This window comes from Enoplosus armatus, chromosome 17 (assembly GCF_043641665.1).
Source record: "Enoplosus armatus isolate fEnoArm2 chromosome 17, fEnoArm2.hap1, whole genome shotgun sequence".
NCBI classification, from domain to species: Eukaryota; Metazoa; Chordata; class Actinopteri; order Centrarchiformes; family Enoplosidae; genus Enoplosus; species Enoplosus armatus.
In genome coordinates this window covers 11,236,235-11,374,207 of record NC_092196.1, presented here as the reverse complement: position 1 = coordinate 11,374,207, position 137,973 = coordinate 11,236,235, and the positions used below count along the sequence as shown (strand labels likewise).

Below are 137,973 nucleotides of genomic sequence, written 5' to 3'. Positions count from 1 at the left end.
ATACACGGAAAATATAAATATGTAAATATGTGTTATAGCTATCAAATACAGTAAATGTGATGGAGTGAAAATGTACAATATTCCCTTCTGAAATGTAGTGGAGTAGAAGTAAAAAGTAATGTAAAATACTCAAGGAAATGTCTGGAAGCCTATAGGGGACTATATTAAAATAATAATGGTAAACTTAAAAATGAAAATATAATTCCACAACAGCATTATAATTTTCCAAATATGTGTGTGTGATTTGAGTAAAAATGAAAATGCAATAATCCAATTTTCACATACTTGTATGGGCGTTCTATGACCATATTAAAATGAAAATGCAAAAGCTGCTTGACATTTAATTAAAGTCGTACACTTGATATTATGAATGCCGTCCTTATCATGTCATGTTACTATAAACACACAGAAATGTTCATGGAAACCCATAGTGTTACCATTCAGCTGCAAAGGACAGGAAGAAAAAAGGGGGAAGTAAGTGTTGAGGAAGTGCAATATACCCACTTCCCATGTTGTCAACAATTTAGACAGCCTCATGCAAGGAATAATGAGATCATTCACAAGCTGTCAAGCTACAGACATGGATCGGTCGTTTTGGTTTTCTCTCCTGCTCACCTACCTGCCAGTAACAGGTAAGATGTCTTTCCTTGTCATTTATGTACGTGAGAAAATAATGTTCTCAGGGAATTCATTGTTCCACATTAATAAGAATTAGACACCACAGCCTCTGTTCAACAATAGCTCAGAGGTGTCTCTGAAACACTTTGGTCTAGAAGACACTAAATGTTATACCTGTTACCTTTCTCTGTCCGTTCCTTCCAGAAAGCATAGGGAAAGCCAAGAGCTGCTTATCACAGCCAAACAAGGTAATCTGGCACCAAACAGGACAAAGTGCTGTTCTCCCTTGTACCGTCAGTTCACATTGTTTGGCCAGAGACGTGCGTTATGAGTGGTTTTCTATCAAAGAAAACGTCCATCTTCGCCTAAACCTGCAAGACAATCCTCTCAAGTACAGCCTGGAAAACGCATCTTTACACATCAGGTCACTACATGCTAATGACAGCGGGATCTACTACTGTGCTGCATCGCGTGGAGGGCAAGCACCCAACACAGAGCATGTAGGGTTGGGTACAACTCTTGTAGTGAGGGGTAAGAGTCTTGAGAGAGAAAACTGCTTTTAAAAGGTCGGGCACTGATATTTGGATGTGTTGATTCAGACGAGACACAGACAGCTTTTCTTTTGTTTTCAGCACACGCTAAAATAATGCTGAAGAAAATTCTGTGGCCATCATTTGTCCTCTTGGCCATCTACAGCTTGGTAATAGTGACACTTACTCTAAAGAAGGTAAATCACATTTAAATGTTATGTATTGTTAAGATCTAACGGAGTGCAAATGTGCTACATGCTGATGTGAAAGGTACTTGTTCCTCTCTATTCTAGTACGGCTACAATATGAGCATCTGCAGGAGGATGCACAAAACTGGAAAGGTTCGTAGCCGAGTTTCTGATTTTCTGTTTTAATTTGTGTTTGATGTGTTACTAAATGGGGAAAAGCCAACAGAAGCAAAAAAAAAAGAGGAACAGGAACCAAAACCTCTGTAAATGACTGGCCAGAGAAGGCTCTTACAACACCACAAATGACAAAGTTCACGAAGAAATATACAAATGTCTAGGTTTCATGTTTCAATTTCTTCTTAACTTTGCGAACAGAATAACTCAACAAAAAAAACCCAATTCCGTGATGTGCTGCGAGAAATGAGCAGCAGGAGGAACTTGGAGAGAGGCAAACAAACTGTGAGCGGAGGCCGTTCTCAAGTTGAGGTAAATCTTGTTGCAGCATGTTTGATGAAGACAACAGACAGATTGAGTAAGCATGAAACTTCTGCATAGCATGTGTTACAACATGGATGTTGTTTCCCACTAACAATATGCTGCTTTATCATCATTTGAAATTTAATCTCGTTGCAGGCTGCAAGCACTGAGTCCAACAGCCCAACTGATGACATCTATCAAAACGTCTAAGTCCTTCCTTCAAGGATATTAAAAGACAGATTCAGACCTCCGTCATCCTGACTGAGAGGACTCTCCAAAGCCACGAAACACCAGACGGATGACGCCGTTATGTGACAGAGGAAATGAGCAAATCAACACCGGCTGCACATTAGTTGTGTGCTTGCTCACCTTTTCTCGTGAAGTGAGACATAACAGCCACAACGAAGGCCCAGAGTCACCGTTCCTTTTCTCTCCAGTGTTTCAGTTTCAGCAGGGATTGATAGACTCTCTCACGGTATTTGTAGTTTTTTGATTGTAATCAATATTGATGCAACTTCAACAATTACATTCTTTTCAAAAACCAGGACAGTGCTCAGAAATGTAGCTGAGTCAAATGACAATAATTATTCTTATTCTTCCTCTTCCATATATTTAGGAAATTAAGCTGCTTGATTTGATAATTTGGGAATTGTGCTTTCAGGAATAGAGAGTAAAGAGTAGCACACGAAATTTACATTTTCAGGGCACGCAGATCACGTTGTTGAATGTGGAAATCAGAACAGTGCAAATACAGCTGTTAGAAGACGACCCCAACTCTCTCGAGAGGATTCAAGGTAATATTTTGCTAATATGACATCAAGATTATTGAACAACACTTTCTCGGCACATGAGGAAATCACAAACACGTCATTCTGGGCATAGCTGTGTACAAACACACTTTTAATCAAAAACTTTGAAAACCAAACTTTCACAGTCAGATGAAATTTGAAAAGCTGATCATTATAAACAATGTAAAGTCAAAAAGGCACATTACAGATTATTTTACATGTAATACAGTATATCTTACATTAAATTAAGGTAAGGTTGTATTTTTGGTGTTGGAGTGGTTTCTTCTCTGAACAATTAACTTACAGTAAGGTAACATTTAACAACCTGTTAGTGAGGCATCTTGCTGTGTCTTGTTCTGTACACTGACTTCCATAAATATTTGTTCACTGCAAATATCCACAGACAGAATCCAGCCAGTTAACATTATAATTTACTTACACATTACCTATGTAGTCAAAGCGGATGTTTACACATCTATGTGCATTTCTTACACACTTCACAAGCTGTGATATTAACGTTTGGCACACCATTCACCCAAACATCTGTGTGAGTTCTTCCCTTTCTGCCTCCTCTCCTTCATTACTCTCGTCTGTAAACCGACAAATAAGGAAAATCCTATATTTAAGCTTAAATGGTGTGAGCCATATTTTGATCTCTAATGTTACTTAAGGACTGGATGTACTTTACAGTGAGGCTCAAAAGATGTAAATGCAGGTCAGAGCAGCAAGTTGAATTACTGCATTATGGAGCACGGCTGGAGTTAAAGCTGCAATTTGTAATTGTGCTCATGTTTACAGCAGAGATGTCTGTATTTACTGCACCGCAGCTACTTGAATGACTGATGTAAAATATGTTTGTATTATTTGTTTTGTTGTTTGGTTAAATGTTGTGTTTTGTCATGGACACAAGACACATTTTAGAAAAAGATTCTGATAATAAAGTGAAATCAAATCGAAATGTTTGTGACATTTTTTCACCTCATTTCATCAGGTAAAATGAAGGTGACTATTATTTACTTGAAATTGAGATTAATGTTATGCGACGCTCAACCAAGCTGGGACCAATTTGTAACATGAAATCATTTCACTCATCAAAACAAACACCATACATCTGCATTTAAAAGGGGAAATGCCTTCAATACTTCTCCACTATCCACCACACAGAGGGATATAACAGAATGATATGTTGAGAAACATTACAGGTTTCAGCTGTAATGTCTTTTTTGTGTGTAGGCTATTACAATATGACAATCACACAACCCTGGAATGTGAAAGCACTTGAAAAAAAATCCAATTATTCTTTACATTTTGCATCCTTCATCCATGTGGAGGGGCAAAATGTGCTCCTACACAGGAGGTAGTCAGTAGTCAGTAGTCAGTCTATAGTAAGGAGTCATTTAATGTTCAGCTTTCATGTTCCTCCCCTACTTAACTTGGTTCAGCTATGACTTTCAGCTGCTAAAGCTTAATGCTGTAAAGGCATCATTTTGTTTTTTAATTGGATGTTACTGTTATCATTCATGGAAGATACCCACTCCTAATTTCCACTGCCAGTATGCATCACTTCTGTTTCAGCTGACTGTTTCAGGATACTGCCCGACAATTTCTGCCAATTTCTGTAGGAACTTTCTAATTTACATTCAGTTTCAACATTTAAACAAGTAAGGTTCCTCTATTAAGAAGAAAACTTTATTTTTCTCCACAAGCCTTCTGAGGAATTGGTCCCTTTTTTGCAGAGCAAAACGGAAGAGGACCGACATAAAGTATAATGATCCCTGCTATGTTTGGTCCAGCCATCCAGTAAATGTCTGAGAAAGGATGAGACAGTTAAGAGTAAGTAAAGGACTAGTTATGCACAGGCGATGAGAGTCACTAAGGAAATAAAGCCTCTCCTCTTCACATAGATTATTATTTCCCTCTGCAGCATCTCAAACATTTACAGTTACTTTAAATGTTTGGATTTGTATCTACTTGGTGTCACCTGTCAGCACACCAAGATGATTTACAGTTGTTCAGTATGTATTCATAAACTGCATCAATGTAATCCTGGAGTCTCTCAACATTTCAGTCATTTACACATCACTCTTACTGAGCAATAAAGATTTTCCCCCTGAATCCCAGCTGAAGAAATGAGTGCTGACAATATTGAAGTTAACTGTCAATGTACTTTACGTCAACTGTGTGACTGCTGCGTATGGAGAACGGCCTCCACGCCAGAGCTTGCAGAGCAGCGACACACATGGGCACCAGACACACCAAGTAGAACATGACACTGTGGAGGCTCTCCAAGGCGCTGGAAACAGGGAAGGATTTTGTTAGGACACTGTTTCACTGTTATGACAATTAGTTGAAACTGTAACAACCTGTGTGTGTTGACTGTGTTTATGTGGATGTTTCTTACATTAATGTTACCATGACGGAAAAACTATTTTAACTATTTTACCATTTTGTCTAAAACTGTTAGGGAGATAGTTTAAAATGAAAAAGAGAGATGATGTTTTTAAAAACATTTTTTATACATGCCTGTTGTGATTGATGAAATTATATTACCTGTGACCTTTGAAATAAAAGGCAGTGTTAGAGGGCTGTCTCTTAATCATTGACATTGACTTTGTTGAAGATAAACTTGACGTGAAAAAGGAAACTGCTGTTAGCTTTTAGAGTTACGTGATTTCTGTGTAAGCTTTAAATTGCTGTAGTTAAAGCTAAAGTCATCATTATGGCACTCTGCTTCTGCTACTTCTACTTCAATCCAAATGCTTATCTAAAAAATTGTATGTATTGTAATAACAAAAATAAAACCGGCTGTCACCATAGAGATCCAAGCAGTCATGACTTGAAGCCATTTTAAACCATTAGCTAAATTATGCATACTTTACATTAATAGTGTTAATTTTCCAAAGTATAATCTATATTTATAGATACTCAAAATCCCGCAAAAATATGTTTCAAAATGTATCAGAAGTTATTATGAGGCTTCAGCAGTTTGAGTTCATCAAATCAAGTAGATATCTCCCAAAGTTACAGTCCTTTTAGTATAAAATCCTCTTTGTGTTTCCACAGTCAGTGTTTTCATGTTGAGCTCTGGTGGATAGTAACACAAAGAGAGGATTATGTACGAAAAAGACTTTAAATTTGGAAAATACCCACTTGATTTACCCAACTAAGAGAGCTGATGCTTCACAGTAACTTCAGATAAACTTTAGAATTTATTTTTGCACGTGGTCTGGACTGTGGATTTAGTTCCCCATCACTTACATTACAAGTGCACGTGATGTGAACAGCGAATGAAACCTGTTTCAGTGTACATATGGGAACCTGACTATTGTTTTAAGACACGGCTATACTGTGTCTTAAAGCTATACTTAAAAGCTTTCAATCCATCGCCACAACACAAACATTCATTTGTCAAAGTGATGTTATTGTTGCACTGTAATGCAGCTGTGGACAGGGAACTGCTCACTGATGGATTATCTATCTTGAGCATGTTTCAATTCACTGAAAGTTTAATTTCATACTATAGTGAACACTTACGCTTTGGGAAATGGTTGCCGGTAATATAAAGTCAATAAAACACGCAGATCCATCACCAGCTGGATTAATATTTTCTCTCAGATTGTGGTGTTTTATTTCTAAAAGGAGTCAACAAACATTGATAGTGAATTAAAACTAGTGTACATTAACGATTAACGATTAACAATCTACCTTTTATCTATCTAGATAAAAGGTGAAGAGTGATACTAATCCTCGGGCAGTGATGGGCAGGCAACATGCCCATCACTGCCAACATCAGTTTTAGTTATTTGGTTTGGCTCAAGTTTTGAGTCAAGAAGAAGCAAGAAACTATCTGTACCTTGAATTTGATTCCCTTCCTGCCTCCTTCAGCTGTTCATATCCAAACTGGTTGAGGACATTAAGCACTATCATAGGGGCCAGAGACTGAGCCGGCTTAGTGAACAGGGCATTCGTCCCAAACACCATGGAGGACAGAGGGGAACTGTAGAGGGAGGGAAAACATGATAAAAATATTATACCACGAGTCAAATTACATTTGTTTGATCATTAGGCTTCATTAGATACATCTGAATATTTGGCACTGGTTACAAAAGTGCCATTGCCTATTTTCCTTTTTTATGTAGTACTGTAAAAACACATAGGTTTAGACATAATAGATTGTTTTGTTTTTCTTTTTTACCGGCGCTTGTACTTCTGCAAATCTGAGTCAATGATGTCAGCCAAAGGCAAGCCAAACAGACTGAAGGCTGCTTGGATTATGATCCTGCATAGGAGGTGAGGGAGAGAGTGTAGGTATCAAAGTGGAGGGATTATATACTGTAATTACTAAAAAAAAAAAAAATGTAAGAATGTTAGAATTGATTTAACATCTTACATGTTAACGGTGAGGAAAAATGCCAGGATATAGTAGTGCTGAGGACCGAGTGCTACCATGATGGCCGCCATAGTAGCCTCCATGTAGAAGGCGAAGAGGATGATCCTGTAGTAGCCAAGACTGTGGAGCAGACTCTGACAGCTCAATACTAACAGCTGGGATGGAGACATAAATACAGAGTAGCGTATTATAAAGTGGTACATCAAGTGTTTTGAAAGCTTGTTGGTACATTCAGGTGCTTGTACATCTGGGTGAGGTTGAGAGTGGGCTTCCAAAAAGCACTGTATTCATGAGATAGATAAACAATAAGGAATAAGGAGTTTCACTGCACCAATAGGGGAGAGTTTTAAACAATACATTAAAATCAAGGCTGGTGCTGTTACTGTACTGCCAAACAACAATGACTTCCTGAAAGAGAGGAAAATGCTCTGAAAACACATGACAATGTCAGCAATAATGTGAAGGATGTGTGATTTAGATGGACTAAACCAAGCAAAACTGTCAGTATGGTCCTTTGAGGAAATGGAAGGACAAAAAGACACATTATAATACCTGTGGACAGATGAATCCCGCTCCGTACATGATGCTCTTGGCCAGTGATGGAAGCACATTCGGAGGAATCAGGTGCTCAGCAAATATCATTGTAAAATTATTGAAGAAGGCTAACATGAAAACCTGGAAGAAGTTCATGAGCACGAAAAGCTGGAAATCCCTGTTGGTCAGGATTTGCCACGTCAAAGTTCTCAACATGGAGAAGGAAAATCCTGATTTATGGGAAGTCTGGTCAACAGACAACTGTGCATCTGACCCAGATCCTTGGTTATCAAAGCGGCTCTCGCTGTGGAAGCCTGTATAGAGCATGCAGCCACAGCTCAGGAGAGCGATCAGCACTGTGAAGGCTTGGAAGGCCGCAAAGTCCTCCATGTTTCTGGACATCACACCACAGAAGAGGACGCTGGAGGAGCCAATGAGAGAAGCCACCTGGGAGATAAAATGGAGGGGATATGAGAAGGATGGACAGTCACCCTGTTGGCTTAGTGGCATACAGAAGAAATATGGAGGCAGAGTACAAAGTCCTTACCTGGCTGTACTTCACAAGTCTTAGTCTGCTCTGATGGTGGCTGGAAATCTCTGCAAACAACGCACACTGTGCCAGCAGCACAAAAGTCAACATGCCATCAAAAGCACACAGCGCCACCGTCAAGTGTAAGCCGCTCAACCAGTCGCCGGGGGCGTAAGTCTGCCATGGGAACCATGCTAGAAGAAAAGTCAGCGAGTAGATGGGAGCACCGTACAGGATGGAGAGACGCCGCTGAGAGCAGCACGGCACCCTGGAGTTATCTTGCATGTAGCCAAAGAGAGGGTCATTGATTGCATTCCACACCATGTACACCACCTATGGAGATTTATAAAAAAAAATATGCTTCAAGTAGGGCTGATACTATTAATTGATTAGTCAATCAACATAACAGTTAACACACAACTATTTTGTTGGTTAATCTTTCAATTGATCAATCATGCAAAAATGCCATATGCTCATTCCAGCTTCTCAAATGTGAGGATTTGTTGCTTTTCTTCAATTTAGTAACTTTAGGTTTTGGACAGTTGGTCGGACAAAACAATCAATAGGAACACATCACCCCGAATGGGGAATTGTAATGGCCATTTTTAATTATTAACAGATATTTCATAAACTAAACAATTAATCAATCAATAGTAACAATATTAAACAGTTTAATCAATAAGTAAAATAGTCATAAGTTGCAGCCCTCTTTCAAAGGAAAGCAGCACTAATAATGTCACTGTCTTTCACAGATATTGATATGCATACAAGGAACAGCAATGTGTCATGATAATATACTCACTTGTGATTGGTGGAATGCACCCTCTGATATCTTGTACTTATTGAGAAAGAGTTTGACATAGTAGAAACTGAATATATTGTTTATCATGCAAGACCCCAGTGTAGTCATGGCATAAGCCAGGGCTGCGGGATTGACCCCAAAGTTTATCAGGTGTCGGCCTACATTCGTTCTTCCGGAGGCAGGTTTCTCCTCCACGGCCATGACAGCTCAGGTAACTTAACAACCACGTTACCTGTCGGTCTAACCAGCTGGAGAGAGGAAATGTTGTCGTTTGCAACAACTATTTTAAGCTGGTGTTGTTTAGCATTGCTAAAAAAAAGTACTACTGTTATCAAAAATAGTGAAATTGGTCAATATTCCAGAGTAAAAGAGCGTTCAGTGCTTAGCTTGTTCTTGTTCCAGCTGTCTCGTTTTCACGATGTCCATGTCACTGTTGATGTTACGTCTCGTTAAACAGCCCTCCTAAATGTTTCGTGAAACTGTGTCACGTTAAGAATAACCTCCCCCAACTAAATTTAAATCTTGTCAAACTCGATTTCTGTGGCTGCCGGGTGGGGCGGGGCTTCAAAATAACAAACAGACATCTGATTGGCCAGAATAGTTCTTTGGTTTCGCTTGCTGCTTCGTGATTCGTCGACAAAAATGTCTGTCAACTGAAGCAGGAAGTTACGACAAAAACAGCATTTTAAAAACATATTTAACTGTCAAGCCTTTCCTGTAGACCTTGGACTGTGAGAGGTATTAAAAGTTGAGTTGAATATTCGATTAAAATTAAGTGAAAGTGAAAATAGTTATACAGTTATATTGCAGCTAACGCTATATCTGCCACCTACCGGATGTTGGGGTGTATTAGAGATTTGCCACGTTGCTGTAGACAACAGACTTAACGCCTCTCACACACCGGGAGGATGTAGTTGACATTTCTCCACACACGGTGGTGAACGGCGGACAACTTCAAGCTGCTCAGCTAACACACTCCTACCTGTGTGTCAGGTTACTGTCAGGTGGAGTCCTCGCTCGCCCCGCGACCGGAAAGATGCTAACTGACATGATTTTGGAGGAAGAGTTTGACAAGAATGGAGAGTCTTGGTACGACCCGCAGGACCTTGAACACGGTAAGAGCTGCTCGGCTCTGTGGTCGCACCCTAAACTCTGTCTTACTGCGTGGGCTTATGTGTTATTACCCCACAGACAGTTAGCAGCAGAATAATGTAACTGTGCCATATGGACATCAGTTATTATTACATGAGTTATGATACAAAGGTTTTCTTGAAGCCTTTATAAATGGGCTCACAGATGAAATGAGATTGAAATCCATAGTCTATTACTCTTGTGACAGGGACTCACAGTAGTCATGGGGTGAAAGCTGTGGCCAGGGTTTCCTGAGGCTGTCACTGGTCCTGTGTTGATTGTTTTATGATAAATTTGCTTTTCATGCACGTTGCAGCCAACAAAGTTGGGCTTGAGATAAAGAGAGTACTTTATCAATGCCAGAGATAAATTGCAGTTACAACAGGCAAGTCACATAGTGGATTGTGCATGCATACTTTATGTTAAAATGTAATTTTTGAACATTTAATATACATTGTGTGTATATACTCACAGGAATATAAGATGCAAACAAGATACATATAGGCAGACTGAAATCATTAGTTGATTTTGATAATCCCTCAAATAAGTCATTTTTCCAACAAAAATGCCAAATATTCGCATGTGTTAGCTTCTAAAGTGTGAATATTTAATGCTTCTGTTTGTTTAAAAGTAAATTGAATATGTTTGGATTTTGGCCTGTGGGGTGGATAAAACAAGCAAATCACCTTGGGATCAAATTATTCTGGTATAATTTGCTATTTTTCTGACAATTTACAGCAATTAGAAAACAATATATCAATCGAGAAAATAACTGAATGAATTACTATTATTATCAAATACACGAATGAACAAGTAAATGACAAAGTGAGTGGTCTGTCCTAGTTGCAGGAAAAAAATGTTGGGCTTCATGGGCAGGAGAGTCCCGACACAGAGGCAGCTTGTTGTGCAGAGTGACGGCAACAGGCAGGAAAGACTTCCTGTGGCATTCCACAGTGAATGAAAATGAAGATGCTCTGCTTTTTTTTGTAGATCTAGGAACGTGTTTGAGGCGTTCTCCATGATGTTTAACAGTTTTTGCAACACCTTTCTCTCTGCTACCAACTCTAAGGACTTCAGAGTGGGGCTCAAGGTTGTTATTTGGTTGCCACGGGGCATACACTGCTTATTACAAGACACATGTTTGGTTTCATTGCGTTATTATTGACAGTACTTCTAGTAGTCCCACATAAGACATGCTTCACTTAAGAGGGCTAGTCAACGCTGATGCTGGACAAGATCCAGAATCTAGCGGGAGAAAGGGTCACAAGGAGATCCTAAGGCATGCCTTAGATTCTTCCGTGATTCACCAGTGCCAGATACTAACTGTGTGAGACAATCTAGTTAGACACGTCTGTTTCTATCCGTTGCCTGTGTTTGGGCATCGAAACTATCTCATATCTTGTGTTTACATGTTTTCCTGTGTTTTGACAGATCTCCATTTGGCAGCAGAGCTGGGGAAAACCCTCCTGGACAGGAATCATGAGCTGGAGCAGGCCCTGCAGCAGATGTACTCCACCAACCAGGAGCAGCTGCAGGAGATAGAGGTGATAAACTTTAGGAAGGAACTAATCAGACTTCTTGAGGCTCCAGCAGCACTAAACTCTCTCCGAGGACAGTGTGTGAGCATGACATGTCCATTTCACCACGCAAAACACGTGTTTACATAGTATATCATCCATTCTCTGCAATCTAGTGCGACCATACATGTTGTTGCTGCATAAATGTAGTGATTTTATATGAATGAGACCACACAGGGAGATGAGTCTATTTGAGTTAGAGGACATGGGCATTCAGCAGCTCAGCAAAGATAAGAGTCTTAATTTGTTTACTGCACTGAGAGGGCCTGTGGCTCGAGGATTTATGGAGGTTGATATGGTAATCCCCATAGGTCTCTCTGACCCCCATGCACTGTCCGCCACTGGTCTTACTCACAGCAATAATGACAGTGTCAAAGCTGTGTGTGTGTGTGTGTGTGTGTGTGTGTGTGTGTGATACAAGGTGCTGCTGTTTGAGTACATTTTACAAGGCCAGTGTACAAGTCAAATACCTTAGATAATTCAAAGGTGGAAAGAATGAATGGACATATCGGTTCCAAAGAAGATAGTGGGCTATTGCAGAAACATCTGTGTAGATAATTAGTATATTCTTGTTCACCATGCAATATAACTCCCAGACTCATGTTATATTTCCTTTTCCAGGCCCTTAATTGGCAGCTCTTTGCTTCGTTTGGTAATAAAATGTGTTGGCCTGGGATAAAAAAAACAAATGTGAAAATGTGTAAAACATTACTTGCTACTTCCTCTTTCTCTTTGGGTCTTGTTGGTGTTGCAGCTCTGCATTTAGATCTTTTTACTGTGTGATAATCAAGTGCCTGATATTAACATGTTTTAGGATTAGGAACTTTAGACACTTGCTTGTGTTTCTCCTCTGAATCAGAATCAAGAAATCAAATCTATGAACACACATGTAGGGCTGCAACTAACGATAACTTTCATGATCAGTTAAAATGAAATTAAAAAGTGTCCAACACAGTTTTCCAGAGCCAAAGTTAACGTCTTCAGATTTAAAACGATGCCATTCTCACATTGGAGAGGATGGAGAATATGCAACATTTTTAGCTGACTAACTGACTGCAGACAAATCTACATGTGTAATTTATTTACGATACCATATAACAAGCCTCAAAAACGCACATTTAAATAAAGCTAAACACAAAGCTAAATCGTTGTCATTTCCTTCTCTTGTTCACCAGTACCTGACCAAGCAGGTGGACCTGCTGCGCCAGATGAACGACCAGCATGCCAAAGTGTACGAGCAGCTAGACGTGGCTGCCAGGGATCTGGAGCAAAGCAACCAGAGACTAGTGCAGGACAACCGCCTGGCCCAGCAGAAGATTCATAGGCATGTCTACTTGCTATCAGTTCATTTGGCTTTCAAATTATATTTTACATAATTATTCTAAAGTCTAAATGTAAGAAGATAATATTCAGTACACTGGATATCACATATTTGATTAAGTGCAGAACCTCAGTGTCGTCTTTCTCCTCTTTCCCCTTCAGTCTAACAGAGGCAATTGAAGGGCTTCAGACCTACATGGAGGACCTGCAGACTCAGGTGGAGGAGCTAAAGACTGCCCAGGCAGAGCGAAACAAAAGAGATCTGGCAGAGCAGCGACGCAACCTCGGAGCACAGAGTGTTTCCTGTCTCAAAGAGCTGTATGACTTACACCATGACAGGTATTGTGTGTGTGTCATTCTGCTGCAAGTACAGAACCCGACTGAGGAACTACTTTCAGAGAGGAAATTACGGTAGATTGTGAGATAAAATCACAGTGGAAATTTTGACCCAGATTTACCGAGACCAGAGAAGTGAGGGGGAGTTGAAAGCATCTGAATAGTAAGAGCTCCTGTCCTGTTGTCTGATCTTCTCTTACCCTCGGTGCACTGCTGTCTCAGCCCCTTGTATGCTGACTGGTACACTTTCAGGTCACCCAGAGCCAGACCAGACCTCCTCCTTTAGACATAATCCAAAGGAGGAGGAAGTTAATCCTGCCCCCATTGTTAGCAGTGTATTAATACGTACACGCCACCGTTGCTGTAGCTCGCTATGTGTCATGCCGCTTGGTTGATGTGCTTTGGAGAGAGCAGAGAAGTCAACAAAACAGTTGTTACCCTAGAATTTGGTAAAGTACGCCTCCTACACTCGAGGTAAATGCTATGCACTGATCCAACCCAGCAGACATTTATGAGGAGCTGATGATGACTACATTTTGATTTTTAGCAGAAAATGTGTGAGTTATGATATAGTAGTCTCCCCTTCAGGCTGCACATAGCCCCAACTACCTCCAGCAAGAAGAAAGCAAACTATTAGTTCCCCGAGAGGCGAAACCCAGGGGGAAAATACATGCTACTATCTGAAAAGCTTAATTTCTGTGCGTGAATGGTAATAATGAACACTATTTATAGAGGTTTTAGTCAGTGAATCAAATAATGCCCTTGCAGCTATTGATGTATTGTGATCTCAGTCTGATTATTATTATTATTATTTATCTTGCAACTGATCTGCAACTTTCACACATATATTGACATTGCCCTGTCCTGGCTCAGACATCTAGCCCACGACAGTCTGCGTGCGGATGGACTCTGGTCACCGCAGGACTCTTTCTATGACCGAGACAGACGCCAAGACCCCGAGGAGGAGAATGCAGCTCTCCAGCGCTCCGTCCAGACCCTTCAGAGCCAGATAGCTGCAGAGCGGAGCCGCAGGGAGGCTGCAGAGAGGGAGAGCGAGGTGACCGTCCGGGAGAACAGAAGCCTGGAGCAGCGGCTGGCTCTGCTGGCCGGCTGCCGGGTCAGGCAGAAGGAGCTGGAGGCCGAAGTGGAGCAGCTGCGGCTTCTGTGGCGCGCTGACTGTGCCAACAGGTACGTCTGACTTATATGCGGACTAGATTCAAATTGTCAAGTTATTTTGGCTCAGTTTCTTTATGACTGACACTTGGTGATACAACTTTTGATATACAGCACAAGTACAGACCTATAACAGGTGTAATTTCACACAATGCTTAAGACTTAATGCCTGCATGTCTCCTCTGCTCCCTCCAGTGTCAGAAGATTGGACCAGCTGCTGTTGCCTGAAACAGTATTCTTTGCCTCAGAAGAAAGGCCCAGCCAGGAGCAGGAGGAGATGGAGGAGAAGGTAGAAAAGGATGAGGAGCGGAGAAGATACAGCAGGCAGAGGTGTAACAGCGACAGTGTTTTGAGAGCGACGAACCCAGACGAGATTCGCCGTGGTCACGAGCAGCTGTGTATAAGGCGAGCGGAGGCGGTGAAACAGAGGGGCATCTCTCTGCTCAACGAGGTGGACGCACAGTACAGCGCACTGCAGGTGTGTATTCACAGCCGGCCTGGCGCAATTCATGTAGAAATATTCAGAGGCTTTTTACTTTGTCAATTAGAAGGTTTGTTGCATCGTGTGTTTTCGATCTAAGATTTTTTTCTCATGTACGCACTTCCCTAAAATGTGTGTTGTCTAGGTGAAATATGATGAGCTGCTGCGGCGGTGCCAGCAGGCGACGGACGAGCTCAGCCATAAAGCCGTCCAGACGTCCAGCACTCCCTTTGCGAGCAGCCGGACCCGCCGCCGCCTATCCAGCTCAGCCACTCTGTCTAATCTGACAGGGGCTCTGGAAGATGGCCAGCCGCCCGAGTACAAGGCCCTCTTCAACGAGATCTTCACCTGCATCCAAAAGACCAAAGAGGACCTCAGCGAGAACAGACGTCCAGTCAAGGACAGTGATTTCCGGGGCCCTGCCAAATGATCCTGTCATTTATCATCCTGGGACTCGTTTGTGTCTTTTTCACAAAGGAGAAACTGAGAAAAAGAGGTTGCTTTGCTGTAAAAAATGTCCAGAGGATGCAGTCGCAATAAGTACACACGCTGCAGTCCTCTTATCTCTTGTCATTGTGACACACCTATACTTTTGTTAGTCAGCACTGTTCCTTTTATTCCGTCCTCATCAAAAGAGACAGTGTTATAAAAGATGTTACATAAAGCAGGTGTATTATTTGAAGTAAGAAAGCATTCCAAAGTTCAACAACAAACATGCAGAAAAATATAGATGGTAAAGAATTATTGTATGGGGAGATATTTATAGTTAGATAAATATGTACAATCAGGTCCTCGGCTAGTGAAAAGTTCATTCCAGTGTTGCTTGACCTCTAAATCGACGTAAAGTATTATGTCCACCTCCAACAGTGTTCAGTGTTTAACCACATGTCCGTTTGGTGCTTGGGAGAGAAATTCACACATTGGTTATTGTTTGTGTGTTGATATAAGTGGGAGATGAAGGACTTATGTAAACAGAAATGTTGGAATGTTGTAATAGGATGAAAACTGTAGCTCTGTAATAACTAAAGAGTTTTGAGTTTATGATAATTAGCTTAACGGCTCGTGAGAGTTGGTTTTTGTATGTTGGCAATAGTTGGTTCACCAGTTGAGGGTCATTGGCACGTTACCAGAGAAATATCACTGGAAAACTGTTGTTGATAGAATTTGCTTTCTGTTTTCATGTCATGTCTGACGAGTGTCTCTCTGCCAGCAGGACACGTAACAGTTCTGCACTTTTTTATGACTGAATCACATTTTCTGTTTTATTTATTTTTTTGAAAGAAATTTAGAGAAGATTAAGTTATATTTATTTTCTTTTGTTTGCTTAATATTCAGAGCAGATTGGTCAGCGGAGAGAGTGACTGTACACTGTGGTGCTTATTTTGTGCATGTGAATATTCTGTCTGACACAGGTGATTTAAAAACAGGTAAATGGAAAGCACAAAAGACAAATGTTCCCTCGTTTTATAAACTATTTCCTTTGCCTCAAATTGACATTTCCTGCTCTTGATATGGAACGGAAATTGTGTTTATCAGGTTAGCATTAAACAACAAGAAAGACTTCAATAACAGTTTATTCTTATAACCCTTTAAATCTAAATCATTAAAACATATTATATATTACCGCAACTTTTATTGGCTGAACTTAACTAACCTGACAGACCTCATACTGCTGAAACTGCAAGTCTGAGTTCAAAATAGTGTTAAAAGGTCATTTTACTTTCACTTCCCATGTGATGGTTAGAAAGAAAATGCTGATGTACTAAAATACAGTATATTGGGGGCATTTAGCAGTGTGCTGTTTTGTAAGCTGTGAAACTTAACAGAAGGCATTGCTGTATGATCATAGGTGTCCTCCATGAAGACTAACATGTTTTTCTTGCAACTAACTAGTAAAAACATTGATGCAGGAGTCTGCTGAGTATTCTCTGTGTCCTACTGTCTAAATCACCCAACTCTGGCCTCGTCAGTGCACGCAAGAGAGGCAAGAGAGATAGCATCACTGCATAGTTTGTGTGTGCAGAGATGTTTCAACCTGTCCTGTAGTGTTTTGTAGAAACAGTCCAATCAAAACGCACAACAACAAGTATTTTCTCCTAGAGGACTCTTCATTCCTCAAGGCCTCCATCCCCCAATGTACTATGTGGTCCAGCTAACAATTAATGGGGCTTTGTGTCTTTTCATAATTAGGCTTTACATAAGTGAGATTTCCCCCATCCTGCTTCCAACCCGCCCCAAATCCATTAAACCTCCAAACAAGGGGATTGCATACCACGCTTGCCTAAAGGGACAAGGTCTTGGCAAGGTCACAAGCACAAGCACAGAAAAAAGTCTCACAAAGGCATCACAGCAGAGGTCTGTGTTGAGAGTTGGACCTGATATATTGTAGAAATGAATTACAGTACAGAAACAAGAAAACTGGATTCTCGGAAGTAACGTTATAGATTGGCCGTGAAGTGAGTTGCATTGTTCTCAGAGGAAGTAACACAGGAGTTCATTTGATAAACATACACCGACTCCACAAGAGTGAAATATGCCAGTTAGTTTAACAGTAAATTAACGCTAGCTAACAGTTTGGATTACGGTTGGTATTTATTAGTTGAAATCGGTTTCTCCACCTGTTACAACATTGAAATGCTTCATAGAAGTCAACGCGTCATTCATGATAATCCAATATTACGTAAAAATGTATACGTACAAATATAATCCTGTGATGAACAATGAGTACTTGTGTTAGCAGCGTTTCAATGAAGGACTTTTGGAGTATTTTTGCATCGTGCTACTGAGTAAATCATTGCCTCAGCAAACCTTTACATTTAATGTTTTATATGTTTGTGAAAATGAATCACGTTTACACAAATTACAAAACTAATCTGAAGTAAATTAATCGGCTGTAAGTGAATGTCACGCGGTGTAAATAAGTGCTGACAGTGACGCAGACCTGTAACGTATTTTAATCAATAATAGTAGAATAACAACATAAAAACGTTATCTATTAGCTCATGCTAACGTTAGACAGCTAACATCTTGGGTGTGTCGCGTGAGCACCATGAACAGATACGAAAAAATGAGAAATCAGCAGTAATTTAATTGTAGATTAGTACTCTGTGGTTCGGTGGTAGCGTGGCCGAGTGGTCTAAGGCGCTGGATTTAGGCTCCAGTCATTTCGATGGCGTGGGTTCGAATCCCACCGCTGCCAAAATTGTTTCATTTTGAGGATCTGTCAATCACACACACTTCGTCAGCAGACACACGCGAACTACAAACACTTCGCATATCCACTTGTACGGCTCAATTCACCGTTAGGGATCGTTAGATACGGCTGGGAGCATCTTTGGCAGTGTAAGTGCGCCCTCTTGTGGCACCCTGCATGTGGACAAAAACACCAGCTTTGTCATCAAATGTTGGATAACACTTAAAATGTATTTCATATATCTGGATTTTCAACTCAAAGTTCTCATTTTTATTTAAGTAAAGGAAAGAGGGAATTAATGTGCTCATTGTACATATAAAATGATCATTGGCATTTATTGTTCATGCTTTTATTTCTAAAAGTGTACAAAATGTCCTACTTAAATACTAATTAACTTCTAAAGATGTGTAAATCACAACAACTCTTTATCATAGAAACTGGAAGCATGCTTTAAATACAATCAATCAAAGTTTGAATATTTGTAATACAAAGTTTTAATGAAATCATTTTAACTTCAAACTGTAGAGAAGTCCAGAACATTCACACAAGTCAGCGTTAATCTCGTAGTATCAGGTAGTTTCATCATTTTTAAATCAGACACGCATATACCAACATCAAAAAGGAAAAATGAAGCACAGAAATTACATAACCTGACGTATTTTTAGGGCATATTTTATTCTATATTAATAAGTCACATGTGGTGAGAGTACATCATCAGTTTGTGAGGAAAAACATAATGTGAGACATTTTTGCAATATCTAAACAAAACATTTAATTTCCTAACAGGCAAAGTCTCTGATTATAAATTACGTTTGAGATAGCTTATTGTGCAGCTGTCCATCCTGTATTTTCCAGTGAAAGTTGTCTAGTTCTGACAGAGTACGCAGGATAGCATGAGTAGCGCCAGACCCATCAGCAGCAGCAGGACGAGGTGTCGGGGCAGCCAGGAGGTCCAGGGGAGACTGAAAGGAGGCAAGCTGGAGCGAGGCTGTCTGGACGTCAGGTACTGCTCTACGGAGTCCACCAGGCTGTAGGGCTTCGGACAGTAACCCAACTCTCGACGGGCCTTGTCAATCTTGAAGGTGTGGCTCACAGCTATGTTCCTCACCTTGCAGTGGAAGACAGTTCATTTGTGTTAAATGTAGTTCACAGACAGAAATCATCTCTAGAAGCTCCTCAAGCTGCTGCAGAGAAGTCCACACCAAGTTAGAGGTCATACTGCCAAGCTAATGGTTCAGATTAACCTCAATTTGGAAAACTTTATTCTGATAGCCTGTGACTGATGGATGCCTCCGGTTACTGCATCTTCTTACCGCTCAGGGATAAGGTGTCTGCATGTGAAGCACACACAGTGATAGAAGAGTTCAAACAGACACCAGCAGGACAAGAATAGTTCTTTAAAGCTCTTTTCCAGCTTTTCATCCTCCCACAAGAGCCAGTTCTTCTTTTCTTATGACGCAAAACTGCTTCAGTCAGCACACACCTTTTACAAAGCTCTGCTGTGTGACTTATGCCGGGTTGTTGTGTATTGATCTACCAGTATATCATCATTGTTAAGACACTCTACAACCACAAACAGCTGAGTCCTGCTCCTCCTGTTTGACCTGACAATCATCCTGACTTTATGTATCTCCCTCAGGTAGCTGTACTTTTTTACTGCCTTCAATTTTCCCCTCATTTGTGACAAATCTGCATTAAAAAATAATTTGTTGCCACAGGCATTACCTTACTGAATTCAGGACTCAAACGATATTTTAAAAAAAAATGTAGTTTTTAATGTTGGGGATGTGGTAGTGCCTCTTTAATATCTGGCCAAGGGCAGAAAAATTAGCCTGCTAGCAGTATTTAGATCAAGTAAAAGAACTAGTACAGAATTACAAGTAAAAGTTTGTCAGAAAAATCTTACCTGAGTAGTTTGTTGCAGTTTTATGTGTGGAAATTAAGGCTGAGATTATTCTATATTCTTCTCATTGTAAACAAATCCCTTGAAAACCAACAATGTGTTCGCCCATTTCTTAGTATTTTTCTGTGGTACTCAGATTGAAGCCCTTTCATTCTTACTGAAGACATAAATTTTTAAAAACAGGTCACAAATGTATAGTTTGACGTGGAATTTATGTGCGAGAGGAAAAACTCCTCAGCACGTCACGCGATGGCTTAACCTGAGAGTTGGCTGGATCATTTGAGCCCAGGCGAGAGGCTGCCCGGCTGTGCTCACCATAGCAACAGCCACTGTACTGAGGTCATTTCCTGTAAACTTTGTCTTGAACTTCCTGTTCTGACCCACAGCCTTTTATATTTTATTCACGGGAAAATCATCGATCCCCCGGCCAGCGGCTGTCTGACAGAATGAGCTCCAGGTGCAGGCCCACAGGCTCAGCTTTGGTTTCTGCCTCATCACACATTCATGAGGACCTTACAGGCCGTGACGGAGGCTCCTTAAGATGCATCGTAACGGCCTCCCCGGGCAGGATTACTGCAAACTGCCTTCATCCTGATACATTACAATTCTTGTGTTTTTTAACACAGACCGCAGAACAGACCAGTGATAAAATGCTTCCAGTAACTATGAGAATTTGGGGATTTTGTTATTTGCCAATATTTTTGAATTAATTAAAGGTTCCCTTTGGTTTTCCATAATTCATGCACAAGAGATAGTATCAGACGAGGAAGGGGGAGAGCGGGGGGGGGGGGGGCTGATAGGAAAATACCCGCCCTAATGAAGTCTGTCTTCACTTTTGTGGGAGAGACTTAAACAAGAATCTACTCATCAGAGAGCAGGTAACCTATCTCCAACACAGGAGACACATACTTTAGGTGGGTACATATGCATGCATATGTTCACACATGCTATAGATAATGCATCTCAGTTCATCCAGGTCAGACAGCTAAAAGACCTTTCTCAGGATTTTGAGTTATAAAATCTTTCAGTTTTTGCTTTTTGACTTTTTCTTCAAATCGACATTTAAAAAAGTGAAGTAAGAACATGCTCAAGAGCAGAAAAGGTTGGTTCATTTGAAGTCTTAGAGAAAAAATAAATGTTTTAAAAGAGACGAGTGAGGCAGAAAGAAGCATAATTACCTCACTTCTGGTAAAGAGGAGAGGCACTTCTATCACAGGTCTCAGAACTACGTGCAAATATTCCACCAGTATGGCTGGAAAGAGAAGAAAAACATACATAGAGTAATGTTTAAACAAATATGATCTGAAGAGATATTTAAAAGATGCACACATTTTAGAGAAGGAGAGATGAGCTACCTGCTGAATAGACGAGTGAAACAGGCAGGTTTATCAGCGGTCTGCTGTAGCCCAGCTTTTCAAACTGCGATGGCAACATGAAAATCCACTTAAGTTTTGACAAAATGCATTTCAATTAAACTGTAAATATCCTTGAAATTTTAAAGGAAAAGGCAGGAGTTATTCCTTTCTTCTTATTGTCAATAAATCCCATGAAAAGGCCAAAACTAGCAATGCATTTGTCCATCTTGCAATACTTTCTAATTTCCCTAATTTCCTTACTTCTACTTTCTAAATACCCTGACTGCACACTCAGCTCTAAAATATGTAAATCTTTAAAAACAGGTCACAAACATGTAGTTTTATATTTTAAAAAGGCTCAGTTATTTTCTAAAACTGCTGGGCACTGTGGTTTTTAGCAAACATTACTCAAATGGGAGTAAATAGTGCATTTATTGGGGACTATTTTCAGCTGCGGATTAACACACATTTGGTGCATGTGAGTATTTACGGCAGAGCACGTGAGGGAACGTGTCACCCAGTGCAACAGTGTGGCTCATTTATCAGACAATACTTGTTAGTAGGATCTATTAATTGTTGGCAGCTTGGTGGATTTCATGAGATTTGTTGACAGTAAGAAAAATATAGAATATCAGCAGACTCTATTATTGAACTCACCAGCGGTGTCAGCCACTCAAACAGATTGACTGAAACTCCATCATTAATGAAATAGGCCTGTCCACTCTGCAAAAGAACAGAAAACAATGGGGACACTGCACAGTATCTTTAGTCAAACTATAATAACATAATAATAGTAGCTTGTGGTGCTCGCTAACATACACACATTTAACAACTGTATCCTATCTTTGATCTTAGTTTGTGATGTGCAGAACAGAAAGGTTGACCAAAGCACTAGAGGGACAAATCATCTTGAGTTAAATATAACCAATATTCAAGTCATAAACAGGTTACTGATACTAAAAAAGGAACGTTTAAAAATATTCTTTATTCTGTGTGCTTTCACTGCAGAAAGTTTTCGGGTCACATGGATCTATGGGTGTTGACGTACAGCGACACAGCTCCTCTGCAGTGCGAGAGCCTCAGCCGCCAGCGTGTGAGCCAGCACCAGGTTATCTACGTGTACCCAGTTCATCCTGGCCCGGGGGTCCCCAAACCTGAAGCTGAACAGCCGACGCTCCACATTCACCTGAGAGAGAGACAGAGAGAGATGAGGGACAATGAGTAGACCGTTTGATTTTCTTTTGTTGTTTGTTTTGTGGTCAGCACCGCTGATTATTATTCCATCACGTCCTTTTACTGTTTTACTTGAAAAAAGGAAAAAAAAACAGGAAAACAAAAACTTTACATGTAAATAGACTTTCTTACATTTTTCTGCTGTATTTGTTTATATAACTAGTGAAACAATATTTTTACAACCTAGAACTATCCTGTAATAATGAGTGATTATGACTAAAGATTTGCTTTTTTATAAAGTTTTTTTTATTTTTATAAGTGCCTGTGTCATTTTTCATCCTGAGAAGTCAAACTTACAGTAAACCCAGAACATAACCGACCACATCCAGCCCTTCAGCGGGCTGCACTGCTGCCTCGTAGAGGACACACTGGAGGAAAAGGTGGCTGTAACTGGATGCCTGGTGAACTCTATCAATAATGTAAACTCTGCAGGCAGAAACACATTCTGCCAGGGAAGCTTCAGACATTACAAGATATATGTTTGTTTCCCAGTGCCAACATGATAGGAATTAATCAATAATATAATAATATTAATTAATATGTGTTTGTGTTAGTGGCTCACCATCACTCTGTGAAGGTGTCTCCTCTCCTCAGGTCCGTAGATGCCACAGGGCCGCAGGACGCAGGTCCGCAGCAGGCCTCCACCTTCACAAGAGAGGGTTTAAACCTTCACTGAATATATGCATGTATGTGTGGTTTGGAACATGATGCTACATATCAAAATAGGAGAAAACTTTGACAGTCAGTATCAGCAAACTCGTATTTTTAGCAAAAAAAAAGGCTTGGGTGGCTTCCTCACTTCCACGCTGTTATTTCTCATTTTCCACTGTGTGTGTATCAAGGCAGGTAACTACTATATAAACGCTCTTTCACATGTTTCATATACTACTAAAGCAGAAGTATAGAAGTGCTTTCAGCTAAATATACTTGAGGTATCAAGAGTAAAAGCTCTTGTTCCACAGAACAAGTGAGTGATATATCATGATATATTACATTATTAGGCATCAGTGAGAGACATGATAATATGAGATGATTAGGGGGGTAGTAAAGAAGAAAAAAATAAGTTCTGCTCCACAAATTTGTATTTCTTTTTTGATTTATTTATTTTTGTTCGTTGCTTTTTTGAAAATATATTTTTGAGCTCTTTGGGACTTGTATTTAAATGCAAACTATATTTGTCAAATCAATCTAGTAGTGTAAAAACTACAATATTTCCCGCTGAAGTGTATTATAAAGTAGCATAGTACCTTAAAATAACAGTACTTGAGTAAATGTACTATGTTTCCTTCCACCACTGCCGACGTGTCTTTATGCCACCAGACTTTTCAGCCTGAGGCAGTGGGGGGGGGGGGGGGGGGGGGACGGACGTAAACCACATCCTCCTGCAGCAGGTACATGACCTTTGACCTGCAGTATATAATAATGAGGCAGCCTGTAGCTCTAAGCTTAATTGAATGTATAGGGTGGTGATCACTGATAGGGTGTGAGGTTACACTGAAGGAGGGAATGGGAGGCTTCACACCTGTTAACGTAAAGAAGGTAGAGGAACTTGAGACCCATTATAATCAGTGGTGGAGGAAGAACTCAGTAAGAATACCACAATGTTAAAATACTCTGTTACGAGTAAGAGTCCTGCACTCAAAATCTTCATATATTATATTGTTTGATTTAAATGATTACATACATTAATGCGTATCATCACTAATGTAGCAAGTAAAGGTGGAGCTATTTTCAGCTTAATCCATAATGCATCATCATTTATTAGTTGAATTTATTTTGTATTAATAATCTAAATATGCAAAGCAACTAGTAGCTAAAGTTAAAAAAAATGTAGTGGAGTAAAAAGTACAATAGTGGCTTCCAAGTACCTCAGAATTGTACAAATAGCACTTAAGTAAATGTATTTAGTCACATTCCAGCACTGATTATAATATATTAGAAAATCAGATGTAGTGTCACGTGACTGCTGCACTCCTGTTGTGTCTAGCTCTAAATTTAAACTGGTGTTGTATTGGATTGCAACTTGAGTTTCTATGGCAACCATTGCCTCAGTGTTTCCCTGTCAGTCTTTCTGTCCTGATTGCACCCTTTTCATGTAATTGTGTGATCGTGCCGTCACCGATAGTTTCACACCTTTCAGGGAGCATCCGTTGGCGGAGAGGACGGTCTGCTCTGCAATCGCTTTGGTTCTGGAGTAGTGGTCGATGTGCTGGAACAGAAAGACACATGTAGTTGCATTATGTTGCCCGCTCGAGTGTTGAAAATGTCTTATTGTTGGCACATGTATGGGATATTTATGTTGGTTCCAAGTTTTGGTGATACATGGGTGGATGGGTCATTTATAGTCATTTATGGGTAACATTTCAGTTGATACGATTTACTTAAGTTCACTTAAGTTTGATTCATTTCTTTTACTCACCACATCCGGGGGCACATACGGCACTGAAGCCTCATCGCCCTCCTCAATGGGTTTCCCAGTGAACACCACATTGATGGTGCTGGTGTACACCAGCCGGGGGATGCTCCTTTCCTTACACACTGAAAGCGAGCAAATACACACAGCTCAGCAAAGGTATCAAAGGTATCTTTCTATGGCTAAGGAAGCCAAGAACAGCCATGAAATAATATTTTTAATGCCGTTATCTTGAGATCACAAGTTAATTATTTTGTTATCTCTTGATAACAAAGCTTGTTTTCTCGTGATAATGCGTTGATTATCAGTGCTACATGTATCCTTACCGTTTATGACATTATTGGTCCCTCCAACATTGACTGACTCCACCTGCTCTTTCCTCAGCTGCCAGACAGACAGACAGACAGACAGAAACATGTAACTACACCCTTTCTGTCATGTAGTTTTTGACAAGGAAGAAGAATGTGTGGAATAAAAAGCTGTCCATCAGTTAGCAATGCTAAGACTAATGCAATGCTAAATCGTTGGAGTGCTCTTCTCTGCGTAAGAGGAGAACAACGTTGGCTCTCATTCATTTATAAACCTCTACTAAGTAGACATCATTGTATTCATCTTCTCACAAGGAATTCTGGTACTTAGCGTACTTGTTCGGCGGATTAGCTTCAGCCACTGATTCCTACATTAATTATTGAGCTTGGAAAGTCTCATTTGAGGTATGTTACCATAATGATTTACAGAGGACTTTGAGGCTTAGAGAGCTCATTTCCTTTGAGTGAATGGTTCATCCTTAGTAGAAAGCATTCAATTAGTTCCTCAATGTGTCTGAATGTGAGTGAATATCAAGGTTGAATACATGAAAATTGAATTTGTATTCTTTATTTTGCCACTGAAGAGAATAAAGTACTCTTTCTACAGTTAAACCTCTTCATTCTATGAGCATCCTCACTACAAACAGTCTGTTTCTCTGACTTCTGTTTGAATTACGTGGCGAGAAGACGCTAAAGAACACACGAAGGGAAGTCACCTGTTCTGGTCCGGACATGCCGTAAGACGCTGTGTGGAATATACAGACCACCCCTTCACACACCTTATAGAGGGAAGAATAGTCCCGGATGTCACTCTGTGTGAAAAAGGGAGGAAAAGTGACCTCAAGTAATTAATGCCAACCCGGAAGACACTTGTCTTAATTAGCACCATCCATAAGAGACGACAGAAAGTGTTTTCAGCACTTTTATATGTTATTGTCAATAGTATGTTTACTGTGTACTCTCAAGTTGTGAGCGTTGCAGGTTTAGTGACATGAGTACATGTGGCGGTGTGAGTCAATAACTCTCCCATGAAAGGACAGTTGTAATTAAGGTAAGTGTGCCATGGGGCCTGCAGGTGAAACCTGAATCACGTCTCCACCCTCTCTGACCCAGTCAGCAGCTGGCGCTCTGCGGAGGATCACTCACCTGTGTCTGTTTCCAGCCAGCACGCAGACTAACCAGAGAGACACACTGACGCTGGCTGAAGGAAACACTAAGAGTTGATTTTCAAGTCTGCACGTAGCAGTCTAAGTTAGAAGAAGAACCACATATTGTGTATTTCATGACATTTATAACCCAAATTAAAGTAGTAGAAGTAAAACATATTGCTGCAGGCAGGACTGCACCGGTTTTCACTGCAAGAGGGCAGACAATAAAAACCAATGAACAGCATGTTTTCTCATATGTCTCTATGTGAGACAATAAACATGAGGTCATGTGTGACACTGTCAGTCAGCAGTGGTTTGAATCGAACAAATAAGATAAAAATAACAATGAAAATGAATGTGCAGGTTTGCAAATATGCATTAAATACATGTTATGTTATGACAAAACTAGATTATAAACCATTTTTGTGATTAAAAAAGAAAGATGTAATTTTAACATATGAGAAAAAAAGCTAGACCCCTGGTTGAAATTAAATGAACAGTTATGTATCTGGACTATTTATTAATATGTAGTATGGTTTTCTCATTAAAAAACTAATTGAACGATTAACTTCTCACCATTTTTATCAGATTCTGTTCCTTTTCACAAACTATGTGAAGGTGAAAGTAATTAATATACCTGCCAAAATCTGCAGAATAATTAAAAATGCCAGAAATAAAAAAGAAACTAACCACAGCTGTATGGCTGAATAAGCATTGCCAGTTGTTGTGTTGTGTGTCTCCTGTGCAAGTTATTGGGTAAAATGCAGGAAACATTGGGGAAATAGAGAAATATTAATCAGAATGAATAAATGTAGCACTCAGCTTCACAGTGGGAACAGAGTCAGGTTCCTCTCCACTGTCATACCTGATAGAAGATGGCTCCATCGGGGATATCACAGGGAGGCTTGTTCATGTCCAGAAGGATCACTGACATCCCCTGACTGGCCAGTTCTCTCCCCAGCCTGAACCCAAAGTATCCCCCTCCTCCCGTCACCACCACCTTCCCTGTGGAGACGCCACGGGCCAGCGCCGCCTCCTCTCCCAGTCTGGAGGCCGCACACTCCGGGTTGCTGCAGCTAGCCGCCATGCCTCCATTCACCCTGTGGCGGATGCTCACTGCCGGGCTGGAGGCGACGGCCGGGGCTGGGTGGTTGACCCACGGCTGGTGGGTGACGTGGGGGAGGTTGTGTATGTGGTGTCCACTGGCCTGCAGGCGACACAGTGGGACACTGTGGCGGGGAAGGTGCTTCACCTGGCACAGAGAGCCTCCACTCTCACTCATGTTGGGACCGCACAGCTCCATAGATATCCTGACTGGTTGAAAGGCAGGAAAATACTTTAGTCATTGTTTTATTATCATTAAAGTTGAACCTGTGAGGAGTAATCTTTACCATAAACTGCATATTCTGTATTCTTTATTGATGGCTGTGCCACTCCATCACATTTCATCATTTTATTCTCATTTAGCCAGGTATACTTGGTATATTTGGAAACTTCAGGGTCTCCACTAGAATTTGAAATAAAGTTCTGTGAATCTGAACAATGTTTGGCTGCATGGCATGAGTTTGTAATGAAATTAAGAAAATGTTGAAATGGACAGAATGCCAGAATTTCATTTGTATATCAAACTGAATAACAGTAAAATGTCCATTAGATATTTCATTCATAACACGCATTTTAAGGGATTTTTGCCCCAAGAAACCTGCAGCATTCAACAGCAAGCTCAAAGTTCATGACTCCATTGTAAGGTCACTATATGTCGACTGAACTGATCTTTCCAAGAAATGTTTCACAGCTTCCCAAACAAGTTTCACAGGTTGTCATCAGTCAGATGTCAATAATGTGCCCATTCTATAACTTCTGACAAACACGTCATATGAAGCAAAGACCTCTGCTCTTATTTGTCTCCAAAACGAATCAGCTAATAGTTCATTTAGCATTCAGTAGGATTAATAACCGATACGCGGATCAGACTGCCATCACGTGCACACTTCATATTTTCTTAATACTCATTAATTCACTTACCTTAATGTTGCTTTCGGCCTCTCACACCCATACCTGTGCCAGATGGCTCATGAACTAGTCCAGTCTATGCCTCCACTTTGCTTTCGTGGTCCTTCCCGATGCGTCGCCTCTCTCACCTGTCAATCACCGGCACCTTTTACCTGAGGACTCTCCTGCCGTAATGTCTGGATGCAACGCGCAGCGCCGCGGCAGCAGCGAGGATCGCGTTTCCAGGATCAGGATATGTGTGTGTGTGTGTGTGTGTGTGTGTGTGTGTGTGTGTGTGTGTGTTCCCTAAGGGGCATTTCACAAACTATGTGAAGGTGAACGTAATTGATTGATTGATTGATTGATTGATTGATTGGTAGTTTCCAAGAATTAGATGTCAGTGATCCTTCTGGACATGAACAATCTTCTATCAGGTACGGGACAGTGGAGAGGAACCCAAAGTCACACCACAGAGGGCCTGTGGTTGGTCCAAAATCCCCAGTTAAAGCTCAAATGCCACAATTACCTTTGGACAAAAAGCTTTTTTTATCACATGCTCTAACCGTTAGAGCATGTGATAAAAAAAAAGCCTAGTAAACAACTTTAAATATTGTAACTTATAAATATATATTAAAGAAATTCTACCAATAAATAGCTTCTATTTGTAACTCCAAATAAACTAGGCCTACAGCCATGAACAGATTATGAGACAACAGGGGTCGTTGGACACAGACACGTAAAAGTTCCCCCACCCTCCTACATGAAGCAAGATATACAGACTTGTGGTCGCCACTTTTTAGTCGCCATGAGACATCACTTTGTGGTCGCTTTTGTTTTTGTGGTAGTTCTACATCACTTTGCAGTCACTCTGTGTCGCTTTGTGATCATTTTGCATCACTTTGTAGTCCCCCTGTGTCACTTTGCAGTCACTCTGCTTCTCTTTATAATCGCTCTGCATCACTTTGTGGTCATTTTAAATCACTTTGTAGTCACTCTAGTCGCTGTGTGTCATTTTGTGGTGGTTTGGTGTCTCTTTGTGATCGTTTGACTTTCCATCAATTGAAGGTAACAGTCACTTCATACAGAGGGATGAAGAGCCACTCATTCAACCAGTATCCCAATACAATCATTCAATAACTGAGGCTTCACCATCCTCATTAAATATTTGCATTCATAAATGAACAAATAGAAATGGTGTTCACATATCTGTTGCAGAAGAAAACATAAGGTCATTAATGAAAGCTCAGGCAAATCAAACGATGTAACTGATGTGTCTTCGACAGACAACAGGCAGGTAAACAGCAGCAGCAGTCACTTCCTGAGCACAGGGTTTTTGGAGAGGACAGAAATAGATGCTTCATGTTTTATTTAGCAGACAGCAGACAGACTGCCAAACCTGAGCTGACAGTTAAATGCACTGCGCGTAATTAAAGAGGGGGGGGGGAAGTCTTAAGCAGCTGCCAAATGACTGGAGCTCTGGAGTACAGAAGCAATTTGGAGATAAACTGCAATTTAACAAAAAAAAAGGGCTGAATTGTGGCACACGTTTTTGATGTACTTTCCTTTTATAACACAAAGAACATGATGTGTTGATTTAATTCCGATCCCAGATTGCATTTACCCTCATTTTCTTAAACAGCAGCTCCAGCATTGCTGTTGTGCTGCAGTAGAGATCGTTCTGTAGAAGCCTGTGTCTTTTTTTTTTTTGTATTTCCAGAAGATGTATTTATTATCACAAAGGGAAATCCATCCACTGAGTATACAATTTGTTCTGAAAACAAATTAAAGTGCATATAGAAGAAGACAATCTCAGCAGGGCGTCTGAATGACCATCTTTTGTTTAACTAAAGCTAATCTCCAGAAAATGTTATGTAATGTGACTTACTGTAATACACAGCTGCTGGGTTCTGTTTTCTTTAGGTCCTAAATCAATTTGAGTTCGCTTTAATCTTGTATACAACATCAGCCTCTCTTTCCTGGTCCCACTCTGCTCCAATCACGTCCTCCTAACTAACCCCATTACTCCAATCAAATTATTACTGTTGCTTTAGATCAGTGGTTTCATCCAAAGGGGTCATAGGGGTTAAATCTCAGAGGTTGTGAGATTTCTGCCATTCATTTCTCAGACTTTGCTCCAACTTGTTGTCTTTCTTTCTGTGAATTAATGGATAATCTGACCATGTTAGGCCTATAAAAATATCAAAATCAATCAGTCTAAGAAGGGAAAGTTCATCTTTGGCTAACTGTTGACACTTGGCAGACATACAGTATGTAATCTGTGATGAGAGGCAGCAAGTAGACATGTAATAGGCGTCTCAAACCAAAAACGTGGGGAGGTAACACTCTCAGTTTCTGTCTACATACTTTAGCTCCACCCAAACTCTCACAGAACAGGGCAAAGTATGAGAAGAGGCACTTACAGTAACACAAAGACACACGTGTATCAGTTTACTATGTACTATGCAGGCTGAATTTATGAATGGGCCCCCACTGCCACTTCACCTCCTCTAACAACCCATTTTGACGTCCCCCAGCGCTCTTCTGTGAGGAGAAGTAGAGCCCTCATTAAAGTTCCCTCTCCACCTTTTAGAGGGTCGGCTGGAGGACTGCAACGGTTATTTCTATTGTTAATGAATCTACCCATCATTTCATTGATTAATCGAGTCATCATCTAGACTCTAAAGTGCAGGAGGAAGTCTTCAGAGCATTTACTTAAACATATTAATCTGTTTATGATTTTCTAGATTGATTGTTTGGTTTGTAGAAATTCAAAAGAAAAAAAGTGAAAAATGCCGTCACAATCACCCAAAGAGTCCAAAGTGACACTTGTTTTGTCCAAACTTCTGGAATCTGAAGAAAAGTCACTTTCTGATTTTTGATTGAAATTGAATCACTTTATTGGCCCTGAAAGACCCACACACACCCTCTCACAAACCCATACACACACACACACACACACACACACACACACACTTGCTGTGTTTGTGATGTCCAGTGCAATGATGCTGTTTGACTGTTTGTTCTGGCTTTTTACTTATTTCGTTGACCTGCAAGGCAGCAGGTCATCTGCTCATACACAAGCAAATCACATAAAACAGCCGATTACACATTGAACCACCATTATAAAGTGAACCATGACGCACTAACCAGCTCAGTCCAAACCCACTGCCTTCTTTCCTCTGCTGCTCATTTGTTATTTCAGCACTCGGTGTGATAAAAGGGTTGAGTTACTCTCTCATTAAATGCTGCCTAGCACACCCATGAATCACAGTCAGCAGGGAGCCGTCACCTTGTCTGACCTGCTGCTGCGGTGAGGGGAAGGAGTGCTGGAGGAAAACGACCGACTCTCTCTGCAACCTTGCCACGGCCTCCCTCGAGGTGAGTGTCACCGTGAGGACTGGAAACAGGATGGGCAGCTCGCTGTGATAAATCCCAGTGCAGCGTGAAGAGCGACCCGAGCTGCTGCACTGATCAAAGATACAAGGAGAGACGTGAAAGGCAAGTGACAATGTAAAGAAGGGCTGCAGCTAATGAATGTTTTAATCATCAATTGCTCTGATGATTGTTTTCTCGATTAATTCATCAATCAATTAAACATCTGTTCTAAAGAATATCAGATAATAGTGAAAATAGTCCAATGTGATGTCTTCAGATGTCAGATTGTTTTGTCCAACCAGTAGCCCCAAACCCAAAGATATTCAATTTACTATTATATAACACAAATAAAAGATGAAAATTCTGGGCAATTCTTTCGCATGAAAAATGTTTTGAGCAATTAATCAATTATCAAAACATTTACAGATTCATTTCCTAATTGAATCAGCCCTGTAATGTAAAGCATTAAATCAGCCAGTCGTACGCATCCATGATATTTCCTAATTCTCAGTACATCAGTGAAAGCATCTTCCTCCAGCTTGTACCAGCTCTGTGAGTAATACATATTAATCGGAACTAATAATATAATATAAAAATAATAATGTATAATAATACTATATTACTACTACTATATATACTATACTACTATATACTACTATTATAACTACTACTAGCGATGGGCAACAGGGGGCGCCACACAACAGCATTTCAATACGCCTGCAGATTACTTTAAAAGGTCAAAGATGGTTTTGTTCTCTCTATTTCCAGGTCAGACTGTCAAAATAATCTAGAGTCTGTATCCCATGATGAGGTGAAAAACTGATACCGGATCAGTTGCTCCTGGTCATCTGCAGTCCTCTGTTGAGGGAGCAGGGGCTTTTCATGCTCACGTTCTGGATGTTTCTCAACCATTTAGACAGAAGTATGGACAAAGAGTTCTATGATATTGATAAAAATCCACTTTCACAAGTAAGTTTTTGTACAAAAGACAGAGACAGAATTACATTGACAACCACTGAAACTCCAGAGAAACCTTCAGTGGGGATTTCATGGCAGATGAGTTGAAAAAAGTTGGAGTGATGAATTGAAAGGAAGCGTGTGAAGTAGGATTCTGACAGCTGAGAGCAGTTTGAATGAAAAACTTGAGCACATAAAGTGAGGGAGAAACTGCAAACTAAGAGCTGTCAAAAGCAGACAAACATGCAGCAAACCTACATGCACGCTGGATGACAGGGCCAGGGTGGGTGGAAGGCTCTCTGAGGTAAAGGAGCCGTCCTCTTTCACACAGTGTCATGCTGAAACCCAACCTGTCAGAAAGAGAGAAAAGAGTACAACATAATGCACACTGCAGCAGCTTCTGACTGACAACTAAGATATCAAAGACTAACTACCAAGAAATGCAGAAAAATGTGAGGAATAAACGCCCAATGTCATGCTGTCACAGGCAATGATGCACCCATATAATTGAATCAAAGAATCGTCGAGTTACAAAATAGAGCAATTACTCAACACCCTTTAGTGAAAGTTATTGCAATTGGCAGGTATATATATATATATATATTATGAGAAATTGAAGTGGATTAGTCATCTCATTTTATGCTCATTTTAAGAAGCCGGAGAGGTCACACTGCTGAAAAAAAGCAGCCTGACGAGCTAATTCACTGAGAGGATTTTAAGCTAAATCAATTAGCTTGACTTTATGTATAACCTCTCCAAATCACTTGTGTGATAAAGTGGGACACTGACAGAAAAGAGGCTGCAAAGAGAGAGGAGATGAGAGGTGAAGCAGTGGATGAATTTTATTTAAAGGATGAAGTTTTAACTGCTTTATGGACACTTGAGCTATGATTAGACTCAAAGTAACTGTGTATGTGTTTGGATCCCGTCAGCAAGTGCCTGAACTTTAAATATTTATACATCCATGGTCCCAAAGAAGACAGAATCAAGACTAAGAGTCTCTGTGAAGCTGAACTTAGCTGAACGCTATCATGGCAACATGTTCACAATGACGATGGTAACATACTGATGTTAAGAAGGTACCATGTTCACCATTTTAATTTAGTATTTTAGCATACTAACATTTGCTAATTAGCACTAAACACAAAGTACAGCTGAGACTGATGGGAATGTCTTTAGCTTTGCAGATATTTACATAAACGAAATTATTGGACACATTTAAATTTGACCTGCTGATGGGATAAAGGGTTAAGGGAGCTTTAAAGGTCAGTTCATCCTGAGGGGGACATGAATGTGAGGAGCCTACTAAATTTTATGGCAAAAAAAAGACAAATGTGAACTTCATGGTGGCACTGGAGGAAAAGTCAGAGGATCGTTAAAGTTGTCAGGATTCAGACAGAATGAATAGTTGTTGAGATTTTTCAGTCTGGACCAAAGTGGTGGACCGACTGAAGGACAGACCGACATTGCCATCCATAGAGCCAAGCTGCTAGCATGGCTGAAATAAAGCAACAACAGAAAGCAGTGTTACTCTGTTATAATTAACGTTTCAACACGAGGGGCTGAAACTGTGTGAGTTTTATCTACTCTGGTCATTAACTGTTCCCACTGCTCAGCTACAACCTGCTGTACAAACACACCCACACGCTGCTAAAGAGACACAGGAGATAGGTGTGAGAAGAGGGTAGCTGAAGCAGACAAAAGAGGGTTTATGACTTGCAGGAAATAAAAATGTCAGTAGTGACTATTATTTTCCCAACGGAGAAAGTGAGTCAGCGGGATGTATTGATACAGGTGCATTGATTCACTGATTAAAGTTAATTAAACCCTTTTAGCTCTGGTTCCCCTCTCTTACCTGACCTCTAAATTTAATAAACAAAGAGCTAAAAGTGCAGCACAGAGGGTCTGTCTGCACTGCAGAAATGAGACAGACAGAAAAGGAAGTGTTCCTCAGTGACCTTCACTCAACCTTAAACACAAGGAAGGAAATTACAATCCGCCACCAGCCAAACTCTCGACTGTGGGTGACGGGCAGCCGGCCAGGAATCATAATAAATCTTCTGAAATACTCTGAGCATACTCAGTACTCGAAAAGTATACTTTTTGTCTTTTCAGAGATAGTACACTACAGTTGCATTAAATTGAAACCACTTCATTTGGACTTACTGTATTAAAGGTTCTACTTAAAGGGGAACACACATCCAGCCCATTTACAGGTCTCGGGGAGCACTACAGCACATGTGAGTCTTTTGTGACTCCAGAGGGAGCTGCATGAAGTCTGATAAATTGCCTCAAGTGACGTCACTTGAGTCAGCGTTAGTTGGGACTGAAGACTACAATTAAATACAGGCTGAGTAGAGCTCCATGTGATGAGTAAATTGAACTCCGTGCAACTGGTAGAATCAATATATTTAAGTACCTTTTCAAGCATTTTTATTAACTTAAATCTCACATTTCTCACAAATCAGTGGCATATTTAAATCACTTTTAAGACACATAATATATTAACTTTCACAATGGAAAAATCCACAAATTGTTCTGTTGATTTTTCTCTTCTAAAATAAGCTCTTAGAATGACAATGACGGTTAAAACAATGTTCATATAGCTGATGAATTTCTGGAAGCTATCGGCTGATTTGCTTGTGCTTGCTTCCAGTCTCGCTCAGAGAGATAAAGGAGAAAGCGACTGAGGAAGTGACAGACAAGCCCATAATTCCTTGGAGGACGAAACTGGAGGCTTGGGACAAAGATGATGGCGGTACTGCTGCTTCAAGGACAGATATAAACAGAGGAGAGGGGAGGGGAGGGAGGGGGCTCCTGCTGGTACACCATCGACTGACTGGAACAGGTTCAGACTGGACCAAAAGGGGAACAAAACCTGCTCCTGGTAGCTCGGTAACAGAGAACATGATGGGTGTTTTATGAGAAAGACATTTGTTAGGTGAACTAACCTTTTCTCCAAAAGCAACAAGGATCTCCTAATTTTATCGACAACTTATTATTTCAGCTTCTCTCTGGCATTCAGCATGATGTTTTGTCAGGATACTTTGCTCTCTTAATCACCCTGAGTCAATATTTTGCAAAAACCCAACAGAAGGCTGAGCAGCAGCGCAGATAATATTATAGCAGAATTTGACAAACGGCTTTTACTCAAAGCCATCTCTTGTTAAGGTCAGAGGCTTGCTGGCAATCAATATTTGGCAGTTGCCTCTCAATCCATCGCTCTGGAGCCCAATCAGCCGAGCAGCTGTCCTGATGCACCTGATGGCTCGAAGCAAAGGACGGGGAGAGGATAGAAGGTGAACAGCTCCCTGCATTAACTCTGCAGCTGAAAAACAAGATATGGACTGAATAAAGGGAGAGAAAAAAGATGCATGAGCACATGTTTTATAATTGTAAGGGAGTAAGAGAGGAAGACAAGGAGAGGACAAAAGGGATTACAGCCACCTCTTCTATTATCACAATGACTGCAACGTCCTCCAGTCGTCCCTGATAGAGACCGTCAGTCTGGCTCAGCTCTGATCTCCATAACACACTGTCATCTGTACTGTTAGCTGCCACACACACACACACACATATACACAACAACAGCTCAGAGAGTTCATGTGTTTGTAGTCTGAAGAGAAGCTGAGAAGACGTGACTTCTTTTCTTTTCACTCTATTCAAACCATATTAATTATTCATTTTCACTTGTAAAAAAACAACAACATTTTCTTTGTGTATTCAGAGGTTATTGTTTGTGACACAGAGGTCTATTCATGATCGAGGCGACTGCAGTCCCAGCATGCACCGGTCTGCAGTCAGCGACAGTTGTGTGGAGCTGCTGCTTAGGACACAAGAGGAGAGAATTATTAGAGAAAAGGTGAGTGAGGATGAGATTGTTCAGTGTTGTAAGATGAGGCTACACAAGCTGATCTATGTATGTTTTTAGCCACGCTAGCAATGTGTCTCTATGTTGGTCTGTCCACGACTTTGGTTCAGACCAATTCCAGGTCTGAAAAGTGACACCACGTCCTTTAACTCTGCAGGGGGGCGACTCCACTGGTTGCAAAAAGTCCGATTGTATAGAAGTCTATGAGAAAATGACCCCACTACTCACTTGATTCAGTAAACATTTTCCTAATGAGTTTATGGTCTCTATGCTAGTTTCTTTCTTCTTCAATACAGCATGGTGTTCATTTAGTAAATTACGGTCCCATTTAGAGTAAAATAGGTTGCTAGTATAGGTGGGCGTGCATAGTGTATTCATTCTCAGATCGGCAGCTCCACCCTCTTGTCCAAATATGGTCACTTCCGGCTCCAAAAATCCAAGATGGCGACGGCCAAAATGCCAAACTCAAGGCTTCAAAACGGAGGTCCACAATCCAACGGGTGACGTCTGAGTCCGTAATCTGGTTCTTATAATACAGCCATGGTTTCTTCAGAGTAAAAGTCATTTTCATGGCCTTCATTTAAATTTTGCTGCCAGGACACAACTGCAGGTAGAAAGATGTGGAAATTCTGGGAGTCATTTCCAGCTCTTTGACTCTTCAGGGCTGAGAATGACAGCAGGCCAGATCAAGGCCTCTCTTCAGGGCCTGAAAGAGGTTTCTCTTCTCCCTGGGACTTGGGACCCCCCCCATCTAACCCCGGCCTGACACTGCAGGAGTCAGAGGGACGAACAGACAAATCTACTGTCCATGTTTTTTCTCTCTCACTACCCAACACAGAAAACAATGAACACTTACGAAGCTTATTTTGTTGCAGCCATGTTATTATTTAAACAACTATTATGTACTGTTTACAAAGCTCAAAATGTTCCCCTTCACAGTCTATTCTCATCTTGTCTTGGTCGCGTTGGTGACTACGGATAAAGAAACAAGCTTCTCGGCTCAACAGGATACAGAAGCCTACATTATCATATGAGTGTTTGTTTTCTGGCGAACAAATGCACACACACACACACACACACACACACACATACACACACACAATCCCTCGCACAGGCACAGACTGTTCTCACATGTACCCACACGTTCCCCAATGACTCATCTAAAATAACACAAGAGGCATATCAAAATGGACATTAATACCCTCGTGAAAATAAACGGTGGGGCCCTGCAGAAATAAACTCTGGTCAGAGGGCTTGGTCTGTGGGCCGTGAGACTGCAGCGCCTGCAGCCTCTCCTCCAGCGCCTACTGTTACAACAACATGCCGAACACATCGACGTCCACGGGGGAGCTCAGGCTGAAGGGACTGAGCAGCTCTTCAGGATACCACAAGGTTGTCTGATGAATAATGGGCGCTTTCACAGGGCAAAACACTTAAATGGATACGTGTCAGCACTAATATCCGGGGCACGGGGACTGACTGCTGGGCTTTGGCGGAGATTTGTCTGATTGGACTCATCCGGTGTAAAGGTTAACTGCTTTATAGGAAATGAAAAGGAGGAGAGTAAAAGGAGGATTTCTGAAAGTGTTTAGTCTATCTGGGTTGTCTTTAGATATCTGTGGAGCTCAGTGACAGACGATTGTTTGATTCTAGTCTTGACTAACAGGTGTGTATTTTGCTCAATGAGTCAGCAGTGTCACATTATTTTCTAGCTTTATAATTTAAACCATCAATTAGACAGGATAACATTTATCCAAACTTCCTTGGTAGATTTAATTACAAATAGATTACGTTAAGTGTGACAGTTCATTCTCAACATTATAAACAGCAGTTTGACCAAAAAAAAGCCCAAGGTCCTTTTACTAGCTTTGTCTGGAACTTTCAACCACATCTCACGATCTTCCTCAGCAGATATGAGTGATTATGGTCACCGAGCAAGCTCCACCTGATGAGGAAGACTGTGAGATGCAGAAAAAAATAGCAAGTGGACCCTGAGTCAAGACTTTTTTCCCATAATAGATTGTTTCAGTGCTCATTTTAATAATTATATTGAGCCACTGTATCCTTTGACATTCAATACATTTTTGAAATAACAGCAGGTGAGCTTATCTAATACGTTTTCGTTTTATTGTGGGTTAGGGTGTGGGAGCTTCCCACTGGGCAGGTGTGTGACGCACTGACATCTTCATGTTCAGCTTTAAGGTTGCCATGACGTCTGGCAGCTGAGATCACAGCACAACATCATCATCATCATGACTGTACAATGTCAACATACAGCATTAAACTGAACTGAAATGTAAAATCTGACCCACGTCCAGTCTCATATTGTGGTTTTTGTTTCTTCTGGCTCTGTTAAAGCCGCCATCACTCAACATATGATATAATATCATGAGCTGTTGTTTGTGATTCATTTCTGTGTGTTTTTCTGGCATGGGCACAAACCCAGAAATCTACATAACAGCTTGGCAGATTCAGTATGCTAATGATGGAGAAAGAAAACCTAATCTTCTAATTTGTTATGCTGAAAAAGCTTTTGATCGACTGGCAGCTTAAAATCAGTAAGTATGTGGATGAGCTGACTTTCTGACCTTTGACCTTTGACATTATACCTTCTGATAACCAGTGGTTACTCAAGTGCTGTACTTAGGCACATATTTGAGGTACTTGTACTTTACTTGAGTCTTTTCTTTTCATGCTACTTTCTACTTCTACTCAGCTGCAGTTCAGAGAGAAATATTATATATTCACTACATTCATCTGTCTGACAGCTACTAGTTACTAGTTACTAGTTACGTTACAAATTAAGATTTTTACACATAAAACAAATGAAAAAGAAGTAGAGCTGAAATGATGAGTTAATTGACGGAAAATCAACTGGTGACTATTTTGAAAATTGATCATTTTCATGTAAAAAAATTTAATGGTTCCATCTTAAATTATATCTATTATATGAATTGATTTTCTTTATAATTTTGAGGTTTGAACTGTTGCTTGGACAAAATAAAGCATTGTGAAGGTGCGTCTTTGGGCTCTGGGTAATTGTGACGGCTTTTCTCACTATTTTCTGAACTTTTACAAACCAAACAATCAATCCATTAATGGAGAAAATAATCAGCAGGTTAATCCATAATGAAAATAATCATTAGTTGTAGTCTGTTACAAAATAGCACTGTGACAACACTGTTACATGTAAAAGCCTTGAAAGTAAAAGTATGTAAGTATAATTAGGAAAATGTGCAGTATCAAAAAGTAAAACTACTCAATGCAGAAAATACTATATATATTGCATAATTAGCAGGAGTTATATTGTTGCAGTTGGTTGAGGTGCAGCGGTACTAATACTAGTACTTTTACTTCAGTAAAGGATGTGAATACTTCCTCCACCTCTGCTGATTTCAATACTACAGCTAATGTATAATATTTTCAATAATTTCTAAACACTATACATCAGACAATGTGCAAACACACATTATCTCACACACACTCTATCTTACTCTGCTGGTTGAGTCGTCTCTGTCGGTCCTGTTACACTTCAGTTATGCTGTAAACAGTCAGGACGTGATGTCAGAAAACATGACACTGTAGCAAACACACCCGTCACAGGTGCACTCTGTAAGGACTGTGGCAGCTGTGTTAGCTACATGTGACAGCAGACATATTTGTGTGTGTGTGTGTGTGTGCATTCAGCAGCATCTGCTCGTATACTCGGGTACACCTAAGTGACAGCAGATGTCCTTTGCATACCAGTGTTGATCGTGCGGTGGTAACATGTGCTTGTGTTTACTTGTGCAGACTTCAGGCATTGTCAGAAATACACAGTGAGAGAGCAGAAAGTCCAGCTGTCGAACATGACAGCAACATGGAGAGAGGCGACAGAGTGGTTTGACAGTGGAGCAGCATCACTTTAACGTTGCAGCTTGTAAAGGTGGAGCTAATTACAACAATTCATATACTTGGTACCTTAACCTTTAATAACCATAATTTATTAGTTGATTTATATTTTGTATTAATAATCTAAATCTGCAAAGTAACGAGTAAGCAAAGTTATCAAATAAATGTCATGTAGTAAAAAGTACAATATTTGCCTCTGAATTGTGGTGAAGTAGAAGTATAAAGTATCTTGACTAAAATATTGAAATAACAACTTAAGTGAAGCTACATAATTAATCAAATTTAAGGAATAGATGAGTTAAGTAAGCCCTCGTTGAAAACTAATTCTAAACTGAAATCAAAATATACATTTTAAATTAAATTATAAATAAATCTGACAGTAAGTCAACCCTGATGTCTACACACCCAAACATTCACAGGAGGGAGTAAACATAAAGCCTCAAAACAAGATGGCCAATGATACACTGTTGGCACTGTTGCATCAGAAGAGACTGCATTTATTTCTCTTATAAGAAATGTTTCCAAGCGTTGTCAGTGAAGCAGCTCCCGCCCTCCGCAAACAGCTCTTTCCTGTCTTGTGTCTGTCTTTCTTGTCTCAGCAGCAGATCTGCTGTGTGATGGATGCTGGCGAGCAGCAGACAGAAACATCACTGCATCCTCTTTCGGGCACCTCCCACCCACTGACTGATCGATGCTGAAGACGGCTAAAGTTAGCACCAACAAAGCATCTCAGAGGTTTCTCTTCACGCTGAATACAGTGTCTATTTGCACTTTTACTGCTTATACAGACCTTTTTCACAGCAGACATTTTGAGCTGTCATTGTAGGAAACGCACAGGTGTTACTAAAACCATTAAAGAACGAAGTCATCCCTCATTAATGTATAATTTACGCCTGTGCTTTTCCTACTGTGACATGTCCAAATGTCTTTGGTGAAAAAGGTACTTAGATCCTTCAGTAAAAATACTCTGTTTCAAGTAAAAGTCTTGCATTGAAAACGTTACTCAAGGAAAAGTTAATTACAACAAATGTATCAATTGATTGTTTGGTTTGTAAAAATTCACAAAATAATGAGAAATGGCCGTTATAATTATCCAGAGCCCAAAGTGACACCTTAATAATGCTGGTTTTGTCCAACCAACAGTCCAAACATCAAGACTAAAACCAAATTAATAATAATTAAAAAGAAAAGCAGCAAATCCTCACATCTGTGAAGCTGGAACCTTTAAATGTTTTTGCATGATATCAAAAAAATTGCCAATAAAATGTCCGTCAGTCGATTAATGTTTTATGTGCGAAAAATGTAATGTGGAAAGTAACTAGTAACTAAAGCTGTCAATTAAATGTAGTGGAGTAGAAGTAGAAAGTAGTATAAAATGGAAATACTCAAGTAGTATATGTCAAAATTGCACTTAAGTACAGTACTTGAGTAAATGTTCTTAGGTCTTAAAACATGTCTGGGGGGATCTTTAGTAATAAAAGTGAGCAAAAGGTGCCTCACAAAATTAATCTAGGATTCCTTAAAGTTGTTCCTAAACATAAATAGATTTCATCATTGGGTCCTCAGGTGGAGTACAGAGAGCCGGTGCATTCTCTCGCGAACAGATGGCGGCCATATTTCCATCTAAGTGCGCTTGGCAGCGTGCTGACATGATAATCTATCTTGGTGGGCAGAAGGACGCCACACTGTAACCCATGAACACAACGTTCACTGAAGGAGCACTGTACACACATTGGCAAAGAATGAATATAAGAATATGTACTGCTGCAACATATCTGCAGAATATTTTCTCACCGCGTCTTCCACCCACTCAACTTATGTCATGTTAAAGCACCTGTCAGTGTGTGCAGCACTGAATACTGTACTGCGTTATTTATAAGATAGATGTTTGAAGAACCATATCGATCAGGTATTGATTTCAAGATATTATTGTCTGTCTTTCACTCAGGTATCAGCAGACAACATGAGCAGTCTTTATCAGAAGATATATTTGGGTAAATCTGCTCAATAATATACATAATGGTGCAGGTAAAAAATAAAAGATGAAGTATTTGTCTCTTGAGGCAGCTCTTTCATTGCCGAGATGGTGTGAGTGGAACCAGTTAGCCTCTGTAAATTGGAAAACAAAAATTAAACTTCACCAAGACTCTGCGTAATAAAGGCACATTAACTGTAATCTGCTCTGAAACACCAGCAGGGCAAACAGTTCAGCAGATGGCAGATTCTTGTTACACGACAGACATTCACACACAAAATTAGAGAGGGATCATTGCTCGATGATGTCCCATTAAACATATCGAGCTCCCAGCAGTTAGTGTAACATTTTCACAGGGGAACAAAAATCAGCTAATAGAAGTCGTATTGCAACAATTCATCATTATGCGCTGCAGTGTTTGAGGAGTTGGATAACCCTCGTAAAACGTTCTTAATTAAACCTAATGGAGGTCTGGATAGTGATTTGAAATCCATCATGAACCAGTTCTTTGCTCAGCTTATTACCATCCAGTATAACTGTATATAGCTGCACCACTCAGGCTCCCAAATTTTAATTCATAATAAAAATATGGAAAATGGATACTGTGGAAGTTTGTATAGCCACTCCTCTACTTAATTTTTTATGTGTTTTTTTTTTTATATAGCTTTTTTGGTTAGTTATAACCAGAGAGACGTCTCACCTCCATCTGGGCTGAGAAAACTGTTCTGGGATCCGTCAGCGTTGATCTGTCCTCCAATAAGTCACCATTAAGCATCTGCTGGCGATCAGGAGGGCCGGACTAAATCAAGTCTAGCAGTCTCATCTGTGAGTCCTCCTGGCTAACGTGATACAGGAGCTCGTCCCCTCAGTTCGATATGAAGGGTGATATGTGCACACACACACACACTGTGAGAGACAACAGAAACACTGTTTATGTGTTTATTCTGCTTCTTTTTTTTTTATTTGCATGTGTTATACAGTAACTGTGGTTTCTGACCCTTTCTTGTTTGTAACCTCTTAATACATGAATACCTTAATAGCTCTTAAGGCATGTCGACTTGAAACCCCTTATTTAAAGGCTGAATTTCTGAGTTGTGAATGTCTTCTCTCTTTTCAGATTATTTTATTTTTTTATACTACTTTATATAGTAGTATTTCCAGAAAAAAAGGTAAGAAAGTAGGATTAAAGAAAAATTATTTCAGTATTAGGTGACCCATTATGCCTTATTTCTACTGCATGGTATGGCACAGCTGACTCGACTTGCTTGGAACTGTTTTGGTTTTGGTAAAAGTCGTGGATAGTACCTGGTACTTTTTTTGGCATCACCCTTGTCGATGTTCCAAGCGAGCTGAGCCGATACTAAAGGGTGGAGTCAAAACACTGCAGACCACTGATTGGTCCGAGAGAATCGTCACTTGCGCGACACTGGACATTTTGCACAAACCCGCCATTTTGAAATAGACAAGCTAACATCAATAGCGACCGCAATTTTGGCCGTGGTCAATAGCGGAAGAATCCCGTCTACATTGAGGAGGTACTATCTGCAGTGGAAAACAAAATCAAGAAAAGTACTGACTGAATGCAAGACAAACACGAACCTATTTATGGTGCTGAGGATTGAACACTCGTCCTCAGATCTCTGTGCCTTTTTGTGCAAAGTGTGAGAAATCTGTTTGAACTGTGGTAGTGCATTGTTAGTGGAGGAATGAAGGGTGTTAAACCTATCTGTAAATGTTAATTAAGAGAACCCATAAACTGAAGTGCTAATGCTGCAGAAAAACAAGTAAGCACTCCAACTTCAAAGACGTGTTTTCTCTTCAGCTGAAGGGTTCGAGCAGGTTTCATGAGCCTTAAAGGAATAGCTCGGCATTTTGGGAAATGCTCTTGTTTTTTATGAAACCATGGTGTTGTTTTTACACTTTGGTTTTTGTACAGATTAAACAAGCGAGATATAACATGTTAATTAGGGAGCTTTAGAGGTGCTTGTACGGAGATTTTATTACCTTTGGACAGAGGCAAGCTAGGTGTTTCCCTATTTACAGTATTTATGCTAAGCTATGTTAGCTGGCAGGATTCTTGCAAAAAAACTAATACACCTTCCCCAAAATGTCAACTACTTGTTTAAAAACCAGTCAAAACTTTGTCTAAAGGTAAGGACACCTTTTTTAAATTCCTGAAGCTGAAGTTGCAATCAAAAGCAATGCTAGAAGCTGCCACAGACAGATGTCAATTTTTTTCCAATAAGAAATCAAATCATTTTGGCAATCTAGCGAAGTTCACATAAAGGGTGCAACTACTGCATGTCCTCTGAAAACATTTTCAACTTGCAAAGTCACGAACTAACACTTAAATCCAACTTGTCTTATCCAGAGTGTAAAACTGTGGGGGTGATGCATGTTATCAGCTGTCCGTGAAACTAAGCTTAAAAGGTTTTACTCTGAAGGAAAATGTTTACTGTGCAGATTAAAAGCCTAAAAATGAATGAATGAATTAATCCACTTAGCCTAGACAATACTTTTCTAAAAAAAAATAGATTGACAAAGTGAAACACATTCTTCAAATGTCCTGAGGGAAATTCTGTCTCGATTGCTGATCAATACTGAAGCACGGGAGGGTTTGTTCTCAACGAGGAGCTGTCGAGCGCTTAACAGATGTACTCTGGGAACACAGATAGCTCTTCCACTGATGCATCCTGGGTGGCTGCCCTTGAATCACAGTAGGTTTGTGTCTGTTTTCAGTTTTAATGAAGTAGGAGGAGATGTGGGAAACATCCTGCAGAAGTAGCATGTAGATTGTGAGATTAATAGATTAAGGAGAATTTCTGTGATTAAATTATCCGCTGTGTGTCTATCAGCTCAGCTGCTGATTACATTCTCACTTCACATCCCCTTAAATAAGCACAATAAATCATACAGACTGTGTCAGAGTCACACACATCCATTTTTTCTCTTTTTATTCAGTGATAAATAATTTCCTATGATCATAGGCTTTATGTGAAGACATCCGATCAAGGCAAGAGACAAATTAGAGGGCACACATTGCCACCATTAGAAAATAATAGCAGAAACAAAAACAATGAGGTAAGAAGTTCTCTTTTTTTATACATTTGTGGTGCTTCTATTTCTGTTACCTATACTGTTGAATGCACAGTGCTTCCTAATACAGAAATCCTGCCTTTTGTGTCTGTACATTATTAAACAAAAACAGGTCATGGCACAATACTGAACCAACCAAGACAGGGCACTGCAGAGTGGAGAGTTAGCAGTATACATCATCAGACCGAGAGTAAGAAAAGCTGAGCAGGAAACAGAAATACAAAACAAAATGCTAAGACTTAGCGACTGGGCTCCGTGAGTGATTCAACACACACACACACCTCTGTCAGGAGAGATCCGAGTGTCAGTAGGTCATACACTCCACAAATTGTTCTGAGTGTAAACAAGTACAAGCCTATATGTGTATATGTGGAAGAGCTGAAACGACAAAATTAATCTGCAACTATTTTCACAACGGATTGATAAGTTTATTTATTTATTAAAGACTTTGAGTTGCTGTTTTTCTTTGTCTCTTACATGATACTAAATTGTAAATCTGTGGATTATGAAATCTTGTGACAATTGAGAACAATTTAGTTGAGGGGCGGCTGTGTTAAGGTCAACTGTAAATGCACTATTTGAGTATATTATGTTTTGAATAATAGAGTTTGAAAAATTAGGTTGAACAAATACAGAATTTGGTGCTTTATAAAGACGAAAGGTTTTTAAACAATTATCACAATGTCCATCAAGATTAAACGTCGATAAATCTGCTCAGAAATCAAATATTTTTTTCAATTCCAGAAGTTGCCTGAGAATCATCATGTTTGATTTCTTCAGTATCAAAGTAATCCAGTGTTAGTTGCCTGTATATACATGGGAACATTGCAAACAAGAGCTACTAATATCTAATTCGGCATGGCCAATTCGTCAAAATGTGAAGGAAAATAGGCTAAATAAACAGGGCTCAAGTTGTAGCTCACAGCATAACTCACTGCCTCCAAAGCAACAACATACTTCCTGTTTACACCCCAAAGCCCCAAAATTATGGGAGCTGTAGTTGATTATGCCCCAAACCATAAATAACCTTAGACATCACCTTGATGGAGGCTGTGTGTGGGTTGTCTATGTTGAAACTTGGTCTTATGACAAAGTAAACCACTTCACCTTGGGCTCCAGGAACTTGTAATGGGCAAATTTTCACAATTTTCTGAGGTTAATTAGAGTGATTAATCAATGCAGCCCTAGTATGTGGATTTACACAGTACAGACAGTGTGGTGACTGCATGTGTGGCTGCATGTGTGTGTGTGTGTGTGTGTCTATGTGTGTTTTACATTCACGGGGCTCAAGGGCAGCACACTGAGGCACAGCCCCATGCATGGACCTGACCTGCAGTCCCAGTGCCTTCATTGCTGTACAAAACAAGACAACAAAAAGCTCCTGGCTCGCTTCTTTAACGTCCAACATTAAAGGAGAATACCACCAATTTTCAGCATTCACATATGTTATTTTCACACATTAGATAACTTGAGCTTCTATTTATATAAAAGTAAATATTGTCTGCTATAATTAGCTATTTATATGATTTCATCTGAACCCCTCGAAAATGTAACACCACAGGGATTTACACCTTTGAAAAATACTTTGAAGAGGCCACTGTACTTGTGGCTGTACTTAACAGGATTAAGAGTATTACTACAAATACAAAGAGGTGTGTTTATGTTCAGGTGATTATTCTCTAAATTCACAGTCTTCTAGTGATTGGCAAAAGATGTGTATCAGTGTCATGGCTTTAGCTTAGCAAAATAGCTGTCTACGCTAATACTCTTTTGCTGATCATATAAATAACATAATGCAAGGTCTTACATTGAGTGGCATTCTCCTTTACGGTACTTGACCTCCTGATCTGCTGCTCAGGGAGGTCACCCCTCGTTTGCTACCTGCTTCTGAGCTGCAGCTGGTTGAAGACAAAGAAGCGGCACACCTGCACCTTCCCTCTCGTCCACAGCAGCCCACGAGCTGGCCCAGACAGCTGGGCTCACAGCTGCTCTCCCCAGCTCACACACCTGGGGCTCTTCGTGAAGTGACAGGCGAGAATAAACCCTGCTCTAAAGCCAAGCTGGCAGAAAAACCACCCCAGTTCCCCTCAAGGATTCAGTTCAATGAACCTCAATTACACTCAAGCTACTTCAGTGGAAAGGTGGTGGTGGGGGGGAATAAAAGAACACAAAATGTACAACAACAGAAAAAAAACACACAACTGAAATAGCAAAGAGAAGCCAAAAATAACAACAGGAGCGGTCGTGACGGCGCAGATGTGTGCTGAGGGCGGCGGGTGGGCGGGGGTCAAGTCGAGGAGCAGCTGTAGTGGTCCTCAAGAAATGTGCGCCAGCATTGTGGCCGCAGTTACCATGACAGCGGCACATTAAGCACCCTTTTCCAACAGAACAACAACAGAGAGACGGCCATGTTTTAAATCAACAGTGGCAGGGTGCTGCGACGGCCTCGGCTGCCCTCTCTCACACTCCTTTTGTGCCCGTGTCCCCCCTTTAGTGTTTTGTTCGCTTATTCGTTTTCCTTTTTTAGTCGTTAGGTACACCGTGGTGCTGCGGTCCCATGACACATAATCAGAAACTTTCAGGCTTCCGGCCAGAGTTTGTTGTTTTTGATTTTCAGTCATTGTGTGTTTTTGTAAATCCCATAAAATTTTCAGAGCCTCTCGTGTCAGTCCAGAGGCGGGCACGGTTGAGTCCTCAGCCTGGGAGGCAAACTTTGCCTGCAAACAGAAGTCCCACTATGGTGAAGAAGATGGAGAGGACAAACAGCACATATGAGGAGCCAACCACTGTGTTGTTGGGCAGCTTGTACGGCTGGCCTCCCACCTCGTTGATATAGAAGCCTATTGGGAAGATGAGCGCCGCCATGCAGAACAGGATCACTGGAAGGAAGGAGCCAGAGAGAAAATGTTAGTTTACTGTAAAGACACCTAATTTTACTCACTAGTTTTTCTTAATGTGTCTAAATCCTACATGTAAACTAAACTAGATGTATTTCAGGGCCAGACTCATATGACTAAATACACACTTAAGAAAGAAATAAAACATGGGATACATGACACAAAAAAGTTTGACCTCAGGCTACGTTTGAGAGCCTTTGCTTCACACACAAGATGCAGAAAATGAAGCATGAACTCATTCAACTGCTCACATGGAATTCAATTTTAGCAAGTTAATTAGCGGCGTACAATAGTGCCTTTCAAATGGCTTTGAAGGAGCAATTAGAACAAGCAGACTCATGGTATGCACCGTGATCAGCGTGACTGCCTCAGTCCACAAACTGTTCTGATAAATGGCATTTATGTAACTTTAATGCTTCAACATTTCATTCAAAAATAGGTTAAATGTCATAGATTATGCATTATTCTGACAAATGTACAGTAACAGGAGTCCAAGCAAAAAATGTGAGCGGCTTGGACCAAAACCAAAATCTGGCAGTACACCATTTTTTCTCCCAGAGTGCAGAGATGACCAACTCATTTCTCATTTTACAACAACGTCGTCTTCATTAGAAGAGAAGACAAAAAGGGCAGTTGCACAAACCATTGTGGATACTTTAATTTTGTGAAATTTCTCAACATTCAGTTTATGATCACCACGGCAGCTAAAGGTAGACATTGGGGAACATTTCTACAAGCACTGGCAGATGGATTCTGTTTGAGAAGAAAACATCATTCAAAATGAATTTTTTGACAACACTAATAACTAAAAGTCCAGTCTTGGAACAGAACATCTACAGTATGTCATGTGGCTCCCTTCATATGTTCAAATAAAGATGGTAATGTTTTGAAAAACAATCTAATATCATTGTTTATTTAATACTTTTTAGCTGCCCATAACAAACACCATTTCCCACAAGCCCTAGACCAGTGGTTCTTAACCTTGTTGGAGGTACTGAACCCCACCAGTTTCATATGCGCGTTCACCGAACCCTTCTTTATTGGAAAAATAAAATGTGTCATCACGAATCATATGAGTGAGGTGTGTGTCTTGACCTCCACCGAACCCCTGAGACTGACTCACCGAACCCCTGGGGTTCGATCGAACCCAGGTTAAGAACCACTGCCCTAGACCTTTGCGGGCAAAACGTCACATCTCGAGTCGATGGGCGGCCTCAGGCTTGTAAATTCTCATGGGAGCTGTAGTTTTTTTCTGGGCTCACAAAGTAATGGTTTAATTTTTGTTAAAATCACAAAGGTTTCAATCTCCGATAGTAACTTTTGTAGTGGACGACGATTTGTATTGCTGCACATGCATTTAAAATGCAGAGAGAATTACTGTGTATTTTACATGAGATGACAACACTGTTGTTCAATGGCCCAAACTGTACAAGAAACCAATTAATAATGTTGAAATCTGTGCTGAAGAGAACATTAGCTGAAGGGGTGCTGTGGTCTGAGGTGCATAATGTGCATAATGTAATTGCAACATCCCTGAATCAATTTAACATGGGGACCCTTTTGTGCTTATCTCATTCCCCCTCGCTGTTGCCCAATGTTTCCTGTCCACCTCTACTGTCAACTAACAGATAATGCCCAAAAATAATCCAACATCTACTGTATATACAACCAGACAAATACAAAAACATACACAATTCAAAGACAGGGCCAGACATACACACACATGCACACTACAGATGTTTGCAAAGCTCAGGTCTACAGCTCAGTACCAAAAAAAGGAGCAGCAAAAAAAGCGGTGGTATCAAACGTTTCACTCACAAGTTGTTATACTCTTTCAGATACTATCATGTTAATCATCAATGTGCGAAAACAGGCCTAATTTATAAATACCTGCTTCTCTGCTGTCTTCTACACCTTTCTCGACAACTCAAACATGACAGAAAATTCACTCTTTACTTGTTACGGTTGCCACTCTGTTGGGTTGTTTATGCGTTTCCAACTTTAAAATTACATGAAGGCGGCATTCCTCCACAGTTAAATGTTTTCAAGTCATTAAAAAAAACATCCCTCAGATGATTTAATTTCAGCTTTGAAGTTAGAAAAGTCAAGCTTTTGTGTGGCTTTAGGCACTTATTTGTGGGTAAAACCGTATCATTATCAAGTACTATCCTTGAGCTCAACACAAGTTTCTGACACTACTTGAATGCAGCATTAGTTTCAGTAAATGTTCCTCCACGAACCATAAATAAGCTCTTTATACCACCTCAGGCTGATTAACACAGTTTTCTCTACACGCTTAAAAGTGCAAATCAATAATCAGATTTCAAGCTCCCTAAACAGCCACATCCAGCTCTGTTTATTCGCTCCAAGTAAGTCGAATCCAGAAATAGAATTTCCTACATTAAAGAAAAGACAAACATTAGCGGCTGTGGAGGAACGTATGCTGATGTTGTTGTAGTTTCCTACAGCTGCCACTAGATGCCTTTAAGTCATGAGACAAGACACATTATTACAAACCTATTCGAGGTTGTGTTTGTTTGAACTGAGAAAAACAGATTTAGTTCAGTGATATTTGTGAGAAGAACATCTGAAGAGCTGGAGGAAGCTCCACCAGCAACACCGATCAACAAACTATCATCCAAAACATCCTTTTTGTATTTTTTTTCCCTCTAAGAGAAGTTTAGAAATCAAATGTGAACAAACACTGTCTCAGTCAGTGTGTTTACATGCACTTTAGTAACCGGGTTAGAGTCAGCTTTCTACACCTGATTTCTTGCAAGAAATTGGGTTTCTACCAATTTAGCATTGCACTCCTATAACATTGTTGGATCCATGATGGACAGTTTGAAAGAAAAAAAAATTGATGCAGCAGAGACATGAGATATTGTCTTTTTTGATCCACGTATTCTTCGTTCTTGTCAAAACCTGGCGCCTACATTACCCACAATGCAACTAAACCTCCAACAGTCAGAGATTCGGGTGTGTTATGCTAGTAGCGGCTAATGTAGCCTTGAGCTGCTAGCCTCAAGCAGAGATGAGGAGTGGGCTGCAGAGGTCTGGTAAACTCACTTCTTTCTAACTCCACACACCCAGATTTTTCTTTCTTTTTCAAACTTGTAGTCTTCAGCCCCAACTGATACTGACTCAAGTAACATCACTTGTGGCAATTCATGCAGCTCCCTCTGGAGCTACAAAAGGCTTTTTATAACTCTTTTTCACATATGCAGTCGTACTGCCCAGGACCTGAAAACAGACTTTGATGTGTAAAATCGGTGGAGTTTCCCTTTAACCACATTTCTAATTGGCTTTTTACAAGTGAGCATGTGCATGACAAAAACTTCACAGAGGGAAAGTACCCCTCCGAAAACACAATGATAATGACATTCTGCGCAGCATGTGTCAGATTTGTTAACAGCTGCAGAGCAAAGCAGAGGTCAGAGGTGAAGTCATTACACAGTCTTATCGCACTGTCCAGGAAGCAGGCTTCTGTGATTGAATAACAAAGTTGTCACTAATTAGGACGGCTCCCCTATATTCTGTTTCCTTTGAAGAGGTTATTACTGAAGCTTTTGGTCCGGCTCCAGGTCACTTATGTAACACACAGTGACATTAAACTTTGTGACTGTGTGACTTTGTGAATCACAGATCAATGGCTGTGCAGAATTTGTGAAATAGCTTCAAGTACTTAAAAATAACTCTCTTTGTTGCATTCAAAGAGCACAGTCTGAGGTTTTCAATCTGCATGGACTGATTCTGGTCTGTAGTAGCATGGCGAGGAAAATGTGACCTGTTATGTGTTACTAGTGTGTGCTACATGAGCACAATTACAAGTACTCCAACACAAGGCACGATAGCTCTTTAAAGTTAATGAATTATTTTGGTTACCCCAACGGTGTGTCGTCTTACTTGGTGATAGCACAAGGAGCCATTTTTAGCTTTTACCTTTTCACTCTGCTCACCAACTAGCAGAGCTGTTCTGTACCTGAGGGACGACTTCTCCTGGTCTCAAAAATCTCACCTCATCAACAGTTTCGTTAACCAGAACGGTGTCACGCAGTTAGAGGAGTCTGTAGTGGCACAGCAATCTGGATATTGCGATTAAAAGACATTTTGTAGCTGACTGACAATCTACAATTCAGTGATTAAATATTAGATTTACCTGACAAATCCAAGTGCTTAATACAATTTCATATAAAATCATCATAAAAATCCAATACTGCAATCAAGTCCAGTCCTGCTCATTTATTTGCAACATTATCCACAATATCCTAATAAAACCAAAGACAGCAACCACGATATAAAACAGTGTGTCTCACAATATATATCGTCTGATCGCCCACTCCTATATTACATCTGAATAAGATTAACTGAGCGTGACATTCATGCAGCTACTTCATTAACTATAGTATTATGGTCCTATTAGCTGTTTTTGTCAGATTGCTGCATCGCTCACTGAAAAACAAAATCACAGCCTTGTCTGACATGTAGGCCATTACATACTGCATAAAATCATGATGGCAGGATGTTCAGAAACAGTCCTTAAATAGCCAATCTGATGCAAGATGTGCCGACTCTAACAGGCCAAACATCTCCAGTCTGCCAGGGAGAATAAAACACACAAGCATATATTTTATGCCGTTGTTTTGCCTGTTCACTGCTCTGGCCATGTGTGCATCTGTGAGGATGCTGAGAAAGGTAAGCTAAAGTGCAGCCAGAAATATGTGGCTCAGCATTGTTCCTGCGAGCTTCACCCGTGAGTTAATTGAAGTGCACCTCAAGGTCCACTGCTTCTCTTTAGTGCCTAAACTGATGACAGAATGTGCCTTGCTCACCTGCTGCTGGTGAAACAACAGCATCTTAGCTGATAAACTAATAACTTATAGTTGCTACTGTATAGTATAGCAATTACATTTGCACTTGCTGTTAATCTGTTATATAATCTGTAACTATTTTGACAATCGGGTCCTTTTTCATGCAAAACTGCCAAATGTTCTCTAGTTCCAGCTTCCCAAATGTGAGGATTTGCTGCTTTTCTTTGTCTTACCTGAATATTTTATGAATTTCAAAAATATACAACTTTATAGTTAAAATAGTAGTAATATAGTAATATAAAATAGTGATTTTTCCACTACTTCAGGCATTTTATAAAACAAACAATTAACAAACTCCACCCCTCCAGATGACCGTTACACCTTGGGGAAACACTGCTGGTGTGTGTGTACCGAGACACAGAGGCGGGTCTGTGCTGGTCATACAAAGCTGTCCATTCAGGTGCCGGTGGACTGGAGCCAGTTACACTACAGACTGCCCACCTTCTCTCAACCTTCATCACCTGTTTGCCCCGAATGAACCACCCCCGTCTCCTTACAACCAACTTCACTTTACTCTCCCTTTCCATGTATGTCTTTACATTGGCACCCATATCTCACTTACTGACACTCTCGGCTCTTGACCTGTGAAAACATGATTATTCACTCAGCTCGCCTTCTTTACTCAACTCTTCTTAAGCCCCCGCCCGTTTCCTCACTTAACCTCTCACCCTCTCCCCCGCTCGGCCAGCAGCAAAGAGGTGTTCGCCATCACAGCTACAAAATAAAAAGCTCATGGCTTGGTCCCATTTATGCCTTTTCATCCCTGTCCTATACTTCAAACAGCCTCTTGAGATACAAGAGGATCACAGGAAGACACTCAGTCGCTAAAGTGTCAGCTAATGGGGGTCCTAAAACAGAATAAGTGATCTCTTCTCTTTCTCTTACAACAAACCTCGCTTTTTCTCCCTCATATCTAAAATATCTCACTAGTCTTTCCCCCCTTCTAGTTTTATCTCCTCATTGAAAGTGTTAATCATCATCATCATCATCATGCTTTAAACCCGTTTTAAATTGCAAAAAAAAGTCTGTACTAATAATATACCTCTTGTCTAATATGGCCAACAGAAGCTTAGCAGGGGGACATGGGTGACAATAGCTCACTGTTGCCATGGCAACCGCCTTACTTTCCTTGTAAAGCTCGTTAAACAATGACTCAATGCCTTCCAATTTAGCTTGTGGCACAGATTTGTGCTTACCGGACAGACAGTTTGTGGAGGGCTTCGGGATTCTGCAAAGTGGTGATTCATCGGGTATTTGCAAGTGATTAGAAAGAGTTACAAAACCTAATTATGAATCTGCATTTGGCCTGGCGGGCAAAGTACGGGGTGTCTGTTCAAAGTCTGCAGTACAAAAAAAGTCACTGTGTCCTGAAAAATGCGCCCAGCTTTCAAGCAATAATACAGAGCATTGTGGCTTCACAGGCTACACCACTGCTCCATCTGCACAAGTGTGCCTGAGTCTATTCCCCTAACTAACCGACCAATCCAACTCCGGCCTCCCACACAGCCTTACGAAACCAGCCCAGCCACATTGCACGAGATGGATGCTGAGTTATTATCGAGTGCTGGAAGTGCATCTATACTGGAATCGTGTTTGAAAAAGAAAAAAAAAAAAGAGTGGCAATGTTCAAGGGAAAGAGGGAGAGAAAACACAAGAGAAACACCGTGGCACAAAAGCCACCCACTCGGGTTCCAGAGGAGCTGCATTACTCAATAAATCAGCTTCAGGGAACAAGAGTCGTCAACAAGCATGCAAAAACAACACTCATAGATGTGCAGACGTAAATGATAAACACATTCACACCCACACACAGGTTTTCACGTCACTCTCAGAAACACAAACACACAAAAGGTCCTGGATATAGCCTCAGATGTTTTTGATGTCACACTTATCTGCACATCTAAATTGGCAGCGCATAAATGGACTAAAACCAATTTTTCACAACGATTCAAGCTCATCTCTTCTCCTTTTATTATTTCCTGCCCTAAAGAAAGAGACAATGATCATGAAAATACAAATGTATAAAAGGTGATTTTCTAAAAAGGTTATGACATGACAGATGCAGACAGAAGAAAGTGAGATCACTCCAGGGGAAATGTGCTGACGTCAAGTCTAGTAACTATTTAATTCAGTGTGAATGTCATTGTCTCTTTCACTTACTTCCAGTAAAGGCGATCCAGCGGGCGTATTTGGTGGCTTCTCTGCGCCAGTGTGAAGCCACCAGCAGTCCACAGGTGACTGTGAGGGAGATGATGCCCATGATGATGAAGAAAAGTGTGGTGACCCACTCCGGGGGCAGCCGAGGTGGAATACAGGTCCGGTCTCGTCCATGGATGGTCTGACATTGCCGGACTAGACCGACTGTAAGGGCACCTGCAGAGGGAGGTTGAACGTTGATGAGGTGTCCACATCAATTAATCTGTTTTGATTCATCATGCACACATAGAAACACTGAATATTGGGGTTACCAGTAGATCTGTAACCAGGGTTCCAACCTTTTTTGCACTGCAGTGTTTTTATTACTACTTCATGATCACACGCAGATTGAGTGGCTAAGCAGAGATCAAACCACGGCTGGTTCAAGGTAATTACCTCTTAAATAGCCTCTGAAGTTAAGTAATTATCATACAGATTGTTTTGCTGAATAATTTTGATTCCTCCAAACCTGGTAATACTCAGGGGTTGGGAATCACCTATAATCATCATGCATAAGAATTTAATACAACAAAGCACATAAACAAAACACTTGAGCATCAGTAAACACACATTGCATGCTCTGAAAAATTTATTCGAAAATGTCCCAAATCTATTGATAATACAGTGTATTATTAGCAGAAGGTAAACAGCCAAATTATATTTTACTTTGGCCCCTAAAACACCTCTTACATAGAGGCCAACGTTTCATCTTTGTGGGTGACAGTATGCCTAAAGGCTGAATAAAAAGAGGAGAAAATTGGAAGAGTAAAAATCTATAAGAGCAAAAAAGATTAAGGGTGTCGTTCTGGAGAAAAAGTAAAGCGGTGACAAACTGGTGCCTCAATTAATGGCAAGGTTAGAGGAGGGAAAGACCAAAGCATAGCAGCTCAGCTGATGGCTAATTGAAAGAAGAACAGGTGAAGGAGGACGAATGGAAAAAAAAAAAAGAGAAGCTCATTTAATTTGTCGCCAATTCAGAGCTGGCGAGGAGCTGAGGAGTTGCTCTTTCCACACTGGTGGGCCCAATTATACCAGCGAGTGGCCAACATTTCTTCTTGCGCTTTCACACTCAAGGAGAGAGGCTGAGGACTAAATCAATCGTGCCAATAACTGAATTCATCCCACGCAGGTAAGACACTTAACACAGACACACAGTGTGTAAGAAGTTGCAATGATATCAGACAAATTTGCAACTCAATCTCCTTCCTCCATCTCGCGAGGATCTTTGAACGAATAAGTATACACCTCTGCGAACACAAACCTTGATGTTCCACAGTACCTGTCCGTCAATGATCAGGCAGGGAGACAAATTGATTCATGCCTCACTCCGAGTCATGAGCATAGCCCCAGAGTGTGAAGGCCAGTACTCAGAGCAGGAACATGCTCCAGTGGTGCAGCCACTCTGGAGAGACACCATTCAATTAGAGCACGTCCTCGGGGGGGATTTCTACCTGAGTAAGCAGAACAGCGTCACATCACTCAGGACTCTGCTGATCACAGGTCTCGAGGAAAAAGAAAGGCGGACTATAAGTGATAGGTTGTGGCGTCAGTGTGAGGGGGTTCAGTAGCGCACACTTCGATGATGATGGTATAGTGATCTTTTTGGATGACAGATGAGCTGTCCTGCATGCTTTGACACTTTCCATATGTAGAAAAAATAACAGGACGCTGTTAGACTGTGTTCAGAGAGACAACAACAGAGCCACCTCCTGATGAGGCCACCAGGTTGGTACAAAGGTTTCGGCAAAATAGTTTAACATGGTTAAACGTTTGCCGAGACACAATGCAACGTCATCCAGCAACGCACTAGAATGGCTAATCAAATACCTACAAGCACACATACTTTGTAAGGTGAACAAGGTAACTGTGCAGTTTACCTGACAATTGTCTCAAGAGGTTTAAAATGGTCACTGTGATATCTTTCCAGGAGTTGCAAGGGAAATATTCTGGTGTTTGATAAGCCTTCAAAGTCATTGATGTTGCAGTAAAACCGACCTTCCTGGATCACATTCATTGTCACACGGGTGCCTGAAGCAACACTCTCCAATAAACACAGTTCCTTGTGTTTCTTTAACACAGCACAGTTTTCTGTCTGAACGCTCTGTTAGAGCAGAAAACCAATCACAGGTCTTGAAATGGGAGTAGCTATAAATGCCATACAGTCATAATCAATAAACTTTCAAAACAGACTCAGAAGTAAATAAAACAAACTTTTATGTGCCCTGTGGAGTTTTCTTGTAACCAAACAAAAGTTTTGATTACACTCTGTGTTACTCACCAAACTTCACTGTGTGTATCCTTGAAGTCTAATAAATGTTATGTTAATGAATTTTTAAGTATTCTAAATCCTGCTCAACTGCTAAAAATATATACAAGGCTATATTGAGGCTTATTTAATTCCACAATGTCTTCTCAGAATGATACAAAGACATAATTTTTTCTTCGTTTGAGGCATAATCTGAAAAAAAGAATTAATGAGTGGTAAACACTCATTCTACTGACCACAAAATAACCCATTCACTGAAAAGGCAAGCCTGCGTGGGCGACATCATAAAAGTTCAACAGTGGCTCAGCAGGTAGGCGGACGTGTGCATGAGACAAGTATGCAAGCTGGAATTTCAGAAGGTCAAGCGTGTTACTTGCTCTGTCTGGCACCCAAATCCAGACATTTTATAACCCTTCTGTTATAACCTTTGTATATTTACACACTACGAACAAACCTATTGAGTCTAAAGCACTTGAATCCAAGCAGAAAAGCAAAGCCTGTGTAGGAACTGTTCTTGTTGTCGCGGGGGTGTGGTGGGTTCTGCAGGCGGTCCAGAGGAAATCCTGTCCCCTTTATAACACCCAGTGAAAGCACTGCTTTTACAGTAACAACCCACACAAACAATGCAAGTGGTTCAATAGAATCACCTTGGGAGTCTGTAGATGTTAAGGTAAGCTATAGATGTCTTTACATCTACTTTTACAGCCAGAACAACCTTTTTAGCCCCCCCCCCACACACACACACACACACACAGTAACACTGTCATTAGGGAACACGTTTCATTACAGATAAGGAACGACTAAAAACGGATGTTCTCCATATTCGCTTTTATAGCGATTCAATTCTCGCTGTGCAAAACACGTATGCAATAACACTGAAAAGAAAAAAAAATGGAGGTCATTGCGTGAGACAAATATGTCACCTGAATGGCTCTGAGGCTTACTCAACAGCCTATTCCTGACGTCCGCCCACTATAACAGAGTAACCTTGAGCAAATTAAAGAACGGGAGGTGAGCGAGGTAAAGAAAGCAGGGACTGGTGCTGGGAACATTAGGCAAAAGTTTGAAAGCTGCGGTTAATGGCACCGGTTTATGACCATTTCCCCTGGATCCTCGGGCCTCCTGCTGTTTCACTGGCTCTCTGTAGAAGTTGCAGGCACGCTATGGTACATGGATACAGGTAAACAACTCAACAAGCAGGAGCACACGCACAAACACTTCTAGTTAAAGTCTGCTCTGATAGTCAAACAACAAGGTGTGTTCATGATACATATTTTCATGGGAGATTCCACTTCACCTGCAAACACACAACCCTACAAACTATGCAAGAATATGCATGAGGACAAATTAAAGGAATGGTTCGACAATTTGGGAAGTAGGTTTATTTGCTTCCTAGCAGAGAGTTAGATGAAATTATCCATACCAGTCTCATATCTGTCCGTTAAATGTGAGGCTACAGCCAGCAGCTGGTTAACTTGGCTCCAATGATTGGAAACAAGGGGAAACCGCAAGTCTGGTTCCTCCCAAAGGTAACAAAATATGCCTTCCAGCACCTCTAAGGATCGCTAATTCACACGTTACATGTCTGGTTTGTTTAATCTGTGACAACCGGAGTATAAAACTCACTGCTAGCTGTTTCCAGTCTTTGTGCTAAGCTAACCTAACCAACTGCTACTGTAGCTTCATATTTAACGGGCTGATATGAGAGTGGTATCAATCTTCTCATTTCCCAAAATGTCAAATGATTTCTTTAACAGGAAGACAATGAAAAGTACAACCAAATGAGTGATGCCTCAATTTCACCCTCCGGCAGGGATGATGGGTGGGGTGTGAGGGGAGCACCTCGAGCAACTTGTATGTGCTGTATAAAGTTAAGGTCACATTAGCTGTCCGTTCAACAAAGCTGCCCCTCACTCAGCACTGAAAAAAGGATGTGATGTCACAGTTCAGTTGTGGGTAATAAATAAATATTGAGCAGGGAGGACACAAACAAGTCTGTGAAAATGATGCTGCAGTTTTCAGCCTGGTAGTGATATTGTATTCAAGGTGATGGCACATCACTAGAATAATGACTTCTCCATTTCCAAACAGTGCACATCTGCAGCATCAAAGTTAAACAAGGGTGAACTCTGACCTTTGAGTCCACTGACACCGAAACAGGAAGCAATGCTTGAACTCATCTGTTGCAAAAAAGCAAGTGTGATGATACCTTGAGCATGCTAGAAACAACCAAAATGGATTATCTTCAGTTTACAAACACATCTCTTATGATTCCTCTTTATCCCACATACAGAAAAAATGGGCCAATTCTCCCTTTTGAGGATCTGCTCACTTTCACACCCCCATCATGCCCCCGTTACCCTGCAGTCGTCTCTGAACTCACTATGATCAAAATACTCCTCTCACCATGTCTTGGCCCAAATGAGAGGAAATGAGGTCCGTGTCTGCTCATCTTCACATAATGATGTTGTCATTAGTGGAGCATAGGAGGTGCTGCTGTTTGAAAGCTCTGGAGGGATGAGTCAAACAGGCCTCTGAACTGGGGTGGGCGACAAGTAGGCAAAGCTAAAGCAACAGCTAAAGCAGCCAACAGCTGCTGCTTCTGCCGCTGCTGCTAGAGGCGTTTTCAGCGCCCACATACATTGTAGGGGCACTGGAGCACAGCTGCTCTGAACGACCCAAAGTTGCATACAAAACATGGTAGACGAACCCAGGCAGAAAGAGGTGCAAGCACAGATCGTACGAAAATAACCTTTACTCACCTAACATCTTACAAGGTGGACTCAAAGCAGATATCCATCTTTTCTTCCCATCATTGCTGCATTAGTCTATTGTTCATTTTGTTGAGTCTAACATTTCTTCCAACACCAATGTCCAACGTTTAACACCAGCAAAAAAAAAAAGTTCTCACTCTCGCTGGGCTGCTGACCAAGCATGGTGAACATGACTTCATGTAAAAAGGAAACCTTAATTGTGTCCACTGTCATTTTGTCAGTCAGTTTTCAAACATCGTCATGTCTGTGCTGGCTGTTTTTGTCCTTGCCTGTTGGTGGCACAGGTTGGACAAACTGCAGGTAAAAACTGCTGGCTCTGCAGCTCTGCAACTGGATGAGATTGGCTGGGCCTGGTTTCAGTTGCTTAGTATCAATGACAATGTATGTCCTTGTGCTTTGAAAAGGGATACCAAAAATAACACAGTTTAATATTCTCCCATTTCATCTATTTTAGATCATGTGAGACTCAGGGTATAACTACAGCAGCGGCTCCTGAGCAGTACTGATTATTTACTGCAGATTTGACAGATGCTACTTTTTTCATGCATTTTGTACATTTTTATTGTTTCCAATACGATGTAATACATTCGCTTTTCAATAAGTCAGGTGTTTGCTCACCACAGATTAAAGTTGTAATCTAGCAGCTACAACTAGTTTTTTGGGCACAGTCAAAATTCTGACACCTGTAGCAGCATATTTGAGTGGAAAATAAATGTGTCTATTTGTTATTACACAAGTGATACTGCAGCTCAGAGTAGCGTGTACTTTGGGGTAGTAAACATCTTCTGCTGCTGTAAAGGAAAATGTCTGTAGTGTGTGCTTATAATCAGCGGCGATAAGATGATAAAATCAAGATGATAAAAAATGCAAAATGCATTTTGTCGTTTTTGCCGCTTTCTTTAAAAGAGAAACAGTGCGGCATCTTCCTGTCACGACTACCACCTTGTGATCGCCATCAACAGCAGTCTTATTTTGGCTTCATTCAGCAGCTCCCTGAATACAATAAAACTCTTTGTAAAGTAATCACAGGGTAATGCCAAGTTGGAACGGTAACTGTTCAAATTGAAATTGCAGATTTTCTAGAAAACCTACACAGAAAGATGGATGAGTGAAAATCATCATAACTGGTCTTGGATACAGCAGCGTGATTAAAAGCCAGCCTGTACCTGGATGTGATGCGTCGGCGCGCACACACACACACACACACACACACACACACACACACACACACACACACACACACACACACACAGTGTTTCAGAGGTTATTTAGGCCATTCACCGTGGTGACAAGTATCTGTAGGAGGGTAGTCGACTGCGGAGCCACCGAGAATCACAGCTTGTGTCTGACACTGCAGCAACAATGGCTTTGTCTTGAAGTTCAGCACAGGAAATCAGCTTCAGCTGTTATTGCCTGAGGATATCACACTAAAGTGAGGACACTGTCATGGATCCACATTCTGTCTTTTGTTTTGGGTTACAGCGGTGCTATTTCTCCTTCCTCATACATGTATTTCCTTTATCAAAGTGGACAATTACAGGAAACAGCAACCATCAGCACTGAATGATGTTATACACAAGCCTTGCAGTTTGTTTACTTATTCTTGATTAGTTACAAAAAAAGCTTTGATCAAATCACTTCACTGAAGCAGGAGGCAAAAGCCACACACTCATTGAGCAGTCAGCTTTTATGGATGCTAACTGCCCAGGGGAACACGTCTGTTTCTCCACGCTCTGAGTACAAAGACGACACGCTGAGTTCCTACAAGGGCAGGTTGTCAAGCACTGAGCCCCTCTGATAAGACAACAACAAAGCTGGGAACCAGAGGTCAGCTGATTGGAGATAGTACGACGTGTGGAGTCGTCAGGGGCTCTTACTTCATAACAACTGCAAACAATACACTAGTCTGTTGAATGGGGTAGACAAAATAATGCAAACAGCTCATGATAATAGTTTAACTATGAAAGAATTTAATCACAAGTGCAAACACTGCAGGAAATGTGGTTCTTATTAGGTCGAATCCCATTTAGCAGCATGTCAGCTGTAATAGAGGCCTAACAAACAGCAATTTGACATGCAAGTGTTCAAATTTACAAAAGACGGTGTGACGGAGCTCCAAAGGGAAACTGTTCAATTATTTAATATGCCTAGACCATCTTCAAAAAGTCAAGAAAAAACAGGACAAGCTGTACTGACACAGAGGAGGCAAGGCCACAAGTGGAAACGAGAGGAAATGTGAAATAAGTGGGCTAACATGCAGGGGGTTGGCCAATGATTTGGCATGAAAGCAAATGTCAACCAACTTGAAAGCTGTGTAAACAATAATGATTTGTTACCTGAAATATGGAAGTGCTTTTTTAAAATGTGCCTACCCATGTATGAGACACACACACTGTGTTAGTGAGTGAATGTCAAGTGAAGATCTTTACAAAAAGTTATTTGACTGTAGAATAATACATACATAAAAAGATACAAAATGGTACAATACCATCAAAGCTCTGAAAAAAAGAGTTAACTGTTTCAGGGCTGGAGGTGCATGTAATCAGAGAAAATGATAAAACTTAACTTTAACCCTCCTGTATAAACATTTAACAAATGGTTTATAACACACTATAATGTAGTTATAAGCAGATAAATGCGTGTTTATTGCTGTACAGTATTTGTCAACAATTATAACTCCTCCTATGAGGACTTATTTTATATTATGACACCACAGTTACAGATGTTGACAAATGCATTAATAAACAGCAATTATATTATAGCTTGTGTTAAACCATTTACTAAATGCTAAATCGGAGAGTTAAAGAAAAGTGGTACCGCAAAAACTAACCACACATTTGTGGTGGAGATCACACACTCAACCCGTAAAAACTTAATAAAGGACCTTTTATTAACACTGACAAGCGCAACACGTATATATAATGACTTCTAGTAGATTTGGTATTTACGGTGCAGGTAATTCTACATTTCTAGTTTATGTACAGCTGTATAATTACAAAACCAGATAATCATTTGCACTTATTTTCCCACTGACTAAAAAATCTAAAGAGGCTGCTAAATATGTTAGATAGACAGAAACTGTAACCTACTGTCCAAGGTGAAAATGTACTTTGCACGCAAAGTTACTGCCTTTCAAGACCAAAAAACACTACAGAATACTGACTAGATTAAAATCCTAAATCATTTTACTATTACAATTTATATTCCAAAACATTCTCAAAATGATGAGGGAAAAAAAAGGTGCGAGGGCGATGTATGTCAGTGGTCTATCACCTTTGTGTCTCATAAAACCATCCGAGACAAGTCAGATCACACTCATCAAAGAGAGCAGTGGAAGCTGTGAGGGGAAGTGAGAACAGTGACGGGGTTATAGTCGCTGTACGACACCCTCTGTATAACAACACCCATGCGCACCACAACACTGCAGTTTAAATATAGCAAAGGTTCAACTTTCTGTACATGCAGGCACAGAACTGTGGACCTCAGCGGGAAGTTAATGTACACTTCTTTGGCAGCACACTAACCTTAGATGTGAAATGTTCATTACTACGTCTCCAACACAGATAGAGATACATTATTTGCTCTCCAGTATAATCAAATTGACTACAATGTAGACTGTGCCCTCATTTCATTTGCATCCTATTATTTCTTTTGTACACATTGCTTATTCTGTTGAGCTAATACCGCCTGGATGTGTATTGGTAGATGATGGACCCTCCCTGACCCAGTTACTAAGCTGTCATCCTGCAGAGGGAACAAAGAGGAGCAGCTGTCTATCAACAGCCTGAATGTGTTTTCAGGACTGACACAAATAAAACAGAGCACTTAACAGCATGTGCCTCTGTCCAAAATCAAGCAGGGACGCCACAAATAAGCACCTGCTTCGGTTCCTCAAGTCATCGCTGATTAGATTGATCACATGGAGGTCACTTCAAATGTCAAGGCACCAGAGAAATACACAACAACGATTACCTTTAGTAATAAAAGATAAGTCACTGGTCGGTAGATGGAAAAGGGCTGCAACTAACGATTGTTTTCATTATCAATTAATCTGTTGATTTTTTTTTCTCTCATGAATCGACTCTGTTGTCTACAAAATGTCAAAAATTCCCTAGAGCATATTGTCAATTCCTCAGAAAATGTTTTGTTTCACCAAAGGTTGAAACATATTTAATTTGACATAAAACAAAAGCAAATGCTCACATCCAAGCAGCTGGTACGAGCCAGTGTTTTGCAATTTTGTCTTGATACATGAATTAAATTGATTACTATCTGAATTGTTAAACACAATCAATTTCCTGACAAATGATTAAATAGGGAATTTTGCAAATTGAATATCATTGTGGTTTTTTTTTTACTGTTCATCAGACAAAACAAGCAATTTGAAGACTTGAAGATTATGATGGGCATTTTCCACTATTTTCTGACATTTGACTATTCATCTATTGATCAAAAGTCAAGAAACTAATCATTAGTCACAGCCATAGAAGCAGCAGAAGTCCATGGAGCGGATCATTCAGTAATGAAATCGTAATTATTGGTCTTGTAGTCAATAAGAAGCAACAAATATATGCACCAAACACACAGCTGTGGAGGACAAAAGATGTTGCTGCAGATGAAACCCTCCACACAATGGCACAGATCTTGTGGAGATTATCTGATGGCAAACGCTCCTGCGATGTGGGGGACAGAGGCAAGAAATCCTGCTAAAAATCACACAAAACATAGTAGTAGTTGTGAATGGCAGTTGTGGCCTGCTTCATTTACCTGCTGATTCACCAGTGTTGATCCAGTCTGGGTTTGCAATGCTGGCTATTGCAAAGATATCTGCTGCCAGAAACAGGCAGCCTGAAATGATCGTTAGTTTATCCATATCGCCAGCTGATGAAGAGATGAACAACGTGGGGGAAAAGATAATGTGGTGGTCGTTGTCCAAATGTGACCCCCGAGCGTTGAGAGTCACAGTGTGGGGGCTGTTATCAGTCTAACCTCGCCCCCTTCAACAGGAGCCCGCTGTTGTGGTTCTGCTGTGCATTTTGCAGCAACGTTAGCTCCTTCGCATCAAGCAAGCGAGAGCCTCCAGCTACAAAAGGCTCAAATACGACGCACAAAAGCATCACATCTCAAATGCCCGTTGTAGTCCAGCACGGTAAAACAACAGCTCACTCAGCGCCAGGGCCCTGAACCGCTTGTGTCGTCTTTCGGATCCGTTTAGCAGCAGCAGCAGCCGCAGCAGCAGCATCGGGTACAGCTGCGGCTAGCAGATAGCTAGCTAGCTACTTCCCAGATTCGGGCTCGGTGTGCCGAGCTGCGGCCCAGAGGCTGCTCGACGGCCGAGACCGCGACTGCGCTAGCATTTCAGACACAATGTCACACAGGCGGCGGAGGGAAAGAAGAAGCAAAGCAAGCCCCTCTCACTTCGCAGTTTCCGTGTTTCTAGCGAAGCTCTAACGTTAGCCGTCGGGAAAACGAGAACCCATCACACTCTTGCTTATTTGAGCCCGTTCTCCTTCTCCGCTGGAATAGCATCTGGTACTTTCAGCCCGTTAGCCACCTTCACCTCCTCCTCCTCTACTTCTTCTTCTTCTCCTTCTTCGGACCACGGTGAGAGGACTGGACCCGGTTTTTAACGCTGCGTATTAAGTCCAAAAGAGACGTTATAGGTCCCAATGTGGACGGCAAAGCGGTAACGTTATTGTTGTGCTTTCCACCCGTGTGCCCACCGTTAGCTCAGCCTCCCTTTCTGCCAAATGACATCAGGCGAACACCCCCACGCAGTGTCGCGCACACACACATACACACACACAGCTCAGTGTCTTCACATTCGGGGCGGTTGGGGGGGGGGGGGGGGGGGGGTCTTTCTCTTCTCGCGATACTTTACAAAAAACGGGGTTCGTGTTGTCCCAAGTCGCCCTGTTTGTGGCAACGAATTGAGGGTCGGTGTAATGGGAGAGGAATCAGTGCTACAGGAGTGCACCAGAGTAATGAAGCCACACAACGAGACCCCAGTGTGTCACTTCTGCCATTATGTTACCGCATGATGTAGATAATACGGTTAATTGCACCATTTAAGTACAATATAAACTAAGATATAGGCCCTGTCTTGTGGAGGGGCCCTTTGTCAAAATCTAATTTTATGACCTTTGTTAGTGCTCACATGAAGCACATTCCCCTAAATCAATTTGCCACACAGACAACATGGTAGTACTATTCATTACTTTTTGAAGGAGACTTGAAGGTAACAGGGTACATGCATAATGTACAGAGGGCAGATGGTGGGTTTGAGCGGGTCAACAGCAAGTCTTTGCCCCGAGGCCACCTCACATTAATTTGGCCATGAGAGTATTTGGAGATTTAGGGTAGCCCTTACTCAAGTACTGTATGCAAGTACAATTCTGAGGTACTTGTACATGTTTTTCATTTACTTACACTACACTACATTACAGAAGAAAGTATCTTACTTTTTACTCCACCTCAACCAGCTGCAACATTTCAATGCTGCTTAATGAGTCAGTAATAATAATAATCCAATACTATACACATGTATATAACCATATCACACTGACAGGGGCCAACGCAAGTACTTCCATTTTGATTATTTTTGTACACTTTGCTGGTATTGCTACTTTTACTGAAGTAAATGATCTAAATACTTATTCCACAAGCAAAAACGGGGGTTGTTTGAGTTTAAATTTAGGATGTTTGACATTGGATTAAAGGCAACTTTCGATCCTGCCAAGTCATGTTTGTGTGTTTGGGTCCCCCTATTGGTTGATGAATGGAACAAATATCTCCAAGTGCTAAAAATACCTGCTGCCTGATCTGTTTTTTAACCCTCACACTCCTGATACAGCACTAAAACCTACAGTAACTCATTCCAAGACACAAAGCGACAACCCACTGTTATTACTGTCATTATTTTAATTTACATAGATATACAGTTAAATTGACAAAAAAAACAAAAGAATGCATTATGCTTCTCCAGCTCCATGTTGGTGCTTACACTTACTGCAGGACAGACTACAAATGGTTGGTGATATCAAATGAATTGTTGCAAGAGGAGGTCCTCTTTCCTTTTTTTCAGCAGCAAGGCACAGCATGCCCAAGTTAAAATCACCGGTTTCCTTAATTTTATTTTCATACTTCATCCACAAACGGCGTATTCATGAGGCGTCCACTAGCTGCCATGGTCTTCTTGCCATCCACAAATTTCTTTGCAGCCTGTAAAAGAAAGGACAGAGGGTTAATCAAATGTTCCATTAAAAACGTTTTAATTCACTGCACTTACGCAGCAAATTACAACTCAAACAGTACACAACTCCATTTACTGTCATTAAAGAAAGTACACAAGTAGAACTTTGAACAAACAAAAAACTAAATGGATAAATTTGTATGCTGAGATAAATAAACTTTACTCACTGAATTTGCTCAAACACAAAATGATAGTTTACTTCTTTTACCACAGAGGTTTGTACATCACTAGGTTACATTTGTCAAAATGTAAAGGCTAGTATGTAAACAACTGAAAGCTGTTTTAATAGGTTTTTTTGGCCACTTGGGGGCAGCAGAACAAACTAAGCACAACATTGACGTATTAGCATCATATATAGCTGTTACGATGAACAGTCGCCTATTTACATACTTAGTTGACATGAAGCAACATTAGCATTCATGTTTCTGGCAATCTGATGGATATAAGTCCAATATTCACTCTCCTTTTAGCTCAGTTTTGGGAAATGTCTGTCTCTTAAGCTGCTAAATGCTCCACTGTGTTCACCAGCAAGTTGCTAACTTTGTGTGTCTGTGATCTGGTCTTGGGCCAGTAGTGTACACTGTGTTTATCTGAGCTTTTTTTGCTGAAAATAGCTGCCTGCTTCTGCTGAAAATGCAACTGATGAGAGCCAAGAGAGCAGAGGGGAACTGCAGAGTTGGCTGACAATCACTATGGGACGTCACTACGAGCGACTCCTTTTTATGTTACACATAGTCTTTGTCCATAGTCCATTGTTAATATGAAGATATTAACAATATCACCACCTCTACAGCAAAGGTACTCACCTCGATCACATTGTCATGGGTGACGGCATCTATCGCCTGGACAACAGTGTCAGGGAGATGGTACGCTCCAGTGGTCAGAGCCTGAGCACCAATCTCCTCCAACAAGCTCTCAGAGTTCTCAATAGACATCAGGTACTCTGCTTTCACCTGGTTCCTGAGCAGAGAAGTCAAACACAGATCAGAGTGAAGAACATATTCTAATAAATCATCTTTCAGCACAGCGGCTCAAGCAGAACTGCATCACTAACATCTGTGTTTGGTACACAACTGCTTCACCTCTACGTCCAACGTTACTCAGCGAACTCACTTTGCTCTGGTGATGTCAGCCTCCGATACGTTTCCCTCAGCCACACCTCTCACTTGAGCAATGGCAGCGTTGATCACCTACACAGCGGGTGGCAACAAGCTCGAGTTCAGTGACATGAAATTATATCTTTAGTTACATTTGTCTTTGGAAGGAGTGAATTTGGCAATCACCTCTCCTGCAGATTCAGCTTGTGCTATGGTATAGATGCCAAACAGGCCGGAGTCAGAGTACGTGGCATTGAAGGCTGTGGCCTGAAAGACAGCCAGAGGTCATATGACATTAGGAGACAAACTTTCTCCATTTATAACTAATGCAACACACTCTCCTACGATAAAAACACGATGCCAAATAGCTGTCCTTCTTAACTTACATCAAAGGGCTGTGCGGTAGCTTTGGCAATACCCTGGCTCAGTTTGCTCGTGATGTTGGAGCCCCTCTTTACATGCGGCCCAGCTCCCAGGATCCTTTGCAGCACACTGAAGGCATTAGCCTCTGCACTACCTGTCACACCACCCTCGCTGGCAATCAGTGCGTGGACCAGGTCGTCGTTGTTCTGCACTCGCAGTTCACCTACACAAACACACACACACACGCAATAGCATCATGACAATAACACAGTGATAAATCTCAAAGAGCCTAATGTCGCTATTAAACCTGAGTTTTACCTCCACGGTACACAGCCTTAGCCACAGGTGCTCCAGCCCCACTGCGGACGCTCAGGAGCCCCTCGCCCACCTGCCTCAGGACAGAGTGCTTTACACCTGGACGCATAAATCAGACAATACTGACATTAACATTCAGCTGAAGTGGAGCATAGAGCACCTTCATGAACTGAAAAATACCGCATATTCCCTGGATAGAAACTTCCATAAGAGCATGATGCGCCTTCATTCAGGCATGCCAGCACATGTTCAAAAATCCACACATAACAAAACCATTAGTATCACTGCTGGCGTATTCTTCACATACAAGTATTGACTTAGTGCCTCTGTGTAAGAACACACATAAGCACACACACAGTTTATTTACATCAACGACACTGCTATGGATGTAAAATGGATCCTTGATAAGCAAAGCCCAATGAGAGAGGAGACAAGCTGTGACAAAGCGATGAAGTCAGACTAGACAGCACTAGCACTCACCTAGTCCTACAAGAGCCATTCTGCCAGTGGTGAAAGTGTCCTCAACAAATGACTGCAGCTACAAGAGGAGGATAAGGAGAAGGAGAGGTGTGTAAGAGCTACGCACAAAATAACAAAGACTGGTCTTTAAGGGTTAAATGAGGTATATCCATATGTCTTGCTAACTTAAGTTGCTATCATTCTCTCCAAGAAGCGAGAGAATGCACACATCCATACCTGGTTAGAGGAGACACGACCGACCATGTAGTCAGGGCAGTACAGAGAGTTGGACAGGGCGTTTTTGTACGCTGCTTCATGCAACTTCTCAATTACACCTGCGGGAGAAGATAGAAAATACCCCGAGTTACAGAAAGCATGCGTAAGTGGCGTCGTTAAATCTCTGCTAAAGTCACAGTAACAAAAGTTAGTGTCTTTAGTTTCAGTAATGTGACGTATTTATGTTCACCTCCTCCCTCATAAGGGTTAAATGAATAAAGTAGACCTCAAAAATTATGTTTAACATGTAACAAGAGATAAACAAACAACTAACACTGACACAAGATAATGCTCAAATTCTGCTGGACAACTGTGTACGAACCCAATACGCCAATATCAAATTATAGTATATTAAGGCCAACCTTCTGTTGCCGTTTGCTTTGGCCATAGAGATCAAAATCCCTTAATGAGGTAAAGTACATTTTCCACAATGAAAATGCAGGCTAGTAGCTGAACTGTTGTTCCTGGTACTAACCTATCTGAGGACACTGCTGAGCCAGAGCCTTGTCTATCTTCACCCTGGATGTCAGGTCATCCACCTCCCAAGGCCTGAACTCCTGAGCTGCCGTCACGTTGACCAAATACTCCATTACTGAATCTCTGGAGACACACACACACAGACACAGTAAAGTTAACTAACTAACTAACACACACACACACACACACACACACACACACTGAGGCATCAACATGATGACTTGAAGTAGAACATTACAGGCTTGCCACAAAGATGGCAGCACTTACAGGTGATCTCTCAAGCACTCCGAGGTGTAGACCATGGTCTCTCTTGATGATGTCACACTGCAGGTAAACAGATGACGACACAGTTGGTTCAATGTGGTGGGCTACGGTTACATTGGTGTTTATTTATAGAAGGAAAAGCAGGGACTGGAAGTGTGTGCATGTGCAGAGAGTACTCCAACTGACTGACCTCAGGCTGCCCCCCAGTGCTTCCACACCACGACAGATCTTGAAGGCAGACGCACCCTTAGTAGTCTACAAAACAACAACAAGTGTTTGAACAAGATCCTACAGCATGTTGGAGATAGAAGAACTAGAAACTAACAGCTTAAAGTACATAAAACATATGTTCAGTTCTAGCTTGCCAGACATTATGTCACAGCAAGCAGCTAAGAAAAGACACTCGTACATAATTAATTCAGCTATTAAAGAAAAAGTTTACAGTTTTCCCGAAGGCACGATCGCACATTCACAAATTACCAGGTTTGCCGCCAGTCGTAACACATGAGAGACACCCTGGTTCTCCACAGTCTCATAGCGACTCCCAGCTTTCACAAACACACCAACACTGGACAAGGGGGAGTAGTTCTCCAGTGACGCTATCACCAGACCGTTTGGAAGCTTGGACACCTGAAGCAGCAAAGAAAATTGTTACTGGAAACTATATATAATCACACCGTGTCAGCCTAATAAGTATTTTACAGTTTGATTTTAGCCTGCAGCAGCTATCTGTGTGTAGACGAGAGCGGCTCCTACCTGGACATTTTGGGGAGGGAGAGATGCTGAGGGTGGTGCGCGGCCTGCGAGGGGTTCAGTCAGAGCTTCGCTCCTCCTGGCAGCAGCATAGCAACGTTTCTGTGGGAAGCGATGACACCAAATTTAAGACAAGTGACTTCTTTAGCAGCCGTTTCATTTTCTTCCCTCCTTCACTTAAACCTAACAGTGTTTCTGTGTGAAAGTGGTGCAGCTTCAAGCAGTGCAAACATTAGGGTCCAGTTAAACAGACGGTTTTACTTTCTCCCACAGGCTCAAGTGCAAGTGCTCCACAAAAGCAGGCTGACATTATATTGGACAAATCTTAACCCCCTGAAGATTAACATGACCTCTATAGTTTCACAACACCTGCTGTCACCTACCTAACTCAGTTATATGTAAATAAAAGCTTGAGTGACGCTTATATCAGCGGTGACAAGATAAATCTGGAGGGGTCACCAGATGACCAACAGGATAGGAGAGCACTAAATGGTGTTTGTTTTGCTTCATTTGTTCCTTTTATCCTTGTTTTTTTACTTATAAATACCAGGTAGTTTGACCTCTTCTGGCCTTCTAGACACTATGTCGTTTTAGGGTGCCTTGAGACAAAAACCAATGGCTTATTATGATGCTACAACTGTCCATTATCTGGATTAATTAATTAATTAATTGATTAATTCATTTATCGACTACAGTTTCATTATCAAGCCAAAAGTGATGCAAACTATTCCACTTATGATACAAAAGAAATCTCTAAAGTCGTTTATGTTTGACAGGTTTACTTGTAAATAACTCAAAATAAGATTCAGTTGAGTTTTACGTTAATCAACAAAGCGAATAATTTAATGTTAACTAATGTGTGTGCACTATATGATCGTGTCCATATATGGCATGTCAAACAGCACAACCTGTCATGAAGTAGACAGGGTGGGTGTCCTGAAATGACCCGTTCAACTTTCAACTCCTGCCAACAAAGCCTGGTGTTACTGTTAACAATGTGTGAGTAAAATATGTGGATGTCACCATAATTATGACCAAGTTAGGGGTGTTGTTCGCTTCGAGACACCTCGATCAACAAACTTGGGATACACGAGTTCGGAGATGACCTTCAGGTTGCATCCAGCTGAGCAAAGAACCACAAGCTACAACAAGCTAAGCCGAAACACCAGGCTATTTTCCTTCACACGTATGACGTGTGATTCAGGGAGAATGTGTTGGCTACTTAACTCGGCTGTAAAACCATGCAAGCAAGCCGTACATTAGATTGACCTGCATTAGCTAGCCACCTAGCAAGCTAATTAGCCGGCGGGCTAACTACAGCTAAATGCGGTTCCACTTTACAACAGACGGAGAACCGCAACGAGCAGAGTTTGGGGTCCTGTCGGTTACACAGCTCAGAATAGACCGAGAAAACTACAGGACTCACGGGGAGATTGTTAAGAGACCGGATTCCTCTCATGACTCCAGACTCTCTCCTTCAGCCGGTACAGAAAGACAGATATGGCGTCGGGCGACGTCTTACCCACAATCCACTGCACCGTGACGCTTATCAAAGATCATTTAGGATGTCAAGATAAGTTTCAACTATTTATCATAAACTATCATAAACGCTTAGATTTGTGGTCAATAAACAATTTGACAGCAAACTAAAAGTCTATTTTCCCCCTAACCATGTCGGTTTATTAGAGAAGCCCTTTACTGCCGATAAAATAAACTAATGTGTGAAGTGTTAGTAATGACATTATACAAAATTAGGACTTTTTAAGTCACAACGATGAGATATTAAATGTCGAAATTATGACTTTGAGGTTTACTACTACAAAACTACGACATTTAAAGTCTACATTTTGACTTGGTCAAAATTAAATTCACCAAATAAAAATTATGAGCTACTAAATCACAATTATAACATTTTGGGTTAAAAAAAAATGGACTCGCTGAGATTAAGGGTGTCCTGTGGAGTTTTCTTGTAAACAAACACACAAAGTTATGTTTACAATCAGTAGGTTTATAATCTTTAATCATTTTTTTCCTTTTCCTGGCAGAAATAGACTTCCACAGTTTTCCACTGGCTGTTTAAATATACATTTTTGTAAGACTAGGCTTCCTAAATTTAAACAAAGAATGTACACAAACAACACAAATATTTGAAGTATTGCAAGACTCTTGTATTACAGTTAATTACATAATAAATTAGTTTTTATTTTTCTGGTCACTCATGTGTTTGTTGTTTTTAGGCTATTTTGTGAAATAGGAAAACGCAGGGGGAAAAAAAACACCAGCGCTCAGTAAAGAATTAAACATCTTTATTAGAACCCAACTCCATTTAAATTCACTAAAATGCATGACGCACTACATTACAAAAATATACTCAACATATTACAGTTAGTAAAGACAATCATTCAGAACGTACAAAGTTTAAATACAAAAAACACTGCTCACATATAGACATCTCTTTCACAGGTTGAAAATATTCACAATTCGATTCTTTGGCCCATAGAGCATCTTTTGAGAGAACAAAATGTTATCTGTTTTTTAAAAAGATCTCTCTCTCTCACAGCTAGTCACACGCCAATAAATACATCACACAATAATGATACAAAAATACACTATGTTGGCTGGGAAAACCTTCACAGATTTAAGGTGCTCCGACGTTAAAACAGTACCCTAAACATGTTCACATCATAAAGAGAGCGAGTTTAGACTGGAGACCGAGTCACGATCAGTCAGCTGATCACTTGAGATTCATGTACGACATTTCCTTTGTTGCCACGGGGAAAAAGGAGGGACCCCAGTGACTGAGATTCATTCCACAAGCAGTCGCAGATTAAAAACGGACTACTTTTTGCCTCCTGTAACGGCACAGACAGCGTTGTGCCACATCCAGGCATCAACTCTCAGTTCGCCGTTGTCCACAGCTCTGAGCTTTGTAGCGCACCGTCCCCAGTGAGGGTGCAAATATTAACCATAACAAAGATTTCCTCCTCGCTCAGTTGTCATTTGGCGTCCCGGGACAGCTGCTCATGTGGATGTCCTTCCTCAGCTGGAGAGACACACAGCTGAGCCAGCTGCGACTGGTGGGCATCTCCCCTACGATTTCCCACATGTCAGTCTCGTCACAGTACCTCTCAATAGTGTCATGATATCTGCGCGTAAATGGTAAGCAGCATTTAACAGTTGTAAATTCAACAATTGTGTCAAACATTGTTGAGGAAAGGTTGTAAATATGTCTGTCCTTCTGTTTTTAATCCACAAGAACTAAACCAGGAACCAAAAGGAGCCCAGGACTGTTTCCACTGGATCAGAACAACATGAAGATTAAACACACACAATTCTTTGTTTATCTTTGCTTTTATTGTAGAACGACTCTGATGTTTGAATGGATGGAAAGTGTGTTTTATGTCATTTGTTGTTGTTTTAGTAGGCAACGCAACTGCACTGAATCAAATAGCAAATAAGTTTGCTTCTCTTGCTTACTCACTTGTCTCTCAATCACCAACCTCCGTTTATCTCGCTCATTTAAAAAAAAATCTAATTCACACTAACACACACACACACACACACACGCACACACACACACACACACACACGCACACACACGCACACACGCTCTCTTCATCTTGCTCTATTCAGAGCTGCTGGTAAATCGACTACATATCACTTTTAAAGTCAATAAACATCACAAGAGATGACTGTCCCTCGTCCTGATATTGGCAGCCGAAAGATTTGTGTTTAAACAATCAGCGATGTTATTGTCTGCAAACTCAATAGTTCCCCAATTGTTCCTAGAACATCGTAAAGCCTTAGCCGCAGAGCAGGGACATTTTGGGGGTCGAGGAACTAAATTTAAACCTTGGTTCCTACTACTACTACTACTACTACTGAAAGGCAAGTAAGCTGCTAAAATGGGCTCCTGGAAAAGTTCCTGCTGGAATCAGATAACACAAGATTCACAAGGAACTGTTCTGAATTCTTCCAGATTATCCCCTCACCTGTCCCAGCCTTCTTCTCCTCCCAGGACGTAAATCTTTCCATCCACCACAGCAGCACCGGGCCGGTAGCGGCGCTCTTTCATGGGGGCACACATGGTCCACTGGTTGGTCTTGGGATTGTAACACTCCACCTTATCTGTGTTCTCTGTCGAGGCATGCCATCCACCTGGAGGACCGGACAAGAGATTTAACAGTCAGTGTCATTATCTTTCTTTCATTAGAGTGGTTGCTGCGTTTGTTGATTGGTGAGCACTGTGCTGTGTTACCCACCTATAACATACAGCTTTCCTTTGAGTGTACAAGCAGCTGAACCAGAGCGAGCGATCTGCATGGGGGAAACCTCTGTCCATGCAGAGGTTTTAGGGTTGTACACTTGAGCGAGGTCTGTGCCGTCACCATCCTCTAGAATTGCGCCACCTACCAGGACACAGAGTGGATACACGCGACAACTTCAAACACTGTAAATACAAAACATGTTTAATAAAAAAGCACAATCTCAAGTGCGTATGTTTCCTACCAGTAACATAGAGCAGTCCGTCCAGGGCCACCACAGCAGGACTTGTGACGGCCATCTTGACAGATTTGGTGAACTGCCAAGAGTTGGTGTGAGGGTTGTAGCACTCCACCGAGTCCAGACGAGAGCGTCCCTCCCACCCTCCGACTGCATACACGAAGCCGTCCAGCATCACCAGGCCTGAGGAAGATTAATCAAGTCACTAATGAGAACAACTTTTTACATAAACGTGATGATGTTTACCCTTCGTTTTAATTTAAAGCTTCTAAACACCGTCAACAGCAAAAACATGACGTTATATGTAGCCATCGTCACTAGTTCTGCTTTTGTCTTCACTGTTTTCTGCTGGAGGTAAAGATACTGAGTGAAAGTTCCAGGTACTTTCAGGGGTTGTCTACAGTGCTGTTGATGAGGATTGACAATAACCACACATTTACTACTGCATCTGTATCAGCCAGGACAACCAATACTTGGTATAGAATAATAATGGAGGATGGCTGTCAGACAAAGATGTCCAGGTCCTCATTAGTGTTTGGGGAGAGGGGGCCCATTCAGAAGAAGACAGTCAGAAAAGAGTTCTCAGTTCCTGGCAGAAATGGGGATATGACTCACAGCCAAACAGTGCAGGGAAAAATACAATCGATTCACTTTTTTTGATACGACTTTGAGTGCAAACTCACCTAACTCAGAGCGAGCTACATTCATGGGGGCCATCTCGATCCAGGAGTCGAAGCAGGGGTCGTAGCGCCACATCTCCCTGCTGGCTGAGCCGTCAGGAAACTCTCCTCCTGCCAAATACAGGGTGGAGTCTACAGAGGAGGAGGAGGAGGATGACATCACTACTGATCATTATCCAGTCTAATCCTAATCTATAAACTGAATCTTGTAATGTTTCCTCACCCGACACGACCAGCCCGTGTTTGCTCACAGCGAAGGGCAGGCAGGCCAGATTCTTCCACTGATTTGTCACAGGATTGAAGCTCTCTACGCTGCGCAGCACCACCTTGTCGTCCTCCCCGCCAACTGTCACTATCACTTCAGCTGTTCCTGTTGCCACGGCAACAGCAGTAGAAGAACAGACAGGAGAGGGGTGAGGCAGGCCGGCCTTTAGCGATGTTAATCTAAAACAAATCAGCCCCTGTAGCCCCAACGTAGTGGTGTGTAGGGCTGCAACTAACCTGTTAACTTAATCTGTTGATTAGTTTCTCCATTAATCCATTCATTCATTTCGTCCATAAAAAGTCAGACGTTTTTAAATGCAACACAAACACAATTTCTCAAATCCCAAGTTGACGTATTCAGATGTCTTGTTTTATGCGACCAACAGTCCAAAACCCCACAGATATATGGTTTAATATCACAAAAGAAAAGAAAACCAGCAAATATTCACATTTGAGAAGCTGAATTTTTGGCATTTTCTCTATAAGAAAAAAAACTTTCTGTGGAGTAAACAATTAATCGACTAATCGTTTCAGTTCTAGTGGTGTGTGAGCACCTAACAGTGTGTAAGGGAAGAAGCCAGGTGTATGAGCTGTCTAATATCCCTTAATAATGAGTGGGGGACAAAAAAAAGGGAAAAGCAGCTTGAATGCGCTCCTCTGCCTGTGGCCATCAGACTGTTTAACTCCTCCCTCTGAGTGTCAGACACTCAGGAAGAGACTGGAAATCCGTATCTGTATCTACCTCACCTGTTCATACACCACCTCACTATTTATTCAAAATGTTTAAGTGCAATACATATATAGTCACACACTTTAGTGCAACACATACATACATATACATTGTTATTGTATATATTTTTACCTCATTTCACTTAAATACTGTAAATGTGTATATTTTGTATTTTCATTTCATTTTTCATTTCACCTAAATACTGTAAATGTGTATATTTTGTATTTTGTATTTCTTATTTTTATATTTTGTACAAACTTTTAGTTCTAAATTATGCTACATTCTACTCTTGAATGGGAGCACCGGTACTGTACAATTTCCCCCCGGGGATCAATAAAGTATTTCTGATTCTGATTCTGATTCTGATTCTCTTTACATAAAAAGGAGACAAAATATGCCTGGAAATGAGTCTAATGTTCACGTTTAACGTCTCACAGTCACGAAGATTTTTCAAGTTTAACAAAAGAAAAAACACAAACACACTAGGTTGACAGATGGACAAATATACAGCCTCTACCTGTAATGAAAATGCTTGTGATTGGCTCTCAGTTGATATGAATTTGCAGGTGTGTGTGTGTGTGTGTGTGTTTACCTGTGGACCTGCGTGGCCTCGCTCTGGGGCAGTACAGCTCTCCACGGCGGTCTTTTAGCAGCAGGTAGTCCTTGGCCTCAGAGATGAGCCTCTGGCAGCCCTGGTTCTCCTTCACCACATCCAGAGACTCGATCACATCGTGGAGGTAGTAAGGGCTGATAAGAGGCAGCCGGATATGCTCAAGTACCTTTGAGGAACAAATGGAAGGAGAGAAATCTGATGAACCTCCTCTGTACCTCAGTACAATCCAACAGGAGAATTTCAGACTCATGCCAGAAGTGTCCACAGATGGACTACAGAACTGGGAAGTGACTGTTATCATTTCTTGTCGGAGAGTCACAGGCTCAGTCAAAAGTACCAATGCCTTGTTTGTTTTCCTGATCCTTTAAAGCAATAGTTAAGTTTCTTGGCTGGAAAAAAAAACACAGTGACGACAAGATTTCAGGAAGTGACTGGTCCTGGCCAAGAAATAGTCTGGCACATCATTTATCTTTATACTACTTTATAAATGTTTTCCCCTTATACAGCTGCACAAGCAGCAAGCATACTTGGTTACTAGGCTACAGACCGTAAGCCTACATTAAAATTAGTGAGGCTGTTTGAATGTGTAGACAATATCTCAGCTTGAAGAAAATATATATTTTTTATGAGTTTTCCTTTGATGGTTTCCTATAATAGTATCATTCTGTACAATGTCTGGTGTGGAGTGTCTGTTACAATCCTCTGAGGCAGGAAATGATTTAGAGAGCCTCTCTTCATCTCCAGCATGAAAAGAAATTGTTTCCTCAACCAAGAAGAGAAGATGAATCTGCACAAATACCACCCAAAAAGAAAGAAAAAAGAAAAAATGACAATAAACAGTGCTGCGGTGAGGTGAGGGTGCTCAGGGAGGTAAAAGAGGGGTCCTTTTACGTGGGGGCCCACCGTCTCATAATCTGTCAGTAGTAGTGTCTGACAGCGGTGGCATGTCATCCTTGATTTATGGATGTCTTAAAGACTAACGGCTGCTGAGTTGAGGGCACTTTTACAGTGCACTGCCAGCCCCAAACCTGCGCACGTCTATAGGATATGCTTGGGATTAAAGTAGGACCAAACACTTTGACGGTAAACTCTGCTACAATAGATAAACGTGCACAAAAATACACGAAACACGCGATAAGATAAGAGAACTGCGGTCATTATTATGTGACAAGTCCATGGCTGTAGAAAAGTACCTGAGCTTGAATAAACTCAAGTGAATCTGACCTTTTCAAAGCTCTGTTTGCGAGAGGAACATTTATTCAGCCACAACATGGCCGCCTCAAACACCATCTCCTCTTTAGGCACGTTGAGAAAGTCACTATCAAGGATTTCCGTCAGTTTGTCCACACACAGAGACAGGAACTCCTCCTGGTAGGTGGGGGACAGGGGGACAGGGGGACAGAGAAAGAATGAAGTGTACATGACAACCTACTCAACAGACACACTATCCATGGGAGTTAATCGCTTGTAGGCTGTCGGTTTAACTGCTGACAGGCAGGTAGATTATCTTTGTTAAGCCCCTTTCACACATGAAATCCACAACACTGCCAGGTCCAATTATCCTGGCGAGGTACTGCTGGCATGTGCGGAGGCAGCACTGTATTAACTGACCGGACATAATTCTCTTTTCCATTATCACCTTGCTTTACAAAACACAGGTGCTCTCACTGTGACGACACTTAGCAGCTCCTCTGGATCAATTAGATGATTGTACTGTTGAGTCGTCCATGCCGGATTAGGATTTTTGTTGTTGACAATAGATATTTGTCAACTGTCAAAAAGTTTTTTAACCTCTTTATGCTGCATTATCTCTCCCTGTAATAGTTCTGGTTGTATTGGGCTATTGTGGGCCATGATGCAAATCAGGAAACACATTGATTTTTCAAGTATTTATTTCTGGGGTGCAACTCACTCATTTTTACAGTCAATTACTTTTTCAATTTTGATATATACAATGCCAGAAATCAGTGAAAAATGTCCCTCACAATTTGCCAAAGCCATCAGTCCAAAACCCAACTCACATTTTGAGAAGCTTGCTTGATAAATGACTTATACGACAATTAATTTTCTGTTGATTGACATATCAAGTAATCAGCTAATCATTTCAGATTTAATTCACTGGATTTGCCAAAAACAGGCATTCTCATCTGGTTATTTTGTCTATGAACTGTTTCTCAATCAAGTTTCCAGGAAATCTACAATTTAAACAAGGTTACCTATACCGTGATAGAAGATTTTATTCATATTCCCCTATTAGGCAGTATCTATCTATTATTGCATGTGACCACTGCTGCAAACACAGATACAATAATATAATAATATATGGCTCCATCAGCCCCTCACCTGCTGATAAACACTGCTGAAGTGCTGAAGAATGTAGCTCATGCTGCTGTTCTCCAGCCTCCTACAAGAATGGGCCTCTGCAAAGCAGTGAATCCCCACACAGTTCATCTCATCCATCTGACGCTCCATGAAGCGACAACAGGCTTCTCGCACGGCCATCACGTCCAGCAGATTGGCTGCTGCCAGCAGAGCCTGGACACAGACATCAATTAGCTGTCAGCACACATGCTCTTTATGGAAGGGCGACGGCAGAGAAGAAAAAGGTGAGAGGGAATGATTTACCTGCACATTTGCTTTAGAGATGTAGACCTCTGACGTGTAAGCGTAGCTCACCAGCATGCCAATCATCTGAGGCTCAACTCCATTGATGGCCACCCGCTCCTGTTTGGACTCTATCAGGTCAGTGGAGAACATTGCCTGAGGAGGTGACAGGAGGGAAACACACAATCCAGAGCTGTTTACATGATTTCCTGGCTTGTGACCATGCACCTCCTTGCGCCTGTCACCGACATTCAGGTTCACCTGGAAGTAAGAGCTGAAGGAGGCCAGCACAATGCGATGGCAGGGGAACTCCTGTCCTCCACAGCACAGAGTCACATCACAGAAGGCGTTGTTGAGCCGCAGGCTGTTGAGGCCCTGCAGGACGGTGTCGGGGTGCCTGGCCTCCACGAACAGGTAGTCGTCGCTCAGAGAGGTCGGAAGAGCGGCGGCGGCGGCGGCGGCACAGGCGGTGCTGGCGTCCTCCGGGACCGGGAAGGTGACGTTCATAGTGGACGGCAAGGGCAACCCGGCGTCGACGGCGATTATTTCAGCCATATCTCACTTTGCTAGGCAAGCCTGGGAGGGAGGTTAGTGGAGGCAAAACAAACAAGAGAGTTAGGACACTCAGATACTCACTTCAGACAACGCCAACGACTTGAATACAAGCTGGTCAAGCAGCAAATGAGCTCCTACAAGCTCTGATTCAAGAGTGGAATTTGTAAAAGTTGAGAGAAGCAACAAGGCGGAGAGAGGATCTGAGATTGTTTATTAGCTCACTAATGAGGCTTAACGTTAACGTTACCTCTGCTGTAGCGGCTCGGCGGCGCAAACGAGCTGTTTTCTACCCGGCAAAACTAAGACGTTGTTTCAGGAGATTAACGTTACATACCACGTACACACAGGTGAGAGTACGCGTTCAGCTGCTGTAACGGTGAAACATTTTTTATTTTTACCTGTTAAGACATAATCGTGACTATCACAGTGCAAACACGCTCTCCCACATACAGCGCAGCGTCAAACGGTAATGAGCAGCCGTTAACGCCTCTCACCGGAAGCTCCTCCCACCTCCGCGGCACACGTCAAGAGACGTCACCCCCGAATACTTCCGGCTTCGCTTCAGTTCCGTTTAATTAATTGAATGCGGGTTATTCGCAGTCACTGACATTTGGCACAGCATCGTGTTTCTGTCTATGTTGAAGTTACTGTTAAAGTTAAGGCATAATTATGAAACAATTTACTTGTATATAGACATTGTATGTTGTTGTTTTATATATATATTATATTTCATCGACTTGTATGTACACAATAGTTCTATGCTTATTTTATAGCTATCTTTATTCTGCTTGTTGTCCTGTTTTTAGCTGTGTCTATTTCTATCTTCCTGTAAATTGTTCTGTGTGCATTGTATATTGAGTAATTATTATGTCGTGCATGTGCTGTCACATTGGTGAATTTATTTCTTTACTTGCTCATGTTCCTAAAATGTAATGGTTCACCTAATGGGGACCAACTTTTTTGTACCCAAATGGAAGGTGAGTCCTCACAATGTGACTGTGTGACCAACAACGTGATGAATACATGTAGACACATTCACACACATATTTGCTTCAGAGAATATCAATATGGAGACATTTTTTTGCACATATATTGTATTTATTTGACAATTACGTTGTCAACTGTTGAAATAATTATTTAAAAAAAAAACATAAAACAGCACAACCGATCATCTCAGTTATGGAGAGAAACAATCACCAATTCTTGTTTGTCTACACAGTGATATTTTGGAGATTTAAGGAGGCTATTGTTGATATTTTAGGTCCTGACATGCTGCTTGTAATATGGTTATAACATGATCACTTTAAATTGGGGGAATTGTTGTAGGAGAAACAGTTTGCTGAATCAAAAGATACAGACTCATTTTAAGTTTCCAACCGGATTATAGATCACTGTTCATGTTTTTTTAGATTACAGGCAGCTGTCCTTCATGACACCAGGTGTCTCCAGTGCGTTCTTTCTGCGAGCAGCAGCTTCCAGGATCTTCTTCCTGGGTCCCAGCTGGATGCGAATGCCTTTCAGGTCTTCGTCAGAGCAAAGCATTAGCGCCTCCAGGTCCAGGTGCTCTCTGCTGAATGCAAGGGTGAACTCTGGCAAGGAGATGGCAGACAAGAATGCATCCAAAGGAGAGGTGTCCTCATCTTCATCATCATCCAGTCCCAGATCTTCCTGATCCCAGGGCAGATCACCGCTCCCTTCAAAGCCAGCAGCGTCTTCCTCTGCCTCAAGCAACTCGTTCTGAACGAGGTAGCCGAGACTTTCATTGTTCCCACTGGGGATGTCCTCTGACTCCTGCCCCATCCTCTTCATGAAAATCAGACCTCCGAGGCCGGGCCGGTTGAAGATGGACTGTTTGACCTGGCCTGGTTCTTCGTTGTCATCATCATCTTCGTAGCTTTCCGTTCCATCTTCAGCTAACATGCCCTCATCCTGCTCATTGAAGACATCCAGAAACTCTGGCTTCTCGGACACTCCACTCTCCTGTTTGAGGAAAACAACATTCCCATCGCCTCCTGCTCTCTGCAGAGTGCCTTTATCTTTCTTCCCGAGCTTCTTCTGGAGTGTGCCTTTAACCCGGGCTGTAAGAGAACCGGATTTATCAGCAGCGATAAGCTTGGAGAACTGCTCATTGACACCAGTCATGGTACCACTGTTTGAGAATGCTGATGGCATGCTGGCCTCTGAGACAGACCCAGTATTGCTTGCTCCACGGTGCATTTTATCCATCTTGCTCTGGTGTTTCTTCTTTACCTTCTCACAGAGTTTCACACGCCTCTCTGCTTCTTTGATGGCCTCCTTCTTTAGATTGGCGACCTTCTTGGGGTTTTGGTTGGTCTGCTGTGAGGCAGAAGTGTCCAGGAAGCGCACGCAGTCCATGCGGTCGCGAGAAGCAGCAACGTCCATAGCTGTGTGGAATTCATTGTCCAGTTTAAAAAGGTTGGCACCAAAGTTGACCAGAAAGCTGAGGATGTGCATGTGGCCGTTAGCCGCAGCATGATGCAACGGTGTGTTTCCCCAGATGTCACTCCTATTGGGGTCTCCTCTGTATGACACAAAAGAAAGATTTGATTTAAAGTAACTTTTTTATTTTTGCCACACTCTATCACTGATTGGTACCATATAATAATGATTCCTCCTCCATCCTGCTCATAAGGGTTTGTGAGAGAAAAGTCCAAAAGCAGAAGACACACTGTATGTATCGAATATAACGTTTTTGACTTAACTTTATGGTATTTTTCATTTGATTTATTCATGGATCTACAAAACACGCCAATTCAAGGGACAGCATGATAAAGTGGGAATAATCATTAGCAACATGGTCCCAAGATACAAACATAAAACACGTCATAAATGAAACAATGGAATCTTAAAATCAAAACTACCTCATTGCAAACAGAAAATATCTCACTAATCTTGTTTGTTTTATCGATCCAAAAAACTGAAGTGTAAAAACAACAATGTCATTACAGTACAGTCTCTGCTGGTTGCCTGGCAACAAGTCCAGGCCGAAAAATAGTCGATAGCCAATACAACTCATTAACTCTCGGAAACACAGCACATAAGCGCATTTCCCAAAATGTCGAACTATTCCTTTAAATGTAAGGTAAGAATGAACGTAGTCTTTCACAATATACTCACATATAACAAAAAAACACCAAACACGGCTGAAGATAATTGGTAAACTATTAAGATTTAAAGTCCTCCAGTGCTGTGCCTCATTGTCACAGCCATAAAAGTCTTGATTGCTGAATTCCTCCAACAACTCGTCATAAATCCCAGCTCATGCTGGCAATGACCAAAGCGAAAATGCCTCAGTTAATTTCGGCCACGTAGGTGAGACGTGTGTTACGCCCTACTAAATATCCTCCAAACATCTTCTCTGAACCTCATTTTTCAGCCCGTCTTTTGTTGAGTTTGTTGAGGGTCGGAGGGGACAGATAAAGGGTTCTTTTGTTTTACAGGATGGCTTTGGCTGATTAAACATTTGGCTCAGCTCATGGGAGAGAGTCGTTTAAAGAGTGGAATGAAGTTTTAGCTCATTATATTATAGTGAACGACATGTGAACACGTGTTGTCAAAACCCAGATGAAGTCCTGAATAACAGATACACAGTATGAAAATGCATGAAACACATTATTTTTCAGTCATAAGACTCACTGCACAATATGTTAACCTTTATGGTTCTACCGTAGATTTTAGTTTAGTTAAGTTTTAGGGCATTGTATATAACAGTAGAATTTGCAATAAAAAGTACAATATTTCTATGTCTTAGTGTAACAATATAGCCAAACTGATCTGTCGGACAAAACTGTCATATGAAAACATTTCAATAAACTTCAGAGCCCTAAGACAACAATCATGGAGATAAAGCTTGCTATGGCCACAGGTTGTTTCGGTATCTGGGCTACATGTGAGATGAAGCACAGGTGATAGAGAGGAGTGTATCATGCTTACTCTCTGCTGCATATGAGCTGAAGAGCATCGACATGTCCGTGGAAAGCAGCCAGTAAGGTGGGAGTCATGCCATCCTCATCCGCAGTGTTCAGGTCCTTCCTCGTGGCCTCCTTCAAGAGGTCCAAGTATCCATCAATCGCTGCTTTGTGGTACCTAGACATCTCGAAACAAATCTGTCACTTTCTGTCCCTTCTTCCCCCTACTCCCGGCAGATGAACGGACTGACGCGACTGCAGACCCGAGCAAACAAAGTGATCACTGGGCGTCAACACATCAGCAGCTCAGAGCCATAAAACAAAAGCAAAGTCCAGTTCACTGCTGCCAGCTGCACAAGTCCCTGAAACACCATTACTGCTCGAGATCATTACTTCAAGCTTCATTACTAAGTGTGATCACTGAGAGATTGCCAGTGTTATAAGTACAATTTTAAGGAATATTACTATGTGTAATATTTACTTTACAGATTTTATATACAAAAAACAATCACCATATAAAATATGATACATCATTAGAGATTAAAGTGCCAGCAGTATATAGAGTAAAAGTGAAATTACCCCCACCTAACCCTAGCCTGCTACAATAAAGTACTCTTTAGATGTTAATGCATTAAATAATACTCCACCAAATGTAACATATAATGATAGAATGCACTGCATAATGAGTACTTTACCACAATGTAAAAATACTTGAGTATTTAGTATTTATTTGCTGTCAAATAAATGTATTAGATTAAAAAGTATTTCCCACTGAATTGTAGTGGAATAGAAGTACTATGTTGCATATACTTAAAATACTCAAGAGAAGTATAAATATCTCAACATTTTGCTGATGTACTTTTGATTAAATGTACCTAGTTGCTTTCTTATTTATATATATGCTGGCTGTATTCCTGGTGTTATCAGTTTTTTGTGCACATATGTGTATGTGCATATTGTTTTGTAAATAAAGTTTAAAAAAAAAGAAGTCAGCAAGCAAGCTAAAACAACCTTTTTTCCCACTGTGCCCAAAAAAGTTTTATTGTATTATAAATTATTAGTATTAGTTATTTTTGTGCTTTTCTGTCCACTATTTCACCCTCCAGTCCAGTAGGCGTTTTTGATGCATCTTTATTTGAAGAAGAAGAAGAAGATTCGGAAGAAGACGAAAAAGAAGAAGAAGAAGAAGTCAACCCGGCTCAGCCAATGAATGAGGGCTGGGAGGAAACGTTGCTCACCAGTTTTCCTTTTCTACATTGCTGTCTCTCTCTGGCCGCCTTTGGGCTTGTAAACACCATGGAGTCGTAGCTGTGAATGTTTATCTAATTCCCCAAACTGTTCCGCAGCTAGAAAAACCAGACCGACCACTAGCTCCCTCCTCTCGGGTCGTTCCGCGGTTACTTTCCGGTGTTTCGTCTCCGTAGTCTGACCGGGAGAAGCAGTAGAGATGTCCGACAACGGTGGCTCGGTTATCGGCCTTCTGTCCTACGAGACGCTGGTTCATGCTGTGGCAGGTGCAATGGTGAGCAGAGATAAAGCGCAATAAGAGGAGATATCATAACTATGTGAAGTGTGTGGGGGTGCCTGGCCTTGTCTTGCTAGCTTGATGCTAGCAGTGCTCTCTTAAGGTTTTGTGTTTTAGTTGCTTCAGTCAGTAACATTACAATGTGTTGTCTTTCAGGGGAGTGTGACAGCTATGACCGTCTTCTTTCCTTTGGACACAGCCAAGAGCAGACTGCAGGGTGAGTTGGAGGTCTTATCGTCTTGGACAGGGGTTACCTGATAGCAGCAACTCTAAACAGAGTTGAGCGGGTTCAGTGTGATGGCTTACTTCATTATGAACTGAATCCAAATATGTAAAGGAGTGGTCCACTAGTTTAGTATTGCACTTCCATAAAGTTGGAAGAATTTTTAGTTTAGTCCTTATGAGTCAAGCTACCTGGACACCTTTTTAAAGAAGCAGCTCAAGTCTCACCTGTTTAGACTGGCCTTTGTGTAATTTGTATTTATTTATGTTGTTTTATATGTTTTACTGTGAAGCATATTCTGCTCTTGAAAGGAGCTACTGTATACAAATACACTCATATACTTTACTTACTTACCACTTTCTTGAGACCCTCCCTGCCTGGTAAACACTCAGTTTCTGTAAATTCGAAGTCTCAAGCTCAAGCATACAAAACATACAGCTGCTGAGGCTGAGTACTAGTCCACATGATCTTCGTTCAGAGGCCTGTACTACAAAGCAAGTTCAACATACCCAGGATATTTTTTCCGCGATCTTGCTAAACGCGGTCACACAACAGTGGTTATTAACTCTGTAACCCTGAAGTTACCTCGCTAACCTGCCTCATAGTACAGGCCTCCGGGGACCCCTTAACTGACTTTTGCCACTTTTGTGTTTTTCAGTGGATGAGATGCGAAAGTCTAACTCTACCCCCGTCATCCTGGCTGAGATAGCAAAGGAAGAAGGCCTGTAAGTATAGTTTTGAGCCTGATGGGTTAAAATTATACCAAGTTATGGCATTTTTTGTCTTTAAATACAAGCTTCTTTGTTTGATTTAAACAGCAGAGTGAAGCACAATTGCAATGTAATCGCAGCAGACATTTCTGATCAGTAAAAGTCATCTAAACTAGAGAAAATTAATCTGCCACAATTTTGTTTATCGATTAATCTCTTCTTTTTATCAAAAATGCCAAAACATGATCTCTCCACCACTTCTCCCAGTCAGTCTCTGTACAGAGGCTGGTTACCAGTCATCTCCAGCCTCTGTTGCTCCAACTTCGTCTACTTCTACACCTTCAACACGCTGAAGAAGCTGACGGCATCTGGTAGAGGCAAGTCTAGCCCCGGCAAAGACCTGCTCATGGGGGTCGTATCAGGTAAACACACATACAGTAAAACTAATAATTATTAATGAATTATTAATGGCAACCATCAAGTAATGAAGGTGTTAACTGAGAGGCTTAAAGGTGATTTTGTTGCTGCATTACTGCCACCTGTAGATCAGTGGAATAATGTGAAACTATTGGCAGGGATGTGTATCGAGTCACAAAACAGGGACCAACTCAAAAAAACAGCTGATCCTTAGAGCTATTAGAGATCAAAAACTCCACAAGGTTTAAAAACGATTCATGAAAGCTAACGATCTGTTGTTCATGCAGGGGTGGTGAACGTGATCCTGACCACTCCCATGTGGGTCGTCAACACTCGACTGAAGTTGCAGGGAGCAAAGTTCAGAAACGAAGACCTCCAGCAGACCCAGTACAGAGGCATATTTGGTATGTGATTATAGATCTGTATTGTAGTTTAGCAGTTTGTCTGTTACTGCGCTGTTGTTAAACCCTGCTGTTTGGGCTTTCCCTCTCAGATGCTTTCTCACAGATCATAGCCAATGAGGGCGTAGGAACTCTGTGGAACGGCACTCTGCCCTCTCTCATCCTCGTCCTCAACCCGGCTTTACAGTTCATGTTTTACGAGGCCTTGAAGAGGAAGGCAGGGAAAGGAGGGAAGAAGGTGAGAAGGACACAAGAAAGACATTGTTGTATAAAATACTACTTTATCAAAGCTACAGTAGCTTAGTAACATCAGTTGGCGTTTTTCAGATGTAGTCAAGAAAATGTGAGCTGACTTCAAACTCTGAACTAGATCATCTGACGAGAATGTCGTTAGATTTGCAGGTGTTTAACTCTTGGCCTGCTGGTAGCACTAGATGAAAAGTAAGGGATCACCAAAGTTAGTAGAATTCATCCTCTTGGGACCATGAATGTACAAAATTTAATGGTAATCCGTTTATTCAGTTGTTGAGATATTTCAGTCTGGACAAAAGTGGTGAACCGGCCGATGGTGGTGTTGTTTTGTGTAACATGCCGATCATTTTGGATAGTAATGACCCATTGTTTATTTTCTGTTTTGATAGCCAAATCATATTCGTAGGAGAACTTCAATCAATCAAATAGTCATATTCTACTCTAACAGTTAGTGAAAACACTGTGTATGAGTGGGTTTAAGTCTTTGTCTCCTTCCTCAGATATCCTCAGCAGAGATCTTTCTCATTGGAGCGATCGCCAAGGCCATTGCTACCACCGCGACATATCCTCTTCAGACAGTTCAGGCCATCCTGAGGGTAAATACTGTGTTTTATACAATTTCAGCCTTGTTGTTTACTACTACTACAAGACATCTCACACATTAATCACTGTTAAAGGTTAAGCCTTGTGATTTATTGGCGACAAATCTCATATAAACAACAATGAATTGATCCTTTGTAAAAGGATTTCTGCTGATAGCCTCCGGCTGCAGGAAATACCCACCAGTGCACTAAATGTGTATTAATCTGTGGCTGAAATTAGTCTAGAAGAAAGCGTTGGCAATTGAGGAAGTATTGAGAAATGAAGTAATGCATTGTTGGTTTTAGTCTTTTCATGGGATTTGTTGACAATAACAAAAATATTGAATATGTTTCCATGTTTTGGCTTTTCTATGTAAAAAATCTGTACATAAAAGTTAAATACATTTTCAGGAACTATCAAATCTCAAGGAATTAAGATAACCTGCTTCATGCTTCCTCATCAGTTCGGCCAGTACAAAGGTGACGGAAAGAGCGGTGTGATTGGAAGCATCTCAAACATTTTCTCCCTGCTCATGGACAGAATCAAGTGAGTGCAGCTACAAACATAAGCACAAACACATTCAGTGACACAGTGCTGGTGAAGATGTTACCATAGCTGGTCATTAATATACATCTGTTCGCTTTATTACAGGAGGTATGGTGTTCTTGGTTTGTACAAAGGCCTGGAGGCCAAGCTGCTACAGACGGTGCTGACGGCTGCCCTCATGTTTGTTGTTTATGAGAAGATCACTGCTACTACCTTCAAAGTCATGGGCCTGAACAAGAAACTGAAGCAGTGAACACACACACACACACACACACACACACACCAACTGGAATACAGTACAGCATTAGTGCACTCGTCAGTTGGTTTTATCAATACCTACCGATGATATGTTAATGCCAGGAATTGTTTCAGTCACATAAAGGTTGTAATAAGAGGTGGGATTGGTGCCTTTAGGACCACAGATTCCCTCGCTCGCCCAAAACATCCACCATAACCAGAGCTGGGTGTGATAAGTATAATACCATCACTTTCTTACCCTTTAACTGGGTGCATTTGTGCAGACAGACCTTGATTTATTTTTCTATGTTGAGATGGTTCTAAGTAATCTTACAGGAGCTGAATTTATTTCGATTTACATGGTAAGGGATGCAAATTAGTGTTGCATAACCCAAACAACTTGTGAGAATGTGGAGAGTGGTTTGTTGAATGCATATCTGAAGCGGCTCCAATCTTAATGAAATTGACCTTTTTGAGGGCAAAAAGAATCTGCACTTACTGAGAAAAGACCAAATGTCATCACGTCTCACAAGAGAGAAAGGAAAATGACATTTGGGGGAATGCGCTTATTTGCTTTCTTGCAGAGAGTTAGATTGATACCACTCCCATCTCTGTAACATTATGCTAAATATGAAGCTAACACCCGCAGCCGGGTAATTTAGCTTAGCACAAAGACTGGAAACAGGAGGAGACGGCTAGCCTGGTTCTGTTCAAAGCTAAGAAAACACGACGTGTAACGTGTTTAATTCGTACAAAAACCGAAGTGTAAAAACGCGACCAGCAACCAGCGAAGACTTGAGGAAATAACTGGGACCAAGTAATAGTTCGACACATTACTTGTTTTTAAACTTTGAGATACAACGTGTTAATTGGTGAACTTCAGAGGTGGATTTAGTTAGCCTTGGACAGAACCAGGCTAGCAGTTTCCCCCTGTTTCCAGTTTTTGTGCTATGCTAAGTTAGCCGGTTGCGGTAGCTTCATATTATCATATGAAAAATAAATAAATAAATAAATAAATATATATATGTATATATCTTATCCTTCTATAACCGCTTACCCTTAGAGGGTCACAGGGGGGCTGGAGCCGATCCCAGCTGGCATTAGATCTTTAATATCAGGGGTTTGGTGCAAGTGATGAGACCAATAAGGTGCCTACTTAGGTATTGCCTTGATCTAAACTACTGGACCATTCTTCACACACTTTGTCTTATGTTTTAACTGTGAATTTAACTGAGTTTGATAGAAAACCCCATGAAATACCAGCCAGATAAATGTTTTTTTAATGTGCTGACTTAAGATGTCATTATTACGCGCACATTAGCAGCACCAACAATGACGGTGAAAGGGAGAAAAGTGCAGAACTCCATTGATATTTGTAGATTTGTGTGTAAAAGCTGCACCAGCACAGAAAGGCTTTGATTTTAACAATTATAATATATTAAGTAAAAATGAATTAAATATAAATGGGAATGAGCATTTAACCCTACACAGTTTGAGTAAAATTTACATGTGTACAAATACTGCAATAGGTGCTAAGTGCCTCTAAATTTGATCACGAAAAACTGTACTATGAACTTTAATGACTGTTGATGATTTACACAAACCCATGATGCACATAACTGCCTACTGTCTTCATGATTTTGTCTGTCAGTATGAACATTTTGTAACGCAGCTGTCCTCCATTATTTATGTCAGTGTCCTGTTTGTGTAGGGTAGTCAGGGTTTGTAGTAGTTACATTATTTGTTCATGTTAATGCTCTTTCTCTGATTTGGTGAATGGAAGTTTCTTCTGCCTTTCATCTTTAAACTATTTGAAAGTTGATTCACTCCTTTTTGTTGCCATTTAACTAGTTGTTCAATCTGTTGAGTGAGTTTTAATCATTACAAGAGGTGTTGCTCTCAATATTACTTTGTTAACATCACATTTTGGAGATCACTGCCTTTTGAGTGTCCATTGTATTCATCAGTGGTGTAGCTGCAAGTAGTGAGGATACTGTCAGTTTACCAAAAAAATAGAAATTACATTGTTTATCAGATTTGAGCTCCTCCACCATTAAGTTAGCTCACCTGTTGTCCTCAGGTAAACCAGTTATCAGCGGACCGTATACACTTCAGAATTAATTATGATGTTCCTTTTTAAATTCATATAATTCTAAGGAAATAAAATGTAGCTATCACTTCCTTCTGTTTAGTGTTGTAAAGTTAGAAACTGTCCACATTTTGGTTTCCCAAGTCGGAGGTGCACTTTAATAACTCTTTAGTACAAGTCTTTTAGGTGTGGGCAAGGGTGTTTGTGAAAAAACGAAACAGCAAACAGTGAGGTAATAAATGTCCAGGGAGGCTGAAAATTTAGACTTCCAGAAAATAAAATGTCAAAATGTGAGGACAGCAGGTGTGTGACAATGCAGGAAGCACTGAACAAAGAAAATCAGGAGTCAGGGGGAACAAATGATCTTTATTTAATAGTTAAGGAGCCCAATGCTGGTGAATGTGTCACTGTTAGTAAGAAAACAAAAGCAAAGGCAGTGACACATTTGAACAACAGTTACTAGACTACACCATGGGCATTAATTACTGTCTTCTTCACAACTTCTGTCCCAATGACAGGGCTTGACATTGCTGAAATGTTTTAACAGTTTACATGAAAATACTTTGTAACTGCTGATGCAATACTTACTTGAAGTCATCTTTGTTTAATTACATCATGACTCTCTTTTTTTTTAACATATATTCTTTGCTAATTTTGTTTCAATTAACATACCACTGTTTTGGGGTTTAAATTATTGTTATAACCATGGAATAATAAAGTTTGAGAAACAATGTTGACATGAGCAATTACAGTTTTATTTAAACACATCACATGTAAGATGAAAAAACATGGTTCAGTTCTTACTGCTGAACAAGTAAAAGATAAAAAAAATAGAGATAGAAAAGAGAAAAAACACCTCTGGAGGATCATGTAGTTGTGATCAATGACACAAAACAAATTAACACAGCCACTCTCAGAGGATTACGCAAGTTGAACTTACAATGTACTAGTAAACAAGCCTCCATTGGAGGTCTGAATTAACGGTCCCAGTTAACCATATCTTTGTTGTAAATCAGGAATGATGGTGTGAGTCTTGACTGGTCATCTCCTCCACGTACCAGTGTGGCAGGAAGGAATACTGCGAGTCCTTGTGGACGGAGTAGGTCACATCTCTGTAGGGCTCACGAGTGAACAGGTACACCACACTGGAGGGGAAACAGTGATTCATTAACAACACAGAGGGCTTAAAATGTATTCAAATTAAAAGAGGTGAACAGTGTAGTCTGTCATTGCAACTCACCTTGGATTGTCCTCAGTCACTATACTCTTCACAAAAGACAGGAAGTCGCAGCAAAAGTTCATACAGACTGTCGGCTTCCAGCAGTTGTGTTCATGCTGTCCAGAAGACATACAAATACTTTGAATTAATCTTGTGAGCTTTTATTTACTCATGTCCAATAACTTGATTAGACTTGACCATGTTTTTACCAACAACTACACTGAACCTTGATGAGATGTGAAATCTTAGAGATGGGAAAAGTCTCCACAGAGACAACCACTCCTTCATGATCCCGAAAACCTGCCACAACACGAGGGACTCCGGGGAGAAAAGACTGGGCCCACCACTTGAGCAGCTTGAACCTGAAGACCACCACCGCCAAAATGAGGAAAAAAACGTTTAAAACAGCTCAGAGTGGGTAAATCAATTATCCAACAAACAACATGACGTGAAAATGTTAATTATGTGACGTTTTACTGTTTCATCGTCTACCTGTGGAAGTTGCTGCGCTGTTTGGGGGCGCAGATCTCTGCACTGGTCTTCAGCTCAACGTAGCATGCAGGAGGAGCTGGAGCGTTGGGGTCTTTATCCCGGCAGTCCACCTCACCAGAGAACAGGAGTCTGTGGTCTGCGAGCCGGGTTTGCACCACAGTGCAGAAGGCCTCGTTAGTGTTAACCACTCCGCCTGGGTCAGGTAAACTGTGGACGTCATCTATTGGGAAGGACAAAGGTGAAGCATTATCATTTAAACATCAGCTGATGTGCTTTATGTGATCTGGGTTTGTGTGTCAAATGTAATATAACGAGACAGACAGGTATGTACGGAAGCTCATTTCTGCCAGAAAGAAAAACAGATGTAGTCAAAGTTCAAAGCTAAGATTCAATAAGTCAAAATATTCACTTTTCAAGTTAAAATTATGAAATACTAAGTCATACTTCTGAGATAGTAAATCAAAACAATAAGACAACATAAAAATACTGACTTGCTTACTATCTCATAACTTCCCATAACTAAAAGTATAATTTTTTGACTTATAAAGTGATGACATAGTATGTTATAATTTTGTAGTACTTTTTTATTTTTGTCATTAGGAACATTTCACCTATTGTTTTAACTATCCTGGCAGAAATGGGCTTCCATAGCTATGATAAGCTATAATATAAAACAAAACTTTTTTTATTCTGAGGCAATATGCTTGTGAAATATTACAATGATCAATACAATGATCAGTAATCAAGGTTTGAAAGGAAACAAAGCAAACAGCAGTTCCTATAATACTCTATTGTATAAACCTACCTACCTGCACATGTGTATTGCTCGAACTTGTATCCCCAGTACATCATCTCTTCATGCTTCTCCGTGCGGTTCTCTCGCTCCCTACGAGCAGCTTCTGTTTCCACTTCACTGATGTAAAGCGTGCCCTTGAACCTGGTGACCGCCAGCAACCAGCCCTCCCGTGTCTCATAGGGGGTGGTCAACAGCTTGGTCAGATGACCACGCCATGTCACAAAGTCGACATCTAAAGGACTGGGAAGAGCAGGGGTTGGTCAAAGAACACATGTTCAACAGGAAACACAGCTGTGGTTAGAGGTGGTTCAATTCGAGACTATCTGTGTTGGTTTTTTGTGGTGACCTGGACCTACAAGCAGTAAACTAATGACACTTACTATGATGGGGCCCTTGAGCTGATCTTTGATCTATTGGCCAAGATCCAGCGTAGGATGCTGTCCAGCTTCTCCATCACACTTCCATCTCTCTTTATATAGCGGTCCTTGTATCCATCCCTCAGGTCAAAATTAGGATTTCTGTCAGGTTCCACATAGTATCTCATCTGCCTGCTGTCATTGAAGAATCTACGCTCAGCGTCGAGGGAGAAACATCCTACTTCAACAGGCTGTTTGTACACAGGAAAGTCTCTTTCATATAGCTCCCTTCTGGTGCTCAAACCCCGAGAGCTGACTGGGTTTGGCCAAGGAGTTGGCCCAGGCAGATATGGGTGGTGGTGTGGTCTGAAGTGTTTATTCTCATAGTGATTTCTTTCACCATCATCTCTTTCTCTTCTGTATGCTGACTGGCGGTTTTGGTAGCTGGAGTTGGGATTGTGGGATCTGCGATGGTCCATTGCAACCTACTGTAGTGGGGAAAAGTGCAATGACACAAACTGGTGACACTGATGATTATTCATATTTTCTTATCTTACTCTCCTGCAGGAAAGCCAAGAAAATACTCATCATCACTTGTGTTGTCACGAATGAGACAGTGCTAACGTTTTTGATATGCTGCTAAAACTGCTATCTGCACACTTTACCCACTACCTAAATTCATTCTTTCAAGTGCAATATTTTTATTTATATATCATAACTTCCTTATCTCCTCAATTTATTTGTGTATCATACCTTTTATTTGCTTTTATTATGCTTCATATTGAACATAACAGATGTTCATGGTCTATATAGTACTAGTTTTTAAGGTTACTTATCTATTCTATTATGAATCTGTTCTTGTACTTCTTTTTACAGCTGTGACACCCTCAATTACCCTGCATGGGATCAACAAAGTTTGTTTTATTTAACTTTAAATGCACCCAGTTGAACACGACACATCGTGCTGTGTGTAAATGTCTATTGTGTGAGTATGTGAATGCATACATATTCAAAATGTAAAGATGTTTGTATTGACAGCTGTGTAGAAGTGTGTCTGCATAGTGTAAACACAGGTGTTCATATAGCTATTTTGTGTGTGCGTTTCCTTGCCGTTATGAAGGCACTTTTAAGGTAACTAAATTACGGGTAAATAAATGAAAACCTACCTTATTTAGCATACATAACAAAAGCAGCTAACGGTAAGCTAACGTTAAGTTTCCGTCAAGGCCAAGTTTGAAACAAAACGCGACTTAGTGTAAAAACGATTTTTAATTAAACGGTATTTTCCAATTAACACAAAAAGGCAAGAAATATTCCATAAAGTATGTCTGTTCCGCTTGCTGGGTAGCTTACTAGCACCACATGATAACAGCAACCCTAAAGCGACTTCCGTATGCAGTTTGTCATCCAATCCGCTTGGTGGTAGCCGAGACACTTCCTGTAAAGAGCCGTGTATGTTAGCTAAAGAAGACTTTTTAAGTTGTTCGTTGAGTCTGTGAACACTGTGTGGTGTTGAATGGGACCTAAGCGATGTGAAAACCAATATTATTGCTATATATATATATATAGTATATATCAGGTAAGTGTTTCAGCTAGCTAGTTTGACTGGTCAAATGCTTGTTTATGTGTTCAGTGTACACTCAAAGCAGCGTTAGCTAGCTGCATTAGCTTGGCTAACAAGAGAGACAAGCCAAGTGTCGTTCCTAAGTGTGTGTGTGTCATCAAAATGGGTTTCCCAAGTGAATATGACAATCAGAGTTTTTTTTCTCGGAACCTAAACTAGAAAAGGGAAGTTAAGTTTCTGCCGGGGATATAGCTACATTTGACCGCGATACTTAGTGATTAGAAAATACCAGTGTCTCACAAAAGCAGAACTAAGTTAACTGGTATGTATAAGCAACGTTAAATTGACAATTTTAGTTAGCAAAAGTAGGTCATTTATTGTATAACTATTAATCTCATAGCCTAAATAAAAATTGCACATGGGGTCTGTTGATTTTAGTTGTGTCGGCATGAGAAAGGCAGCTGCCAGGATGAACAGGTTCATTTTGCAAGTTATGATGTTTCTACCATTATTTGTCCTCTAGGTATGAACAGGAAACGGGCTCTGGTTTCAGACACTTTCAAGGCGAAGAAAATAAGAAATGGCACAACGAAGTTTGGAGCTGTCAGTAATGGGGATGGTAGGCGTGACTGCTAAACAGCCAAGTACAGTTCTGAAATCTCATTAAAGGATGTAAAATTCACTTTCATTATATTTCTGCACCTAAAAGGACCGACTGACATCAAATCCACCCTTGAGTACCTCATGACGCTGTTCCCCAGGAAGCTCTTCAACGACACCCTACCTCAAATTGTTCTTAAGCACCAACTCTACAGCATACACGATGACAAGACTTTGGTGGACAGGGAGCTGGTAAGTTGGCTGTTAAGTGTCAGAAAGGTCACGTTTATTTATCTAAATGTGAAAATACAACCCACCGCCACCCTTTTGGTCCACAGAATAAACTGCGGGAACAAGGAGAACTACTGATGTTCCAGCTCGGTTTTGATGCAGACACTTTCGGGCTGATTTTTGCTTCAGATTACAAGGCCAAAGTGCTGGCAGGAGAGGAGGGCAGAGAGACACAAGCGACAGTGGAGAAGTTCTTGGAGAGAGTGCCGTCTTCTTGCACAGATCTGAGCTTCAGCAAAGACAAGATGCTCAGGGAGTTCCTCTTCACAGACTCGGAGATAACGTATGAAAGACTACAATATATGTCATGTTTTTTACTAGCTCTTGCTTTTTGCAATGCTGTAGCAAAAATGAATCATTGTTTGAAAACTTCAAACGATTCATTTTTTATGTATATGTATGTTTTATATGTATGTATGAATGTATACAATTTTGAACTTGCGTAACTTGATTTTTAAAATGGCTTTAGTAAGTACGCTTGTTTTTTTTTACAGTGTGTGAAAGTAGTGACATTGGAGACCTCAGACTTTTCAGAGATCCACACATATGTTTTCTCACCATGTAGGCAGCTGGTTAAGTCCGGGGTCCTGACTGTGAGAGACGCAGGCAGCTGGTGGCTTTCCATTCCTAACTCTGGCAAATTCACCAAGTACTTTATACAAGGTGGGTGTTAAGAAAAACAGACAGCTGGACAGTCTCAACTTTGCTTTAATTATGTCACTTGTAAATGTCTCCTTTTTTTTTTACAAGATTTTTTGACAGTGCCTTGCTAATTGGAAGGATTGTTTGTTTGTTTCTAACCAACTTACCGCTTTTCCTGTTAGGTCGTAAAGCAGTGCTTGGTATGGTGAAGAAATCCAAATATAGTGAAGTCTTAAAGGCAGAGCTAGAGGAGCGGCGAACCACCGCACATGTGAAATTCCACATGAAGTACCACATACATGACATTGTTGGTGCAGAGCTGGTTGAGAGGTACTATTTGGTTGAACACAGGTTGCACGCTGTTGATTCTGAGAAGATTTTTAATTTGAGGTTTTGCAGTAGGTCAGAGTTAACTCATGTTACATCTTAAGTCTTTGTTTTCTTCCCAGCATACCAACAACTTCAGGGACATTGTTGCGATTTGTTGATTCCTGAACCACAGCAACAAGACTGACATCGGTGCTTGGTTTGAAGCCAGTGAGCGACTGAACATGAGAAATGCTCAAGATGGTTAAAGATTGTGAAAAGTGTTTGTATGAGGACTGCTAGTAAATTAATTTCAGATTTAGGTTCTGTGCCAAATGTATTATAAAACCTTGTGGGTTTATGAATAGTCAATTATGTTGACATGACCTTGTTTATCTTGTAATAAACATGATTTGAAATGTGAAAGATTTGACTTGTGTGCACACCATGAAAGCACTTTGATGCAGCTGTTTGGACTCAATAACCTTTTCTATCTGAAACCAGTGTTTCCAGAATTGACTGACAATGGGTAGCCTCGAATGTGCCCAACTGCCAGCTTTTTATTTCAGATGAAAATATTACATATACATTGCTTGGCCACTTTATTAGGTACATCTATACAATTTAATGCAATCCAATCCAAATCTGTCTCCAATTATACATTTAGGATGATTATTATAAGTTGTTGGCACTGTCAGCTGTTCATTCCATATGAGGCAATCCAGTTCAACACCATTTCAAACTACAACCTCAATACCTGCCTAATCCGCCAGGGTTCTGTAATCAAATTTTATTTAATTGTAATTGAGTACAAAGAGTATGAGCTGATGCCTTCAGGCAGACGATACAGGTTCCCAACTCAGTTGAACAGGCTTAAATTTTCCTTGGCCTCTCGAATGCCTAAGACACATTTCTCCTAAGGGAGACAATAAATCTAATTTAATCTGAAGCCTCCCAAATTTGCCCTTTGCATCTACATTTTCCCGTACAGTCTTAACTATTTCACGCTCCAACAAAACAGATGTCAGTCATGGTACTTTCTCATTTTAGTGTTAAAAGCATCAAGGAAAAATGGAGGCTGCATTATCCAACAAAGAAGCAGGATGGTCTGTTTTACTTGAATTTATTGGCTTTTTCAAAAAGTGACAATAGCTTTTATCCATAAAACTAAAGAGTCATGACATTGGCTTGAATTAAAGCACAGCTTGATGTCTGAATACAATACAGATGAGCAACATGTACTTAACCCCTGATCTAGTAGTTCAAATACATTTTGTAAATAGGCAAAAAATATAACTGTAGCAATTCTAATCTTAGTTTTCAGTATATGTTGCACATACATGCTATCAGCATTAATTACAAAAAGCTAGGCTTGTAGGGAGATTAAGGTAGCGTTAACTGTAGAGGTAATAAACAAAGGATATTCATAGTGTTAGTTTAACAATACAGTGAGTGAAGTGTAACTTCTGTGAAGAAAGATACAAAATAGTCAAATCACATGATTATAACAAAAAGATGAGTACGCTGTATACTACACCATAACCGACAGTAGCTTTGTTACTGTTATTAGCAGGCATTAATGCTCTTCTTAGTGACATTGCTTAGCCAGTAGTGATGCTATTAGAATCAAAATGTGCTGCACAAAAAGGTTTCTGATAAATGCCCATAGAGCATTAAAGGTGCTCTTGTTCCCCACCACCAAAACACCTAAACAGTTCTAATCCAATATCTAATAAAGTTTTCAGCGTTGCACTCCTGGGCAGCTACACAGTCGAGACACTTCTAGGGGAAATATTGCAGAGAGGAAAAAAAATACCATAAACTTGACAGGTCCAATTGGAGGCAAACACAAAAAATACTGGATCATTTAGATTTTTTTTGAGGGATTAATAGCACTGTTGGTGTCAGGCGGTCTGTTCCCTGTCTGAATTTTCAGTATGTCTCAGGCGTCATTCAATCCACGAGGATGAATCGTGTGCTAGGACTGAAAACTAACTGACTGAAAATGACTAACTAATTTGAGGCAGAAAGAACTTCACAGGTGGTTACTTTGAGTTCCTTGTTGACAGCGCGTTGACCGCCATCGCAAAGTGAAACTGAAAAATGAATAAAATGCCACTGGTCATGGAGCTGAACAAACAGCAGCACACAACAGCAAATTGTCAGCTGTCTTTTGAAGGTTTAAAGGTTTGAGACAATAGAACGAAGGTTTTCTTTTCGGCTAAAATACAGCACGTCTGCAGGATGTATTTGGCAATATTTCTTCCACTCAAAACAAACAAACAAGACTGTAAACAAAAAAAAAAACTAACAAAAAAAGTGGACAACCAGTGGAAGAACAAATTGAAAACATTCCACGGTCCATTTTTACAAAACATCCAATCCATTTTAGAAGGCCTCAAGAATTTCATTTCACTTGTCTATACAGTATACGTTGTTGGGAAAGAACTAGGGTCTATAATCTTCCAACCCCTACTCCTACATCTGACCCTGTGTCAAATTGTTCATGGAAACGGTTGGTATAACTGCTGTAGCTACACTTATGGAAGGAAAGAATCTGAAGTACATTGTTTGTGTGTGTATACTGGTGTGTGTCTTTAGCCACCCTCACCACTAGCGGTCATGTTCCCCTGTAACCGTTGCCCAGTGGAGGAAGTCTTAGAGGAGAGTGCACTTCTTCCCCTTCTTCTTGACAGGTGGAGGGCAGAGGACGGCCCGGATGGCCTCGTCAAACACAGTTTTAAGGCCACGCTGAGTCAGGGCTGAGCACTCCAGGTACTTGACGGAAGCTGAGGGACCCATACAGATGAAAACACTGTTTAGTTTTTTATATGTTTGTTTTCCTTAAATATTTCAGCAGAAAAAAAACATCAGAGAAAACTCTGTAAAGTTGACAAGTGGTGTTACCAATCTCTTTGGCCATCGCCAGTCCTTGGGGATATGTGATTGGAGAGAGTTTCTTCTCCTTCAGCTTCTCCATGGTGTCCTTGTCATCTCTCAGATCCAGCTTGGTACCCACCAGGATGATGGGAGTGTTGGGACAATGGTGTCTCACCTCAGGGTACCACTGCACAGAGGCCACAACATTGAGAAGTTAGGGGTACAACTTTCCAAACCTGTCTATGTTATCTTGAACATGCAATTTCTACAATGACTGACGAGTAGATAGATAAAAATAAAGTGTGTACATTATTATATATGCTTTGTTGAACGTGGTCAACGTTTACGCGTTCTAGTCCAGGGTGAGTATGGGAAATAAACAGATTTCTGCCCTTTGTACCCCTTTGTCTCCTAATGAACAAACTATTATCAAAACAGGTAAGGTAAGTGCTGCTCTTTCTGCTGCTAGAAACAATAAATTATGAAACTGGTAAACTCAATCTGACCGCAATGTTGTTATTTATAATTGATTGGGAGCTCATGGGCAGTATGCAGATATCGTTCAGCTGGCATACTCTTCATTTACAGTCATCATCTCATCGAGTCTGTGAAGATTTCATATTCACAAAGTCTTCTCACGTAATTCTGAGCAGCAGTGATGGATAAGCAGAGATTCAGACCGAAAACAGCACTGCGTTGAAACAGTGTAGGAGTCTGCATTGGTGGGGACGTTTTGTTTAAGGCACCAGTGAGTAAGTCCAGTTGGAGTAATTATCAGATGCTAAAACACTGCACAGCGGTGTGTAATGCTCACAGACGGGATTTTACAACTCTGGAAAGTTATCACAGTGGCAACTACTTTATCTTTCATTGCAACGAACACAAAGTGAACAGTAGAAATAGTCCACGTTACAAAGTAATCCACTGGGCATGTGCACTTGCATGTATTTGATTGGCCAACATAACCACATAACACGACCTGTGCCCAAAGATGGCTGGTTAACCCACTACGCTCACTTCTAGTACAATCTCCAAGAATAGTGGCCGTAAATATACGTTTTAACAGTAATTATTTTGTTAGATGGCACTGACGTCATCAGCCAGACCGGTGTTTCCCACAAAATCTGATCAATATGTCTCCAAACACAGTACATGTGTCATTTTTGGTGTTTCACCACACACCACCAGACAGATAAATGCAATAAAAATATACAAATTTATCAAAATTACTGACTTCTGCGTTGTGACAAAAACATGGTTCAATTTTAAAGAGGCCGAAGAAAAGAATAAGACAAATATTACTGCATTTGGATTTTCAACCAGTAATTAATTATATGGGTGAGTCATCCTTTGAGAAAAAGTACAGACTAATCAAAATCTCCCCTGATGTCTCTCAACATGCCATAAACGTCACATGGTACCATGTCATAAAATGGATCCATGCAGACGCCTTTACAGCCTCCACTCTTTAACACACAGGCACTGCGTCAACTCACCTTGGCACGGACGTTTTCAAATGAGGCAGGACTCACAAGCGAAAAGCAGATGAGAAACACATCCTGGTAAGAAAAAGAAAACAATGCAATCAGAGCCCATAACTATCACTTCCTGTCGAGAACAGTAGGAAAGAGAGACCCCTGTGTTCATGTCGCACAAAAGGTGTGGTGTTTTTCTTTACCTCAAACTTCCTTATTCATTCAAGGTACCCAAACTAACCAAATGGGTTATATAAGGGCAACGACCAACATCAAAAGGGATCACAATAGGTGAAATATAACACAGCATTGTCTGGTTTTTTTTTATTGTACCGTCTGTGGGTAGGAAAGTGGGCGGAGTCTGTCGTAGTCTTCTTGTCCTGCTGTATCCCAAAGGCCCAGGTTCACCGGCTTCCCATCCACCATAACATTGGCGGAGTAGTTGTCGAACCTGACAGAAGCGATGATGTGAGAGTAAACTCATCAGGGTTAATATCAACTGATAGATTATTGATATTGTACTAATTTACAAAATGTAACAGGAAATAAACACAACACAAAAAGTCTTAAAGTGGAAAATGAGCTCTTAGTTGATCTGTTGGGGCATTTTGCCTCTTCAGCTCTCTCTTGAAAATGACTCATCGCTTATTAAATCTGGCTCTGTTGAACCAAAATCTTGTTTATCAACTGCCTGCTGAGCCAGTCCATGCCACACTGACGGTCATACAGATCAAAACAGTTTACATAACTGTTCTAGAATCAGATTTGGTAACTTCCTGCAACATAATTTCTCTGAAAAACATTTTTTATAGTCCACAGCAGTGATTGTAAACAACTGATTTTTCATCCAAAAAGCAACTGATGTGTAAGATGCCACCTTAATTATGCAGTGACTGTATAGGAAACAAGGGTGGAGACAAAAGATGGGCTGCTAGTCTTGCATAAATAACTACATTAGTCACACTGAGCTGCAGTTTCAGATACTCACACTGTGGGGATGTACTCTCCAGGAAAGGCATTGGTGGTGTAGCTGATGAGCAGGCAGGTCTTACCCACAGCTCTGGAAAAATGAAAAGGAAGGAAAGGTGTTCATGATTTAACCCCCAGGCATGCTAAAGGCCATTCTGGGTATGAAGTGATATGGTTTCCTCTTGTGTACGACTGGGCTTGTGTCTTATGAAGTACTTTATCAGCAGGTCAACGGCCATTTTCATTATCAATTAATCTGTCAATTATTTTCTCAATTAAGCATTTGGTCAACAAAATGTCAGATAATAGTGAAAAATGCCCATCATAAGTTTCACAAGTGGACATATTCAGATTCCTTGTTTTCAAAGAAACCAGCAAATATTCACATGAATTATGGACATTTTTGCTTGTAAAATGACTTTATTAATGCCATTAATAAATTCACAAAATGTGATCTGCCAATCGTTTCAGCTCTACTCAAGCCTTCAAGTCAAAACCATATACTGTTAAATGTGGTTTACTTCGGGTGACCAGACGTATGCATACAGCACCACTAGAGGAAGTGTATTTGCCAAATAGAAAACCTTAGTGTTCTTCCTTTAGTATTAACGCTATCTGCTGCTAGGTTTCCCTTAATGAAAATCGTAAATAATAAATCAAACACAGTCATAGGCCCATCAATGACTCTACTGCTGCGGTATCCACCACACCCTGAACAAGAGCTTATGAGTGTATTTTCCTCCCACATATTGTTACACATCTGAAAGTCAGTTTTAGCTGAGCAATCTGTAACGTTAGCTGTTGCAGATAAAGCCTTTTAACTTTTAAGAAGCTAAAAAACACGCCGCATATGTAAGTTAGCATAACAGTGCGTTACACAGCAACTAACACCAAATGAAATCACGGACACAAACAAGGAGATTAACGTTCAAATTTCTCAATTGATAAATAACTGTTGCCAAACTCATATTCAAACTCTGGTTAGGGGGGATAGGTGAGCTGCCAAGTGATGTCGGACTCACCCAGGAAGGAGGAAAACAATGCAACAAGGATAATTTAAGTCAAAGATTAGCCAACCACTTGCATACTAGCTATTTAGTAATGCAGTATTTGGCCATATCAATAACAATCCATATAAGTAACGGCGAATGAATTAGGAAAATATAAAAGTTCACTAAATAATACCTATGTAACATAACCAGGTAGTGAAAGTAAAAAAGCTTGCTAGCTAACTTTACCCGTTATGAAAAATCTGAAGCAAATGGCTTTAACGTTAGCTAGTCTGCTGACAGCGCTTTCAGCTAACCTTACACTTCGCCATTTAAGTTAAATGCTATGTGGGAGGCACAAACTAGTAGTTAGCTTGCTCAAGTTAACTTACCCGTCTCCGACAACGACACACTTTATGGCCTGCATTGCGCCGCTAGAGGAATGCTAAGTTAGCCCGGGAGCCAGCTAACGTTAGCTCACAAGTCTCTTTTCCTTTGTCCGGAATTGCTCGCTGGTGAAATGTCCCAACAGCGTTTGGCTAACGGCCTTTGGTGGTACAGTGGAGCTCCTGGGATGTGGAACGGCTTGTGGAAAACTTACAGTAACTTATCTAGCACTTTAACACAAGTTTACTCAGAGATTCCCTCGCAACATTCCCATGCTTTCGTGGGCTGCTCAGGAAAGCTGTGAAGCAAAACAGCGGCCACCACCCCTGAGGGAAAAAAAAATGATGTTAGCCACCGCCTCCACCAGATGGTGCATCCGGTGCACCGAGCTGATACGCCCACAGAAACTTTGACGAGCTGAAGCGTCCTCGAAACAAGCAGATGGCAATCCACTGTTTTTTTCTCAATACAGAGAATGTAAGCAGACAAAATGTGCCGGGAGTGTGTAGTGTTTTGAAAAGAAAAATTAAACTTGGCCACTTAAAGGAGGAATAACAAGAAAGTCGGACTATTTAGAGTGTGACACAGGTTGAGGAACTGGAATAGATATTTTGAGATTGTTCCCTGAACAATGCCTTCCAGGCCGCGCACTGTGCCTGTCTCCAACAATCAGGTACATTAGGGTGAAACAGTCTGAGATACATGTCTATGCCATAAAGAAAGCCTGCCGGGCAGCACCTATGTATATGTAGTATAAGAGTCTCTTCCTCCTTCACCATGTGGGCCTCCCCCTGGGCATAGGAGAAAATAACATACTCTACATGCAACTGACTGAAATTACTATTTTCCAAAAATGAATGTTCAAATTGCCAAGTTGTCAACAAGTGGTACTAAAAAAATGTGTGTTTTTTTAAAATTAGAATTACAAAATGGCTGTAAACATACAAAAACAGATGTAGAACTTTAGGATCATAGTTGGTTCTGCCAGCTAGAGGTTCAGCTGTAGATACATTTGGAAGAGAAATTAACATTAATAAGGAAAAATGCTTAAATAAGTAGATCAGAAACCTCATACGAGATGTAACTCTTGCCTCAGGGAGAGTTGTGTTAGTAATACAGTAGGTAGTAGTTCTGTTTTGCACTATATCCTGTAAAACTTGTTGGAGAGGTTAAGACTGGATATTTAATATTCTTTGCCATTTGATTTTTTATTGTATATACACAAAAATATTCTGGTTGGATTGTTGAGCATTTTATAACGAAGAAGCTCTAAAACATGTTTTAATTGGTTTGTCTTGAATAAAAGTATATTTCTCCATGTATTAATTGCTCCATAATATATAAGTTTAGATTATGATTTAGCTACTTATTTTTGTATCTATCTATAAAAAAAATCTAATACTTTCTAGTATGATCAGTTTTGTTTATATATACTGTTGTCATAATGGAAACTAAAATCTGCCTGAGAGTCTAAAGTCAGGGCAAAAGTACATGGATTTACAACTTCCGTGTGTGTGTTACACCGTAATGAGTCCTCCCGCTGACCATAACAGGAATCCGTTGAGAAGCTGTTGGGGTGGAGCAGCTCTGCCAACACAACCAGCCGATGTAAAAATGGAGCTCGGTGTCAGTCAGCGATAGAAACATGAACTGTCACATATCGGCCACCTCTTTACTCGTTTGTTCGCCTCACTAGCTGGCACAGTAACCTTAGAAACCGCCGGGGCAGACTTCGCCTGTATGGCGGGTCTCTCCTATTTAGTGCTCCGATTTTCGGGCTCCGCTGGTCGGACTTACGGAGTATTCTCCAAAGGCTTGACGAGGACTTTGTTGATATTTTTTGATCTCGCATGGCGACTGCGAATCAGATTCCCCTACATCTACCTTGTCGCTTCGATGATGTTTAATGTCAGACTACAGGTAATTATTCTAATACTCATCCCTCCTTAAGTAAAGCGAGGTAGCTACCAGTTAAGTTGCCAGTTTGGCAGTTTTGCTAATGTCAATAAGCCATAAGCCTTTTATGTTGAGTTACTTATAAACATAATGCTATCTGAAGTCATGGCAATAAGTATTTGCTGTCTGGTCGTTGAATGAGATGTTTTATTTAAATATTTAGATAGATAGTATATGGATTTTAACTCCATTTAAAAGCAGTTGCCGGGTTATTAGGTACACCTAGCTAAAACTAATGCAGTCTAATACAACAGTGCTGCAATAAATAACCTTCATGAAGCTTGTCGTGTTCAGTTTTTGTTGAATCTCTTTTAGAGAGGCGGTGATTCAACTGTATGATCATTTTGGTGGCTGCAGTTTGTGCTGCTGTTGCGTTATACTGACAGGCGTTTCTTATATTTTGTCCACCTCATTAACATCAATGACGGTAAACTAAATATTAGATTCTCTATATAACGCAATTAGGGCTGCAACTATCTTATTTTTATGGATTAATCTGCTGAATACTTTGTCGATTAGTGGTCTATGAAATATTATAAAATGGTAAAACACTTTCATTGTTGCCCCATTTTTAAGGCCAATATATTTTTATGATTTAAAAAAAAAATCAGGTAACGATATATCGGCTGAAAGTACTTAAACTTGTTTTTTAAAATTGTAATCAAGATACATACTGAGTGGGATATTTTACAGTTGAAAAATCAATGTAATGGTGACAGTTTCTAAATGACCTTAAACCTAATTTGGCATTTCTCTCCTGCAATTTCCTGTTTCTTATCCGCTGACATATACAGTGATAGTGATATATCCGCAACAAGCTAATATCCACAACTCAGCCTGGCTGATTGATCTGGCTAGCTCTAATTTCCATCACAAGTCTCAATTTATTATCATATAAAACAAACTGAAGTAGACAATCTTTACATCTGAGAGGCTGGAACCAGCAGTTTCTTTTCCTTTTTCACATTTCACTAATAATTTAAATTGATTATCAGCTATTCAACTGACACTTGAATTGATTTTTCTGACTAAATGACATTTAAACAATTAAAGACAATTAAATTACGGTTAAGGGACTTTCAGATCTAACACTTCAACTGACATTTCAACTGCTTTTGACCTCTACACATCAACTGACACCACTGTTCATGCTGACATTCCAGCTGACACTTCAACTATCTCCAGTCCTTCAACTTTTATGTGCTTATATTGTTTACAATTTAACTGACAGTTCAACTGCTTTCAGTGCTTACTCTTCAGCTGTTAGTTCAGCTACTGTCAGTGTGTAAATCCAGTCAAAAACAACAGATTATCAAAACAGTAGCCAATTAATTTTCTGTTGATCAACTAATACAGTAATTGACTAATCGTTTCAATGCATTTACTGTTCAACAATAGACTGAACTAAAACCGTCCAATATCTAATAAACTGGCAGCTGAGCATATGCTGCTGTTTTCCTTTTGGATTTGCCAAGATAGATATCTGTCTCCTCCGTTAATTTCGTACGTAGCGTGTTGCCTGACAGCCTCCTCGTCTGTTCACAGGTCCACATCGAAATCCACTGAATCCTCCGTGCCTGTATTTGGACAATAAACTGTGAGCACTGCCATGTTTCAGCCCTCTTAAAAAACACTGCACAGCGATGTGGAGGAAGAGGACACTTTATTCTGCAAACCGGTGTGACAATGCAACAAAGTGACACGGCTGGTCGTTGCGGTCAGCCTTCGTCACACGAGCCCAGTGCCTTTTGCAGGGAGGAGGGGAAGGACGGCAGTGATGTCTGCAGAAATGAGCCGGGGGTGAGCAGCGATGTGTGAGGGTGGAGGTGGGGTGGGGTGGGGGGGGGGGTTATGCCTCACACTCACCCTTTTACCGTGCCACCTGAGATTCAGTCCGAGAAGATTGTGTCGGATGAAAGGTGGATTTCAATGCTGCCTTTTCTCTCTGGATATTGAGGACGTCGGCGTGGATTTGAACATGAAAACAGATGATTGTCACTGTGGAGCTTTGTAGCTACTCTTTATTGTCTGACACGTATGTTTATTAGCTGCTCAGTGTAAACATCTCACTTTGATTTGAAAAGTAAATATCTGCACCGCATGACACAAACAAGCATGTTTTTTTTGTCCTCTGTGGCTTGGACACTTTATTTGAGGTTTGGGTAGCTGTATAAAGCGGTACATGTCCCTCAACAGAGGTTTTGTTGTAGGATAACAGTGCAGCTGCCACAACTGTTCAACTGGAAACTCACAGTCTGTCATTAAGTGCAGTCTCAAAGGGAATCACTGCATGTCTTCATTGTGTTGGTACACGCAGGTCGTCACACTCATTGTTGTGTTTCTGCATATCTGTGGCACTTGGAAAGGCGTCGTTTGGTGAAAAATGTCACCTGCATTCGTCTCAAGTTTTTATTCCTGTGAAGAAATGTGTGTGCAGGGATTTGAAGTCACAGAATTGGAGGTAACGATGATTGAATTTAGGAAGTAATAAATGAATGAAAACACCATTCTGGGTCTTTTCTGTCGTTCATTTTCCAGGTTTGCTAAACTGCCTTTAAAAAGACGAGTTCATCCCTTTAGTTTCACATACAGTTTGGCTCGTTTTAAAGGGTTGTTTTGAGGTACTTCAGGAAGAAGACTGGTACGATGCATTAAATGTTTTAAAGAATCTTTTATTAGCATTTCTTTAATTAAAAATTTATATGTACAGGCACTCTGCCATTACTCGTCTTTGAGCAACACCAAAATGTGGCAAAGCCCCTTCCACTTCCTCCATTTCCTCCTTTACTTTTATCTCCTGTTACATATACAACATAGAATTAAAATTTAAACAGAAATGTAATACATTTCTACACTGAACACCCGAGAAACAAATATATAAAAATATATAGTATAATAATAGAAAAGCTTAACTTTCACTTCTTGTAGGGCATATCATTACATTTCATGTATGAGAAGATTCCCAACATCACCGAATCTTAAAGAGCCAAATGGTTCCCTGATTTTTGTTTCCATTTGCTTATGTTATTTTTTTCTAATCCCATACATGTCTCAATAACTTTAACCCCGACAACAAGGTTTATCTGTTTTTCTCCAGTTCAAGGCACATTCATTTACTTTGCTGGTAATATACACATATCAATAAGGTCAAGATTCAGAGCGTTGAACTGGAAGAAAAACACTCTGCTCTGAGGGAATATTTATAAACAATACATAAATATCATAATATTGTTTACAAAACACACCCCACATATAATGAATGAGAGTTCCTTGAGACTAATTACATATAGAACAAATATCAGAAATGCTGTCATTATATATTTAGGATTACATAAATTGTCCGGCAGTCATAATAACACAAACTCTCCTCCAATCTTCAGTGGAAATCTCTCGACAACAAAAGATAAGACAATATGTGCACATATGAAATATTAAATATGGTGCAAATATTAAAGGGATGCTAGGGAAGAGTGGAGGTAGCTACTCTTTAGACTCTCCGTTCTGGCCTAGTTCTTTCTGGTTTGACTGCGGCAGCGCCTCCCTGACCACAGCAGTTCCAAGAGGCCATTGTTGGGATTGCTCGAGTCCTTTATGATGCTACCAGCCTCGGTTCTGTACCACCTGGTGTAAATGTCTTGTAGTCCAACTTCCAACCTTCGATTAAAGGGCCTCAGGTTGCAGGTTGCGACCAGATGTAAGAAGAAATGTCTCTTTAAGGTGTGTGACTGACTTTATTGACTTAACCGACCTTTTGGGATTCTTGTCGCCTCCCTTATACAGACTACATGGGACAAAACCACTGTGACATTTCTTTTAAAATATATTCTACTATGGCATGAACTCACCACAATAAAAGTGTATTTCACAGCTGCAACTGGACATGTCTGACTACATTTTAGATCAATCAACTCACCAGAGAGACCAGACAGACAGTTCAGATACCACTTCCTGCTTCCTCTGCTGGTAAAGCATGATTGTGTTGTAGTATCAGATCTGTCCACACGGGGGAAGCAGCCTATCACAGAACTGGATCCACCTCCCATATATGCTGAAAACAGATTTCCTGGGCTGTCAACCTCTTTGAGGAGGATACTGGCTGATACAGGGGAGAAAGAAGCTGTAATATAACATGAACTATATCTCTTTCTACTGCTGGATGGTTAATTCTGCTGTTCCATTTCTATAAATATCAGTTTTACTCTTCACTCTCACAGTAAGTTATTGTTTAAGACTTTTACAGAACGTGTCATTCACAAGCCTACTTCTGAAAAGGAAATGTAAACTTAGCTTGCTCTATAAGGTGTATTTGCTTCTTCTTCTCTGATCTACATCAGTTAAGAAAATCCTCTGTGATCAATATCTGTGTTTAAAGAAAGAGTGACTATGTGTAATGAAGGAATCTTTGGCGTGTCCCTTCAATGTGCACTTCTTTTAAGTAGATTCTCAAACTGCTGACAGCCTCACTCACCGCCAAATGTCCCCAGCAAAGTTATCCTAACCAGTCACTCTGGTGCCAGGCTGCAGCGTAAAACCATCAGGGGTTGCCAAGGCAACTGTATTTCTCTATGCCCCCCCCCCCCCTTTTTTTCCTTTTTGTGGAAAAAAAGAGGATTTATTTCTCAGGGATTTGCCAGAGGAAAATATTTTAATAGGGTTATCATAGAGGCCTGGCAGAAAGAGAGAGAGAGAGAGAGATCTATAGATGAAGGATAAGTCGGGTTATCTTTACTCTGTTTTTGCCAAACCACCATTTTTACCATCAGAAAAAAAGGGGTTGTGGAATAAAGATTATAGAGTTTTAGCCTTTGGCATCTGCAGCAGCTCACATGTGTTTTATTTGACTGAGTGTGAAAGAGTGATAATACTGCAAAATGGAAATGGCAGGGATTTAATTAAAGCTGCAATGCAGTATATTTAATTCCATACACATTATTCATAAACTTTAAACAATTTATATGTGTGGGATCTTGAGAGTTGGTGTCTTTTGATTTTGTTTTTCAGTATTTAAAACTTAAGTGGTGTTATGTTTGATCACAAACCAGCTTTTTGCAGGGTGCCTTTTCTTGCAGAGCACAGATGAGTTCTTATTACAGCAGTTTGATGTTGTCTTTTATACGCCCTGTAAGCTTAGAGAAGATGCCTCTTTTTTATTATAGATGGTAAACTGAGTCTGGTGGTTGAGTCCCTTTCCCAAAGTCTGCATAAACATTGTAAACCCCAGAACCTCAAGTGTAAAAGATCTTCTCTTAGACTCAACAGTTAGATGTCTTTGTTTATTCAAGATTTAAATACATTTGACTATGAGCCAATAATTCTGTACTGGACTGATGCTTATTATTATTGAGCACTAGTTATTTGGGGTCCAAGTGTCAATTTTGTTAGGATTTTTATTCAGGGTATTCTTTCTCTGCCTTGAAGGAATAGTTTAACATTTTATTTGTTCACTTGCAGAGAGTTTGATGAGAGGATTGATACCCTCTCTCAAGGTAACACAATCCATACAAAAGCCACAGTGTAAAAACAACAATTTGCTTATGCTAAGCTAAGCTAATTGGCTGCGGCTTGAGCTACATATTTACCTTACAAACATGAGGATGGTGTCTATCTTCTCATGTAACTCTCAGCAAGAAAGAGCTTTTCTCAAAATGGGGAACATACAGTACATCCCATAGTTTCTGGGGCTATGATGCCAAACACACACACACACAATATAAATCTATACCAGGTGACACTCTTTAACTGTATTTTATTAATTTAAACTTTAATTTTAGTCAGAAACTCCTGATCCGCACTTCATGGCAAAGAAGCAAACTTCTCCCTCCACAGTTTCCTTTGCTCAACAAATCCATTATTTATTCCATAATTTCATTTATTTTGGCAATAACAACTACGATCAGATTGTTTTTCTATTTTCCCTGCAGAGTTGAACCAAATCCCAATTATCCACACCACATATGTGACCCTTTAGATCATGGCTCTGTTACACTTCAGTTTGAAAATCCAAACTGTTTGTCTGCCATCAACTTTGAGCTTCGCAACCGAACAGGAAATTAGGCCCACAACTAAATGTCACGTCATGTCCTGCACGAGACAAACCTGCATTTCTTTTGACTTAAAAGCTGAATCAAGATTTAGAAGTAAAAACCAATTAAACTTCACACTCCTATTGTGTCAAATCACAAGTGTTTATTCACTTAACAAACAGCTTTTCTGTAGTGACGTGATGTCCATCAGCAAGACTGACAGCCAAGTCATGGACTTTTATAAATGACACCAAGTAAAACACCACGTCCATGCATAGAGAATGACTTACTAATGGTAAATGTAATCAAACATTAATCCACATGATTTCAGCTCTGATGCATTAATCTTTTAACAGTGGTTTATGCTGATCCCTCTCCCCCTCAGTTTGAGGTTTTGGTGGAAGAGTGTCGCACCGGAGAGCATTGCTTACTGCGTATAACGTCCCCTTGGTGGTTTATTTAAAGTTATACCTTTGATTTAAATGCTGTTGACCGGGGACGAGAGGCATATGCAAAGTGTCAAAAAGGAGGAGATCAGGTGCTGAGATGAGCTCCAAGCTGACCTCAAAACTGAATCAAAGGAGGAGTGTGAGGGAGTGGGGGAGGAGAAGAGGAGGAAGCAAACGGGGGGGGGGGGGGGGGGGGGGGGGATTTGTGTGTGTTACATTTGCTGTAGTCATATTGTGGGACTGAAATAGGTCATACAAGCAAAAGAGCATTCAAATATGCACCTGCTTCTAGGAGATGTTAGTGTGACATTTCAATGTTTTCATAATGTGAACTTTCTTTCTTTTTCAAAATTTACATTCCTGCATTAATGTGTTTAATAAGTGCAGGTTTATATTGAGCACAGCATCAGAAAGCTGTGAAAATTAAGGTTTCATTTGACTTATTTGTATTATGTCTTATAGTGATTTAAAAAACCTACAAGCTTTGTCCTGGACTGTCACAAAAACCACAAACATTACCTTTAATTTTACATAATTTTTTTTCCACCAGCATCAAAATATTAAATATAATGATAGGTTGATTTTTTCCATGTGAACAGTCAGCTGCATTTGACTTTACAGCTTACTGTTATACACAGAGAGGTATTAAAGGATCAGCGCTATTGATGCTTCATGCCTTTATCTCATGTGATTGTTTGATCCGACATGTTGCACTCCTCCATGTGCTGTTACGCTGTAGTATCCTGATCACGTGATCTCTCCATTGATAACAACTGAATGGTAACTGATGAGCTGGGGTTCATTTTTTTCATTTCACAATCGAGCGTACAGGATGTAAAATCGTTTGATCAGCAGTGGACTTCTTAGGAGAAATAACCTTTACAGCTTGTTATGTAACCACAGCAGGTCCAGGAGGATTGTACTTTAAATGTAGGATAGGAACACACGCACGCACACACACACACACACACACACACACATACAGCTTCACGCACAAGTTCTCGGGTGTACACTGCTGCCTTTGTATAGTCCAAATAAAGACTCTACTCATATGTGTCCTTGGATCCAGAAAAATCAACTCAACTTTGCCCTTCGATCAGATGGTGGCAGGAAAGAAGTGGTCGAGATGCAGAGCTGGATATTAAACCAAAGTGGAGGAAGGAGGAAATCCTGCTGCCCTCTGCTTCCTGTGACCTCTGTCACAAACATGCCATCAACCCGAAGATTAACCCCCTCACCTTCCACAACAGGAAGGAGGTATGAGACCCCATCACATCCCCTGGTTTAGGACAGTTTAAGGCCATGATTTGGGGTCTAAACACATGGAGGAAGATGGACGGGGAACTCCCAAGCATCAGCGGAAAATAAATCACCTCCGAATGAAATCCCTCACAAAATGAAAAATCTACAGCCATGCAAGCGGATCTGTCAGGCTGCACTTATGCACAGCGGTGCTCACAATAACATGTTGATGTTTAGCAGCTGTAATGCTTACCATGCTCCCCATCTTAGTTTAGCATGTTAGCATGCTAACATTTGCTGATTAGCACTAAACACATAGGTTTAGTACTAGGTTTAGGTGAGGCTGATTGGAATTTTGCAGGTCATGAACCAAAGTATTCGACTTATCAAAATTTTGACCTGATGGTGGCGCTAGAGAGAAAGTCAGAGGATCACCAAATTCAAGAGGATTCATTGTCTGGGAAACATGAATGTTTGTACCAAATTTTGTCCCAATCTGGTTAGTGGAGGTTGAAATATTTCACAGGATAAGTGAAAACTTAAACCTGCCAGTGTCACAAGAAGTAGAGTCGAGGGATCACCAAAGTCCTGATGATTCATCATCTGGGGAACATGAATGTACAAAATTTACCTCAACAAACTCTTACAATTTATAGAGTTCAAACTACAATTTCTTCCCTAACTTTAAACATAAGAGCGCTCTTCACTGGCTCCTCAAATCCCTTTTTTATTCACAGAAAAAAGCAGGATTCAGATCCCTCAGGGGGGTTCATGCTATGGAATGTGATTCCACTTGATTACATGATGAAGGGGGTGACTTTGGGGAGGTGGACGTAGAGAAACGGGGGTTGCTCATGTGTCTCTGTGAGTGTAATAATAATTTTGGGTGGGGGTCAACAGTTTTAAAGGAAGGAGGTGATCCCCCTCTGGGCACTGCCGTGGTGACTGGAGCATATGAAGTGGTATGACTGCTCAATCAGGTCACGTGAAGTCGGTCAGGAGTACCGCAGACGTTTCTCATGATGGTCGGGCCTAATCTGCCAGACGTGCGTCTCCCCCGGGGGTACACACCCTCAGTGGCACGAGAGCCAGACAGCCCGGAAACCCCACACATGTTCACTTCAAGCCGCAGACTTTGGGATGGCTTTGTGGCCTTTGTTTTGTGGTTTGGACGTGAAACAGTCCATTTCAGTCTAACATCACTGAACCAAACTGATATTTTGTTGATTTTAAAGCTTTAAATTCTGCGAGCTCACATTCCCTCTCATCACTGGGGATATCTGGGCCACACTGAGCGGTTTCTCTTATGACTCATAAACACATTAGCATGACATTTATGTGGAGTAGAGCGCACTGAGTGTGTTTCTGTGCCAGAGAGACAGATTCAGGAATCTAATTGCTTTTAATGGAACTTACTCTGACTTTCATTGGGGATTTCTCTGCTTGACCAGGTCCAGCGCTGACACAAATGGACAGTCACACTGTATTTTTCTAACCATATTCCCAAAGCTATTGCCGACATTATGCATATGACCTATTTTCCACTTGTAGCACAGAGAATATTCAAATCAGGGCTTGCTCTTGTGTGATAACTACTTTGCATCAATCTACCTAGTATGTAAAACCTTGTAACTAGTGGAACTGAAGTGAGAAAGACTCTTCCTGGGCCCCAAACTGGAGGGACTTCACCCAGATTTCCCCTTACTAAACAGTCCCTATTTCCCTGTTTGCTCCCAGTCACCACCAGATTGAAACTTACCAAGAAATATAACATACACATCTCTTAGCCAACTTTGTTTTTTTCCACACATCTCCAGGAATTGAGTTTCCTTTAAAACAACCCACGCTTCATGCCAGAGTTCAGAGAAAACCCAACACTGTCTGGATGCATGTACCCAAATATCCAGCTGATATATTCACATATTCACACATTCATATATTTATCCAGGTGTAACTTCAGGATCTCGCTGTAGGTCTCCAGTTTCTGTCGCTCGTCATCCGGGACCGGACTGGATCGTGCCGGATCAAGGTGGTTCAGTTGGCTCAGTGTCTGTTACTTTTTAGTGAAGATGTTGCAGCAAACTAAAGGTGAAGAAGACATTTCATTTATTGTTTTTATCTAATATGCTATCAGTATATCAAAAAAAGACAGTGAAACTGATCATGTAGATTGCAAGTGATGATGTTGTGCAGTTTTACAAATGTTAACAATCAGTCAAACCAATCTGATTATATATGAAAATGAAGGTATCATTTGCTTTTTCTTCTACTTAAACAAAACAAATACGTTGTAAAGTCATAGCCTTAACCTCACAACTATAAGAAATAGCGTAAGGGGAGCTGCTTGTGTTATGTCTGGAGAATGTCACTTTGTTTGGGACAGAGGGTCGAGAATGAAACATTCGTCCAAAAGAGACACCTATGAATAAACAAATGACTGAATACATTAAAACATCTGTTCATGCTTGACCATTGGAGTAATGCACACAGGAAGTGAGACCCCCTCCTTCTCTGTGGAGGCAGGAATGCTATAATTGAAACCATGTGTGTTATAGAAACAAGCTCTGCAAAGCGCTTTCTGTGTGTGTGGACTTCATCCCACCATGTCCTAACCTGATGGCTCTCCCTGCTTATGTAAGAGGCTCCACAAGTCCTCATAATCTAATCTGAAAACAGTCTGTCATATTTTGGATTGATAGCTACTTGGATCACTACAGAGTATATTGATGTATAGCTCTTTTGGATTCATTTGCTAAATCATTTTTGGACATCTGTTAGAGGCCGGCAGCTCTCGCATGCAGCATTCTCCACAAACCTTTCTATCTTTCCTTGAAAATGTGTTGCCTGTGTAACACTGTCCCACAATGCTTTGCACCGATGAAAGACCGAGAGACATGAGAGAAAACCTGACGAGGCCAGTCTCAGTGCCCACCAGCTCACTGTATATTACAGCAAAGAAATAGTCTTCATGAACATCTGAAAATAGTTGATGTTGGTATTCAGTATTGGAGGAAGTATTCATTTACTCAAGTAAAAGTACTAATACCACATTATAAAAATACTCTGTTACAAGTAAAAGTGACAAGTGAAAATGTTACTTAAGTAAAAATCAGGAAAATGTACTTTTGTATTAAAAGTAAAAGTACTCAGTGCAGAGAGATGTCCCATGTGATAATGTTATGTATTATATCGTTAGATTATAATTACTCATGTAAAAGCAGGATTTACTGTTGTAGTTGGTTGGGGTGGAGCTGATTTTTAAATATTTTGTATCAGACTGCAACTAATGATTATTTTTATTATGGATTAATCTGCTGATTGTTTTCTCCATTAATTGATTGATTGTTTGCTTTGTAAAAAATCTCAAAATAGTGAGAAAAGCTGTCACAATTACCCAGAGCCCAAAGACACACCTTCACAATGCTTCGTTTTGTCCAAACCTCAAAATTATTTTAAAAAAATCAATTGAATTTATTAAAATGATTTAAAGGAAAAGCAGTAAATCTTCACATTTGTGAGGCTGAAACCATGAAATGTTTTTCATGAAAAATTTAAAAATTGTTTCAGCTGTTCTTGAATGTACTCTTGGGTCGTTTCATTTATAACAAAACATTGTATTTTATAAGCTCTTCATATGCTTTATATGAAAAAATGCAGTAACTCAGATCATAATGTTCGGTTTTTGTTGTTTTTGTTGATTAAACTGTATGATCATTTCTGGAGGCTGTAGTTTGTGGTGCTGTTGCATTGTATTGCGTTATACTGAGAGGTGTTTCAGTCATTTAGCCTACCCTCGTTGATATGAATGGGGTGGACAAAATAATAGACACAACTGTAAAACATAACACCACAAACTGCAGCCTCCAAAATAACCACACAGTTGAAAAATAATAAAATGACAGTAAATACATTTTAAGACAATTACTGACGCGCAACGTACCGTGTGGTAAAACAAAGTCGCAGTTTAATATAAAATACAAATTCTTCTAATCTATTCCAGTATATGTTAAATTAATTTGCCATGAATTCTTGAGGGATACAGCCAAATGTCACGCCATAATTAAGTTATGCCGTAAAAACAATAAAACACATTATGGGTGTATTTCGTTGGGTGTAATCTCACTATCGCCTGGAGTCACGTGAGCGTTGATCAACGATGAACGCTGACGCGCAGCACGGGCTGTGAGGCGGCGCTGGGATGGGATTATCAACTAGTGTCAAACCACACAGAGTACGACAAACACTTCCTGTTGTCACTTCCAAAATAAAAGAAAACTGCTCGTGTTGCGCCTTTGAATCTTTTGTTTTGAAGACAACATTTCACACACTTTCGCAATTGTTCCACGCGTGTGTTGGCCAACATGACACAGCCGTGTCAACTACTCTCCCGATACTAGTGGAGTGAAGGCGTATTTGGAGGGATAACGATAACACGCTCGGCCACTGTGGGCGAAAAGACACCGCTGGTGCTTCTTCTGCTGCTGCTGCTGCAGAGACACAACACTCACACCGACTGACTGACTCACGTGAAACCGGAGGGACTGTCTCGCGACTGTGAGGCGTAAATGGCCACAACATTTCCTAAAAGAAGACGCTGCCCGTGAGGAGACAACCTGTGCACCAAATGCGTCCTGGAAATTAGGACGCGTTTTTTTTGTTGCAGTAAATTAGACCCCTTTTTTCGCACGACGGAAGTTTCTGTGATTGGTTTTTATTTGGGGGGATCTTGATCTATAGGCTGCAATCATGGACGAGGACAACCAAGGTATGATTCATTCAATGCAATCCAGACCGCTGAACTGTGGCTATTTCTGTACTAACAGCCAGGACACATGTGTAGCCCGATAGAGTGTAATCATAATAATAATAATAATAATAATAATAGTGGCCTATCATTTTAGTCATGTTGACATGGAGTTAGTTTTATGCCTGGCACATGCAGCAACATCTCATCTGTCCACAGTCATCTTTCCCACATCAGCATTTCCTAATAGAGATCACTGACATGAAGTTGCCTCCTAAACGAGCAGAAACCTTCTCCCTCGTGTTGCGTTATGATGGTTTCAAGAGCAGTTTCACGTCTCGTGTGACAGATGTGTAAAGGTGAAAAGGCTGACCTACATTCAGGGTGATGATTAAGACTCCAACAAGGGTATCAGGTTTGAATGGATCAGCACAATGATTGGCAATGCATCATCAGTGTCATGACAGTGCTGTGGCCGGTGGACGTGTGTTTATCTAAGGCTTTGTCAGCTGTGGGCTGGTGTCACGCTGGCCCAACAGGTCCTCTCGCTGTCACCCGAGCTACAGCCACGAGACACGGATTCAATTATTGACTCATGACAAAAGCTGAGTTTGTTTTAACAATGTGTTGGCACAGATGCGTCACTGTAACACCAGCCGGAGGACTACATCCACTCAGTGTAGTTCAGACTTGGGGACAGTTTCACTCATTGAGAGTCTCACTCACAGTGTTGAGACTGTGAAAATATATAAAGCCCTGGTTCTTGATGCCAAATAAGCAACTTTTATTATTCTAAGATTGCATTTTAATCAATGAATAGCTGCTATTTGTAAATAGCCTACAGCCATGGACAGATTATGAGACAACAGCCCCCTGGCACAGACATGTAAAAGGTCCCTCTCCCCTCCTGCACAGGAGCAAGACACGCAGACTGAATCTTTGTGGTTGTTTCGCATCTCTTTATGGTCATTTGATTGACTTGAAGTTCTGGTCCTAGACTTGTACCTGGTGTGCCTGTACAGTAATAATCCATGGTGATTACTGAACTAGTCAAAAACCTTCACCATCACCCTCTGACTCTGGTACAGAGGTCCCCAGGGGTGGCCAGTCCAGCCCCTGCTTCAGCAAACCCTGCTAAGCCTGTAATCATAAACTGCATGAAAACATACACTCAAGAGTTTATCAAGATTTAAACCTGCAGGTGAGAAACCATCATGTTGTCTCACCTCTGTGCGTCAGCGGTATTCAGTCCCACATGCTCGGTGCTCGCAGAGCTGCAGGATGTGTGACTATTGCAATGCATGGCATGCGGGGCATAAAGCTGTCATTGTGCTGCTGTGTACGGCCGGCCTGGCCTCCAGCGGTGGCACATGTCAGCACAGCCCCACGGACGGACATATGGTGCTGTGATGCCAACCAGGGAAAGCTGACAACAGCCGGGAGCGTATACACACACACACACACACACACACACTAACATATATTCATGGCTGCACGCTGACACAATGACACTCACACAAATTAAATCTCTCCTTTTCCCCTTATGGCACTGTTTGCAGTGAAGATAAATGGATGGATGGATGGATGGATGACCTAGAATGATAAGTGTGTGTGTGAGCAGGTGTGAGTGTGTGATTTACAACACAGTCTGCCCTCTCATCTGGAATAAGTAATGTCCTTGATGCTGCCGGAAAGAAAGGCTGCACAGCTCCTGTTTTTTGTTGTTTCGATGTTTAGTTTTGTGTTTAACAGTTGGGAACATTATCCTGCTACTTTTTATTAGAACAACTTAACACCCACAGAGGAGCCCACAGCAGAGTTGGGCGCTCTGGGGTTTGCAGAGCAAAATAGATTATGAGCGGTTGTGCCGGTGCGGATTACAGGCATGGGTCTAGTCAAGGTGGCAGGTTGGTTGACAGAGTTCAATATCTGACAGTCATTCCTCACAAAGGGACACGCGCACTCTGCCAGGCCACAAGTCGAGTGAGAGGGAGGACCGAGTGAGATACTGAGGTGTCGGATGGCGAGAAAGGCGTGAGGTTGGAAAGAACAATCGTAGTAGCAGCGATGGTGAGATGTCTGAGAGGGAATGAGAGCGAGAGTGTGTGTGTGTGTGTGTGTGTGTGTGTATAGGGGATAAGGGGGGCGGGACGAAGTGCCAGAGCAAAAGTTGGAAATTGGCCAAAAGAAGTGTGGAGCGCCGCCAGTGAAAGACAGTGAGGGAGAGGGCCGGTGGACTAGATATTCTGACTGAATCAATTCTCCAGTGTATTACAGGAGTTTCTCCCAATGAAAGTCCCTCTGTTCTGTCATAATTAACTCACTGAACAGCGAGCGAGCCCCGGCCATCCATCAAACCAGGTCACACTTTTGATGGGATTAGGTTTTCATTTCTTTTCCATCTCCCTCTCTTGTTTTTTTTTTTTTCAGTTTTACCTCCTCGCTGGAAAAAGAGACCTTACATATTATTTTTTTTAAGCCGTGCTAGTGGCATGGCTCTATGGGTGGCAATGTTGGTCAGTCATTTGTTCCATCACTTTGGTCTAGATTGAAATATATCAACAACGGTTGGATGGATTGCCACATACATTTTGTACGGACATTCATGTTCACCAGAGGATGAATCCTAATGATTTCGGTGATCCCCTGACTTTTTCTCGAGTTCCACCATGAAGTTCATGTTTGTGGTTTTGAGTGAAATGTCCCATAAACTATTGGTCTGATTGCTATGAAATTTGGAACAGACATTAATTTCTCCCTCAAAACTAATTGTAATAACTTTGGCAATCCTCGGATGTTGCATCTAGCGTCATCATTAAGTCAAAGTTTAATTAATTTATACAAATTTGTCCTTTGGTTTATGACCTGACATTCCCATCAGCCTCTGCTGCTGATGTTAGCGTTTAGCTCCAAGCACTGCAAAGTACAGCCTTACAGAGCTGCTAGCATAGCTGTAGACTCTTCTTCGAAAGCGTCTTGTTTTGTTTCTTTCTTTTTCCTTATGTAATCCTGTTGGATTCTTTATTTTCTTGTATCTATCATTGTACTTTTTTTCTCATATCAGTGATTTCTCTGGCTGTACTGTACAAGGCTCAGAGAAAACAGCTCCATGGCAATCCATCTGACACGCATGACAGTCAACAATACAATGCCTTCTGCCACAACAGTCGCTCAATGGACAATGGGCCAACAAGAGCCCACAAAGCTTTGCCACAGTGAAGCCTGTCTGACTGAGTGTAGCTTACTGTAACACATTCTCGTTTCGCATGACTGACTTTGACAGTCTATCAAATGTACACCTACGGTATCTCTGCATCCTCTGCCTCAGTGTAATCTTTGTTAGTTGGTGAGCTGCATGCACAGTGTTCAAAAGAGACTTCAGGAGTGATGCCCATATGGTATGAATCAGAGCATTTATGCTAGACACTGGCTTCACAGCATGCCTTATGACGGCTTGCGAGTTTACAGACCGCTCTATTTACACACTGAAAACCAGCCATTTAAACTTGGCAGCTCGGTGTGTGTGTCAGTGTGTGGTCTGCGGGGTTATGGCACACTGCAGCCCAGCTCAGGCGGGGAGAGACACACACGACGCGCTAGATCTTTGAGATCTCCGAGCCATTCATCTGCCGGCTGCAGCACAGTGCCAGCAGCTTCCTGCTACGCTCAGGACTTGTGTTTTTGTCTTTGGAGTAGATTTGCAGCTGCTGTCTTTTTCCCCACAGCCCACGCGCTGTCAAGTGGCTAAGAGCGTCCTGAAGTCTTCATGGAGCGTAGGAACAAATTGTGCTTTAATAGCAGACACCTCTTAGTGGTATCCAGACAGAATATCTTCCCTGTTCAAATTTCAACTCTCTCTCTCTCTTTTGAGAGGGGTCACCTGGTTCACCTGTACTGCAGATATCTACAGAGAGTTGTGGTTCTCATGAAAGTGGTAGACCGTGGATGTTTACTTCAAGCCTGAGGATGCAGCCTGTGTGACTGTGAAGGACCTGAGGGCCTCGCAGGGAGCAGCAGAGGGATGGGGCAGGCTCAAAACTCTAAAAAGTTCTGTAAAAATTACTACCTGACAAAAAGTCTGATGACTTACAGTGGCCCAATAACAAGGTTGTAATACCCAGTGTGCAGTCTGCTGTTGTACCTTGTGTCTAAGCTGTTGTTAAATTCAGGGAGTTAAATTTGGGGCCTGTGTAGCAAATCCAAAAAACAATTGTACCTTGTTTGTAATTTGAAACATGAGGTCCCTGTAAGAAATGTAAGAACATGGCCTTCCTACCTCCTGCAACCTGTGAGCGTGAGTGTGCTCCATTTCCCTGACCTGAGAGGGAACAGGTTTAAATCACTTGTAACTGCTGGATTGAACTCTGTATCACACATGAGATGCAACATCCTCCTATGAGGCTGGTGTAATACAGTTAGGCCATCTGGCTGGCTGACCCAAACCTGACCTGAGACCCAAAGATATATTTTGTTTTGTTTTATCCCAGGGCTGAATCCATTAGTCGATCGACAGAAAATGAATCGCCAACTATTTTGATAATCAATTAATAGCTTATTTATCAAGCACAATTGCCAAATGTTTGCTGATTTCAGCCTCTCAAATGTGAAGATTCTCTGCTTATCTCTGTTTTATATCATTGGATATTGAATATCTGTTGAATATCGGTTTTACAAGAGATGCAAATGATGTCACCTTTGGCTGTGGAAAAATGTGATGGACGTTCACTATTTTCTGACATTTGATAGTAAACTATTAATCGATTAATTAAAAAAATAATTGAAAGACTTTTCATAATGAAAATAATTCATCCGTTCCATAATCCATTCGTCCATGACTGGCACATTGCCTACACTGTCTTTTTGCCTTGTTCCACTTGGCGTTGTGTATACTTACAACTCAACAGCCTGAAGAACTCTTGCTTCAACCAGCCCACTCTTTTCTTGATGAAGGCAGTTCAGGTTTTATTTTATGGGTTATAAAGGTGGTTGGAAAAATCCCCACATTGTTGCACAGTCCAAAAACAACAAATCGAACAACATTTTTGAGATCCTTTCCACATTAGCATATTTCCCAAAATGTCAAAATGTATTGGCTCTGTTAGTTTTGCCAGTTGTTTTTTTTTTTTTTTTGTGTGTGTGTTTAGGAGATGTGTCTGTGTGTATGTGTTTTAGTATCCACCAGTGTGACTCACCCGTTAAAGAGTGTGTGTTTTCTCTGTTTTGACTGCTGTGTGCTTTCACTGCCTCACACACCGGGGGCCATGCACAGGCAGTCCAGCTCACCACGGCTCACTAACTGCTTTGAGAAGTTGATGGGGAGATAGGAAAGACTTCTGGCTTCTGTATTTGGCTCGACGTTTTACTGTATAGACTGAAGTCTGCGTGTGTGTTTCATCTTTGACAAAAAGGTCAGTGAACACAGAGGGCCCTTGTTGAGTTTGGCCTCCCAGAATATCAGATAGCGCATTACGCTTACCCATGACATCCCCTCAGTGGTTTAAGTTGGACTCAACAGACATTAAGGCTGACTGACCCCATATGGAAGTCAACTTTCTGGATTTGGACTGCTTCACTACATGATCTACTTGCATCAATAAAAGTGAACATGAGGCGTGTGTGCAAATCCTCTTGGACCTCTGCTCAGTTTTCTCTGCCTTTTATTAAAAAAAAAAAAAAAAAAAAAAAAGGGTTTGAAGTTCTTTTATAAGTGGCTACGCTGATGGCAAGACTTAATTTTTGTCTGGAGCAGAGAAGGAAAAGCACACAGGGGTTTTTAAGAAAGTATCCAGTTTCCTCTCCTTCTAACAGACAGCGCTGTGCCATAAAGGTCTACTGTGTCACAGATTGGGATCTGTCTTTGTTGCATTAAGACCATCAAGGGGCTCGTGGAGGGGAGGTGTGAGGCAAATCTATTTTTCTCCTCTTTGGAAAGAAAAATCAGAGCGTGCTAAAGGTCCCGGGAGTCTGAAGTCATGTGCTGAAGTGAATTTCAGGCAAAGAACGTCCTGCTTTACTTCGGCCTTTGTGGGAGTCTGGGGTTCATGGCTTCCATTAAAACATGTGTGTGGTTCAGGTCTGTCGGAAAGGGAAGAGAAGGCCGAGTGGAGTGGACAGGAAAAGGGAGGGTTGGAACTATGGAATTATGTAAGCGCACAACGATTGTTTGACCTGCTGAAGATGCAGGAAAAAGGTGTATCCCCCTCTGACTGCCAGGACATCCAGTGCTTCACGCTCTGGAAACACAACACACTCTCCAATGGTCTCTAGTTTACTCTACATATACCATGTTGGTATACATCATCTTTATACAACTGTGATAGTTCAAGTTCAACCATCTAATTATCACCCTGCCAATCTACATATTACAATACTTTTCATTTTTCACTTAATCCATTGATTAGTTTGAAAGAAAATTAATTGGCAACTAAGTCATTTTTCAAGCAAAAATGCCAAAAATGTGAGTTTAAGTCTCTGAAATGTTCAATTTGCTGCTTTTACATTATGATAAGTAGAATATCTCTGGGCTTTTGACTGTTGGTCCCTCCTTCACAAAAAGTCAAATATTCAGCCGTCAGTTGCGACTCTGATTCAGGCCTACAAAATGTCTAGTGCACCTTTGTAGTCCACTCTTCTCTGGGACGTCTTTGTCCCTTTCCAACCTGTGTGTGTGTGTGTGTGTGTGTGTGTGTGTGTGTGTGTGTGTGTGTGTAAAGCATCTGGCCAGCCTCCAGCCTCTTACAGCCCTCTTGTTTCCCCCCTGGGGCTCGTGGCACTGCCACTCCAACACTAACCCTGCTTTTAAGAAGGGATTTGTAACACTCTGACTTACTCAGGGGGGTCAATGTGTCACTAAACTACTACAGCACATCCTCAGTCTTTGCCAGAACTGTGTTGTGTTTTTTTTTGCAAAATGGGCATGTTTCCAACCCCTGCCCCCACTTCCTTTTTTCTGTAAGATGCTGCTGCATCATGCAAAATTCATTCTTCTTTCATAGGGAGAGAAGATGAGCTGTGACTGTGCCGAGGTTGTTGCAGTCATAGTCTTTACTTCCACGCCCCCCCCCCCCCTCTGTTTGTCACCGAGAGAGGCTACAAAGAGCACAGCAGGATGACCATGTGACACAGGGGTTCTTGAGCAACCTGTCAGTGTGTATATATATATATATATATATATATATATATATATATATATACACACATATGTGTGTGTGTGTGCGCACTTGTGACTGTGTTTGTACAGTAAGCCAGCTTGTATATGTTTAGGAGAGAGAGATGGAGATGGAGACATGCAGCAGTGGCACAGATTCAAAGAGAGACTGATGGGGAAGCGGATGCTGCATTCAGATTCTCAAAGTAGGTTAGTGGTGCAAGGCTCAGCCCAGCTGTGTATACCTCACGCTTCTCTATTTCCACTATTTCACTTGTGGAGGCGTGTGTGTGTGTGTGTGTGTATATAAATGTGCATCTCTTTATATGGTGTGCATGCAGAGGATTAGTGCGGGCTGCGAGCCCTCTCCACGCGTAGGCAAATGGAGGAGATCAAGTGGGGAGGGATATGGATGACAGTTAGTGGATTATAGGTCAGGGGCTCGGGTCGCTCACTGTCATTTCCCTACTGGAGTGAAACACACGCACACACACATACAGTGTATAAAGAGGATTCAATCAGGACAAAAAGGAAGCCCTGAAAGAACAAGAAGAGCAGGACAAAAAGAGAGATACCCTCCGTTGTGTTCCTGACACCGGAACCGTCTGTCATGTGATTTATAGTATCGTGTGTCGCCAGGATTTTCTCCTCCTCACTCCTCATTATTTTTAGGCTCTTTTCCTTTGCCCTGACCCTTGAAGTGTGACATTATTTTCAGAGATAGGATGCTATTGTTGCTGTAGTGAGGACTGAAATATGAAATGAATAGCCAGAGGACAAAGCAGGTCAGGGCTCAAGAATCGTCCACAAGGGCATCGAAAACCAGGTCTTTCTACAGGGACAACAGCTCGACTCACTTAAGGTGCTTTCACCCACCTTCTACTGACACACACACACACACACACACACACACACACACACACACACACACACACACACTTTCACTTTCTCTCCTTGTTCACGTTCTCATAACTCATGATGCATCAATGTCAGTGCTCTCTCAGACGACGATTGTGTGTGTGATTGATAAGCTGGTGTGGCTTTGAGTGGATCATGACCACTCTAACACACACACACACACACACACACATCTCAGAGGACGAGTGATTTACAGTGTCTCTCGGGCACAGGTTCCTTCACACTTGTGTTTAATCTCTTTGTTGACTTCTGTCATGCTGAATGCCTGTCATGCAGCGAGTACATGCAATACAGCTAACCTTGAAAAAAAGCCTCTTGATAATGAAATGTGGTCGGAGGAACATGATGCAAATGCTCCATTATTAATATGCTCATAAATAGACTTTACCTAAACTGAAGCAATAATGTGTAATCATTGTTGTTTCCCTCAGGGGAAATGTCAGTCAGGGATATTGAAGCTCCCAGTGATGCTGAAGCTCTCAGGCGATCCGTCATACATGCCTGCAAACTGTCAGGAGGCCATACATGTGTTTAGTTTCATGGTAAACCACTGTATTTCCAGCACTTGTCACTCCCTACTAGAGTCATAAAGGAAGAGGAAACCAAAATGCTGGTTTTGGGATAGATGAGAACAGTTGATATTCAAATGTGTGATAAGGAAAAAAACTCTACAGGCGTATGTAATCGTATGTGAAGAGGAAGTACAAGATACTGATCCTTTATTCTGGCCAGCCCCGGCATGTCTGCCCAGTCGCTATTTTCATATCTCTTTCACGTCAGATTTTCCTCCTGTATTCTCCTTGCATTACTCCTATCAGCTGCAGGCTATAAGCTTAGGGGATTATATGCAGAATTTCATGTTGCAATTTTTAATGAAATAATGAGTAGGGCTACAACACCCCGCCTAAAAACCTCCTGGCAAGAAAGCATGCAGTAACAAGAAGGTTATAAAATGTTTGCTAATCTTCCACCCTGATTCCTTTGCTAAAAACTAATTGATTAAGCAGTATTTCCATCTACTTTTATTTATCCTATACATTTGCCCATGGGAATGTTCTCTTTGTAGTTGTGTCACCTTAAACCTGCAATAACAGATTCTTTTGGCCACTTTGGCAGCAGAAACAAGTTGTGAACAGGTTTCATCTGGTGAACTTGTTAGCAAACATTACTCATTTACATATCCAGCAGTTTCAGAGCAACATTATTCTCATTCATTTGGAGTTGTGTGTCTGGCCACTTGATGAATGTAAGTCCAATATTCACTCTCTCTTAGCTCTGTTTTCAGTCTCTACCTCCTCCTGAGGGAAATATCTGGCCCTTTAGCTGCTGAATGCTCCACTATGTTCACCAGCTAGTCGCTAAGCAGGTAATGTGCAGTGGATTGTTTTAGCTTTTTCGCCCAAAACTACCCTATGAGAGTGTAAACATTACCAAAACCGTAAACTCGTGGGACACACAGCAAAACAAGCTGAAACTCACTTTAAAGTAAAGCCGAGGGGAGCTGCAGATTCAGGTGATAATTCTCTCAGGTTCATCACTGCGAGCGACCTCTTTCACATTGTCATGTTATTATAAAAATATTGATTATAGCCGCTTTACGGGTGGCTGACATTGCATTATTTGCCTGATTTTTGACCCATGCCAAGTTAAAGCAAATTCTAACATAATTGGGTATTGACCGAGTATTGATACAGTGCCATTCATATTTCCATGGGGAGGGTTCATCAACTCTCAGTTGGTCTTCGTCATTTAAAATTCTTTATACAAATGCAGCGAGCCCATCTCCCTAAAATTGCTTGTGCAAATTAAGTGTGCTTAAGGATCGTGGTCTTGGTTAAGTATTAAATAAGTCAACAGTGACATGACACAGGACAAAACTTTCATATTTCCCAAACCTTAACCAGACTGCCTGATGTCTGGTATCAAAGTCCTGTGCTTTATACCCCCACCATCCACCCTGAACACTTCCCTGCAACAGCAGTACATCATCTTTTAGGAGACGGGGTTGAATGAATTTGGCTATGAATGCCACAAGGGCTCCGCTCACAAGGTCATCCCAGATGTTTTTATCTGACTTTCATCTACTTCTGTAGGGAAAAACAAGAGTCTGCTCCTCTGTGGAGATGATGCAAGAATCAGAACTGTTTACTTTCTAATCAGTGCTCAACTTGTGAGATTTCAGTCAAAGGGCTAAAAAAAAAGGCTCCTCTGTGCAGAGGCTCATAATCTGGAAAACCCCTTTCCACAGAACCTGGGAAAGAGTGATGGTCTGACCTGAACCACCCACATATTTTGTGTAATAAAGCAATCCTGGCTCAAGTTTTAACTCTTTTTTTTTTTCTCCTCCTCCTCATCCGCCTCCTCTCCTTCCTGCTGTCTTGGAATAACAAAAGCAGAAGTGGAGTCCTACTTGGCTGCTGGATCTTCTTCTTTCTTTCTTCTCTCTCTCTCTCTCTCTCTCTCTCTCTCTCTCTCGCTCTCTATCTATCGTGTAACTCAGATCTTAAGGCCTTAACCCAATATAAACAGCCTGTGCTGCTGCCTCCTCTGTAGTCTGTCTCTCTGTCACGTGCAAGTTCTGTTTGTCTGCTCAGGGCCTCCATACCAGACTGTAGGCTGGTGAGACACTACAGTTATTCTCTGAGTGAGACTTTCTGGAGGACTTGTATACAACCTCATAGCTGAGCAGCCTGGTCTACTCAAGACCTGATGTGTTTTTTAAATTAGAGGCTACGTTCTCGCACAGCACATATGCAGTTTACCATGATAAAGGCAGATTAACTACATGAAATTCTTAATTTTTTGGATAAGGAAAAAAAGAAACCAAACTCATATAAACGGAGTATCACTCTTACGAGATATCATGCGCTCTTCTTCAACATGTGGAGAAATTTAAAGCTTGACAGGCCTGCAGTGCAGAGTTATGGTTGCTAAGCTATGATTGATTGGGTTTTTGCAGTTTGCGTTTTTTTCAGTTGAGAGGGGTTTAGTGAACGGTCAATTGTAAAAGCCTTGTTTGTCTTTTTTTGTTGTTTTGACCCTTTAAAACTATCCAGTGCCTACTTATGACCACTTGTCACAGTTTTGAATATGACTGTCAGCAGTTAAACAAAGTGCTGTTTTGCATTCTCATATTCCATCCAAGACAAAAGCAAAGATTAGACAAAGAAATTGCTTTTTTTGCCCCCTATTTTGTAATTATCCCCCCTCTTTGTAGCCTCCCTCGGGTTGGTCCTGACCACGGTTTGGGAACCACTGTTTTAAATGTGATGTTCCCAGGCTCATCAGATACTATCAGGTTTATAAGAGGAATTTTATAGTGTTGTAAACTGCCTTATAGAGCGATCAGGCTGTCATGTGATCAGTCGTGCATGCTGGTAGAGAAAGGTGACATTGTATGCGGTGCTGATGTTATTAAAGCAATAGGGAGCATTGCTGTCATGTCAACAGATCTGTCTTTACACCCAGGGAACAGAAAAGCCTTCAGGGCTTAGTTTGGCCACCTGAGTCGGTGTAGTATTGTGTAACATCTGAAACCATGGTCAATTAGGAAAGCTCATATGTCCAAACCGAGTGTGAGATTAGAGGGAACTACCTGTACAACAAGAGTGAGAGACAAAACAAAGCAGCGATAAGGTGAATCTCAAATATACCTTTTACTGTCCCTGTCAACATACAGATCGTGTATCGGTTTAATGACACGCTGTCAAAATCACCATCTTCCTATCAAATTTCTTTGCTCACTCTTGGACTGGGTGATAAGATAAGAAAAGGTCTCAGTTTCTGCAGCTGACAGAAGATAAACGGACAGATTGTTTATCAGTTGCAAAACATGCACAACTGCGTGACAAATCAAAACAGTAGAAATTTGCATTTAGTAAGAATAATCCAGTGCTTTGCTGTAAAGGAAATGACGCATGAGGTAAGATCAACCATGATGAAACACCCTCTGTGCTTGCAGTCATGCTCGCAGCAAAGATAAAGAGCAAGGGATCCTGCTGCCAAAACAACTCAACTAATTTGTCTGATGATTGTGACATATGATGGCCCAAAAAATAAACCAATCAGAGGCTGTATTTCAAATCCAAAGGGAAGAGGAAGCGTTTGTTTCAGAGTGAAATTCGGCAAACGCAGTACTTGTTCATGAATAAGTGACGGAGGCTAGTGGGTTCTGTGATGAGATTGTCTCGCTTCAAGGGATTGTGTTAGAGGGTCTTTGAGGCTTTGAAGAATCAAACAGCCATGTTGTGTTTGATGTAACCTCTGATTTTTCGTTGTAATCTAATTTTCATAAAGGGAATGTTGTGGATGTCTCTTCTGAGATGGGAGCTAACAACAAGTGACTGCTGCAGACGTAGAAAACATCCAGTAATTTCTTTAAGGCGAGCAAACAGTGAAAAGAGGCCAGTTTTCTTTGAATTTGACAGGTTTTCTGGGACACTTCCGTTCGTAAAGTTTCCAATATTTTTTGGCGTTCATCAACAATGAGTTGTTGCTGTTTCATGCGCTCCAGTCGTATTGTATCAGATATTTTACAACAAGTGTTGCATCCAAGGGCAACAGTGTGGTTTTCACATCAGATGTGTTTACAAGGCTGAAAGACTTAACAGCTGTAGTCCTTCCCGAAGAGACACGAGTTGTTTGTCTCCATTTCTGCAGATGAAGGTGAAACTTTTCAACCTCTTGTTTTTAGCGGTCGCTCTGTGGGTTGTCCAACACTTTGGTCCAAATTGAAATATCTCAACAACTATTGGACAGATTGCAATGAGATTTGGTTCAGTTTTCTATTGTGCCCAGAGTATGAAGCCTACTCACTGTGGTGATCCCTGACTTTTTCCTCTAGCGCCACCTTGAGGTTCACATTGGTGGTTTGAGTGAAACGTATCCACAAATATTGGATGGACTGACATGAAATGTGTCCACCTCAGGATGATTTGTAATAACTTCTCTGACTTTTCATGTAGCGCCATCATCATTAGGTCAAAATGTAATTTTGTCCAAATACTTGCAAAGCTAGCCTCTGCTGTAGTTTGTGTTAATTACATGGTAAATGGTATACCTGCTTAACATGTTAACATGCTGACGTTAGCATTTAGCTCAAAGCACCACTTTGTACTTCCTCACAGAGCTGCAAGCATGGCTGTCTTTGTCCCCCTATTACTACAGTAGGACTCTTAAATAACAGTGGAGACCTCAACTGACCTCTGTGACAGTGGAATAGCAAGAAGTTTGTCTGAGAAAAGTCAAAAATTGAGGTGGTCGCCTTTAAAGAGAGCACCCAAGATTTTCATTTGGGAGTGAATTCAAACGAGCTGTTGCTTGGTTTGGCTTCCCATGAAATTCCATTGTGGACATTTGTTTTTACTGACGAAATAAAGACGTAAATCATAATTTTTTATGCATGTGTGAAATCAATATTATTAAAGCCAGCATCATGAGGCAAATGGGAAACCAGCCCACTCGTCAGTTTCTATTAATGTGAAGGAAGAACTTCTTGGAATGGATGAGAAGAAGATTTTGGCAGATCTGTGTTCCTTTGTTATTAGAGCAGAAAATCACATCTCTAACTTGTACTCCAGCATATGCTGTTTAATGCTCTGTATTAGTGGACGTTCCTGAGTCACTGCTTGTAAAGATAGTAAAAGGGCACAGTCATATTTGCGAGAGTGAGGAATGATGATGAAACATCAGAATTGTATTTTTTTTGTAAAAGTGACTCAGTAAAGTGGACAGTAATCTAAGCACTATGGACTGGAGTGGCTGCTCTGCTACTCCAGCCTCATAAAAGTTGTAGCTGATGCTCTTAAGGTGAGTGGACTGTATTTAAATTGAGTGCTGCTGTTGCTGCACCTCTGATGTGATGTGACATGCAGGCCAAAACCCCATCATCCTCGTAATAAATATCCAGGAGCCTTTATGAAGTGAAGATGGGCCTTTTGGCTGTTGGATTTCTTTAGTAGGATGGCAGATGTTAAAGTTGAGTGTTCTCCAGGTGAAGTGTGGAAAAGACCTGATGGAGCTCTGCGTGTGTGTCTGAAGAGAAAGAAGAGTTGGAAAGCAATGCAGAGAAATGGATAAAAAGACGGGATGAGACTAGAGGAGGTGTAAAGAGAGCTGGTTGGACCAGACTGGGCGGTTGCAGTAGGAGGAATGTGGGCTATTTCCATACCACAACTGTCATCTGTCAAGAGGCAGGAACTGTCAAAGAGGCTGTCAGTGTATGTGTGTGTGTGTGTGTGTGTGTGTGTGTGTGTGTGTGCTTTGCGTGTGAGTTCCTGTGTGTGTCTGCATGCTTGAGGGCTGTGAGTAGGAGTAACGCTGAGGGGGAAAAACAATTACTACACACCTACCAGCCACAATTGCAGCTTATACATGAGCAGGAAGCAAGCTGCTAAAAGCAGTGTAACTGTGACGCTCTCACAGCAGTCAGCCACAGCGCTTACAGCACTGACCATCATAAGGCCACAGACACCTCAGCTGATGGCATGTCAGTCATCATGGGAACTGGAGAGGGGAAAAAGCAATGGGGTATGTATATTATTCAAGAAATAAAAGACTGAGGGTTTGTCTTGTGAAAGGAATATGTTGAATCAGATGTAGGTGTCTTATGTTCACCTGCAGCTCTGTGTTACAGAGTTAATACATTGAAGTGAATGTGTCAATGACTCTGATACACCTACCTGACTTTCTTACATCACTCTTAATTCAGCCAGGTTGCACATATTGGCAGCAGCCACGCCACAATCTAGGGTTGGCTGTGTTGCTGAACTTGTAAATGCTCCCTAATTAGCCTTGTGATGTGGTGGGAACGGCCCTCCTGCCCTCCTCGTGTTTACCAGGTTGCTATTGTTACGGGAAGACCAGCCCAGCGGTCCTAATCACGGCAGATATCCCCTCCATTGTTCCACTGCAAGCCCGGTGAAAATCAGGAAGCGTTTCACTGGCTGTGTATGCTGTTTCTGTCATCGTTTTGGCCGGGATTGTCACTCTCAAAAGGACAATACAGGTTTTGTTGAATGAAGTTTTTAGCCGGGAGTTGAGCAAAATTAGTTTTACTAGAGTTTGATTAGTGTAAGGGTTAAAAGACTATACTGGTGGTAGCTCGTTAACTACTGATCCGCCATGGTTAACATTAAAGGCTACCATTTTTCATGGCCAGTGTTTAGATTCGTTCATTTAGATTCATTAGATTCAATGACGTCGATTTCACTGCTTTTCTGTATGGTAAATAAATTGATTTGTCATATTCTTGTGTTTTAATACCAGAAATGATCCATGTTGTAGTGTTTTCCTGTTGTTTGTCTTCTGGGTTTGATTGGTGTGGCTCATAAGCTGGTCAGAGAATATGTACAAATTAGTCCTGATTTTAAAGCTAAATTGGTAGTCACCAACTAATTTTTCAGATTAACCGCAGTTTGACGTTCAGTTTGAGGAAGTGACGGCTGAATAAATGCTCTATTAAAACTATGAATGATGTTGGCTGTTAGACAGACAATCAGATGGATTTCTGGCTTTTCTATATTTTGGTCAGCTGTCTTGAGCTGCACGATTACCCAGGGCTACTGACAAAAGATTAATTTTAAACTGTAGTGAGCTTTTTTACTTTATTATTGGAGTAGTATTTTACATGTTGTGGCTACTGTAGTCTTTGCCTGAGATATAGATAAAACTGAGCATAGCTGCAATCTTCCCAGCCATCTGCAGGTCCATATTCTTCTTTTTTTCTCTTTGCTTTCTGATAAAAGTGCACAAAGTAATGCTGCCTTTCTTTTCTCTGTCAACATTTTAGAGAATCAAGCATCTTATTTGAATCAAACGTTATTTGAACAGTCAATGGACAAAACAGATTGGGGGCATTGGGAATTTCAGTGTGAGCAATCGACACATACAGTGTCGGCATAGAAGTCGTACGTTTTGGATGTGGAGTTGCAACATGCAAGATTAATAAAACTATTCAGTGTTGGCCCAGCTATGAATGCAATAATTAGGCAGTTGACTCCTAAAACTATGCACATCAGAATGTCCTTGAATGCATCACCAGGGAGTCCCTGCTCACAACTGGAGTCACTCGCAACAATAAGAACTTAATCAAAAACATAAGGATGACTAAAAATACACACAAGACATAGAGTCTGTCATGCTAGTTTCATGACTCTCCAAGTTGACTAATCAGCAAACGGCACCCAATCAGTATGCAAAACCATCTTCTCCACTGCCCTTAGTGCCAAGGATATTGGAAAGGCATGACTGTCAAAGGCGTTTAGTCATTTAACTTTGCGATCTGCCAATAAAGGCATGTTGGTGACGTGAATCAGATCCCAATCTCTTCAGAGTCTCCAGTAGCATCAGACAGTGAACATGTCTCAGGACTGAGGTCTTCCTGCCTGGACCGTGGACTGGAATGAGGAACAGGGCAGTAATGTATTATTCAAGACTAAGATTTCATCAGTTGATTGGGGTCTTAAGGTTCATCCATAGGTCGGGCAGTAGCTCTATCATGTGGGTCAGACACCATGTTAAAAACAAATATTAATAGTTTTCAGTAACCGAGACAACGATCACTGACTCCAACAAAGAACGTCATTGAGATTATATAAGCGGGACAAAAGTAGACTTGAAACACAGCCTCTGTTATCATTGGCATGAATAATTTGCATGTGATCTCTGTTTTCCTTTTTATGACCCCTGTGAATGTCTAGAGCAGGTCAAGTCACAAGTTACAGTTATAGTTTTGGGAAAATATTTTACTTTACTCCAGTTTAATATAATACTTAAGATTTCAGTGCTGGTTGAACAGCAACTGCGTTTTAGTGCTACAGGTTTCAGAGAACAGAAGAATAGTAACTCATGTTTACAGTGCTGCCAAACAAACTGTGAGCTTCGGGGCTCATTGTTGTAGAAAGAAGGAAGTAAATCATTTGCATTTTTTGCACAGGAAAAGTGAGCGTTGAGAGTGTTGTTTACCTTAATGACCTGTTGAGGGTTTTCTGGTTACAAACAACAGTAAAGCCTGTCACCTGCAGCTCTACATCTAACTGCTCATTGTGGCTGTTCCTGCTTGTTCCATTATTCCCTGTAATATATATTATATACTATAACTTATCCCCTGACAAAAATGTCCAGAAATGACCTTGTCTTGTTCATCACCGCTAACTTCAGCAACAAAATACAACACATTTTATGGCTGCATCACAATAAAAGCCACTTTGTAGTTCGCCAGTTGAATGCTTTTAATATGTAGCAGCTTTGGGAGTAACAAAAACAGCTCTGATACAGCTGTAGACAGCGATCAGTGAACAGGGAAGCTTCGATCGATGACATAACGAACATTAACGTTGAAGTATATGCATGAATCGTTTCCTTGTTTGTGTAGGCAATTGGAATCTAGCGCAGGACTGGCGGGCTCCGCCACCAACGATGAAAAATACCATATAGAGAGATAATTACTGAATGTAGATACATTAAATGACTATCGTTGTTCACCATGAATATCAAAAAATGGCTTTGATGTAATACAAATCTTAAGGAGTGTAACTTCAAAGCCTGTCACCAAGGTGCATCTCAGCATACACTCGGTAAATACTACCATGTCCGTGTTGCTTTAGTGGTACATTGATCATAGTTGAACTCTACTGGTGACATTGTTGACCTTTCCCCTAACCCCCGGAGGTGATGTTGACCCGGCAGGTTTTGGTTGACCAGGACAAGAGAGCTAATAGTGATCGTGAGGTTGGAAAGGGGACGGTACCAACTCAGTGACCTTTCCTTTAACAGAAAAGGTCTGGACCACGTGTGTGTCTGAGAAAAGTTAAGCACAGTGGCAG

General features: G+C 41.0%; 13 protein-coding genes and 1 non-coding gene across 15 annotated transcripts in view; 6 read left to right on the top strand and 8 right to left on the bottom strand.

Annotated features, from left to right (window-relative positions):
- Positions 1–4,752: 4,752 nt before the first annotated feature.
- Positions 4,753–9,057, bottom strand: mfsd13al (major facilitator superfamily domain containing 13a-like). The gene is made up of 7 exons (XM_070923986.1): positions 8,857–9,057; positions 8,073–8,387; positions 7,544–7,972; positions 6,992–7,146; positions 6,797–6,880; positions 6,455–6,598; positions 4,753–4,894 (listed from the first exon to the last, which is right to left on the bottom strand). The coding sequence occupies exons 1-7, from the start codon at positions 9,055–9,057 to the stop codon at positions 4,753–4,755; spliced, it is 1,470 nt and encodes a 489-aa protein (XP_070780087.1).
- A 755-nt stretch (positions 9,058–9,812) lies between these two features.
- On the top strand, positions 9,813–16,779 carry cdr2a (cerebellar degeneration-related protein 2a). The gene is made up of 7 exons (XM_070923395.1): positions 9,813–9,971; positions 11,419–11,531; positions 12,740–12,888; positions 13,047–13,223; positions 14,094–14,408; positions 14,589–14,871; positions 15,020–16,779. Exons 1-7 carry the CDS (start codon positions 9,893–9,895, stop codon positions 15,302–15,304), a joined length of 1,401 nt encoding a protein of 466 aa, XP_070779496.1. The 5' UTR covers positions 9,813–9,892; the 3' UTR covers positions 15,305–16,779.
- Positions 16,780–17,991: 1,212 nt separating this feature from the next.
- Positions 17,992–18,073, top strand: trnal-uag (transfer RNA leucine (anticodon UAG)). The gene has a single exon. It is a non-coding gene; the product is annotated as a tRNA-Leu (tRNA).
- Positions 18,074–18,932: 859 nt separating this feature from the next.
- sdr42e2 (short chain dehydrogenase/reductase family 42E, member 2) lies at positions 18,933–27,730 on the bottom strand. The gene is made up of 11 exons (XM_070923782.1): positions 27,293–27,730; positions 25,996–26,091; positions 25,298–25,355; positions 24,978–25,096; positions 24,692–24,767; positions 23,121–23,203; positions 22,374–22,511; positions 21,983–22,048; positions 21,326–21,389; positions 21,149–21,222; positions 18,933–19,175 (listed from the first exon to the last, which is right to left on the bottom strand). The coding sequence occupies exons 1-11, from the start codon at positions 27,728–27,730 to the stop codon at positions 18,933–18,935; spliced, it is 1,455 nt and encodes a 484-aa protein (XP_070779883.1).
- Positions 27,731–48,108: 20,378 nt separating this feature from the next.
- Positions 48,109–65,506, bottom strand: mosmoa (modulator of smoothened a). The gene is made up of 3 exons (XM_070923939.1): positions 65,356–65,506; positions 55,513–55,725; positions 48,109–48,463 (listed from the first exon to the last, which is right to left on the bottom strand). The coding sequence occupies exons 1-3, from the start codon at positions 65,459–65,461 to the stop codon at positions 48,279–48,281; spliced, it is 504 nt and encodes a 167-aa protein (XP_070780040.1). The 5' UTR covers positions 65,462–65,506; the 3' UTR covers positions 48,109–48,278.
- A 1,983-nt stretch (positions 65,507–67,489) lies between these two features.
- Positions 67,490–73,330, bottom strand: uqcrc2a (ubiquinol-cytochrome c reductase core protein 2a). The gene is made up of 14 exons (XM_070922992.1): positions 73,271–73,330; positions 71,848–71,946; positions 71,572–71,721; positions 71,282–71,346; positions 71,095–71,151; positions 70,826–70,950; positions 70,312–70,409; positions 70,096–70,153; positions 69,619–69,714; positions 69,324–69,523; positions 69,124–69,204; positions 68,954–69,030; positions 68,647–68,800; positions 67,490–67,809 (listed from the first exon to the last, which is right to left on the bottom strand). The coding sequence occupies exons 1-14, from the start codon at positions 73,301–73,303 to the stop codon at positions 67,726–67,728; spliced, it is 1,377 nt and encodes a 458-aa protein (XP_070779093.1). The 5' UTR covers positions 73,304–73,330; the 3' UTR covers positions 67,490–67,725.
- An 835-nt stretch (positions 73,331–74,165) lies between these two features.
- LOC139300458 (kelch-like protein 20) lies at positions 74,166–81,793 on the bottom strand. The gene is made up of 11 exons (XM_070923569.1): positions 81,500–81,793; positions 81,260–81,394; positions 80,978–81,169; positions 79,859–80,002; positions 78,614–78,800; positions 77,251–77,397; positions 77,031–77,159; positions 76,354–76,530; positions 76,107–76,253; positions 75,837–76,002; positions 74,166–74,990 (listed from the first exon to the last, which is right to left on the bottom strand). Exons 1-11 carry the CDS (start codon positions 81,791–81,793, stop codon positions 74,834–74,836), a joined length of 1,875 nt encoding a protein of 624 aa, XP_070779670.1. The 3' UTR covers positions 74,166–74,833.
- Positions 81,794–83,203: 1,410 nt separating this feature from the next.
- On the bottom strand, positions 83,204–85,908 carry anks4b (ankyrin repeat and sterile alpha motif domain containing 4B). Its single transcript, XM_070923726.1, has 2 exons — positions 85,748–85,908; positions 83,204–84,335 (listed from the first exon to the last, which is right to left on the bottom strand). The coding sequence occupies exons 1-2, from the start codon at positions 85,906–85,908 to the stop codon at positions 83,204–83,206; spliced, it is 1,293 nt and encodes a 430-aa protein (XP_070779827.1).
- Positions 85,909–86,994: 1,086 nt separating this feature from the next.
- Positions 86,995–91,087, top strand: slc25a17l (solute carrier family 25 member 17-like). Of its 2 annotated transcripts, XM_070922838.1 has the most exons (9): positions 86,995–87,244; positions 87,404–87,464; positions 88,129–88,195; positions 88,448–88,602; positions 88,885–89,001; positions 89,091–89,236; positions 89,751–89,846; positions 90,296–90,378; positions 90,484–91,087. In XM_070922838.1, the coding sequence occupies exons 1-9, from the start codon at positions 87,170–87,172 to the stop codon at positions 90,629–90,631; spliced, it is 948 nt and encodes a 315-aa protein (XP_070778939.1). In that variant the 5' UTR covers positions 86,995–87,169; the 3' UTR covers positions 90,632–91,087. The 2 variants fall into 2 exon arrangements, with proteins under 2 accessions (XP_070778939.1, XP_070778940.1); XM_070922839.1 differs by lacking the exons at positions 88,129–88,195; positions 88,448–88,602.
- A 1,963-nt stretch (positions 91,088–93,050) lies between these two features.
- dxo (decapping exoribonuclease) lies at positions 93,051–96,902 on the bottom strand. The gene is made up of 7 exons (XM_070922837.1): positions 96,734–96,902; positions 95,592–96,055; positions 95,225–95,451; positions 94,416–94,635; positions 94,150–94,285; positions 93,945–94,039; positions 93,051–93,849 (listed from the first exon to the last, which is right to left on the bottom strand). The coding sequence occupies exons 2-7, from the start codon at positions 96,044–96,046 to the stop codon at positions 93,717–93,719; spliced, it is 1,266 nt and encodes a 421-aa protein (XP_070778938.1). The 5' UTR covers positions 96,047–96,055; positions 96,734–96,902; the 3' UTR covers positions 93,051–93,716.
- A 157-nt stretch (positions 96,903–97,059) lies between these two features.
- Positions 97,060–99,347, top strand: stk19 (serine/threonine kinase 19). The gene is made up of 7 exons (XM_070923770.1): positions 97,060–97,146; positions 97,655–97,750; positions 97,841–97,983; positions 98,070–98,305; positions 98,588–98,685; positions 98,847–98,994; positions 99,114–99,347. The coding sequence occupies exons 2-7, from the start codon at positions 97,657–97,659 to the stop codon at positions 99,157–99,159; spliced, it is 765 nt and encodes a 254-aa protein (XP_070779871.1). The 5' UTR covers positions 97,060–97,146; positions 97,655–97,656; the 3' UTR covers positions 99,160–99,347.
- A 730-nt stretch (positions 99,348–100,077) lies between these two features.
- Positions 100,078–105,965, bottom strand: rac1b (Rac family small GTPase 1b). Its single transcript, XM_070923256.1, has 6 exons — positions 105,676–105,965; positions 104,314–104,385; positions 103,659–103,776; positions 103,347–103,409; positions 101,878–102,037; positions 100,078–101,759 (listed from the first exon to the last, which is right to left on the bottom strand). Exons 1-6 carry the CDS (start codon positions 105,708–105,710, stop codon positions 101,629–101,631), a joined length of 579 nt encoding a protein of 192 aa, XP_070779357.1. The 5' UTR covers positions 105,711–105,965; the 3' UTR covers positions 100,078–101,628.
- A 1,358-nt stretch (positions 105,966–107,323) lies between these two features.
- On the top strand, positions 107,324–109,418 carry LOC139300760 (salivary gland specific protein SAGSIN1). Its single transcript, XM_070923940.1, has 2 exons — positions 107,324–107,590; positions 109,172–109,418. Exons 1-2 carry the CDS (start codon positions 107,411–107,413, stop codon positions 109,190–109,192), a joined length of 201 nt encoding a protein of 66 aa, XP_070780041.1. The 5' UTR covers positions 107,324–107,410; the 3' UTR covers positions 109,193–109,418.
- A 25,168-nt stretch (positions 109,419–134,586) lies between these two features.
- The window catches only part of LOC139299657 (cytohesin-3-like), a 20,998-nt gene continuing 17,611 nt past the window's right edge, over positions 134,587–137,973 (top strand). Inside the window, exon 1 of the mRNA XM_070922499.1 lies at positions 134,587–134,677. Within this exon, the coding sequence (XP_070778600.1) occupies positions 134,635–134,677 (43 nt within the window). The 5' untranslated portion in view covers positions 134,587–134,634. The remainder of the gene's footprint in view (positions 134,678–137,973) is intronic.

Excerpts from the sequence above, each read along its gene's own strand:
- uqcrc2a (XM_070922992.1), bottom strand. The coding sequence starts at position 73,303 with ATGAGAGGAATCCGGTCTCTTAACAATCTCCCC. Across the intron at positions 71,347-71,571 it reads TACGACTGGCGGCAAACCTG|ACTACTAAGGGTGCGTCTGC; the intron begins GTAATTTGTGAA and ends GTTGTTTTGTAG. Across the intron at positions 69,205-69,323 it reads CTACCGCACAGCCCTTTGAT|GCCACAGCCTTCAATGCCAC; the intron begins GTAAGTTAAGAA and ends GCTGTCTTTCAG.
- LOC139300458 (XM_070923569.1), bottom strand. The coding sequence starts at position 81,793 with ATGGCTGAAATAATCGCCGTCGACGCCGGGTTGCCCTTGCCGTCCACT. Across the intron at positions 80,003-80,977 it reads TCAGCAGTGTTTATCAGCAG|GAGGAGTTCCTGTCTCTGTG; the intron begins GTGAGGGGCTGA and ends CCCACCTACCAG. Across the intron at positions 76,531-77,030 it reads TGTAGCTCGCTCTGAGTTAG|GCCTGGTGATGCTGGACGGC; the intron begins GTGAGTTTGCAC and ends AATCTTCCTCAG.
- anks4b (XM_070923726.1), bottom strand. The coding sequence starts at position 85,908 with ATGTCTAGGTACCACAAAGCAGCGATTGATGGATACTTGGACCTCTTG. Across the intron at positions 84,336-85,747 it reads CAGCTCATATGCAGCAGAGA|AGGAGACCCCAATAGGAGTG; the intron begins GTAAGCATGATA and ends TGTGTCATACAG.
- stk19 (XM_070923770.1), top strand. The coding sequence starts at position 97,657 with ATGAACAGGAAACGGGCTCTGGTTTCAGACACTTTCAAGGCGAAGAAA. Across the intron at positions 98,306-98,587 it reads TTCACAGACTCGGAGATAAC|GCAGCTGGTTAAGTCCGGGG; the intron begins GTATGAAAGACT and ends CTCACCATGTAG. Across the intron at positions 98,995-99,113 it reads GGTGCAGAGCTGGTTGAGAG|CATACCAACAACTTCAGGGA; the intron begins GTACTATTTGGT and ends TTTTCTTCCCAG.
- slc25a17l (XM_070922838.1), top strand. The coding sequence starts at position 87,170 with ATGTCCGACAACGGTGGCTCGGTTATCGGCCTTCTGTCCTACGAGACG. Across the intron at positions 87,465-88,128 it reads AGCCAAGAGCAGACTGCAGG|TGGATGAGATGCGAAAGTCT; the intron begins GTGAGTTGGAGG and ends TGTGTTTTTCAG. Across the intron at positions 88,196-88,447 it reads ATAGCAAAGGAAGAAGGCCT|TCAGTCTCTGTACAGAGGCT; the intron begins GTAAGTATAGTT and ends CACTTCTCCCAG.
- cdr2a (XM_070923395.1), top strand. The coding sequence starts at position 9,893 with ATGCTAACTGACATGATTTTGGAGGAAGAGTTTGACAAGAATGGAGAG. Across the intron at positions 14,409-14,588 it reads CGCGCTGACTGTGCCAACAG|TGTCAGAAGATTGGACCAGC; the intron begins GTACGTCTGACT and ends TGCTCCCTCCAG. Across the intron at positions 14,872-15,019 it reads CACAGTACAGCGCACTGCAG|GTGAAATATGATGAGCTGCT; the intron begins GTGTGTATTCAC and ends TGTGTTGTCTAG.
- rac1b (XM_070923256.1), bottom strand. The coding sequence starts at position 105,710 with ATGCAGGCCATAAAGTGTGTCGTTGTCGGAGACGG. Across the intron at positions 103,410-103,658 it reads CACTTTCCTACCCACAGACG|GATGTGTTTCTCATCTGCTT; the intron begins GTACAATAAAAA and ends TTTTCTTACCAG. Across the intron at positions 101,760-101,877 it reads GGCGATGGCCAAAGAGATTG|CTTCCGTCAAGTACCTGGAG; the intron begins GTAACACCACTT and ends TGGGTCCCTCAG.
- dxo (XM_070922837.1), bottom strand. The coding sequence starts at position 96,046 with ATGGACCATCGCAGATCCCACAATCCCAACTCCAGCTACCAAAACCGC. Across the intron at positions 95,452-95,591 it reads AGCTCAAGGGCCCCATCATA|TCCTTTAGATGTCGACTTTG; the intron begins GTAAGTGTCATT and ends TGCTCTTCCCAG. Across the intron at positions 94,636-95,224 it reads CGAGCAATACACATGTGCAG|ATGACGTCCACAGTTTACCT; the intron begins GTAGGTAGGTTT and ends CCTTCCCAATAG.
- mosmoa (XM_070923939.1), bottom strand. The coding sequence starts at position 65,461 with ATGGATAAACTAACGATCATTTCAGGCTGCCTGTTTCTGGCAGCAGAT. Across the intron at positions 55,726-65,355 it reads CAACACTGGTGAATCAGCAG|GTGCCCTTACAGTCGGTCTA; the intron begins GTAAATGAAGCA and ends CTCCCTCTGCAG. Across the intron at positions 48,464-55,512 it reads CTGGATCGCCTTTACTGGAA|TGATCCTGTTCTGCATGGCG; the intron begins GTAAGTGAAAGA and ends CCTTCCTTCCAG.
- mfsd13al (XM_070923986.1), bottom strand. The coding sequence starts at position 9,057 with ATGGCCGTGGAGGAGAAACCTGCCTCCGGAAGAACGAATGTAGGCCGA. Across the intron at positions 7,973-8,072 it reads GACTTGTGAAGTACAGCCAG|GTGGCTTCTCTCATTGGCTC; the intron begins GTAAGGACTTTG and ends TTTATCTCCCAG. Across the intron at positions 4,895-6,454 it reads GGAAGGGAATCAAATTCAAG|CGCCTTGGAGAGCCTCCACA; the intron begins GTACAGATAGTT and ends CCCTGTTTCCAG.
- LOC139300760 (XM_070923940.1), top strand. The coding sequence starts at position 107,411 with ATGGCGGGTCTCTCCTATTTAGTGCTCCGATTTTCGGGCTCCGCTGGT. Across the intron at positions 107,591-109,171 it reads TGTTTAATGTCAGACTACAG|GTCCACATCGAAATCCACTG; the intron begins GTAATTATTCTA and ends GTCTGTTCACAG.
- sdr42e2 (XM_070923782.1), bottom strand. The coding sequence starts at position 27,730 with ATGGAGCTGTGCGGTCCCAACATGAGTGAGAGTGGAGGCTCTCTGTGC. Across the intron at positions 25,356-25,995 it reads GCATGTCCGGACCAGAACAG|CTGAGGAAAGAGCAGGTGGA; the intron begins GTGACTTCCCTT and ends TCTGTCTGGCAG. Across the intron at positions 23,204-24,691 it reads CAACGGATGCTCCCTGAAAG|GTGGAGGCCTGCTGCGGACC; the intron begins GTGTGAAACTAT and ends TCTCTTGTGAAG.